General features: G+C 40.5%; 1 protein-coding gene across 2 annotated transcripts; it reads left to right on the top strand.

Annotated features, from left to right (window-relative positions):
• The first annotated feature begins 43,122 nt into the window (after positions 1–43,122).
• On the top strand, positions 43,123–121,034 carry LOC121868836 (C2 domain-containing protein 5-like). 2 transcript variants are annotated; one of them, XM_042369810.1, is made up of 21 exons: positions 43,123–43,295; positions 47,882–48,072; positions 48,262–48,430; positions 51,347–51,490; positions 53,289–53,505; positions 53,679–53,834; positions 66,941–69,420; positions 70,658–70,825; positions 73,587–73,755; positions 82,334–82,550; positions 99,546–99,757; positions 101,607–101,671; positions 101,896–102,032; positions 102,270–102,512; positions 110,963–111,076; positions 112,585–112,797; positions 113,367–113,580; positions 116,459–116,718; positions 116,904–117,029; positions 118,299–118,445; positions 120,630–121,034. In XM_042369810.1, exons 2-21 carry the CDS (start codon positions 47,896–47,898, stop codon positions 120,717–120,719), a joined length of 5,718 nt encoding a protein of 1,905 aa, XP_042225744.1. In that variant the 5' UTR covers positions 43,123–43,295; positions 47,882–47,895; the 3' UTR covers positions 120,720–121,034. The 2 variants fall into 2 exon arrangements, with proteins under 2 accessions (XP_042225744.1, XP_042225745.1); XM_042369811.1 differs by having other exon boundaries at positions 69,107–69,420.
• Positions 121,035–141,750: the final 20,716 nt, after the last annotated feature.

Consider the following 141,750-nt stretch of genomic DNA (forward strand, 5'->3'; position numbering starts at 1 on the left):
ACCGGTTGGTGCAATTGCTTCAACCAGGATGAGGGGCCTATGTCAATAGGAAGTCCCAAAGAACTTAAATATAACCATCGTAAATGAAGAAAAAACATCATTGGAAACATTTATTGCATGAAAACACACGCCACATGCCACGCTATCTTCGCCTGTTACCACCCCCCCCACCTCCCCTCACTGTAGCTCGTCGGCCAGAAGAATCCAGCGCTTGTGGGCTGCAATGGGCAGGGCCTGCGGCAGTCTCTGTTTCATATGTCCCCAACTGTACATATGTATAATGTATTTTGTTGTGACCTTGGCATTTGCATGTCATCTGAGTAAACTCCACGAAGGTCACAGTTAAGGTAACTGATGCCTGACAGAGAAGTTAATTAATTGATCAATTACTATGTAAGAAAAAAGACCATAGACGTAATTAGCCAGACGGGTGCCAGGAAGAAGCGATAATTATAATATCGTAAATACAGTAAACGGCTCACTGCTCCTGATGTACTTGTAAATTGTTTTACTTGTTCTTTCTTAACAAAGTGAGTCTTGTTGTCGTCAACTTTCCTTCCAAATTCTCTAATGCATTTGAAAATATTCCATCTTTACCTCGAAACTTCCTGCTGGAGGCACCGTCATGTGGAGCTGACGCGTGTTGTCTTTCTACCTAATAGTTTTCCTTGTTACCCGGACTCACCTGCCAGGCAAATATTGTTGTCGTTTTTGTCTGTCTGTATATATGGATGTATGTATATATCTATGTATTTTCCCATGTGTCTCCTCTGGCAATGTGGTGTAAGTTACTTTTTACTTTATAAAAATCTCAAAAGCTTTCAGTGCCATAGCTTCAGACTGCCTGGTTCACCATGACGTGTGACACAACATAAACGTTACTCTTCCACGTACAGTAATAACCTTGAACATTTACTTCATCTTAAACTTTGGTCGACTCACATCATTAAACTTGTGGCTGGTACAGGAGGAGAGACTAACTGCCAAAAGTTAAATGTTTTTAATGTTCTTTACACCCAAATTTCCTTCATCTTAACTGGCTTGCTTAAGATTACGTGAAGATTTACCCCCCCTAACGCTAACCTAACTCTAACCTAACTCTCCCAGGTAGCGTTAGAGTGGTTAATCTTCAAATAATCCCAGGAGAGTTAACACGTAAGGAGAAGTTAAACACGTGCCAACTCTACAGTACGTGACAGTACTCAGCAGATTTTCACTTGTATTACGAAAATTAAGGAGGAAGAATTGATTGACCACTAAGCCAAGACATCGATAATTTATTGTTTCAGGTGTACAGTTACCTGTACTGCCTCACCTTATACTTCCCCCACTAGTACTTACCTCTACTAGTACCTCACCTCTACTAGTATTTGCCTCTATAAGTTCTTACCTGTGTATCTATTAGTATCACCTGTAATAACCTGGGGTCTGGCTAGGTCACCTGCGCTTGTGTCCTTAAACAGGTAAATCGTATTACCCAAACTCCCGCAGCTACTGTACGGCACTGAGATTATTATGGATATTACGAGAGGGAGTGAGAGACAGAAAGAAAGAAAGCGAGAGGGAGAGAGAGGTTAAATAGTCTATAAGAGGATGCTAAAGGTAAAGAAATGGCAGCAGGGAAATGGAAAGAGAATGTGAGAGAGGGAAAGAGAAAGTGATAGTGTATGAGAGAATAAAAGGGAAAATAAAAAAGGAGAAAGAGGAAATCCCAGAGGTATAAAATAGTGCGGAATGAGAGAGAGAGGAGAGACGTGGGAGAGACAGTAGAGATCTTCCCCCCCACACACACACACACACATCAGGTAAGACTCGCCGTGTTCAGATTATGTCAATGACCTTCACTACAAGTTGTTGGAACTACTTTAAACTTGTGTGTGTGTGTGTGAGAGAGAGAGAGAGAGAGAGAGAGAGAGAGAGAGAGAGAGAGAGTTTCATCATGAGGTAAAATAAGTTGGGGGTTAATATTCAGATGATACTAACTTTTATTTTATAGTGACAATGGTGGAAGTTTAACAACGTGTGTACAATAGACACCAGGAATCTTCTTAGTGGTAGAACATAATAAATTATTCTCTCTCTCTCTTTCTCTCTCCCTCTCTCTCTCGCTTTCTCTCTCTCTCTCTTCATACAGGTAATATGAACAGTACCTTAATTTAAATACCTTAATTAACAAGTGTCTCTTCACCACTTCACCTGTCGTCTGAATGGATCTTCAAACAAACTCCAAATACAGATAACAGCTACACCAATGAAAGAAACCACAGATGAAATAGATTACCATAAAGATATATTTAGTGAAGTGTATCTTTTTTATCAGGTGTCACAATACTGAGTGTCTTTCATCACAAGGGAGGACTTATAGATATGCCATATAATAAGATTCGATTCATTTAAAGACACGGGTCCCGTTTTTGTTCTAAGTTAAGTCATGTTTCACGCCCGCCTCTAATTAACTTGCAGAGGCTCACCTTATTCCACCAAGGATATTCCAGGGAGGATTTTCCAAAGGGCTATTCTAAGGAGATTATTTCAAAGATGCTGTGATATTCAAATTATAATGAACACTGAGAAGCGTGATGTTCAAAGTACAATGAACACTGGGAAACATGGTGTTCAAAGTACAATGAACACTGGGAAACATGGTGTTCAAAGTACAATGAACACTGAGAAACATGGTGTTCAAAGTACAATGAACACTGAGAAACATGGTGTTCAAATGCTCAAAGTATAATGACAAAACTAATAAGATTCATTACAACGTTTTCAACTTGTGTCTGAGGATAAGTTGTTTGTGTTGTAACTCAGGTGTTAATCCCCAACATGCCAAACTGTACCTTAATACAGGAAGATCTTCGGCTTACTTTCCTGTATTACTACGCTGTGTTCCCTGCCAGGTGCTTTTACACAAGTTAATTAAGAGTCGTAAATCTCTTTCATCTGACGTGACATATTAAAATTTTGATTATTCTATGAGGAACAAATCTTTGATGTTTTCAGTGATGGAAATGAAGTGGTGTTAGGTGGCATAAAAGGTTGAAATCTGGCCAAGCATTAACCAGGCTCAAAGTTAACACAGCCACCATTCTGCCTCACATCAACCAGGTTTCACCATATATAGGTAAACATTTCTGGGCGAATTTTCGTCATACAGAATATCAACCAGAGGCTTCCCTACGTTGGTAATCTACTTATTAGTAAATGGTGGAAACACAGACAACCTGGTGGTCCTCGACGGGTATTTCTAACATATAAATAAATGTCCTTTATGTTTCCCGATAAAAGGGGAGCATATAGTGGACGTTTCCACTATAAGCGCCTGTTTCCGATAAAATAAGAGAATATTGTGGCCTTTCCCTATATAAGGAAGCATATACCTGAAGTGGCCTTTTTCTGTAAAAGGGAGCATATTATAATAGCTGTTTTCGATATAAGGGGAATTTACAGTGGCTTTTTACCATGTAAGGAGAACATATATTATAATCCATTTTTCTTCCTGAGTGGGTGTGTAGGTGTGCGCGTGCCTGCAAGCCATTGCGCGTATACGATTATTAGTATATCTTAATGTCATTATGAAGGCTTGTCCATCATACTTCAGTTGCCACTCTAGCTCATGTTGCTGTAACTAAGGGAAGATAGCAATTTTACCAGTTCCAACTAGTTCACCTACCCATGTTTCAGCACTTTGAACCAACGCCCTGGTCACCCACATAGCAGGGTCTTGCCGTCAACAGACGCTCAACCATATTCCAGACAGTATCGACCCCCCCCCCCTCTAGTAATCTCTGCATAGACTGTAAGTAGACATAACCCTATTCTTTCTTTTTGTAAATTAGTGGTTTTACTCGACATTCTTAAGTGGGGTAACTTAGTCTGTGGCAACTGTGGACCCAATGACTGAAGTGATAAGTCGACAACACCTGTACCGCTCTACAGGTCGATAGTTCTGTGTAATCCACATCAACTCTTCACTCAGTGTTCTGCAGTGTGTATACCTCCATTAACAGGCCCATACAACACAGTGTGTGTGTGTGTGTGTGTGTGTGTGTGTGTTTTATGGTGGAGGGAGGCCTTACTGAGGCGGTACAAAGACCTCATCACAATAATGCTCCTTAAGCTACAGGCACAAAAATTGCCCTTATAAACACAAATATGAAAAGGATGAGAGATAAAACGAGAGAAAGAGAGAGAGGGTAAAAAATAGAAATAAACTTAGTTGAGAGTACGAGATAGAATGAGAAATAGGGAAAGAGCCAACCCCCCAAAAAAATCAGAGAGAAAGATACAGAGAAACAAATAGGAAGCCAGATACAGACAGAAGTAGAGACAGATCTGAGAGAGAGAAAAATTTAGAGAAAACAAGAGAGAAAGAAAGTCTCATTAGGGTAAGAGCCAAGAGCTGAAGGACTCGAGGCGACGTCATTAATGAGGGAAGAAGTTGGAAAACCTTAGAAAAACTCTCTTGAAAACCAGACAAAACCAACACCTAACTCACCATGGTGGGTATCTACACTAACCTGACTCACCATGGTGGGTATCTACACTAAACCTGACTCATCTTGGTGGGTATCTACACTAAACCTGACTCACCTTGGTGGGTATCTACACTAGACCTAACTCGCCATAGTAGGTATCTACACTAGACCTGACTCACCATGGTGGGTATCTACACTAAACCTGACTCATCTTGGTTGGTATCTACACTAGGCCTGACTCACCATGGTGGGTATCTACACTAGACTTACCTGACTCACTATCTAGATGTTCATTTAGATTAATACTGGGATCATTTATTGTTACGTTTCCAACAGTAAACAACTAAACAGCTTACAGGAAGGTTGGAAAGATGTTCGTGAAACTCTGGATGATATCAATCAATCGGTCACTCAAGTTATATAAATAACTTGAAAACTATTTAAAATAATTTATGGTGTGTGTGTGTGTGTGTGTGTGTGTGTGTGTGTGTGTGTGTGCTGGAAGGTTACTAAAATAACATGGTCAGTAAGTATAGAGTACACAAGAGAAGAAAAACAAAAAAACATCATCCACGTCAAGAGGAGCAGTTTTAATCGTGTTGAGAGGATGGTACAGGATGTGGCTGACATCGGGTTACAACAGTGATTTTTTTTTTCGATTAAAGTAAAACAAATCAGTGAATTAATGTCAAATGTGAGTGAGTGTACACCAACTGGAGGCTGCCACAAGTGTGTAGTTGTGACTCATAGGACACACCAGGTTGGGTTGTCACTAGTGTGTAGTTGTGACTCATAGGACACACCAGGTCAGGAAAAGAAGAGGAAGGAGGTAGAGAGCACAGAGGCGGGATAACAACCTGGACTCGTTCCAAAACACAACATTGTTTATATACGGCGTTACTCATAATTTTCTTGTTCTATATCCCAACACCCAGATCCAGTCAGGTAACCTTACAGCTCCTCTCAGACATTTCCCGTTACCCCTATATTAGCACATCTATGTTAATATTTAGATATGAATTATATCCTCTGGAAACATGAGATTAGTGTCTAAATTAAGGTTTTTGACCACGGAAAATCGATTGACGGCGTCGTTTTTGTAATCAGAGGTCAATTAAATATTATAAGCCCAAACTCACCATGAAATGGGAATTGTAACATAATTTCGCAGATTTTGATCATTACGTTGATATCCATGCCTGTTGAAGTGACGCTAGTATTAGGTTAAGTTATTTCATGATTAAAATTGATTAGTATTTTGCTTGCTTAGCTTAGCTTAGCTTAGCTTAATTTAGTTTGGCTTAGGTTAGGTTAGGTTAAATTAATTTGAGATAGGTTAAATTAATTTGGATTAGATTAAATTTAATTATTAGTTTTGGTTAGCTTTGATTGGTTAGGTCAGTATTTTTCTTGTTTAATTAAGGTTAGGTTGGTTAAGCTTAGATAAGCATACGTTAAGTTGGTTACGGTTAGGTTGAGTTGTATTAGGTTTGCCTAAGTTACTTTGGTCAAGGAAGGTTACGATAATTTAGCTTGGGTTAGGTTTGGTTATCTTTATGTTAGGTTAAGTAAGGTTAGGTTAGGTTAGTATACAGGTTAGATTAGATTAGGTTACGTTACGTTAATGAGAAAATGGTTGAAAGCCATAAAACCTTCATCTGTAAGACACCTCTTAAATCATACTAATGTGATATTGATCATACACCCACACCTTGTTCAAGTGTCGTGGGTCTGATCATACATCCACACCTTGTTCAAGTGTCGTGGGTCTGATCATACATCCACACCTTGTTCAAGTGTCGTGGGTCTGATCTTACATCCACACCTTGTTCAAGTGTCGTGGGTCTGATCATACACCCACACCTTGTTGAAGTGTCGTGGGTCTGATCTTACACCCACACCTTGTTCAAGTGTCGTGGGTCTGATCATACACCCACACCTGGTTCAAGTGTCGTGGGTCTGATCATACATCCACACCTTGTTCAAGTGTCGTGGGTCTGATCATACACCCACACCTGGTTCAAGTGTCGTGGGTCTGATCATACATCCACACCTTGTTCAAGTGTCGTGGGTCTGATCATACATCCACACCTTGTTCAAGTGTCGTGGGTCTGATCATACACCCACACCTGGTTCCACATACATCCACACCTTGTTCATGTCGTGGGTCTGATCATACACCCCACATTCCGTTCAAGTGTCGTGGGTCTGATCATACATCCACACCTTGTTCAAGCAAGTGTGGGGTCTGATCATACACCCACACCTGGTTCAAGTGTCGCGGGTCTGATCATACATCCACCTTGTCTAAGTGTCGTGGTCTGATCATACACCCACACCTGGTTCAAGTGTCGTGGTCTGACATCCACACCTTGTTCAAGTGTCGGGTCTGACCACCCACACCTGGTTCAATACATGTCGTGGGTCTGATCATACATCCTGGTTCAAGTAAAATGCACCTTGTTCAAGTGTCGTGGGTCTGATCATACACCCACACCTGGTTCATGTCGCAGGTCTGATCTACACCCACACCTTGTTCAAGTCGCGTCTGATCATACCACCTTGTTCAAGTGTCGGGTCTGATCATACACCCACACTTGTTCAAAGTGTCGTGGGTCTGATCAATATTCCTTTGTTCATGTCGTGGGTCTGACCCACACCTTGTTCAAGTGTCGCAGGTCTGATCTTACATCCACACCTTGTTCAAGTGTCGCGGGTTCGATCATATACCAATACCTTGTGTTGCAGTCTGATCTACACCCACACCTTGTTCACACCCCACACCTTGTTCAAGTGTCGCAGGTCTGATCTACATACACCTTGTTCAAGTAAGGTCGCGGGTCTGATCATACATCCACACCTTGTTCATAAATGTGTCGCGGGTCTGATCTTTGTTCACACCCACACCTTGTTCAAGTGTCGTGGGTCTGATCATACATCCACACCTTGTTCAAGTGTCGTGGGTCTGATCATACACCCACACCTGGTTCAAGCAATGTCGTGGGCTGATCATACATCCACACCTTGTTCATCAAATGTGTCGCGGGTCTGGTTCAAGTGTTTGTTCACACCCATCTCCACACCCTTGTTCAAGTGTCGTGGGTCTGATCATACACCCACACCTGGTTCAAGTGTCGTGGGTCTGATCATACATCCACACCTTGTTCAAGTGTCGTGGGTCTGATCATACACCCACACCTGGTTCAAGTGTCGCGGGTCTGATCATACATCCACACCTTGTTCAAGTGTCGTGGGTCTGATCATACACCCACACCTTGTTCAAGTGTCGTGGGTCTGATCATACACCCACACCTTGTTCAAGTGTAGCGGGTCTGATCATACATCCACACCTTGTTCAAGTGTCGTGGGTCTGATCATACACCCACACCTTGTGCAAGTGTCGTGGGTCTGTTAAAAGAATCACTTCATATTTCCTGATATTTTTGTTAACCTGTACACAATTATCTTCATTGACTATAAGTATGCTATCATAAAGATATAACTCACTTCTTGAAAGGTATATTTATATATGCCTTCAACTAACAGATTATGAAAGTAATCATAAAATGCATTTTATTACGAAAAACGTCAAGTGAATATTTAGTAAGACAGAAATCATTATCGGAGAGGTAATCCGTCACAGAGCTTCCCAGCTTTGTGTTGATCAAGGTGGCTTAACACAGTGTTCGTGTAGCAGAATTACTCACACAGATTTACTCTTCATGGGTTTCAAAGTTTCAGTACATACCCTATCCTACAGTACGCCTGGGGTGTTTCGTATGCATCAAACATTTTATTGTTGTAAACACAAGAGTGGAAATTGTTTTACCTGTGTTGTTTTATCACGTGTATAACCTTCCTGTTTATACCTCTTATATCCCAGGTTGTCATGGTGTTGGTGATCCTGGTTGTCACGGGAACGTGGTTTGTAATTATATTTATATTTATATAATATCTATGAGACATGCTTTCTCCCTATTCATACTGTGGGGATTTTCCTATGTGATTACATCAACCTCCAGCCCACGTGGCGGCAAGGGATTGTGTCGTACACCACAGGTTCTCATACCTCATGGGTTTGACCGAAATGGGTGTGGCTGACCCAGTACTGCCATGCGTTGGGTTGTCAGGTAGCCAATTGTTGGTATGGTCGAGTTCTTATTGCTATAATATTTAGTTTGTGTTATATTATTCCCTCATTGTGTTCCCATGCTCAGGTGGACAGAGCTTACTGAGATGGCCTGGGCCGCCAGACCTGCTGACCAAAGGTGCCTCCCTCTGTCTTGTACCAGCATTGCTTGAGAGCAGATGTCTCTGCCTCTCCTTTACCCTCTGTTTTCTCCAGGGTTTGGTTGAGGATAGATGTCTGTCTGCCTCTCTCTCCTCTTTCTGAGCCATGTGGCTCAAGGTTTGTGTATCCTTTCCTATGGAATGTTAGGTGAGAGTCAGTGGTGCTTATGCTGAATTCCAAATTAGGTAGGAAGTGCATTTATATTATGTCTTGAACCTTTTATTTGTAAATATACTGTATGCAAATAAGGCGGATTTACCTAGGTGTTTCTATTGGTCATTTTCGTCCAGAATTTTATTCTTCAGCCATGACCGAGTATTTAGGAACACCTAAAGAGTATCTCATGAATTCTACCCTACTTGTAACCGAAATATAGTAATATCATTTGTGTCCAGCAATGTGTCTTTTGGGGTAAGTTTAGGCAGAGACACACCGGGTTGTTATAGTTGTGATGATGATAATGTTGTTGAGTGTCATGGTGATGGTGACACTGGTTGTCATGGTGATGGTAACATTGGTTGTTATGGTGATGTTGGTTGTAATGGTGATGGTGACGTTGGCTGTGATTATGTGATACAATTAAGAAACATTATAACAAACTATTTTCCATTCATCACCCGAAGCAGTAAGAAAAGCAACACAAGACATCAATAATGCATTAATATTTAATGTATCTTCTTTTTATTTAATAACGCTATCTATTGCTGCTCCTGTCAACAGATATAGAGAGGAGAAAAACATGATAGGCACAGGGAGGGAGGGAGGGAGGCAAAACGACATGGAATCCGTTTAACTTGTGTTCACCACAACATAAGTTTCTTACACTCCGAGCAGGTGAGTTTGCTTCCTCTTCACTTGCTGTAGCACAAACTCACTTTTAAATTCAATTTCAAATTTGTAGTAACTTGTCTATGTTGCTCTGTGGTTAAACACTCACAGGAGACTACATTCTATGTTGCTCTGTAGTGGAACATTCACAGGAGAATCCACTTTGATTCTCTGTGGTGGAACACACTGGCGTTTCCATCTGTAAATTTATTGACATTTTTTTCTGTCTTTGTATGGAGTATTTGCCACAGTGTAGACACAGTATAGTTTTACCGTAATGTAGACACAGTATAAAAGTTTTCCGTAATGTACACACAGTATAAACGTTTTACCGTAATATAGGCACAGAATAAAAGTTTTACCGTAATGTAGACACATAATAAAAGTTTTACCGTAATGTAGACACAGTATAAACGTTTTACCGTAATGTAGACACATAATAAAAGTTTTACCGTAATGTAGACACATAATAAAAGTTTTACCCTAATGTAGACACAGTATAAAAGTTTTACCGTAATGTAGGCACAGAATAAAAGTTTTACCGTAATGTAGACACATAATAAAAGTTTTACCGTAATGTAGACACAGTATAAACGTTTTATCGTAATGTAGACACATAATAAAAGTTTTACCGTAATGTAGACACATAATAAAAGTTTTACCGTAATGTAGACACGGTATAAACGTTTTACCGTAATGTAGACACGGTATAAACGTTTTACCGTAATGTAGACACAGTATAAAAGTTTTACCGTAATGTAGACACAGAATAAAAGGTTTACTATAGTGTAAATGTGAGTCATGGGCTAGTCGAGACACACGGGAGTCATGAGTGCTGTTTGACACACACGGGTGTCATGTATGGCGTTTGGGTTACACGGGTGTCATTTGTGGTTTCACTGGTCGTTGTGTTTACTTCCTCCCTGGGCGGCTGACCAACTGTTTGACCACCATCCTTACCATTCAGCGATTTGTTTGTTGACTACACTTGTACTTTCTCTCACTACACACACACGCGCGCGCGCGCTTTCTCAGCTGAACCGTGTTCGCGGCTGAGCGTCCTGTACATTTCTCTCTTTGTATCAACAGTGAATTTATGTGGTTCATTTCCTGCTTCTGATGGTTGTTTTTATTCTCAAGAAGTGCAGGTGTTGGTGTTTGGGTTTGTGTTGTTTATATGGAGAAAAACATGTTTCTCCCTCACACTGCTTGAAATACTCTGCCTTAAAAACACTGATTCCCTTGGGTATTCTGAGTAAATTTATGAGTGTAATATTTCTTACGTAAACTCTGAGTTTCTTCGTCAAACGACAAATATTACCAGAGTCTGGCTGCAACATACAACATGGACGCCGCTTCTGCAACATAATGCCGGGGAATGTTGCGTCCGGGACATTACCCTGTCACAGAGATAATGTTCTCCAGGCTGGCTGACCAAACTTTAGATTACTGGGTGTACCAAGTTGTGCAAGTTTTGATTGTTGTCAGTGAGGGAAGTTGTGTATATGGTTGCTGTTGGCAGAGAGAGAGTTTTGATTGTTGTCATTGAGAGAAATTGGGTATATGGCGGCTGTTGACAGAGAAAAGGAGAACTTCTGTTCGGTTTTGGTTGTCATAAAGGCTTAAAACTATTTTGCTTCAATATCCCAACATTCAATGGATTTTTATCGGTGTGTATTTATTCATAAATAATTAAAATCAGGGTAAACCTAACCTAACACAATCCAACCCAACATAACCCAACCTAACCTAACCTAACCTTACCCAAACCAACCCAACGCAACCTAACCTCGGCTTCATTGTCCACAAAAAAGACTGTTTTCAATGTTATTTTTTTTAATAATTAAATAAAGAAAATATAATTAAATATAAGTTAGGGGATTCGGACGAGGGAAGCCAAGGTCAGAGTCAGGAACACACGAGTTAAGAGATAATTATCTGGTCATTCTTGTTCACCTCACCATCGAGTTAACATTTATGAAGAAGTAATACATGTGTTTGTGTGGTAAAGTGATTAGAATTGTAAAGGGTGATAAAATTTACCTGAAGAAATTACTGGTGACGAGGTGTCCGCCCACCACGAGACTGGTGTTCAGGTAACATGAGGATAATAGCTATTTCTGTTTTCGTGTGTGTGTGTGTTTGTGTGTGTTTGTGTGTGTTTGTGTGTGTGTGTGTGTGTGTGTGTGTGTTCGTCCTCCTGGCTATTCGTAAAGACATAAATGTAAACAACTTCGTATCTAACATATGGACTTAGGTGTTTGTCGAGTGATATTAGAAGACTTGTTGAGATATATAACCGTTCTCACAATACTGGACTAAATATTTAATTTTAAACATATTTACGCGGTCCTGCTTTAAACAAGTTTGGTCGTGACATAAACAAACAAACAAACATAACCAAACACAGGAAATAATGGATGTTCTCTCACGAATTCAACAAATCTCTTCCAGTCCAGAAAATATTTTTGTCGTCGTGGCAGCGTTTCTAATATTTTCCAACTTGACAAAAGTTTGACGAAGATAAATAAAGAAAACGTTGTCGCTTTAGGTATAACGTCAGAATTTTTTTGTGTACTGGACAGTTATGATGAAAAGATATTATTCCCAGGTGCTGTGAGCCTCAGTGACATATGTGCTCACTGACTGCTGTACTGTGTTGTGTTTTATGCTACTTAAAACGATGTATTATTTCTGGAGTAAAACTTACCACTGTAACACCGTACCAAGTGAGACAATAAGCTTTGTTACTGCACGTGGAGGTGAATATTTTTATTATCACATATTTAAGTAAAGTGAACACGGTGTTCTGATATATCCATATGATGTGTACCGGTTCACAAGGGTCCCCCCCCACTACTGTACCGGTTCACTATGGCCTTTTCTCCACCACTGTACCGGTTCACTGTGGCTTTCCCTCTACCAATGTACCGGTTCACTAAGGCCTTCCCTCCAGTAGTGTATCGCCTCACTAAGGCCTTCCCTCCACCACTGTACCGCTTCACTAAGGCCTTCCCTCCACCACTGTACCGGTTCACTGAGGCTTTCCCTCCACCACTGTACCGGTTCACTAAGGCCTTCCCTCCAGTAGTGTACCGCCTCACTAAGGCCTTCCCTTCACCACTGCACCGCTTCACTAAGGCCTTCCCTTCACCACTGCACCGCTTCACTAAGGCCTTCCCTTCACTACTGCACCGCTTCACTAAGGCCTTCCCTCCACCACTGTACCGGTTCACTGAGGCCTTCTCTCCACCACTGTATCGGTTCACTATGACCTTCTCCACTGTACCGGTTCACTTTCAAGTTCACAAGGGCACCACACGAACTACTTTGTGTGATAATAGACTTAACAAACTTCCATCTATATATATAAAACAAAGAAGTATGTCTGTGTGTTTGTTTGTGTGTGTGTCCGCACGAGAATCTCGGAAAGTACTTTACTGATTTGTAGATGGATGGTGTTATATGTAGTGATGATGATGGATGGTGTTATATGTAGTGATGATGATGGATGGTGTTATATGTAGTGATGATGATGGATGGTGTTATATGTAATGATGATGGATGATGTTATATGTAGTGATGATGGATGTCGTTATGTGTAGTGATGATGGATGGTGATATATGTAGTGATGATAAGACAATAAAATAATAACAGTTTAATGCTAAAAACATATACTTTGCTGGACCGTTGTAGTGATAAACATGGTGGAACATACATACACCGTTAATGAACTATTGATGGAAGAAGAAGTTTTGGAGACTGAAAAGTGAGACAATGTGGAGCCTCCCGGAGGGTGGCGTCCTACCGTGGTCTAGCGGATGAGCGGCGATTCTGCTAGTTATTATTATAAGCCATATAGTGTGTTCACACCACCTGCGGCCAGAGGGTACCACGTTGCCACCTGATGGAACAAAAATATCTCAGATGGTCTTTTTTATACTCTCTAATGCTACCAGCTGTAAGTTTCTCTGCTGCACACACACACACACACACACACACACACTAAATCTCTCTGCTGCACACACACACACACACACACACACACACACACACAACAACAGCTTAAAGTCTCTTGACGGGAGACTCACAGTGGAAAGGCCGCTGGCAGCACGGTCAGAAAAACACCGCACAAGCTTACTGTCAACACTGATGACAGTGTTTACAAAGTGTCGTGTTGGTGATATTCTTGTCATGAACAGTTTTCCACGGAAGTAATCAGTGGCCAGGCAGTGTTGATTTTGCCGCGGCCACTGTTTAGATATTTTATGCTACAGTAAACACTAATACGTCACTATACTGTACCGGGGTATAGTTATTTATATTGCAATTAAGAACATAGTGCTTACGTCACCTGTAACACAATGTGACAAAAGTTGTGTAAATTTCCCTATCACGTAACAGCTGTACCAGTAACATAGCTCATAACAGCGGTAACAGTAACACAATCTATAACAATTGTTCAAGTAACACAACCAAATTATAGTTGTACCCATAACAACAGAAACAGTATCAACCCAAAACAGCATCCAGTAACACACCTCGTTACAGCTATGACAGGAACACTCTGTAACATGATAAGAGCAGAAACAGTAACAGTAAGCGAGTTTAGATGATGAAAGTATCAGAAGTTGACCTAACACATCAATTAGTCTTTACCTCCCTTAACTACGTGGCATAAATACTCTCTCTCTCTCTCTCTCTCTCTCTCTCTCTCTCTCTCTCTCTCTCTGAACCCCACAAATTATCATACAATTTACCAATATTCATAATGGATGTCTTCCCTCACTGACTATGGGAGGAATAGGAGGAGGAGGAGGAGGAGATGCATTAAGGTAGAGGTAAGATTAGAGATAACAAGTGAGGAAAGATAAAGGAGAGGAAGAGAGGGTAAAGGGGGTTAGGTGGGAAGATAAGATAAAAGAGATGATAAGGAGAGAGGATAAGGAAGGATAAGGAGAGAAGATAATGAAAGGTAGGGAGAGAGGATAAGGCAGGGTAAGGTGATTGGATAAGGGAGGGTAAGAAGAGAGGATAAAGGAGGATAAAATAAGGTAAGGAAAGGATAATTTGGGAGGATAAGGGAGAGAGAATTAGGGAGGGAGGAAGGGTAAGGTAAGCTAGGGTAAAGAAGAGTATGAGAGATTAAAGAAAGGTTAAGGGAGCGTAAGGAAAGGTGATGAAGGATAAGGGAGGGAGAGTAAGGTAAGGGAGGATGAGGGAAGGAGGGTAAGGTAAGACGGGGGAGGGTAAGGTAAGGGATGGCAAGGGAGGTTAAGGGAGGTAGGGAGGGTAAGGTAAGGTAGGGCAAGGGAGGGAAGGGTAAGGTAAGGGAGGGGGGGGGGAAGTACAGGCGTTAACATTAAGAGATGAATAATAACTGATTAAGTTTTTGTAACAAGTTGATTTAGTTTCCCGCCCCAGGTGATGGTGTGTTAGGTTGGATTTATTTATTTATTTATTTATTTATTTATTTATGGTGTCATAAATAAGTCAAATCATTGGTAGTTGTTTATCATATCACAGAGTTATGGCCGCCATCCTTATGCCACAACACGCCTGACTGTTGATCCCATTATAAACTTATGTGGTGTGTGTGTGTGTGTGTGTGTGAAATGCGTTTAGTGTGGCAGCACTATGTTAGTGTTAAGGTGGCAGCATTGCATGCTCCCTCTCGCTTTCAGCTACCGCCGCTAGCTAGCCCTCGTGGCGAACAGGGAAGCAACTTGCCAGTACACAGCCTCTTCACCATCATGACTCCTGTTGTGCCTTCTCATGCCAACACACGGTAGCTGGGTGCCTCTTGGGCCCAGGCTAGACCAGCAGGGGAACTCGGAGCATCAGTGGGCCCCAGAGGGACGGCGATAGGCCCATTGGCATGTGGACACTTTCTGGCGCCTACCAACCACTGCCCCGCTGCCTTGCGGATTAACCTTGGCAGGTATAAGGCTACGGGAGTAGCCTCTCGCCCCCCTAAGCTGTACAATCATGTATTTTTAAACTTTTCCTTATATACTTAATAACTTAATAACTGTATATTTTCTCTGTCACATTAATTTTATCTTGATACTTTTACAAAACAAAAAATTATCATCCATTTTTTTACTTTCATGCTAATTTAGTTGAGGAGATCCCACGTCACCTGCGTCTTATTCCTCTGTGTAAAGTTTATCACAGCGTAAGATGCGCTGAGGAATGAGGGGACGGTGTACGTCAGTTGTGGGCTGCTGAGTATAGTCCTCCACCCTTTCCCCCCTTTATCTACCCTACACCCTATTCCTTCCACCCTCCTCCCTCCATCTTCCTCCTTCCTCTCTCCGTCATTCTCAGTCTTACCTCCTCCCTCCACTTTCCTCCCTTGTAATGAATCCGATTTATTAGTGTAAATATTTGTATTTATTCAGGGGAGTTTGTTTGTTTTTTATTTTTTAATTCGCTAATTAATTCTTTCTTTTCATTACTTCTTATTTCTTTACGTTATTCTCATTTACTTATATACGTGTATTCGTTCATCTGTTACTGGGCAAGTCCTTATTGTTAGTATATTAGTTAGGGAATATTTAAAGAGATATCTGCGCTTCTTAAATTATTCAAATGAAGGACGTGTTATGATACATGTTTTATCCTTATGTCTAGGTTAACACCCTAGGAAAGCTTCACTATACAGAGAAACACACAACAAGCTTATTATACTGCCTTTTTATAACACAAATTATTGTAGTTAAGTTCAGGAACTCTTAAGTGGCAGGCTCCTGAGGTAAACATTTATTAATCTCTTCTGTGGTTTATTAAAGTTACACGCTACATACACTGACAAGCTCTGAGAGGATTTTATCTGAATCCTTTCCAGGGAAGAACTGTGAGTAACCTTGGAGGCTGCCCCTAGTTAAGTGGTACACTTCCCTGTTTAGTGGTTGTCAACTATCTGTCTCGCCCAGGAAATGTTACCTCCTCTTACCTGTCTTCCCCAGGAAGCGTTACTACCTCTTAAGTTTGTCTCACCCAGGAAGGGTCACCTCTAGAGGAGAGCTGTTAGCCACCGGTAGTCAGTGTTTAGAAACATTGACGTCATGAAGGTTTGAGTATGAGAGGATGTTGCTTAGCTCAGGCAAGATTTGTTGTGGTTAACTGGCCCGCTCGAGTGTAAGGCTGACATAGGCGCTTCCTGAGAAGGATGTTCTAAGGTAAACAGTCCATGACAATTGTTATGTGTACCAATATATATAAATGTGTATATTGGGGTGAAAATTTTAATGATACTACTGTCGGGTGCTGATACAAGCTTACCGCCCTGCCCGTACTTCTGTTATCTCCCGACGTGGGATTCCACCACCTCGTCTCACCACACCCAAAGCCAAACTGATTAATTATTTTTCGGCTAACACAGTAACAGTTCTTACAGTCGTGAGGAAAGTTCCTCCAATCAGAATCTGGTTTTCAAAGATTCTTCAAGCATTTTTTCTCTGAGTGGTCAGTCTATAGTATGGGAGGTGGAGTTACTGTATGTGGGTGGAGCTATGGTATCCCCCCCCCCCCCAGTAGGGCATCTGTGGCTTGAGGACGACGGCCGTTAAGTGAGGAATTGGGGGCATTTTTCTTCACTTGACAGGTTAACACTACAGCCTCAAGTTTCCTGTCTAGTCGTACCGAGTATCATGGGCGGGCAGGCCATGGGTGTGTGTGGGGGTCCCTTTTATTACACCCTCCACCCTCCTTCTTCCTCCATCCTTCCTCCACCCTCCTCCTTCCACCCTCCTCCGTACACCCTCCACTTCCTCCTTACACCCTCCACTTCCTCCTAACACCCTCCACTTCCTCCTTCCACACTCCTTCTTCCTCCTTACCCCCTCCTTCTTCCACCCTTCACCCTCCTCCCTCCACCCTCCTCCTTCCACCCTACACCCTCTTCCTTCCACCCTCCACTCTACACCCTCCTCCCTACACCTTACACACTCCTCCCTACACCCTCCTTCCTCCCCCCACACCCCTACACCCTCCCTCCTCCCCACACCCCTATACCTCCTCCCCTGCACTCCTACACCCTCCTCCCACACCCCACACCTCCTCCCTGCACCCCACACCCTCCCCCCACACCCCACACCCCTCCCTCCCACACCCCACACCCTCCCTCCCCACACCCCACACCCTCCTCCCCACCCACCCTCCCTCCCCACACCCCACCCTACACCCTCCTCCCTCCCTACACCCTCCCTCCTCACACCCTACACCTCCTTCCTACACTCCCTGCACCCCACACCCTCCCTCCCTGCACCTCCTACACCCCAGCTTCCCACACCCCACACCTCCTCCCTGCACCCCAGCCCTCCCCCACACCCCACACCCTCCTCCCCACACCCCACACCCTCCTCCCTGCACCCCACACCTCCCTGCACCCCACACCCTCCTCCCCACACCCCCACCCCTCCCTCCCCACACCTCCCTCCCCTACACTACCCTCCCTCCTACCCCTACACCTCCTCCCTGCCCCACCTCCCCACACCCTCCCCCACCCTACACCCCTCCTCCCCACCCCACACCCTCCTCCCCGCACCCCTACACCCCTCCCCTGCACCCCTACACCCCACACCCTCCTCCCTACACCCCACACTCCTTCACACCCTACACCCTCCTCCCTACACCCTACACCCTCCTCCCTACACCCTACACCCACCTCCCTGCACCCTACACCCTCCTCCCTGCACCATACACCCTCCTCCCTACACTCTACACCCACCTCCCTGCACCCTACATTCTACACCCTCCTCCTTCCTCCCTCAACAACCTAATATTAAAACATCATTAATTACTCCACTAATTAGGACATAATTAAAGTTCATAATTACCGTACCAAGAGCACAAGTTTTCCTTAAGTTTTCTTGTCAAACTTTCTATCGAGTGAAGGAGTCGTCATCATCTTTCAGTCTATAAATTTCTTTATAAATTGATGTAGTAAACCTCAGCTCTCGGGACACTGTCTAGACCGGTGACGCCTGGACGACTGTGCTGGTGTAGTGGGTCATCGTACTAATGGATATTTTCTTAAAACACGTAACTAGATGAGACACTTATTGAGATTAGTCATTATCTCAGGTGAGGCAGATGTGAGAGTGTGTTCCTTCAGTCATTATCTCAGATGAGGCAGATGTGAGAGTGTGTTCCTTCAGTCATTATCTCAGGTGAGACAGGTGTGAGAGTGTGTTCCTTCAGTCATTATCTCAGGTGAGGCAGATGTGAGAGTGTGTTCCTTCAGTCATTATCTCAGGTGAGACAGGTGTGAGAGTGTGTTCCTTCAGTCATTATCTCAGGTGAGGCAGATGTGAGAGTGTGTTCCTTCAGTCATTATCTCAGGTGAGGCAGGTGTGAGAGTGTGTTCCTTCAGTCATTATCTCAGGTGAGACAGGTGTGAGAGTGTGTTCCTTCAGTCATTATCTCAGGTGAGACAGATGTGAGAGTGTGTTCCTTCAGTCATTATCTCAGGTGAGACAGGTGTGAGAGTGTGTTCCTTCAGTCATTATCTCAGGTGAGGCAGATGTGAGAGTGTGTTCCTTCAGTCATTATCTCAGGTGAGACAGGTGTGAGAGTGTGTTCCTTCAGTCATTATCTCAGGTGAGACAGATGTGAGAGTGTGTTCCTTCAGTCATTATCTCAGGTGAGGCAGGTGTGAGAGTGTGTTCCTTCAGTCATTATCTCAGGTGAGACAGGTGTGAGAGTGTGTTCCTTCAGTCATTATCTCAGGTGAGACAGATGTGAGAGTGTGTTCCTTCAGTCATTATCTCAGGTGAGACAGGTGTGAGAGTGTGTTCCTTCAGTCATTATCTCAGGTGAGGCAGATGTGAGAGTGTGTTCCTTCAGTCATTATCTCAGGTGAGACAGGTGTGAGAGTGTGTTCCTTCAGTCATTATCTCAGGTGAGACAGATGTGAGAGTGTGTTCCTTCAGTCATTGTAGGTGTGAGGTGTGTTCCTTCAATTATCTCAGGTGAGGCCGGTGTGAGTGTGTTCCTTCAGTCATTATCAGGTGAGGCAGGTGTGAGGTAATGTTCCTTCAGTCATTATCTCAGGTGAGGCAGGTGTGAGAGTGTGTTCCTTCAGTCATTATCTCAGGTGAGGCCGGTGTGAGAGTGTGTTCCTTCAGTCATTATCTCAGGTGAGGCAGGTGTGAGAGTGTGTTCCTTCAGTCATTATCTCAGGTGAGGCAGGTGTGAGAGTGTGTTCCTTCAGTCATTATCTCAGGTGAGGCAGGTGTAAGAGTGTGTTCCTTCAGTCATTATCTCAGGTGAGACAGGTGTGAGAGTGTGTTCCTTCAGTCATTATCTCAGGTGAGGCAGGTGTGAGAGTGTGTACCTCTGGTCAATATCTCAGGTGAGGCAGGTGTGAGAGTGTGTTCTTTCAGTCATTATCTCAGGTGAGGCAGGTGTGAGAGTGTGTACCTCCGGTCATTATCTCAGGTGAGGCAGGTGTGAGAGTGTGTACCTCTGGTCATTATCTCAGGTGAGGCAGGTGTGAGAGTGTGTTCTTTCAGTCATTATCTCAGGTGAGGCAGGTGTGAGAGTGTGTACCTCCGGTCATTATCTCAGGTGAGGCATGAATAAATATTTTCATATAAAACCTAACCTAACCTAACCTAACCTAGCCTAACCTAACCTAACCTAACCTAACCTACATGGTTATTCCTTTTGCTTTCATTGCCTTTACTTGATAGAAATGAATTCCTATACAGTGTATCAAAATTCACTCCGTTAGTTTTAAACATCGTTTCCCATCATAAGATATTCAAGCTATATATAAAGTAGGTAAGGTTAGGTTAGATTAATTTAGGTGAGGTTAGGTTAGTTATTTGTGATTCTTTCTACAGTAAAAATTACATCGCAACACCCAGGTATTATCTGCAGTTTTAAGATATTCACAAAATTTCCATATTTATGCAGGAGGAAGTTTAGGTAAAATATTATTCATACACACTCTGCTTGATGCATTAATCTTCCCAGTGTTAGTAGTTCATCATAACATAATGTAATGTGAATATAGTTATCTTCCACCTCGTCTGGTGAATGTTTACCTCATGACAGTTTTGGGTGAGTGTGGAAGCAGAGAGACCATGAGACCTACTGTACACTCTGGTGGTCACTAGTGAGTGTGAAGGCTGAGTGACCCTGAGACCTACTGTACACTCTGGTGGTCACTAGTGAGTGTGAAGGCTGAGTGACCATGAGACCTACTGTACACTCTGGTGGTCACTAGTGAGTGTGAAGGCTGAGTGACCATGAGACCTACTGTACACTCTGGTGGTCACTAGTGAGTGTGAAGGCTGAGTGACCCTGAGACCTACTGTACACTCTGGTGGTCACTAGTGAGTGTGAAGGCTGAGTGACCCTGAGACCCACTGTGGCCACTTGGCAGGTCACTAGTGAGTGTGAAGGCTGAGTGACCCTGAGACCTACTGTACACTCTGGTGGTCACTAGTGAGTGTGAAGGCTGAGTGACCCTGAGACCTACTGTACACTCTGGTGGTCACCAGTGAGTGTGAAGGCTGAGTGACTCTGAGACCTACTGTACACTCTGGTGGTCACTAGTGAGTGTGAAGGCTGAGTGACCCTGAGACCTACTGTACACTCTGGTGGTCACTAGTGAGTGTGAAGGCTGAGTGACCCTGAGACCTACTGTACACTCTGGTGGTCACTAGTGAGTGTGAAGGCTGAGTGACTCTGAGACCTACTGTACACTCTGGTGGTCACTAGTGAGTGTGAAGGCTGAGTGACCCTGAGACCTACTGTACACTCTGGTGGTCACTAGTGAGTGTGAAGGCTGAGTGACTCTGAGACCTACTGTACACTCTGGTGGTCACTAGTGAGTGTGAAGGCTGAGTGACCCTGAGACCTACTGTACACTCTGGTGGTCACTAGTGAGTGTGAAGGCTGAGTGACCATGAGACCTACTGTACACTCTGGTGGTCACTAGTGAGTGTGAAGGCTGAGTAACCCTGAGACCTTCTGTACACTCTGGTGGTCACTAGTGAGTGTGAAGGCTGAGTGACCCTGAGACCTACTGTACACTTTGGTGGTCACTAGTGAGTGTGAAGAAGGAGGACGGAGACCTACTGCACACCTGGTGGGTCACTAGTGAGCAGGAAGGCTGGGAGGACCATGAGACCGCCTGCACTCTGGTGGTCACTAGGGAAGGTGAAGGCTGAGTGACCCTGAGACTCACTGCACACTCTGTGCAGTGAGGAAGGCTGAGACCCTGAGACCTGCACAGGACTCTGGTGGTCACTAGTGAGTGTGAAGGCTGAGTGACCATGAGACTCCATTGCAACACTCTGGTGGTCACTAGTGAGGTGAAGGCTGAACCCTGAGACCTTCTGTACACTTGGGTGGTCACTTGGTGAGTGTGGGAAGGCTGAGTGACCCTGAGTATCCCACTGTACACCTGGTGGTCACTAGGAGTGTGAAGGCTGAAAGCTTGGAGATCCACTGTACACCTGGTATTTACCAGGAGTGAAGGCGAGGACTCTGAGACCTACTGTTCACTTGAAGAGGAAGGCTGAGGACCATGGCCCCACTGTACACTCTGGTGGTCACTAGTGGGAAAAGGCTGGAGACTCTGAGACCTACTGCACACCTGGTGGTCACTAGTGAGAGTGTGAAGGCTGGGAGGGACTTGAGACCTACTGTACACTCTGGTGGTCACTAGTGGAGTGTGAAGGCGAGGACCCTGAGACTCCATCAGTATTGACTCTGGTGGTCACTTAGTGAAAGTGTGAAGGCTGAGTGAGACCCTGGAGACTCCACTGTACACTCTGGTGGTCACTAGTGAGTGAAGGCTGAGTGACCCTGAGGACCTACTGTACACTCTGGGTGGTCACTAGTGAGTGTGAAGGCCAGAGTGACCCTGAGACCCACTGTACACTCTGGTGGTCACTATGAGTGGAAGGAGTGACCATGAGACTCTACTGTACACTCTGGTGGTCACTTGAGGAGTGAAGGAGTGATCCTGGAGACCTACTGTACACTCTGGTGGTCACTAGTGAGTGTGAAGGCTGAGTGACTCTGAGACCTACTGTACACTCTGGTGGTCACTAGTGAGTGTGAAGGCTGAGTGACCCTGAGACCTACTGTACACTCTGGTGGTCACTAGTGAGTGTGAAGGCTGAGTGACCCTGAGACCTACTGTACACTCTGGTGGTCACCAGTGAGTGTGAAGGCTGAGTGACTCTGAGACCTACTGTACACTCTGGTGGTCACTAGTGAGTGTGAAGGCTGAGTGACCCTGAGACCTACTGTACACTCTGGTGGTCACTAGTGAGTGTGAAGGCTGAGTGACCCTGAGACCTACTGTACACTCTGGTGGTCACGGCCCAAAGTTATGCCTCACAATAACGACTCATTACAGCATCAGTGGCTGGGCGCCTCACCTGTAAGTAACCTCACGACCCGGGAAGGCAGCACAAGACTGTGATGAGAGTGTTAAGTTATACATAATGACTTTACGAAATATGTTAATGTTTTCATTTATATTCTCAGTAAGGCTCACCGCTGTTTGCATCACTTTCTTCACAACAAATAAAAGCAAGACCTTGGGCTTGTTTGTTTCTACTTCTTTTATTGTTGCATCACTTAGCTACTTCATATCAAATCTCCGAAGATGTATATAATTACTCTCTGTATCCGATGAGCTGGCTTCCGCTTAATGTGTTAGTGATATCTGATATACACCACTCGTCCCTCACATCCTGAGTGACTTCATTTACTGTTGCTCTGGGGTAACCTCGCTCCCCGGGGCGTCTTAAGGTTGACTGCTGTACTGAACACTAAGTTCTCCTCCATAATTTAGTTACTTGACCAACTGGAAATAATCGTTAAATAATTGTGCACACTTCAACACCTGCGACACAAGCCTCTACTAGAACAACATGAAACATAGCTATTAAGTTTTTTAACTGTCCCCGCCGTCACTGGCTGAAAAAATAATAAGTGAAGCAGGTGACAAAGGATAGAACAAAGGTGCAGAGAAGGGAGAGGGGAAGGGGAAGGAAGAGTAAATAAAGGGTTAAGTTTAGTGAATATGTTCACTCAATGTTTCCTATTCTTGACGTCACTGATTGTAATTGAATTGTAAGCGAGTGTGTGTGTGTGTGTGTGTGTGTGTGTGTGTGTGTGTGTGTGTGTGTTTCCCTCTCTGTCTATCTGTCCATCATACACACCAACAAGACACATCGTATCTTCCATCACGTGTTATCTCTCCATAAAAGTCAAACATAGGCAAAATTCTGTCAGTGTCAGAATTAGTCAACTGGAGTCAAATTCTTGGACACGCGATCGAAATCATTTGTCTGAGCAAGTGTCCCAAAATATACAGGTTCGTCAAAAATTAATACCCACATTTTAATATAAGACATAGCCATTTAATATCTGGGCATTCGTTTTTCGCTAACCCTGTATGTCATAACTTTATAGATAAATAGATTAGGCAGGTAGTGTGAGTGGCTCTTTGTGGTTTGATCCAGAATTTTAATTTTCATGGAAATGAGTTCGAAGACTTTGATGTATTATATATGAGCTAAGGAGCTGACCTGTTATGTAACTGACCTGGGGTACAGCTAACCTTCTGTACATCTAACCTGGGGTAAAGCTGACTTGGGGTACAGCTAACCTTCTGTACATCTAACCTGGGGTAAAGCTGACTTGGGGTATAGCTCTGACCTGAGATACAGCTCTTACCTGGAGTACAATTATGACCTGTTGTCGTGTTTTTGAGAATTGTATAAATTCAATTTACAGATAACAGTTTTTGTGCCAAAAATATCGCTAATACACCAGCAGGGAGAATGTGAGGGTGTGTGTTTGTGCCATGTGTAGGCCTATGCTGTAACCAATCACAGTGATCTCTGAACGTGGTGTCATATAGGCAGAGCTGAGCTGATTGGTAGAGCTTAGAGCATCACCAACACAAATAAGTGCGCGCTATTAAAAAAAAAAGACAGTCTGTTCTTGAGTGTTGAATGAAACAGATGTATCGCGTCTGTGGTTAGCTCAACTTGGCAGGTATTGTCTGTACATTATGTTGGTAAATTCCTTATTTCGAGGTTATAAAGAGAGATACTATACGTGGCCTCTTTAACTGATTAGTTTAGATTGTAGGCCTTGCAGTGCTTGTCATCCTTAATAAAGTGTTTTAAATGAACAGAAAGAGGCAAGAGTGTTATCAATTCCTTGTATCCTCAATTATGATCTCTCTCTCCGTCTCTTGCTCATCTGGAACTATTGTAGCTTTCATTCTTCCTCATGTGGCACTATGGTAGCCTTCACTCTCCCTCATGTGGCACTATTGTAGCTTCCACTCTCCTTCATGTGGCACTATGGTAGCCTTCACTCTCCCTCATGTGGCACTAATGTAGCTTTCATTCTTCCTCATGCGGCACCATGGTAGCCTTCACTCTCCCTCATGTGGCACTATTGTAGCTTCCACTCTCCTTCATGTGGCACTATGGTAGCCTTCACTCTCCCTCATGTGGCACTAATGTAGCTTTCATTCTTCCTCATGCGGCACCATGGTAGCCTTCACTCTCCCTCATGTGGCACTATTGTAGCTTCCACTCTCCTTCATGTGGCACTATGGTAGCCTTCACTCTCCCTCATGTGGCACTATTGTAGCTTTCATTCTTCCTCATGCGGCACCATGGTAGCCTTCACTCTCCCTCATGTGGCACTATTGTAGCTTCCACTCTCCTTCATGTGGCACTATGGTAGCCTTCACTCTCCTTCATGTGGCACTATGGTAGCCTTCACCTCCCTCATGTGGCACTATTGTAGCTTCCACTCTCCTTCATGTAGGCACTATGGTAGCCTTCACTCTCCCACATGTGGCACCAATGTAGCTTTCATTCTTCCTCATGCGGCACCATGGTAGCCTTCACTCTCCTCATGTGACACCATTGTAGCTTCCACTCTCCTTCATGTGGCACTATGGTAGCCTTCACTCTCCCTCATGTGGCACTAATGTAGCTTTCTTTCATTCTTCCTCATGCGGCACCATGGTAGCCTTCACTCTCCCTCATGTGGCACTATTGTAGCTTCCACTCTCCTTCATGCGGCACATGGTAGCCTCTCTATTCTTCCTCATGTGGCACTATTGTAGCTTCCACTCTCCTTCATGCGGCACTGGCGGTAGCCTTCACTCTCCCTCATGTGGCACTATGGTAGCCTTCACTCTCCCTCATGTGGCACTATTGTAGCTTCCACTCTCCTTCATGTGGCACCATGGTAGCCTTCACTCTCCCTCATGTGGCACTAATGTAGCTTTCTTCCTCATGCGGCACCATGGTAGCCTTCACTCTCCCTCATGTGGCACTATTGTAGCTTCCACTCTCCTTCATGTGGCACTATGGTAGCCTTCACTCTCCCTCATGGGCACTAATGTAGCTTATTCTTCCTCATGCGGCACCATGGTAGCCTTCCTCTCCCTCATGTGGCACTATTGTAGCTTTCATTCTCTCATGCGGCACTATGGTAGCCTTCACTCTCCCTCATGTGGCACTAATGTAGCTTTCATTCTTCCTCATGCGGCACTATGGTAGCCTTCATTCTTCCTCATGTGGCACTATTGTAGCTTTCATTCTTCCTCATGTGGCACTCATGGTAGCCTTCACTCTCCCTCATGTGGCACTATGGTAGCCTTCACTCTCCCTCATGTGGCACTATGGTAGCTTTACCTCCTTCATGTGGCACTATGGTAGCCTTCACTCTCCTCATGTGGCACTATTGGCTTTCTATTCTTCCTCATGTGGCACTATGTAGCCTCTCACTCTCCTCATGTGGCACTATGGTGTCTCACTTCGGCGTGGCACTAATGGAAGCTTATTCTTCCTCATGCGCACCATGGTAGCCTTTACCTCATGTGGCACTATTGTAGCTTCCACTCTCCTTCATGTGGCACTATGGTAGCCTCACTCTCCCTCGTGTGGCACTATTGTAGCTTTCATTCTTCCTCATGTGGCACTATGGTAGCCTTCACTCTCCCTCATGTGGCACTATGGTAGCCTTCACTCTCCCTCATGTGGCACTATTGTAGCTTTCATTCTTCCTCATGTGGCACTATGGTAACCTTCACTCTCCCTCATGTGGCACTATGGTAGCCTTCACTCCCTCATGTGGCACTAATGTGCTTTTCATTCTCCTCATGCGGCACCATGGCAGCTCCTCTACTCTCCCTCATGTGGCACCATTGTAGCTTCCCACTCTCATGTGGCACTATGGTAGCCTTCACTTCCCTCGTGTGGCACTATTGTAGCTTTCACTCTTCCTCATGTGGCACTATGGTAGCCTTCACTCTCCCTCATGTGGCACTATGGTAGCCTTCACTCTCCCTCGTGTGGCACTATGGTAGCCTTCACTCTTCCTCATGTGGCACTATGGTAGCCTTCACTCTCCCTCATGTGGCACTATGGTAGCCTTCACTCTCCTTCATGTGGCACTATGGTAGGCCTCAAATGGGACTAGGTAAGCGTTTCTGTGTATTTGTGATACATTAAGAAACTAAAAGAACTTTCTCCATCAACTTTACCGTTAACTTCAATTGGATATTTTCTCTTCCAGTTGTGTCCTCAATCCAGCCATACATTATTTTTATGGAGTTCAGTAAAATTAGCTTAGTCTGCACTCCTTTTTTCAGCCATAATGGTCGCCTTTCAACACTCGTGTGAGCAGTGGGGCCTCCTAAGTACCTCTCACCTCTCTCCCTCTGCACGACCTGTTTATAGAATTTTCTTCACCATCACTGCCTGACACATGGCACCATTACTGCCTGACACATGGCACCATCACTGCGTTGACACATGTCACCATCACTGCCTGACACATGGCACCATTACTGCCTGACACATGGCACCATCACTTCGTTGACACATGTCACCATCACTGCCTGATACATGGCACCATTACTGCCTGACACATGGCACCATCACTGCGTTGACACATGTCACCATCACTGCCTGATACATGGCACCATTACTGCCTGACACATGGCACCATCACTGCGTTGACACATGTCACCATCACTGCCTGATACATGGCACCATCACTGCCTGACACATGGCACCATCACTGCCTGACACATAGCACCATCACTGCCTGACACATGGCAAAATCACTGCCTGACACATGGCACCATCACTGCCTGATACATGGCACCATTACTGCCTGACACATGGCACCATCACCGTTGACACATCACCATCACTGCCTGATACATGGCACCATTACTGCCTGGCACATGACACCATCACTGCCTGACACATGGCATCATCACTGCCTGACACATGGCAAAATCACTGCCTGATACATGGCACCATCACTGCCTGACACATAGCACCATCACTGCCTGACACATGGCACCATCACTGCCTGAAACATGGCACCATCACTGCCTGAAACATGGCACCATCACTGCCTGATACATGGCACCATCACTGCCTGACACGTGGCACCATCACTGCCTGATACATGGCACCATCACTGCCTGACACGTGGCACCATCACTGCCTGATACATGGCACCATCACTGCCTGACACGTGGCACCATCACTGCCTGATACATGGCACCATCACTGCCTGATCATACCCTCTTCGCTCCAGGATCTTCAACATTTTCCTCGAACTTTTTTCAAATCCCAGGTAATATTTTCCCCTGCTACAATACTCCTCCTGTCTTCGTCACGGCTAATATAGATCTTTAATAATAATAATAATAATAATGATAATAATAGTAATAATAATAATAATAATAATAATAATAATAATAATAATAATAATTGTCGGAAAAAATATTATAGTAAGGCAGATATGTGGAGATAAGTGAACCAATGGACGAGTTGTCGGTCGAAATTTTTTCGAAAGATGGCAGGCCAAAGGGTATATAAAACGCTTAAATTCACTATGGTAATATTTTTTAAAATAAATTAGGCCAAAGGGTGTAAAAAATAAGGATTAAAGCAGGGGTTCTCAACCAGGGGGGAATTCCCCCCAGGGGGGGAATTCAGGTTTTCAGGGGAAACTGATTCGGGAGCAAGAGATATGTTCGATGAGAAATCAATCACAGAATTTTGGCCCTTGATGTGCGATTCCTACCCAAAAGTGGCAGAAAGAGCTATCCGTGCATTGCTTCCGTTTGTGTCGACATATCTTTGTGAGTCAGGCTTTTCAACTCTGTTGCAAATTAAAACGAAGCAACGTAGTAGATTAGAGGTAGAAAATGACCTGCGTTGTGCCCTTTCAAGCACTCCTCCGCGTATCCCAGAATTGGCGAAGAAAAAACAATCACAGGTTTCTCATTGACTGTAATCTTCATCTGAATAAAATTAATTACAAATTTACAATATCCTGGTATTCTATTGAACTTTTTGTTTATTGCATTATGCTTCAGTTTGGTCTGTTAAGTAATTCATTATAAATAAAAAAAAAACTATTTTACTTTTATTCAAGTTTTATAAATCCATCAACATTTTCAATTGGCATTTAATTTGTAAAACTCCACTATAAAAATAATCCATGTAAAATTGTAAATGTATATGTACTAATATGGAAAAAATAAAGGATTTTCAGTATTATATGCATATTATTTGGAATGCACTTTTTGAGGCAGACAATCTTGGAAAGGAGGGGGAATGACATTCTGACATATGGTGAAAGGGGTGTGTAGGGGTATCGAGATGTTGTCTAGCACTCAGGATGGAAGGAAACTCTAATGTGGTTTTCTTATATAATATAAGTTATATGATAGACAGTCTGGTGCTGGAGGTGTTGCTTGTTCAGGAAGATGGGCAGAATGAGAGTTGGTTGGTGAGGAAGCTCAGAGAAGGACAGCTGGTGGGTCGCCATGCTCGCTGGCGGGAGCGAGGACCACCAGGCAGGCGAGGAGGAGCGAAGGCTGCCAGGCAGCGGCGGAGAAGGAGGTGTTGCTTGTTCAAGAAGAATGGTCAGAATGAATCTCAATGGAGAGACAGAGCTTATATACCCAGCAGCAGCCGCCAGTCCTCTATGAATCATGTTGGGAAAACCCAGAAAGTCGCCGGTGACTAGTTCCGTTGCTAAGATACGGTAACATCTGGTTGGTTGCTAGGGAAGGCGGTAGCAGGTGGTGGCTGTGGCTACGCAGTTTGTAGGGGAGACGTCCACTACAATACTCCCCCTTCCCTCCAGGCGGTGTAGGAGACTTGTTGTCTGTAGAGTTGCTTAGCACATGTGAGGCAGACCGGGCGGTGCATGCCTCATGTAAGACAACGGCGATGGCGTGATGAGCCGATCGCTGAAATACAACTGTCTAGATACACACTATCTGTGGGAGAAGGGAGAAAAAGGGTGTGTGGAGGCGATGAATGTTGTGCTTCCCTCACGACAGGTACAGGGTCGTCAGATGCGCCTGCTGGGGTGTGTGTGGCCTGGGTCAGGAGCAGGGGCTGCGTCAGCAGAAGCGGATTAGGGCTCGTGACAGCAGCTGGGTCCACGACAGCAGCAGGGTGCAGGACATTAGCAGGGAGTACCATAGGGAGAAAAGAGGGGGTGTGGAGGCGATGGATGTTGTGTGCTTCCCTCACGGCAGGTACTGAGTCGTCAGATGCGCCTGCTGGGGTGTGTGGGCCTGGGTCAGCGTCTGAGGCAGGACGGGTGTGCTGGGGTCGTAGGATGTGGTGCTTGGGGCAGGAAGAGGAGCCGGTGTCTGCTTGCAGACTGGGAGCGTGATCAGTGTCTCCATCCTGTGTGAGTGCTAATCTCCGGGGGTCACCATTGTAGGGGTATTGATGATATTAATGTTGTCTAGCACTCAGGATGGAAGGAAACTCTAATGTGGTTTTCTTATATAATATAAGTTATATGATAGACAGTCTGGTGCTGGAGTTGCCGTGTGGTGAGGAGCTGCTCAGTAGAAGACGTTCGGTGAGTAGCGTGTTGAAGGAAGTAGATGTGCAGGAGCTTCGTTAGAGAAGATGTTGCCTGTTGCTGGCCTCCTGTTTGAATGAATGCTGGACAGCTGGGAGCTTGCTGGAGGAGGTGTTGCTTGTTCAGGAAGATGGGCAGAATGAGAGTTGGTTGGTGAGGAAGCTCAGAGAAGGACAGCTGGTGGGTCGCCATGCTCGCTGGCGGGAGCGAGGACCGCCAGGCAGGCGAGGAGAAGCGAAGGCTGCCAGGCAGCGGCGGAGGAGGAGGTGTTGCTTGTTCAAGAAGAATGGTAAGAATGAATCTCAATGGAGAGACAGAGCTTATATACCCAGCAGCCGCTATGAGTCATGTTGGGAAAACCCGAGAAGTCGCCGGTTCCTAGTTTCGTTGCTAGGATACGGCGGCCCATCTGGTTGGTTGCTAGGGAAGGCGGTAGCAGGTGGTGGCTGTGGCTACGCAGTTGTAGGCAGTTGTAGGGGAGACGTCCACTACAGGTGCATGGGGCAAACAAGGTTGAGAACCACTGGATTAAAGTAACTAAAAAATCACGTGACTGCGAAAAGCTCTGTGATTGGTTGTGACGTAACAGGTTGGCTCGAGCCGCCGGGCAGGAGCCTGGAGGCAGCCAGCTGTGGTGTACGAGTTGTTATCAGCAGAAATACAGGACTTGTGGCCATATACAATGTTGATATACACAGGCATACCTTAGTTTTATGTTAAAATAAATTACTGCTCAAGTATCATCGTGTGTATTTACTTGATGGTTGCCAAATTGATATAAAAGACCGATAACTCCAACATGGAAGTTTTCATCACTGTTCTCTATTTCATGTCTGGAAAATATAAGTTTTCGTCACTGATGTCTATATTTGATGTTGTGGAAGGACTAGGGACGACCATGGCCAGGGGATGGGCTTGAGATGATCAGATGGCAGATGTAATTTAACGTGCTTAATAGCTGGATGGCGGAGTTCTTGATAATACTCTACAATCATAAAGACATCTACTTTTGGTAAATTTCTTTCATCTGCCTTGATGAACCCTGGAAGTAGTTGACCAACCTTCTCAACTGATCGGCTCTGTAAATAAATATTATTAGATAATTAATTGTGCTTTACTGTGCAATACAGAAATGCTATATTGAATAAGACACATTAACTCCACGGGATTTCTGTCGCAAAACATTTTTCGATCGCATAAGAAAATTAAGGTCATATGTTAGGTTAGGTTAGGGTATGATGAGTTATATTATAAGTTTTAAAGTTAGCTTAACTTTCACCGGTAAGGGGGAGGTGTGGTAACTCAAAACTAGTGATTTCCGATAGAAATGAAGGTCAACGTCGTTCATAACACATCGCAAACCATCAGAAAAAAACATAATCTGCATGACTAAGTTAAATATATATATATATATATATATATATATATATATATATATATATATATATATATATATATATATATATATATATATATATATATATATATATATATATATATATAATGTAGATCCACAATGGTAACGTGGAGAATATAAATCTTGATAAAAAAATCATAGAAAAAGGGAAACACTGGAGCACCTTAGTTTTGTCTTTTTCACCTTTATTCAAGACATTTTCGGAGGTAACTGAATTTACAACTAACTAACTAAAAGGCAAGTGGCAGTGGTGAATAAGGTTCACTGGAAGGGCAGAGAGTGGATATAAGGGAGTTGTGGAAGTAGAAAAAGGCGCCGTGGCTTAACACAGCTTGCCCGATGGCGATATGGTTGTCCTTGGATCGTTAGCAGTCAGAACCACCTCGCTCGTCAACGGCAGCAGAGGAGTGGGGCGAAGGGTTGAGTTCCTTTGTATGATCGACACCGCCACGAAAGCAGCCCGAGCCCCCCAAAAACGCCAGGGGTAGCACCCCTTCGGGTTTCGGCAGCCACACCATAAGCTATGAAGAACCCAAGGTACGTTAGTGGATTTCCGCATGACTTGTTACAGGATAATTTAATGCTGTGGTACTACTGAGCGTCTTAAGTAATTACTAGTGGAATTAATGGCTTCATAATAACTTCATTATAACCCCATTATTAAGTGAATTCCATTTGATGAACTGTTGGTTGTTGGGAACCATACTTGTTGTGCCTGACTAAGTCTTGGTGCATCTTCAACGACCCATCGTACACCCTGGACAATGGGGTGCTGAGGGAAGTTTTGGTGATGTGTATGTAGTGATTATTATTACCGCATTGTGTCATAGGAGTAAGATATATACAATTTGGCTAGCGTTGCTGTGCACTTTTTCCCGGGACGGTGGAGGATGCCACACCTCACAACATGCCAGCCACTGTACCCATTAAAAATGGAGGCAACTACGTATATGTGTGTGTATGTCTGGGTTTTGAACACAGGAATAATCAATTATTAAGCTTGTTTTATTAAGCTACAAAGTTTTCCTGACTAATATTACATGTATCAATCACTGAACAAGTTGAAGAAAAAAGTAATGTTCGGTAATTACCGGGGAGGATGTAATTAAATTCATCGGCAACATTCGTTTGACCGATATTCCACTCATTTCTACAAAAGTTAAATCGTAATTAGCGAATTTGTATATATAAAAAATCCGTGATTGGTCGTGACGCCATATACCGTCACTCCAGCTCACTGCTGGCGTGGCTGGTGGAGAGCGACAGAGAGTATCAGTGCCCCACCCGTTAGTACATTAAGGCATAGCCCAACAGGACGAAAAGACTGCATTAATTGAGACCGAATGTGAAAAAGACCTGGGTGTGTTTTTCAACAACGAACTCAAGTTCTCGGGCCATTGTGAGAAGAAGGTGATTCAGGCAACGAAACTAAAAGGTCTTATAAGAAGGTCGTTTAGATATCTGGATGGCCCGTCCCCCGTAACGATCTTCAAGAGTGAAGTGGTTCCCCGTCTGGAGTATTGTCACCCCGTCTGGTCCCCGAAGTATGCTAGAGATTGTCCATTGATTGAAAATGTCCAAATGAGGGCCACCAGACTGGTGTCTGCTCGACAGAACCTGTTACCCAGAGAGATTGGAGCGCCTGCAACTACAGAGCTTATACCACAGATGGGCGAGGAGTGACCTAATCGAAGTATATAAACATCTCAGGGGGCACTATTGGGTCGAATGTACATACCTGGAGATGGCGGACGTCCACCCCACAAGGGGTCACAGCTCAAGGTTGAAGAAGCTACAAGTCCAGAAAACTGTGAGAGCAGATGTTTTCGGAGTGGGAATTGTGAACTCTTGGAACAATCTGCTTGAGAGCGTTGTGACGGCAACGAGTGTGAGCAGGTTCCGATATATTCAGGAGCCAGTGCATGTCCAATATCTGCCAACAGTGAGTATCAGAGACGTGACTTCCTGACTTCCATTTATTCACTTCAGTCATATCGCCCCTCACTCTACTCTTGTAGTGAGTTCTCACAAGTGCAAGATATAGTTTTAGGATAACCTCGCAAGTCTCGCAACTAGAAGAGGTTATAAGAAACAAATTGTCAAAGCTAAAGGTTCGTAAGAGCGCTGGCCCTGACATGGTGCACCCCAGAGTGCTAAGAGAGTTGTGCAACGAGCTTGCTGAGCTCCTTAAGGCCCTGTTCTATAGATGCCTGGAGGAGCAAAATGTACCCAGTGTCTGGAAAATGTTTTATGCGAGTCCTATACTCAAGCAGGGCGATCGTCACTCCACGAATAATTATAAGCCAGTTAGCCTGGCCAGCAGTGTGTAAAGTACTAAATATCATTATAAGAGATGCCATGATGGAGCATTTATTACGAAACAACCTTGTAATGGATCTCTACCCACCCGGGTACAGGTCATCGACCCACAACAGGTCCTGTGGGGCAAAAAAAGTAGGAGTAAAATGTTTTTTGTTTTGTTTTAATTAGAGGAGAAACAGACTATTTTAATCTACAGCACGAAGATGCCGGAAAACCAGCTTAAGGTGTGGGGTGTTTGGACTCAAATTCTGGAACATGGTGGTAATATCGCCATATAGCCCCTACTTCTCACTGCTGATTTGGCCATATAGATATAAAGATAGACTAAATTTTATTGAATTTCGAAAATGTAAGTAATTGTATCTAAAACATCGATTTTATAATGTTATTGACCAAGTGTTGGCCTCAAAAGACTGTAGTCTTAGAGATGACGTCACTTGTGTATGAAGGCTTATATCCGCATTCATGCATTTGCATGTGCCTGAGAGTGCGCGTGTGCTAACACGCAAAACATGATTGCTTATGAGTACGTGTGGAGGTAATTTGAAACTAAAGGCAAAATAGTAGAAAAAAATAGTCAACAACAGACTCAGAAACTATCTAGAACAGGATAACAAATACAACCCCAGACAACATGGATTCCGAAAGAACCGAGGCACAAACACGGCTATTGCACTAATTTACGAAACAATAGCTAACGCCCTCAGCAATAAAAACCAGTGCAATGTCGTTCTCAGAGATGTATCAAAAGCTTTCGATAAAGTGTGGCACGAAGGCCTCAAATATAAAATAATTCAACTTGACATGCCAAAAAACATGACAACCCTTCTCTGCAACTTCTTAGACAACAGACAAGCCAAACTCATTATAGACAACTACACAGGACAAACCTTCAACATACACAGAGGAGTCCCACAGGGCAGCAACATTTCACCCACACTGTACACAATATACACAGCAGACATACCAGACCAAAGACAATCGGACTACACAGCGTACTCTGACGATATCACACAAATAATACAATATCCAGGGAGATCTAAACAAATGATGGCCATAAGAACAGGAAGAGAAATTGAAGCCATTAACAACTATGAGAGAAAATGGAAAATCCAAACCAACATCCAAAAACTAAAGATTATATACATTGCTAAAATAAATCCATACCCAATCATAATCAACAATCAACAGTTACCATATGCAGAAAGTTGAAAACACTGGGACTCAAAATCACCAGAAACGGTATACACCAACACATTAGAGAAAGATTGACGAAAGCAAATTTACAACTTATCAAACTCCGTCGCTTCAGAAAACTAAACACCAAAACACACAGCTACGTCTATACGAATCACTCGTCAAACCACACCTTGCATACCCACCAATTCCACTTAACACAATAACTAAAACAAACAAACTCAAGTTGCATGCAGTCCAAAATACAGCACTAAGAAGAGCAGCAAAACATAGGCAGGCCATACAGTCAAAAAATACGAGACATACACATCGAACATAACATAGACACAATTAACATAAGAACACACAAACAAGCAAACTACACCGAACACAAGACCCTATTTTACAGGAACTAATGCAGGTAAACAATATATCACACAGCTGGTGGCCAAGAAGCATCAACATTAACACAATCAGCCCGGAACCATTATACGCGAGAGAATAACACCACTCATATAATCGAAAAGATGGGGACTATCCTTCCAGTTCACACAAGGACCTGGCGGGACCCCCCAAGAAACAACCAACACGAAAGACCAACACCACATGCAAGGACCTGGCGGGACCCCCCAATCACAAAAGATGGGGAACATCCCTTCAGCAACATAAGGACCTGAAAGGACCCTCCAACAAACCCTAAACCAGCACATTCCCTTGGATCGTACTTTAAACTAGCTTAGCTTATCTAACCTCCCTTGCCCCTGGGGGACTGAGGGACGTCTCTCACTGGTTAAGCCACAAACCAACCTCCGCAACGTGGAAAGCCCACCTATTATCATTCTTCTTCTGTACTTCCCACTTCTTAACTATACCTTGCCCAAAATTTCCTTGTTCACCTCAGAGCCACGGCTCTCTGATCTCAGTGTTCTCACTGACTGACTGAAGGTACCACACACAGCACACTCACAGCCATGGTGTTCTAAGAAGACGTCAGGGTGATCCGGTTGAAGAAACCTGCCCAAAACTACTCAATTTCCTCGTCCTTAAATAGTTTTTTTTAACTCTGAAGGGACCTAAAAATCACTTTCGCCTAATATGGCCAATTCCTTCAACTGCCACAATTCACCGACATCAACGGCACACAAGTGGAAAGGATTGTCCACCAGGGGGACAACTTGAAGCTGGGAGTGATCTCCCACCCTGAAATAGCATTTATGGACTCAGAAGAAATCAACGAACTTCTCAAGGTACAACTCTGCTGTCTAAAAAAGCTGTCAGAAACAACTGCCCTTGTAGGACACTATGAAACGTTACCCAAAGAGGCTCAACTGGCCTGGGAAACCGTGCCAGTGAAGCCCTTCTGCAGACCCTAACGCTGCTATAAATGCCAGCGTTACGGACACACCACCACCAAATGCAAGGCTCAGGAAGATGTGTGCTCCAAGTGTGGAAACACCTGGCATCGCTACACCTCCTGCCCCAACCAAGAGAAGAAATGCGTAGCCTGTGGCGGCCCACACTCCACCGCCGACAAGCTATGTCCCACGTGGCGGGAGCAGTGCAAGATAGCGAGGATCCGCCAAGACAAGAAACTTACATACAAGGGGGCCCTCTTTGCTGTTCACTCCCAAGAAAAGAAAAACAAGAAACGTAAAAACAAGAAAAGGAGAAGAAAGAAGAAAAAAAGAAAAAAAAACAAGACATAAAGAACCATGAAGCCATCAAACCACAAGTTGACCCAGAATCTCAGCTCATCAAGATCACCTCCTCAGACTTCCTCGACATTTACGAACATCATGGACACGAGGAAGAACAAGACCAAGACACTAGAGAGTGGATAACCAGGGTCGGATTTACCAATAGGCCAAGTAGGCCATTGGCCTAGGGCCCACCGGTATCTGGGGGCCAACTGAAACTAATTTGTGGCGCAGCGTGCCAGCGTATAACCTTGTTTCAAGTGTACACCGAGTATTTCATTTTATAATATATTCACAACCATAAGGGCCCCTGTTACAATAAGTATAGGGCCCGGAGTATGGAGCCCCTGTACAATAAGTATAGGCCCGCAGTGGTCTTCAACTGGTGGGCCATGGGGTGGTTCTCAGGTGGGCCACGGACTGGGCCCTATAGTAAAATGGTAATATGGTATAAAATCTTAACAAGGTTTAATGCAACCAGCTTATCACTTCAAAAAGTTGAGACCGACCTTCTGTCAGTTATGAAACTGTATGAGTTTGATCTCCGTCGTCTCAGAAATGAGCGGGGGTCAACTACTAAGCCACGCCTACCCCCCGCTATTTAAGACCTGACCTCGTGGTGACCTGCCTCTTTTCTACCTACAGCCGCAGCCAGCAACACCACCTCCTCCTCCGCCGCTGCCTGGCGGCCCTCGCTCCTCCTCCGCCTGCCTGGCGGTCCTCGCTCCCGCCGGCGAGCATGGCGACCCACAGGCTGGTCCTCCTCTGAGCACCCTCACCAACCAGCTCTCTCTACATCACGCTTGTAACCATGCTGCCTTCCCAGCACCAAGCTGCATTGTACATCCAATACAACATGCATATAGAGAGCACATTGTGTGTTTCCTTTCTCCATCCCATCCTGAGTGTGAACCAAACATCTTGAACCCCACAATAGAAAACGCCATTTTGAGTTTCCTTTCTCACCTCCATCCTTAGTGCGAGATCTCCTACATGTATGTATGAATGTGAGCCTAACAAAGAGAAAATAGACAAACACAAAGATAAAGTAGACAACTGGTCTTATACAGTACACTACGCTGCAGTAGTACCTCCCCGTTTGATAGCTGCCTACTACCAACCATGTGAACTTTTATAACTAAAATTTCTATAGCTATGGTTAATTTCTTTAATTTAACTCTGTCCTGAATTCACTGCATGGTAATTATTCTATACATAGTTAATAATAATAATAATAATAATAATAAAAATAATAATAATAATTATTATTATTATTATTGATACAAACCTAATCTCGAGAATTTTATCTTTACGATCAATAGCTAGTTCAGACAATTCTAAGACACTTTTCTTCTATGACGTTTCCCTCGCAAATTACCAATATTATTGCTGTTATTATTGTTATTATTAGCCATTTAATTAAAGTAATACTCGGTGATGCTTCGGTACGGCAACACCTTTAAACTCATTCAAAGTCATTTAAATCCCGCATTTAATCTCATTCAAAGTATTTTAAATCCCGTATTTAAACTCATTCGTGAAACTTTATTTACGTTCATTTTCTATGTTGCAATAAAAGAAAATGGAACTTCGAGATGGGATAACTTCCTTACTTTTTATTTTGGTTGTATGATATAACAATTATTTTATTTTAGTGTAATTTATTTTATTTTATCCTCTTCGCCACTGACCGACCTGTTAGTCGCTTGGGAGGTCAGTCACGTTTCTGTTAGGCACTGTGGGCATTTACTGGCTGTTATTCACTGTTGGCAAGTTACCCAAATATCATATTAGTTTTCAAAAGTAAAAAAAAGAACCCCTTAATAGTTAAGTTATGTTACAACATGGAAAGTGTTTCTAAAAATTGCTAATTTAACTGTAAAATAATGCGTAGTCAGTTTTGATGCCAAGCGGTCGAGGCTTCAATGTGACTTAACACCAGGTTTACACGCTTCCTCTGTGATGTCGCCATCATGACGGTCTTCTTACCTAACTCAACCAGCCACGCCCACAGGTACCAGTTGTCGCTCTTGCTAATGACCTCGTAATTCTCCCACACAGAGGAATTGTCAAAAGTGATGGCTTACCAGTACCACAAGTGACCGTTGTGGGAACGTTAAGAACAAATAGTTCACTTAAAAACTTTTAATATACATATATTGTGAACACGGACTGCGGGAAAAAAAAAACATTTATAATTTTCAAGAGGTGTAAAAAAAATTGTAGTTCGGTACTAAATAAGGTAATACTGTATTCAGATTTTTTGGGGCGCCTGTTCAGTGGGTCGCACATACCTTTGTAAATGTCTAGATCCGCCACTGGAAATTATGTAGCCTTTTTTCCCCCCTTTTTTGCGAGGAATAGCCCACCCAGGCATAGGTCATCGACCCACAACGGGGTCTAGGTGGCGAAAAAATAAGAGTTAAAAGAATTTAAAAATAGAAAAGAAAAATATTATATTAATATACACCACGAATATGCCGGAAAACCAGCTTTTTGAAGTGAGACAGATTGTATGAGTATGGAAACACAGAAGAAGGCAGAGCATTCCACAGTTTGGCTGTGTTAGGAAAGAAGAATGTACTATAACGGGATATTCTAGTGTGACCGACATCCACAGAGAAACGATGGACACCGCAGGCAAGATGAGTGTTACGAGCCTTGCCGGCGGTACACAGGATGCCAAATCCACCAAACATTGCTCGTTGAAGTACGAGTACTTGTAAAAGAGAGAGAGTGAAGCTTTTGATTCCACCCTATCTAACAGTTGGACAGAGGAAGATCCAATCCAGATATGAGAGCAGTACTCCAAGCTAGGACGAATGAATCCCTAATAAACTTGAAGCAACTGCTCAGGAGTGAAGTAGCTACGGCATCTGTACAGCATTCCCAGCTTTTGGGAGGCAGCTTTAGCAATGTTGTGAATGTGTGGCTTCCATGACATATTAGAGGAAATGGTGAGATCTAGCCTATCTATTTTAGAACTTAGCAGTATGATTGCGTCCTGAAATGTGATTGGTGAGAGATCATCTAATTTGGAAAGTGTAATTAGTAAGTACTGAGTTTCATTACTATTGAATTTAACCAAGTTTCTACCTCCCTATTCAGAGATGCTGCACAGATCCGCATTGATAGATGAAATGATATCAGCTCTAGAAACAGTTCTAGTTTGAGAATTAGGGGGAAGGGGAAAATGTGAAGAAGAGTGAAGAGTAAAATCATCAGCGTAAGTATGGATAGAATTAGTCGTAGTGTGAAGTAAATCATTGATAAAAAGAAGAAAGAGCATAGGTGAAAGAACAGAACCCTGTGGGACACCACTATTGGTAGAGAAAGAGCGAGAGGTCGATCCCTCGACAACAACTGCCATGAATCGGTTCTCAAGGAAGCTAGAAATTTGAGAACAAAATGGGGGAGAGAAACCATAAGAGGGAAATTTAGAAAGCAAAGACTTGTGCCATACCCTGTCATATGCTTTGGAGATGTCGAGGGCCACAGCGAAAGTTTCCCCATAATCCCTAAGAGAGGATGACCAAAGATGGGTGCAGTAGGAGAGCAGATCACCAGTGGATCTCGCCTGGCGAAAGCCATACTGGTGATCCAACAAAAGAGAAAAGCGTTCAAGGTGACGGAGAAAATGCGGGTTTACGATAGTTTCGAAAATCTTAGAGAGGGATGAAGTTAGGGCAATGGGGCGATAGTTAGAGGGATTAAAATGGTCACCCTTCTTCGGGATGGGCTGAACCAAGGCATGCTTCCAAGAAGAAGGAAAAGTTTGGGTTTTGAGGCAAAGGTGAAAGAGGTGAGCAAGTACAGGGGCCAGAACTTCAGCACACTCCCTCAGAACACGAGGGGGTATTCCGTCCGGTCCTTGTGCCTTACTCACATCCAACCTGGATAATACTCCAGCACCCCTACGAGTGAAGATTGTAGGAAAGTACATAGGTTCAGTGGGAGGAATAGGAGTAGGAGGGATAGAGTTGGGATCGTCTAAGGTGGAGCTAGAGGAGAATAAGGTGCCAAAGAGACTGGCTTTATCAGGGGGAAAGTTGGCTATAGAGTTATTAGGTTGGAAGAGAGGAGGAAAAGAGGGAGTGCAGAAGTTATTACAGATGTTTTTGGTTAAGGACCAGAAGGATTTACTAGAAGAAGAGCTAGTCAGGACAGTGGTCTTTCTTTTTATAAAGTTCCGCTTGTCCCTAAGGAGAATAGCCTTACAACGATTCCTCGAAGTAATGAAAGAGGAGTGGGTAATAGGAGAAGGCGATAGTTTCATAACTTGATACGCCCTATCTCTCTCCCTACATGCAAGCTAACAGGAGCGATCTAACCACGATTGTAAAGTGAAAGTTTGGGTAGAAGATGGGATAAATGCACTCATACTACCTTGTATAACCCCAGCAATGCTGTCAGCACATACAGGGGCGTCCCGGGTGGAAAAGCAACATTCATCTCAAGGAAAGTCGGAGAAGAATTCTCGCAAGGATTGCTAGTTTTCCCTCCGATAGTGCCATAGTTTAGACGGGGGTGGGGGAGGTGGCCGTGCCTTGTTTGATTTAATAGAAATAAGATTGTGATCAGAAGGCCCTAAGGGGCAGAAATTGACTATGAATAGTGTGAAGGGTTAGGGGTAAAACAAAGATCAAGAATGTTAGCAAGTTGATCGTGTCGATCAGGAACACGTGTAGGGTGTTTAATTATTTGTTCCAGATAATTAAGTAAGGAAAAAGAGAGTGCCTCAGCTCCACCTGGGTCATCCTCTGCAGAGCCAAGCCACTCTATGTGATGTAAAATGAAACCCCCGACACAAGCGATCCTATATTCATTCTGAACTATGTACCTGTATACTTGCATATTTTATATCAGTGGCGTATTAGGGGGGGGGGCATGGGGCAATGCCCGCCCCCCTTTTTGCTACTGCCCTCAGCTTATTCAACCCAACGCAGCCCATAGTCAGGGGGGAAAGCCTCCAACAGAACAGATTTCCGCCAAAGTAATATTTATGAAATTTGATCTTCAAACTTTTGCCCACTGTAATAACTTAAAACTTCCACCTTTGTCATCAATAAACTAGTAAGCACAAAATAAGATGTAAAAACAATGGTATTGTTTACATCACTACTAAAATAGTAACCTGTTCAAAACAAGTAGCCTACAATAAAGTGCATTGTTTAACTCTGTGATATTTGTTTCTATTAAATGGTGTAAAACTGGTGTAAAGTTGTATAGCTACCACCATTAATCTTACCGAAGAACGGAGGGGAGAATATTCCCTTAAGTAGGCAAATGTTTAATTATATTTCACTGCAGAATAACCAATGTAAGGTGCAATGGACTTAATGTGTTTTTATACCCAACGGCCGCTTGGCGACGCCACCGTCGTGAGAGGATAAAAAAAATCAACATTGAGTGGAATGAGTGAGCCATCCTCCTAGAGTACAGTATATAGTCCTTGCTGTGAGTGAGCCATCCTCCTAGAGTACAGTATATAGTCCTTGCTGTGAGTGAGCCATCCTCCTAGAGTACAGTATATAGTCCTTGCTGTGAGTGAGCCATCCTCCTAGAGTACAGTATATAGTCCTTGCTGTGAGTGAGCCATCCTCCTAGAGTACAGTATATAGTCCTTGCTGTGAGTGAGCCATCCTCCTAGAGTACAGTATATAGTCCTTGCTGTGAGTGAGCCATCCTCCTAGAGTACAGTATATAGTCCTTGCTGTGAGTGAGCCATCCTCCTAGAGTACAGTATATAGTCCTTGTGTGAGTGAGCCATCCTCCTAGAGTACAGTATATAGTCCTTGCTGTGAGTGAGCCATCCTCCTAGAGTACAGTATATAGTCCTTGCTGTGAGTGAGCCATCCTCCTAGAGTACAGTATATAGTCCTTGCTGTGAGTGAGCCATCCTCCTGGAGTACAGTATATAGTCCTTGCTGTGAGTGAGCCATCCTCCTGGAGTACAGTATATAGTCCTTGCTGTGAGTGAGCCAGCCAGTGATGACGGTACGGGTTAGTGCTGCAGACGACACGGCGACGCATTATTGGACATGGTCCCGGTGTGATGGATACTGATCTCTAAGAACTATTTACCAGTGACACAACGATTTGCAACGACAACCTATAACTAACTCGTAAATGGTGCTTGTAATTATTCAAGTGTAAACAGGTAACATTTCTTGTCACCAAGAGTACTAATGACACCCATGACACTTATTCGTAATGTTATTTGATATAATATATAAAATTTGACACATCAATTTGTTTTGAAGAGCATTTGGTAAATGACTGTCAGTAATGGTGTGATTTGGTGTGTGATATGGTGTCAGTGGTCGTAAAATTACTGCTTTGAGGCGAGTGAAAGTTGATGACTTAATTGTCAAGGTAAATTATGTTGCGGATGTCAGGTCACGTGGGTCATTAACACATTTGTAAGACATATTTGAAAATAAATATATGAATCTAATTCAACCATTTGTCGTGAATAGCCATGTGTGCATAATATCAAATAGTAAGGACTTTTATAAGTCTTACATGGCAGTAGTAATGTACTTTACAGTGGCCTCCATCATCATTTATGTGTGTACATTATGTGCCTTATATAACTTGCTCTAACTTGAAATATCCTGGAATAACATAACAGCTTTTATTAGATATAGGTTAGGTTATATTAAGTTAGGTTAGGTTGGTTAATTTAGGTTAGATTAGTTTAGATATCTGAATACAGGGATGATCAAAACTCTAATTTTACTGATTTTTTTTTATTGGGATCTTTAATTACCTCTGCCTTCTTCTGTGTTTCCATGCTCTTGCAATCTGTCTCACTTTAAAAAACTGGTTTTCCGGCATCTTCGTGGTGTAGATTAATACAGTATAACCTTTTTTTCTATATTTACAATTTCTTTCCGTTCTTTTTTTTTTCGCCCCCCAGGCTCTGTTGTGGGTCGTTTGACCTGTGCCCGGGTGGGCAATTCACGTAAAAAAAAAAAAAGTGGCCCTACTTTAGAAGTCCTACATAGAATGATCACCAGCAGTTGTTCTGTAAAAGTGCACTGGCAATAGGAAGGGGAATGGGTCTATGTGATCTCCTGACCTAATGTCCCTCATTTGATGTGGATTAAGACCAGAAAAGGTCAACCACGGAACTCATACAGTATTGACTTGTATTTAGTGTGATAGAAAAAAGGTGGTAATCCTGGAGCAGATGGCTTGCATCAGAACACGTTCGATTTTGTTCTCTTTTGCCACAGATGGTCTTTGGGTGATAGTAAGGAATAAAAATTATACAACATTGCATAAAACCTAATAGAACCTGACCTAAACTGACCTAACCAACCAAAGAAACCTACATAACATCCTAGTTGGGAGAGGATCCCCCACCATATTAACCAGGAAGTACCCGGTATATACTTTGATATCTAGTACCAATAAAAGCAACATTCTTGAAGCAGCATGGAGTAATTTTACGTGGTAAATGATTAATTTCTTCTCGTACATCATTTTAATGTCATATGATCAGTTTTCAAGAATTATTTACGGTTGAATCTCGAGACTTGCCTGTACAATACCAGTATACTGTACAATGTAAATAGACCGTTCATGTATGTGTGTAATTACTATTGTACCTAGACACTGTGGGTAATTGTTTAATTTAATTGAAACAGAACATTTGTGTAAAGAAATTTGCTTATTTGGACACAATTGAACAAATGAGACATTAAAATATCGTAACAGAGAGTTAGGCTAAAGAAATATTGATATACTGTATAAGCTTGGTAATAAAGAAGAGAGACTGATGTAGCATGCAGACCTCACCTGACAGTTAGGTTGACGACTTCACAGAGCAGTGTCAGTAACCAACACTGACATAACAGAGACATAGGGAGGGATATCGTGTATTTCTCGAAAAAATAATATTTACAAATCGTTAAATTTAATTGAAGCAAATTATATTTCTGTTAAGAAAGTTGCTTCTTTTAGATACAGTATTATGATTATTTACTTTTATACTCTTCACCACTGATCGGCTTGTTAGCCGCTTGGGCGATCGGTCACGTCTCTGTTACTGTACGCACTATGTAACATTAAAAATAATTCGTTTGCTGAATTACTAATGCTATACATATATGCAGTAAATGTAAAGTCAAGGAAATTTAATTTTTGTTTTGCATGATACAGGAGAGAGTTGTTTGTAACGTTAAAAGCAGCCACCTCCAATTGGTGAGTTCTGGATACTAATGTGATTGGAGGTAGATAACCTTGCAGATTACTGTAGCTGAGAGCTGCTCAGATTATTCCTGGTTGAATCATCAATTGACTTACTGTTTACCTTATTTACATAATAACAACCCAAACTAGATGTGGTCATGCTGAGAAAAGGAGGTCAATGGCATGTGTAGGATCCCTCCATTGTTCTTGATAAGTCTTGTCTATTTTTTGCGGGTGACACCCTGGATGTACCCAAGAATGTCTGCGGGTAGTTTTAAAGTTACCAGCATTTTCGTGGCTGGTACGGGGAGTGCGCGAGTTTTGTGGTGTCCTGCAAGGTGTTTCTCTTGTCCCGGGAGGCTGGCTCATGTGTGCTCCACCTCAGTCCTGGATAAACACTTGTCCATCTCGCGCGTGTGCTACTCTGCTCTCATAACAACTGTGCTCCTCATCCATGTGATGGCTCCCACACGCCCTCAACCACCTTCATCCAGCCGTGGGAAGGCGCCCAAACAAGTGAAAACAGAAAAGAAGGTCATGTATTTCTCCCATACGTATACCTGGCTCCGCCTGGCAATGGGAGTGGGTGAAAGGAGTGACTGCCAGTTAGCGCGCCGTCTGCAGTTGTAACTCCTCGCTCCCTGCCATATTTCTTTTACTTTTTTACTTTTATCCTCTTCACCACTGAGCGGCTCGTTAGCCGCTTGGGCGATCGGTCGTGTCTCTGATTAATTTTCCTTTTCTTTTATCCTCTTCACCAAATGATCGGCTCTGTTACGCACTGATGGCAAGTACTGGGCATGCACCGGCTCCTGAATGTACCTGAACCTGCTCCAGTGTTGGTCAAGTCTTGTCTTGAAAGAGCTCACACTCAGTGCCGTCACAACACTTTCTGGTAGATTGTTCCAAGAGTTCACAACTCGCACTCCGAAAAAGTTTGCCCTCACAGTTTTCTGGACTTGCGGTTTCTTCAATCTTGAGCTGTGACCCCTTGTGGGGCAAGCGTCCACCAGCTCCAAGTAAGGACACTCGACTGACTAGTACCCCTTGAGATGCTTATACACCTCAATTAGGTCACCTCTTGCCCATCTGTAGTACAGTACAAGCTAGGCGAGTTCAGGCGCTCCAATCTCTCAGGGTAGCTGAGGTGCCGAAGTGCAGGCACCAGTCTGGTGGCCCTCCTTTAAACATTTTCAACCAACTGATAGTCCCAAGCATATCTCGGGGACCAGACGGGGTGACAATACTCCAGATGGGGAAGCACTTCACTCTTGAAGATCATTACGAGGGACGAACCGTTGGGACATATGATACGCCTCCTTACCGTTGGTACGCCCCAGGTGCATCCTCTTACACTTCGTGACATTGAATCTCGGCAGCCATTTCTTCGACCATTCTTGGAGCCCACAGAGGTGAGGTCCTTCTGCAGCTCTTCACAGTCTGTTTGGTTCTTGATTTCCTGAAATAACTTGGCGTCATCGGCAAACATTTGTATGGAGGAGTGTACAACGTCAGGCATGTCATTTATGAAACAAACAAACAGCAGCAGGCCCAATACACTGCCCTGTGGTACCCAGCTTGTGACAGGTACGGATGATGATTTCGTGCCATTAATCACCACACACTGCTTGCGGTCATGTAGAAATTCTGTAAGTTTGATCTACTGTACATATTAACCCAGCTGGTGCTGGCTCTGTATGGCAACTCGACCAACTCAACTTCAATAACAAAGGATGGAGTTTACTTGAGAGCAGTCACACATTATTATTTGTGAGAGGATTTCCCCATTATTATTTATTTGTATGCATTTTTGTAATAATAATTAACGGTTTATTGAAAGAGCGTGGCAGCTTGAAGGCTGAAAATATACTGTTACATAATTGGGGAATGGGTCACTTGATTGAAAAATAACTTAAGTGATACACCTATGATATATAATAACTAAGTGGGGAAAAGGTTATACAGGGCATTTCAACATAGTGATATTGCAAAAAGGTAAGATTGGCTGGGAGTGAATACATACACTGATTGATTACAAGTTGTTGATAATTTTTTAAAGATTGGGACTGGGCTGTTCTTATAGCATGTGATTTTTTCCCCATTACTTTGAGGAGGAAGTGAGTGATATGGTTTCTTCCTCCTTCCTTGGATGGGATTATAAATTAGTAGGGACTAAAGGGTTGGTTGCATGAGCTACCTTTTGTGGTTGAAGGGATTCAAGAACATTGGAGGGATCCTACACAGGCCACTGGTCTCCTTCCCTCTGTATGGCTACCTCTAATGGGTGGCCATTAAGTAAATAAGGTAAGTAGGTGTGAATATAGTTTTTGAGAGTTTTGATTGGATGAGAAAAATGCTTTTCAGTAAACACTTCATAGATCAGTTATCCTAACACTGTTATTGGTTGTATAGGTCACAAGTTTCTTCCCCTCAGTCAGTCATCATAAGGGTTTTGTACTTCGATCATTCATTTGTCATAACTATTTTTATTACAAATTATTTACTGCAGTTATTACAGACTGGTAATTATTGTTTAATACTTTTCAGTTTGATCTTGTAAGATGCCGGGCAAAGTTAAAGTTCGTGTAGTGGCAGGTAGGAATTTACCTGTGATGGACCGCTCCTCAGACACTACTGACGCTTATGTGGAAGTGAAACTTGGTACTATCACCTACAAAACTGAGGTATATAGAAAAAGCCTTAACCCACAGTGGAATTCAGAGTGGTTTAGATTTGAGGTAAGAGAGTTGATGTGGATCTTAAATAATTACTGGGATATAAAATACTTAAAGAATTATGCACTTATTTGTAATGCAATATAAAGATATCAAGGGTCTGAGTCTTTGCATTTAAGGCTTAATAGCTTGTTTGAATTTAAAGCCTTGAACACAAATTTTGTGACTGACACATAGGATTTTATCCCACAGGTAGATGATCAAGAACTCCAGGATGAACCATTACAGATTCGTCTTATGGATCATGACACATATTCAGCCAATGATGCCATTGGCAAAGTTTATATAGACCTAAACCCTCTTTTGCTGCCTCCACCTACTCCCCCACATTCTCAGCGACCACATGATCCGTCACAGCCAGGTTTGTAAGAGAAGTGCTCTAGTTTATACTTTGATTAGAAAAAAAAAAACTGTGTGTGTGTCAAAGAGGTTTAACACTAAGCGTCTGGAGCATCCAGCAGTAGCACATGCTTTCAGAGAGCAGCTCGAACATGGGCTGATAAACATCCCAAATCCCATTGCAGAATGGGATATTCTCAACACTGTCATAACAAAAACCTGCTGAGAGACCCTTGGCCAGATCAAATACACCAAGACTGGTTTGATGAAAATGACCCGGCAATCAATGTACTCTTCGATGATAAACGTGTTGCTTTAACTGACTGGCAGATCAACCCTCGGTCTCGGACCAAAGCTGATACCTTCCGCAAGAAGAAAGCGGCGGCCCAGCGGGAACTTCGCAATCTAAAGAACGATTGGTTTAAAAGTAAATCATGTGAAACGCAAAAATTTGCAGATCAGCACAAGATGCACGAATTTTTCAATTCCACTTTAACATTTTACGGGCCAATCACTCGTGGCGCAATCCCCCTCCGCTCATCTGACAGTAACTCCATAATTAAAGACAATGGAGGACTCCTTTAGCACTGGAAAGAGAACTACCATTCACTGCTCAACTGAAACACTAATGTGGATGTCCTGATTACCCAGCAGGTCCTTCAGCATCCAGAGCTGACCCACCTCAGATATCCTCCATCCCTGAATGAGGTAGCTACTGTCATCAAACAGATGAAAAATAACAAAGCCTCAGGGCCTGATGGAATCCCAGCCGAGTTGTATAAAGCAGGAGGACCTTTGCTTACCAGCTGTCTCCACTCTCCTGGAAAATATATGGGAAAAGGAGGAAATCCCCCAAGCTCTTAAAGAACAAGGGAGACCAGTCAGACTGTGGCAACTACCGCGGGATCTCACTGCTGTCCGCAGCTGGCAAGATTATTGCCCGAGTCCTCTTATAAACAGATTTTTTCCTGAGGCGGAAAACTTCCTCCCAGAATCTCAATGTAGCTTTAGACCATCACGTGGCACCACTGACATGATCTTTGCTGCCCACCAGATACAGGAAAAGTGCAGAGAATAGCGTCGTGACCTGTACATGGATTTCATCGATCTAACCAAGGCCTTCAACTCGGTCATCAGGAAAGCCCTCTGGAGGACCGGCATCTGTTTTGGCTACCCACCAAAATTCATCACCATTGTGAGGCAACTCCACAATGGCATGAATGGCACTGTCCTGCACAATGGCACCCAGTCAGAGTTCTTCCCCATCCAAACAGGGGTTAAACAAAGGTGTGTACTGGCACCAACTCTCTTTTCCATATTCTTGGCTGCCTTTCTTATGCGTGCCAGTGTCAATTTAGCCGGCCGGGTGGACATAGAGTACCGGATGAAGGATCTTTTCAAAATAAGACAACTCCAGGCAGGAACAAAGGTGTCCGCAGCCTCCATTACCAAACTTCAGTATGCAGCTGATGTCACCCTTGTCGCGCACACTGAACACGACCTACAGGAGATCCTGAACACGTACGCAGATGCATATGCACACTTCGGCATTGAGGTGAATGTGCGTAAGACTCAGATTCTCTTTCAGCCTGCCCCTGGTTCAGCCACACATCCACCATCCATCCAGCTTAATGGTACTTCCCTCTCTAATGTTACCCACTTTCAGTATCTTGGCTCCCACGTGTCCACCACCGCAGACATCGATGAAGAGATTCAGCATCGGATCAGATGTGCATTTCAAGCCTTTGGCAGACTCCGAAACCGTGTCTCCAGTTGTAGGGAGCTGAAATTATCTACAAAGTTACATGTATATCGAGCAGTGGTCCTCTCCACTCTGCTATATGGCAGCGAGACATGGGTCACATACAGGAGGCACATCAAGGCACTTGAAAACTTTCACCAATGTAGTCTATGTTCCATCCTTCGAGTTTGCAGGGAAGACGAGATTAAATGCCAGTATTCTTGCTGACACTAACCGTAGGATTATCGAGGCTACCATTATCGACGAACATCTATGCTGGACTGGCCATGTTACCCGCATGGACGACAGTAGTCTGCCAAGCAGCGACTTTACAGTCACCTAACAAATAGTAAACGTAACGCTGGCGGGTAACTGAAAAGGTATTGTATAAAGATAGTCTTAAGAAAAGCCTGAAAAAGTGCCAAAACGACCCCTTCACCTGGGAGACGATTACTCCACACCATAACACTTGGATGATCACCACACGAGAAGGTGTCAATACTTTCTAGTTAGCCCAACTGCACAACGAGGCAGACAAGTGTCAACGCCTGAAACACACTGCGGCCGCCTCTCCCGCACTAGATGTAGCCCTCCTACATGTGCAACATCTGTGGATAACCCTGCTGGTCCCATATCAGCCTCTTCAGTCACCTCAGAGTTCACTGACCTAGGTGACATACAAAATAACTCGCATCATTGTATCATAGCTGGATGATAGCCATACTCGATTTTGAGTGATGGCAAAGTAGTAGTAGTAGTAGTGTGTGTTTGTGCGTGTGCATGCATGCATGTGTGCATGCATGCATATGTGTGTGTGTGTGTGAATAGAATTTTTATTTTATTTCATGAAGAGAACCTTTAGGCTCTTAGTTTGATGGTGCCCATTGAATTTGACAGCTAGACATAGTTATATGTCAGTGATTCAGTTTGAAAGCATTAGATATCAAGTTTTGAAATGAGCAGAAATTATCAAGGTTATCATCCTCTCCTCATATTCAAGAACCGTCTAAGTTTGCAATTGGGGATAAATGTATATCTCGGGGTCTTGTTTTAGAGGAGGAGGTGCATTACAGAAGAATAAATCTAGTAAGGAAGGTAGAATGAATTATCAGGTAATAAGGAACAGTATGAAAACAAATTATATTGTGTATATAATGTCCAGAGGTATGTCTGAAGATTGATTTTTTCATATTTCAGGAACGGCTGTCATGTCTGGATGGTTGCCTGTCTATGACACTATGCATGGTATTCGTGGTGAGGTGAACATTCTTGTTAAAGTTGATCTTTTCTCGGACTTTAACAAGTTTCGCCAGTCATCATGTGGCGTGCAGTTCTTCTTTAGTAAGTCCAGTACTTTTCTTTTCCTTTTTAATTTGGGATTTTATATCTTGTGTTCCTCCTCCATTGGGCAGTAATCTTATTATTGTTGCCCTTCTTCCTTCTGTGGTAGTAAGTATAATTTATGTGCATAGAAGTTAAGTACAGTAACTGCTTCCATTACAGTCAGTCATCTTCATTATATTTCTTGATGAGTTCTCTGAGTGACCTGCAGGAGATGGACCAGTTTAAGTGACCTTGGGTAGAGCCAGCCATTGCTCATGTGTACAGTGCTTGACAATAGAAGGCATTATACAGTACATCATTCAGTCTTTCGGAAAACGTTGGGCTAAAAGTTTATTTTTTAAGAGTTCGGAGTTCTGGAACAGTTTCCTTACACTTCATCATTTAAATTTACTGACATGATAATGGTAACATGATGTGTGAAGTCGATTGTTGTCAACAATTATTGTTGTTCCTGTATTTAGGTTAGGTGGCTAGTGTGATTCTATCACCTGGAGCATGGTGTATACTTCATCATTAATAATATAAAATATTAAATATTAGAAAATATTATATAAATATGTACTGTAATTTGACTTCAAAACAATGGATAGAGATGGACTGAGCCAGGTAAGTAATAATAATAAAAATAATAAAAATTAACGGTTTATTGAAAGAGCTTGGCAGCCAGAAGGCTGAAAATATACAGTTACATATTTGGGGAATGGGTTACGAATTACAAATAATATACAAGTAACATAAGTGATACAAATAAGATATATGATAACTAGATGGGGAAAAGCTCAAACTACAGGGCATTTCAACATAGTGACAGTGCAAGAAGTAGTATTTACTGGGAGTGAATACACTGGTTTATTACAAGTTATTGATAATTTTTACAATGGTTGGGACTGGGCTGTTCTTATAGCGATCAGTTCGTGCACGTATGGGCTGGATGCGGTTGTGGTGTCGAACAGCAATTCTCGGGCTAGGGATCTCAGGTGGTAGTAGGAGCCGGTGTCGAGGATGGTGTAGAAGGTTCTTACCAAATTTGCAGATGAGGTCGTGGTGATGGTGTGTGCGCGTGAGTGAGTGCGTGCTTGCTTGCTTGCGTGCGTGTGTGGGTCTTCTGCTCCCTTCCGGGGAGGATTAACATCACCATTGTTTGAATTTTACCCAAAACATTACCTTTATTCTGTAGCTAACCAATCACAGTGCAGCATTATGGGCAAGCCCATTCTAAGAGTGAGGGAAGAAACTGCTCACTTACAGGTCTGAGAGGAGGAAAGAGGCCAAGGGATTGCTGGCTGGCAGGAATTTCAAATGACTGCACGCAGTAGGAATTTCAAACGACAAATATTTAAGGGTTTAGATAAATGTTTCATGCCTGGAAAAGATCCGAACTATCCGAAATCCTGACTTAAAGGGTCCGGACTTTTGAGGGTTTACTGAAATGTTCAATATAATTAAATGCATCCATTATTTATAGGGTCATGAAAGTTGTAAAAGGACACAATATTTAGAGACTTGGTCATCTATCAACTTTAAATTGGGTGAATGCTTCAGATTCACAAGTTGATACTCTCAGGGTTTACACATCATGGAGAGGGTGGATTGACACTGCTCACTGTATCACTTGGAAAAGTCCTCAACTGTACCTGAAGTATTGGGGTTCTTTATTAAAGTTTTATTCCTTAGTTTGCTTCTTCAGACAACCAACTGTGCCTCTTCTATCAGCTTCCCATAATATTTTTGCACATCCCAACACTATAATACAGTATGATTAATCGTCTTTAAAATGTTATTTTTAATTTTACAGCTCCAGAGATTCCTGCTGGATACAGATGTCAGAATATTGTTGGATTTGTTGAAGAGTTGGTGGTGAATGATGATCCAGAGTATCAGTGGATAGACAAGATTCGCACTCCTCGTGCTAGTAACGAAGCACGTCAGACCCTTTTTTCTAAACTCTCGGGGGAACTCCAACGTCGAATTGGACTGAAGGTTCTGGAACTTGGTGGAAATGCTGTTATTGGGTAACCCATTTTCTGGCTGTTTTTACCTTATTCAACTTTTTGCAATAAGTAATGTATACAATACAGTAATGCTATTGATTCCTGCCACCTTGTCCCATATTGGGGAAAAGCTTGAGAGAGAAAAAGAAGGAATTTGATCAAGTAATTTTGATGACCCTCATATCTTTCCACAGTTATCGTCAGTATTTTGATTTAGAGGGTGAGACAGGCATAGTAGTTCGTGGCTTGGGGTCGGCAGTAACATTAGTTCGACTTCATTATGAGTCCAGCACAACAGGAGGAACCACGCATTCACCATCACCCCTGCGAGAGATAACAGCTCAAAGAGAGTGAGTGGAATACCGTGCTTTCAAGCATTTATATTTATTATACTGTAGTGTAGAAATAGTAAATATGTTCAAATTATGTTTGTTGACAGGGATTAGTGATACGTACTGTTTTCTTGAATTGATCTTTGGTTTATTATTTTAAAACCATGCATGTAATTTAATTTCTCCAGGTTAAATTATTTTGAACTAGTGTCAGAAAGATATTAAAAAGAAAAGTGGAATTGGCTCTGACGTAAACAAGAACACTGTGAAACTTACACTCTGAAGGTGGTAAAACTTGTACATAATGGGTCTCACTATCTAAAAGAATACAGGGTACTTGTACTTTGGTAAAAGTAGAACCATTCCGGTAACTAAAATATTTTTAATGTTAATGGAGCTCTGATTATTGTCATTTAAGTTGAGTGCAGATTGTGGTAAAATGGCTTCAAAATTCAGTGACGTGTTTGACAGGTTTAGTATTTTTATCAAGAAAATGTCAAGATTAGTGATATCTCCGTTAGCCGGAACAATTGGTGCAGAGCACTTCCGGGAATGAGAGATTTCTCTTGTAACGAGACGACTCTCTCAAAGCCAGAAAAAATTCCTCATCCTTGGAATTTTACGGGTAACAGAAATTTTTTCAGAAGTTCCAGAAATTGCCCATTACTGTACATCATCTCTCGAACCTGGAAAAATATCCCTCATTCCCAGAATTTTCCGGGTAACGGAATATTTTTCTTGGAATTTCCTGAAAATGCTCCTGATTTTCATCTCTCAAACCCGGAAAAAATCCCCCATCCCCGGAATTTTCCAGTTACCGGGAAAATTTTCTCGGAGTTTTTTGGAAAATCGTTCCCAAAGCCGGAATTTTCTGGAAAATTCCAGCTTTGGGAACGATTCTCTGAGAAAATTTAAATTCCGGCTATTGGAGAGTTCCAGGTTTGAGGAATTCCGGCTAACAGAGCTGTTACTGTATTTGTGTATATGTACAGGTCCACAATCCCTTATCCGAAACCCTTGGGGTCAGATGTGTTTCGGAATTCAAAATTTTTTGGATTTCAGAACGGTGTACGGTACATATACCGTATCCAGGCTGTATTATGGTAACACCCTAGCGGGGTCTGTGGCAGCACCCCTTAAGCAAACACATTAAAATTTCTGCAATGAACCTTATGAATATGAATTAAAAAGTACATACAAAGTACTGTAAACAGGTAATAGAATTAACAAAACATTAAATATAAACAAAATACAGTACAGGTAGTCCCCGACTTACGACTGCCTCAACTTACATCCATCGGTACTTACTACCTGCTCTGACCTTACGACCGTCGGGACATACAACCGCCGCAATCGTGACCATTTTATATATATATATATATATATATATATATATATATATATATATATATATATATATATATATATATATATATATATATATATATATATATATATATATATATATATATATATATATATATAAATGACGCGCACATTTTCTATACCGAAACTTTTCCAGTTAATGTAGCCTCCATGTATAATTAGAAAATTATGGGGGCCCCGTGTGCATTCAGCTGACTACATTAAAGGTAATTGCTCAGTCACACTGTATCCATTCCTTATTATTTATTACTTTTACTGTACTGTATTTCATTGTATTTTTTTTTTTTTTTTTTTTTTAAATACTCGTTGAAATTTTTTATTTTATTTTTTTTTTGTTTATTTTTTTATCTATGTTGGACTTACGACCTGGATTTGGGTCCCTAACCCCGTCGTAAGTCGGGGAGCACCTGTACTGTACTGTACTGTACAGTATACAGTACTGTACAATAATAAATAAAAACAATAAAATATTTTAACACTTAATTTGAGGTGTGTAATATCTACATACAAATTATTCACTGTATTGCAAGGATTCCAGCAATGCAAGTTATATTCTGCTAAGACACAAGTGACGCCTCACACCTGCGTGGATCAAGCTTTGGCCGTGTCGGGTCATGTTCGGCCTCACTCTGGGTATGTTGTGCACACGAGTGATGCTCCACGAAAAACTATCGGTTTTCAGAATTTTTCGGATTTCGGAATTGCAGATAAGGGATTGTGGGCCATTGGTACCCAATATATATTTTTGAAGGACTTAATGGCTTGAAATACAGTTTAATTTTTGTTGATTTTTTATATTCTGTTACTCCGAGCTGGATAGAAAGAAAAAATTTAAAAGCTGAAATTTTCAAGAATTGGCTTATAAATTTTCAAGAATGAAGGTCAAAGTCACTCATAGTTTACACCAGAATAAATGAGAGGCATGAATATTTTTTTGTATTATTGGTATGCTTGTTGCTGCAATATGAGGGAGTGATAATGTCAGAGAACTGTAAAAGGCATCAGTCTTGTTGTAAATGCCATACAGTATTGTGGTATTATACTGCTCTGTATTGTGGTCACTTAATCCTAGGGTTTTCTTAACTTAAGGTCACTGCCACCAGACCACAGGACAGTATGTGTAGCATTCTTTAAGTAGCTGGCAGAGCAATCCAGGCACTGTGAGTTAGTGTTTTTCATAAACCAATTTGAGAGTGGAAGGAAGGAAGGGTGAAACACCAACCACGAATTTAACTACAGTAAGTCCTTGCTTAACGTCGTAGTTCTGTTCCTGAAAACCGCTACGTTAACGGAAACAACATTACAGAATATATTTTCCTCATAAGAAATAGATAAAATACGTGAGTTACGTTCCCCAGCCCCCACTTTGCCCCATAAAATACATTACATATACATAAATTCAATGGAATTTTTATAGAAAATAGTATATGTTATACACCCTAAAAGATAAATAAACTAAATCATTTTGTTTTGTACTCACTGATGGGCGGAGGTGGAGCGAGTGTGTGGTGGGTAGTGGAGAGAGGAGGGTGGTGAGTCACTGAGACCCGGAGGGTGGCTCCTCCTCCCGCTCTGACTGGATGAGAGAAGGTGATGCGCCGTACAAAGTAGTCCATGATGACGTTATACCGAATCGGCAGGACGTTGCTCAAGTCATGGGCATCTAAAGAGTTGCGTCGTTATAACAAAACAACGTTGTCGGGGACAACATTAAATGAGGACTTACTGTACTTTTTTCCTAAATAAAAAATGTTGCATTTAGTCACAATACAAAAATAGTTGACCTTCCTGAAGCAATTATTAAGGTCAGTGCACCACACAAGAAAACCTGACCTTCTCTAAATATTTAATTAAGGTCTTCTCTCTCCATCATACAAATTCATTGACGTCCTTACCTAGGTCATTCCTTCCCCAATATCACCCACATTATTTAATTGCACCAACATATCCATTATCACCTGAATAAGGAACATTCAATAATACACACAATACATACAGGTACTGCAGCTCATTCTTAGCACCAAGGTTTCACAGTAGGTACCCATCTCACACTCTACTCTTGTTAAGAAGATGAGATCCTTACCAGGCATTCATTCCTACCAGGACTATTTCTGCGTCCGGTATCATTAGGTTGCTTAAAGTAGCGACAGTAAGCACCTCAAGTAGCACCAACATCTCTTCACATCCAGGGTGCTGAAGTGTGAGATGTCCAGAGATCCATAGTGGAGGTTGCATAGCAGCCATAAACATTACCCACAACACCAGGTGGGTTCCTCAAAGTTGAACAGTGGTTGCTGGGCCAAGCATTTCCTCCGACCTCACTGGTCTCCCTCCATTCACAGGCGGATCCACCTGTGTGTATGAGATGCGGAGTGTGACTGAGTGTAAACAAATGTGTTAACTAGCCTGATGGGCCTTTGTATTAACACACAACATTACAAAACCCATTCATTAACTTATTATATTAACAGTAACATGAGGCAAGACATTAAGATGTATATAAAATGCTAGGTATGCCTCTTTATGTACTCTGATATAACACTAGCTGTAGTGTACTGACCTGCGTGTATGAGATGCGGAGCGTCACTGAGGACGAGCCTCCTGGTCTCACACTGAATAGGCTTAAGGGGTGCCAGTGCTTAAATTTCACCATATCTTTATTCTGTCCCCCACACATACACCTTTTTATAAATTGTGACTTTATGCCTTATAGTTACACATCTTAATTCTAAATTACATACTACAGTAAGTGTTTGGTTTGTCAGTTTCGGGCAAATTACTTTGTCTATCTCTTTACCTCGAAACTGTAGCCGCGGGCGGTTTAGGCGCCAGTGTGAACAAAGGCCTTGGTTCTTGGCTTGGGTATATCCACTTCACTTTGTTCCCTATATATGGTTCATTCCCCCACACTTTGCAATTGTTTAACATGTTCATAAGATTCTCGAATCATTGCACTGTTCGTGGTTATTCATCACATGGTTTAACGATGTGTATTAAGCTCACACCGAGGTACATAAGATGTTTTCCTTGGAGTATAGTTTATGGGTCAATTCCAACACTTCACATATGTCCGATATATTTATCCTTTTCCCAGATCATTGTTCTCGTATATTTGCATCTGATACCTGAGGTAGGTATCCTTACTAATTGTAAATACCATAACCTTCAGACACGGTCACACTTATTCACTATAGTACACTAGTCCGTATCAATTGGGCCTTCCCAATCATCATATAGGTACTTTGAGTTTTCCCTTAATACTATCAGTATACGTACATACTTTAGATTATATGCATGGACACTGGTATAATTTGTATAAAACGAACATACAGCTAACAAATTACCCCCTTCCAAATGTTTACTGTTTACCAAGACACTCCTCACTAGCACAGTCAGTTTGAATGTTATGTAGCTGTAATATGAATCAGAGGAGGTTATAGAGACCAGTACTATTGTACGCAGTACAGTGTGTCATTGTTACCTGGGTGACTGGGATGGCTGTAAACTTTTGTCTGGGGTAGGTCTCATGAATGATTTTAAATACAGTAATTTGAAACTTTTCATAGCTATAAAATATCACTTGATAAAATGTAGAGCACCATATTCAAGTCTCTGTGTCAAAGGTCAAGATCAGAGCTCAAAACTTTGTCTGGAGCATAATTCGTGAATGGATACAGACATTGAAATGAATCTACACTTGAAAGTGTCTTAACTAGTGGAAATGCGGGATAGAAACTTCAGGTTGTTGTGTCAGAGGTGAGAGTCACAGCTGATGGTCTCCTGTGGTAATGGGGTGATATACTCTGTTACTTTGTTTTATTAAACTTTTATTTATTTTTTTCGTTATTCACTGCATAATGTACAGTCAAAGACAAAAGTCGTGTCCAGAAAATTGGTGAATACATCTCATGAATGGCAAACCATTCATCACGTGCTTCCTCATATCATCGGAGTTGGATTCAGGCTTGCCAACTGCCAGGATGAAGTCGTGACATGGCTTTCAGTATGATTTGTTAATGTTATTTGATCATCGGATAAAGCGAGGACATAACTTTTGTCTTTGACTGTTTTTCCTCTCCTACGTTGAGTTGGCAATGCAGGTGGGATGCTGTTGGAGCAAACAAGCTCCGCGGCATCCACCCTGCTTTGGATACCTAGGGATATCAGGGACTGTCATGCCGCTGGGAGACGGCTTTGGCCTGGCTCCGCATTGGCCACACATGGCTGACTCATGGTTTTTTAAGGGAGAGGGTGCCCCCCCATTGTGATGACTGCCTGGTCCCATTGACTGTTCGAGATCTTTGTCGTAAGCCCCTCTCCCAGTGCCGGGTCATATCGTCTCTCTTTGGTGCTGGGGGGTAGCGTGGGAGGGGACGTCTTCTTCTTCGTGGAGGAATCCGGTCTTCTACACAAGCTTTGAGTTTATCTATTAATGTTAAAAAGGTTTTAATGAAATTTCTATGCAATTCATTATTTAAGTTAATATCTTGCAATATTTTTGTTTTTTGCCTTTTAAACTTTTAGTTTAATTTGGCATCCTATGACCTAAGCTTTTGCATCAATCAATCAATCCTCTCTTATGTTCAAAGTACTGTAATATGGTTTTTATGTATTCAATATTTTCTCAATTTAACGAACTAATCCGAGCCACCCCTTTCCGTTAAATCAAAATTTCTGCTAAATCGTTTTCCATTAGTTTTGCTCGATTTAGTGAACTAGTTCACTAAATCGAGTGTGATTCCATTAAATTCCATAACAAATGCACTGCTTGGCGTGTGGAGTTTGTTTACATCCGCTCAGTCTGTGTCGTGCCGCCATCGCGTGTGTTGTTGACTACTACCTCTCAGTCAACTAACTACTGTGCTTAGACATCATACCGAAAGTCTCTCAGAAGTCTCAGAAAGGAAGTTGTGTGGGGGAGAAAGTCAAAAGAGTGTGGGCTATCAATTGGAAAAACGTTTGGAAATACCTGTAATAGAAAATTTTTAAAACAAACACCCAAGCCACTAGCTTTAGGTAAACCTTGAATATTGTTTTTAATGGTCTTGTGTACATATCATGTGTCTGAGGTGTCTCTGTAGGTGTGAGAGTGCTAATGGAATTAATCTTGATTTAGCAAACTACAGGTAGTTAACTGAATCGAGCAAAAAATAACAGAAAAATTTCCTTCTGATAAATCAAGAGTTTACTGTATAATTTGTAATTTGACTTCAAAGTAAAAAAAACAAGCTGTATCAGAAGGTAAACTGTTCCCTAACCACTCGCCCCCTCCTGCCATCAATACCACCTTTCGACTTGACTATTATTGATTCAATATTATATTCTACTATAACCAGCCTCTCATGGCATTTGATTCATCATAAATAATATAAAATGTTCAACAACAAAAAATAAAATATATAATTTGTATTTTGACTTGAAAATGAAAGGATACAGTGTATCAAAGGTGACATCCCCCACGCCCCCCAGGCCCTGGTGTGGGTTGATGACCTGTGCCCGGGTGGGCTATTCTGAGTGGTCATGCAGGAAAGAGTACAGGTTGGACCCCGCTAATCCGGGACAAGATATTCCGGCAGCTTTGATGGTTCGGGACGGTGTCAGAGCTCACTTCTAGTGGCTGTTGCCACTATTTTACCTTAAAATACTTATAATTTACCTCTAAATATGCCTCCTAAGAGACCAGCAAGCACTGGAAGTGGTTGTAATGCAGAGAAAAGTATGCATGTGACATTAACTATTTTAGAAAAGATGTTTATACTGAAGAAATTTGACAGTACAGGTACACCACCGATTTTCCGGGAACTGATGGTCCGGCACCTCCTTTAGTCCGGACAAAATTTTGAGAGGGCACTTAACTTCCCCCTCCCAGCCAGGATGAAGGTAGTTTTAGCTTAAAGTTTTTATCTTATAAAATGTAGCTGACTAGACTTAGCAGAATATAAATTACATTGCTGGCATCTTTGTAAGATAGTGATTAATTTGAGTACTGTATAAGCATCACATAGTTTGCACAAGAGGTAAAATTTTTAGTCTAGTGTAGTACATTTGAGTACAAAGTGTGTACAGTAATTTTTCTCAAAATAATGGCATTTTCACATTTAATTTACATTTAATATTTGTTTAATTTAAGTTTCTAGCGGATCAGAGGTGTATTGTTGAATTACGTATTACAGTATTACCTGAACTCGGTTGGTCCGGCAAAACGGATAATCCAGCAAGGCTTTGGAACCAAGGGTGCCATAAAATCGGTGGTGGACCTGTAATCGTACATTTTATGCATTATTTTGCCTTTTTTAACCTCGGCTTTGATGGTTCGTAATTTTCACCAATCTGGAACCGGTCTGGTCCTAAGCTTCCCGTAATAGCGAGGTCCAACCTGTGCTGATTTTTTTATAGAGAGGGACATGAATGGTGGAGGAAATAACAAGGGTAAACTGTGATGTTTATGCACTGAGACAGGTAGTAATGAAATTATAGATTCGTAAAGGAGAAAATGGAATAGGAGGCATTTTGTTGATAGATTTAGAGTAGACATATGTTAAAAGAACAAAGAGGCTCTGGAATGCTTTATTTTCTGTGAAGTACTGAGAAAACTTTGCAACTACTTACTGTATTATAGATCTTTAGTGGAAATATTGTTTGTGTGAGAAGAATAATATGAGAATTTGTACAGTAAATCCCAAAGTTAGTCAGTATTAAGTAATGCTGTTGTGTTTGTTAAGTCGCTTTATCATTCTGGTCGGGATGGGGGGGGGGAGATATAGTGTGTGTATTGAGGATGTGTAATAAAAAGTTTGTAAAATCACTTTGTCCTGCAGCTTTCCATGTAAGTTCAAGGAATCTGTTGACTCAAAGTGCTGTACCTGGATAGAAGATGTGCATGTGCCAGAATGGTTCTGCTCCTGGCAATTTTTGTCAGTTATGGTCATTTGTTGTGCAATAAACCACAGTTGGAGGGGGTGGGGGCATGTTATCTACAGAGAACTACTTGTTTTTGGTCACCCGCCTTGTGGTGTTCTCTCTATGAACAAGGTGTCAGAGGTACAAATTGATAGGAGATCTAAGATATAAAGATAGCAGAGTGTAAATCAGTGTAAAGTATAAGAATTTGGGGCTCTAGATTCTTTGGCAAAGAGAAAATGTGGAATCTGTTAGACCTCTTTTGATCACTTTGAAGTTGAGAAAAATGTGAAATCCTCAGTTTAGACCAATATGTTAGCAGTAGAGATGAATAATCAGTGAAAAATGGATATTGGGTGATGCAGAAAGATAGTGGCAGAACTTTGGGGGTGTGTAAGTCATTGGAAAGTTGCATGGAAAAAACTGCATACATGTTGCTCGAGTGGAGTGTTTGTAATGGATGGGGAGTTAATTTTAAGTATTTATTAAAGTATGACTAAAGGTATAAGGGGGAGCTCTAGGCCAATCTTACAAGAGATTAATGAAGGAAGGGGTTGAGTTTCTGACTGTAAAGGGTTTTGAGGCTATGATACAATAGGACTCATTATTTTCATCAGATTCCTAAATTTCTTACAAAAAGTAAATGCATATTATGAAGTATAAGAACACTTATGTGGAAGGTTAGTGCAATTTACCCTTTCCCACAAAACAAAAATTGTGGAATGAATAAATGATTTTCCTTTTATGTTTTTGATATGATATATACTGTAGGTCCTTGAAAAATGAGTTGATGATGATAAAAGTAAAACAGTTTTTCTTAGAATATAACACTGATATTGATTGTATTTAATTTTTAATTCATTAAGAACATTAAGTAGTGCAATTAATTCATGGTGATAAGTAGATTTTGTGTGATTGTAGTAGTGTTGAATATGTACAAATGACATCAATTACTAGAGCTAACATGATGCTCAGGTAAATATTATTAATTTAAGTATTCCTTGACCAGATCAACTTGTCTAGGTATCATAATATGCTCTGCTTTGGCTTCTATGAAGCTTCAACTATATTGGCTTATAGAATAATTTTAGATGTAGCCAAAATGGGCCAGGTCCAAAATGTGGCATCCTGCATGCTCTTACACTGTTCCCCTTCATCTTTTTTATATTCACATCTTCTTATATTTCTAAATTGTCTACGGTTATTAAACTTCTTTTGATTATCATCTATTAACTTTAACCCCTAGGCTTCGGGTCACATCGTATGACGTTTTGATCTTTCACGGGCCTATTTGAATAAAAAGGGCAGGCATGATTAGATTATGTTGCCAAGTAGGTATTTATCTTTCACTCACTCACACATAAGAACCTCCCAGTCTCTCAGCTTTTGTGAAGTACCCTGTAGTAATCTCGCCCTTAGACTTGACTCACTTCACCATGTGTTTCTACCCCCAACCCCCGAACACAAGTATAGTATCGTGATATATTACTGGAATAGTAATAAGGATTGTTAATAGTGTAAATAGTAATAACATAGTAAAAACAAGTGTCCTGTACCTCATACTGCCTACAAATTAGTGTTGTTTACCTCGTTATTACTGTGTCTCACACACACATACCACTTCACGAATATTCTCAACTCTTTCTAGCCTCTTTGTTGCCAAACTGTGGTAAGGACATGTATTTATTTCCTGTTTATATCACGCATGGCCAGTTTGTGAGATTAGAAATTTTATTTTTATCTTTTGTATTTTTTAATGTTCCTAAATACCTGTATACCCGTGTGGTTGGGGGGTGGGGGGGGGGGTCACCGACCTTCGCCTGAAGCTCAGGGGTTAATAGCCGCTTATATATATATATATATATATATATATATATATATATATATATATATATATATATATATATATATATATATATATATATATATATATATATATATATATATATATATATATATATATACACAGGGGGTATATATAAAGAAGTACTGTACTATACAGTACCACTTTTTCAATATAGTGCATTTTCTTGTAGATTATACTGTAATTTAATTAGTATTTACAAATGCTAGTTACATGTACAGTACGGTAGTTGATGTTTAAACTTGATATAAGACTGTCAGTGTATGTGTACAGTACAGTACATTCATTTTCCAGTAACTTAACAGACTCTTGGCTTTTCTGCTGTGGATGCATGCATTGTGGTGCTGTAGTGACCATACATAAGGAAGATCACTGTTTCTCAGTTTTTAACACTTGTGCATTTATTCTAAATAAAAACCATTAGTACTTTATTGAAGTTTATGTTCTAGAAGTGGAATGTACATGGACTGTTTGTATATACAGTACTGTATTGTGTGTGATGTTGCTTTTATTTAGTGTACTGTACTGATCTCATGCAGATTATTCCACCAAAACTGTTTAAGTGTGCAGTAATATATTATATTTTTTATTTTGCATGTATGTTTTATTAGTTTTATACAATAAAAGTACAGTACAGTATACACTGCAGATATGCACAGTATGCATTTATATGTGTTTGTAGTAAATTGGTGTTGTGTTTGTTTGTAAGGGGGCCCCCCGAATTCGCAGGGGTTAGGTTCTCAAAATGGCCGCGACTTGCCAAATCCGTGAATAACATTTCCTGACCGGGGGGGGCATTTTTACTTGTGTACAAAGAAATGTCTATTCCCTTTATGTGTTTGCCCCGAGGGCAATTATTTCTTTTACCTGTACGTATTGTATATATGTGTGTGTGTGTGTGTGTAGACTCACACACATACACAAAATGCATTCAAATAAATAATAATGGAAAAATACTCTCACAAATAACCAGAAACGAATTTATTAAAAATGTGAGTTTGCCCTCAAGTCCGTGCTTTAATAAATAAAGCATGGACTTGAGGGTAGACTCACATTTTTAATAAATTTGTTTCTGATTGTATACTGTATATGTATTGTATTGTATACTGTATATGTGTGTGTCTACACACACACACACACACACACACACATACATACATACATACATACATACATACATACATATACATTTACAATACTGTACAGGTAAAGGAAATTGCTGTCTCTAGAACGAATGGCTCCTTGTCCTAGCCATGAAAATGCTGACAACTTTAAAACTACCCAGAGACATTCTTGGGTACATCCAGAATGTCATCCGCGAATAATAGAGGACCGAAAAATATAAATATGTGAATTTGGGAGGCCCTCTGTATATATTTCTAACAGTTAACCTACTGTGGGCACTTCTGAAAGACAGGCCTGCTAATGGTAGTTACTCTCAATATAATTTTATGTAATTAAATATTTTGTGCCATTAAAGCCTTTAAGTATTCTTGTAGAGAATCTGTGAAATTGACTTTGATTGTGTTGGGTTCTTTTCATAAAAATTTCCTCGTTGAGCATCGCTGATGTTTTACTTTGATTTTTAGTTTTGTTTACTGGAGAAATTTAATCAGGAGATTTAAGTTTTTAGAAGTGTATACAGTATGTCAAAACACAACAATGAAGAATACTGACAAATATTTTTTATATCATTTGATCATTTATTTAAAGTTTTGTTGCTACCTGTAACTACAGTATTTAATAAATGTTTCACCCAGTCAATGAAGAAGTCATGTAGAGAGTGACTGTATCAGATATCAGAAGAAAACACTGATGCACATATGAATATGTGACAAAAACCTGAATTAAATTAAGGCAAAGACATTGGTTAAAGGAAAGCCTTGAGGTAGTGTTAATATTGTGGTGTATGATCATTCATGAGGTGACTGTGTGTGGTGTCCTAGCCCATATTACTGTATAGAACAAAGTATATGATAAAGCAAAATATGTAGAGCCTTTTTTGCTTAGCTCTTATTAATTGCTTAAAATTATAAATAATGCACAGTACAGTGCTTACATAGTGAAGTACTAAATAAACAGACACAATATTTCAGTTGTCACTCCAGCTGTTATATCTTGTTGAAAATATTAAAATTGTTGTTTATATTCAGTCATTAATGGTAATATCACTTTTGATAAGTCTTTCCAATATATATGGCATTTTTACTGCCACTGATCTTTTTACGGTATTTTTTTGTTTTTATTATTATGGTAGGATTTGTTGTTTAGATCAGTGTTCTGATCTTACTGATGATGATCCCAAGTTTCTGAGAAAACCGTGAAAGCAGAGTACCATCACAGGACATAGATGGATAATACAGTACAGGGGTAGTCTATTTTTTCATACATTGTACTGAGTTTTTGCATCTGTTACCTCTTTTTTTTATGAATGATAGGTTGAATATATAATATGTAAAGACCACATAAGCTAAGTAAAGTGGCAATTCCTCTTATCTAGGATTATTATGACTACCTGGTATACAGTTTAAAGACCTTGGGAATTAAGCTACTTATTGTTTGCAATATAATAATTTTGTCAGTAGGTTACTGACTGATTTTTGTTCTTTTTATTTTTATCATAATTATATATAAATTAGCATGTGCTGATAATTACTTGTTTGGTAGGACATTTCTTTCATATGTTTTTAATGGGTAAAGTAAACGTTTGCATTTTTAATTTATAAGTTAAACTTGGCCTTGATTTATACAAAAGTTTTATTAATTTTCTTTCTTCATTCTCTCTTCCTATTTTCCTCTTCTTCCTTGTTTGAACCTGCTAATATTTTAACCATTTAATGTACTACCCCTTTCTGTGTGCAATGATGGTGCTTTTCGTGTAATATTTGTGACACGCTTTGTGTTGAATTGCTCATTCAAATTTTCTATCTCACTGTTTTCAATTTATGTTGATGCATCAATGTCTTAAAAAAAGTGTGGAAGATGAGTTAGTGCTCGAAAATATGTATGTTCTTGCTCCTAACTCTGACAGGCCCATGCCCATCTCTGTAGTCCACATACCCAAGAAACTCTCCTCAGACTCGGCTCCTCCCTCTTGCTTATGGTCTCTCACCTCCCCACAGTATGGGAGTTCAAGCCCAAGTTTTTCATCACATGTTCCCTCATGTCATCCACCCCAGTGGCTTGACCTGATGATAAACCCAGTTGCAGAACAGAGTAAGCCTCTTCCAGGACAGCTGGCTCTAACCAGTGCAAAACGAATGATACGTGGATTGCCACTAGTAAGACGGAAACGCAGTGCCACAATTACTCAGCACCCTCCCGTTTACCTTCAACGTAATTCATCTCTTCCTCATGGGTCAATGCATCAGCCTTATCACAGTTTAGGCCATTCCAAGCCTCACAAATTAAGAGGTCCATGGTCAGTACAAGGTTCACACTGTGGACACCAAAGTACTTCCCATGGCAGGTCAAGTTTACCCTCTGGTAATCAGGACAGCATAGAGTCACTTAGAGCAGGGTTACGCAAGACAGCTCAGCGAATGATGAGATTTAAAGGGGGACTTGAAAAATCACAGAGTTTTGATGTTAGCAATAGACACTATTGCAAGACACCACATGCTGGTAAAGGACCCAGTCTGAAGACCAGCTCTAAAGTTCATAGTCCCATGGGACGACTGCTTGGTAGAGGTTACCAGAAAATCAAGCCTTCAATAGGCAGTAGGGAGACCCATGGTTCTGTTACCTCTCCAGAAGAGTCTATTGAGGATTGGGATCTTGATTCACCAGACATTGTAGAAGTCATAGGACTGGAAGATGATGATACCATACAGTATTCTGATGATGAGGAAATAGAGCATGAGGTGACAAGTATAGAATATTCCTACAAGACAATTTCCACAGCTTTTTCAGATCCAACTTTGAACAAGAGTATTTATGCCAAACGTCAGTTGAATCGACCCCTTGATTCCTCGGTCCCAATTCAATATATCTCATCTGACGAGGACACTTGTAGCTCAGAGCCCATATCCTCAGACTTCAGTAGTCCAGAACATGAGATCAAGGTTCCTTCAAGTGGGCAGAAATTTTTTATAAGTGAAGAGGAAATTACATCACAGAGTTCTCTTGAAAGTCATTTCACAGGTCCTGTGGATGTGAATGACCTACAACAAATCTCAGAACACTCTGCTAGTGATAGTCTCCTTGCTTGTACCGAGCTTGTGGAGGACAATCTTGGGACATGTGAAGCCACAGCTTCACAACCTCGCATCAAGAGTTATTCCTTTGGAGGAAGTGAAAGACAAAAATTATTGTTGAAATCTGGTGAAAGGTATGGAGACTTGCACTTAATTACAGATTCTTCTAATACTGCATTGCTAACATTTGAAGAGCAGAAAGGAAAAGACAATTTACAAACCACAGGTGTAGTAAACTCGGAAATACTTAGTAGATATGATACGAATGTATCACATGAAGATGAAAAAGAGCAGAATATTTCACAGGTAGAATTAAAGAGTTTGTCACCTGAAACCCTTAGAAATATTGATTACGCAAAGAGACAAATGAATTTGGATATACATTTACCATATAAGCCAGCCATTGGTGAATTGCAGGTTACCTCAGCCCCTCCAGCAATTGCAGTTATACCTTCTACTCCGGTCTTACCAACAAAATCTCGGAATTCAGCCATGCAAACCCACACAGGTGCTGATCTTTGTCATATGCATGAATTTTCATGTTTATCTGAGACTAACACTGATTTTTCTTCTAATAATGACACTGAACATAGTAATGGCAGAGATAATACATTATCAACTGTGTCATCATCCTCAATTGGTTTTAATGCACTGTCTGTATTTAATTCAAATATCTGTAATTCAACCTTTTCCTCATCTTATTTGTCTTTACCGTGTCATTCCACATCAGATGCAGCGCTCCCTCTCATCCCCTCATCTTTTACTTCCCCAAATTTAACATCCCTTTCACATTCTTCTACTTCTTCCAATTTATTATCCTATGTTTCTTCTTCCGTTCCTGAGTTTCCATGTGTAACTAGCAGTCTAAGCATGAGTAGTGACTTGCTTCAGTGTGCTTTAGATGTAGCAGCTAAATGTCCCTCCCATCCTGTGTACATCTCTAGCCTAGACATGCTAGTGGAGGCCCGGCCTGGCTCAGCATCGATGGTAGGCTCTCCCAAGCGCTCGTCTCGTAGTCGCCATACTAGTGGCTGTAACCTCATGTCCAGGAGCCCGTTACCCACTGATGCTGATGGTTCCAAGAGTGAGAGTGGTGTAGGAGGATGTGCAACAGTGAGTGGAACCACAGCTTCAACAAATGGGGGAGCAACCACGCACTCTCCAACTCATTCAGGCAAACTGGCTAGTCCTGCCCCTACTCCAGGAGTCTCCATAAATCGAAGGTCATCAGAATCGGATCTCTCCATTACTCCCAAAGGTTAGTGGGTTAGTTTGAATATTAATTTCTTGCCATATACAGTAGAATCCCAGTTATCCGACACCTACGGGGATTGAGGAGTGCCAGATATATTTTTTTCCGGTTGGTTGAAACCTCACTCTTAGGATCTCCAATAAATCCTTCAATGATACAGGCTGACGTTTCAAAATAATGTCTTAGAAAAAGGACTTCTTTACCACATATTTTGCTCTATATAAACGATGTGGCTTATAAATAAAGAAAATACTGTATAATATAAAACTATAAAATGGGAAAAATGAAGAGCATGGGTGCGTATGAGTGGGAATTGAAGGTGTGTGTGGAGGTGGTGGGCTATAACTACGTCGCCGACTTGCTAGCCGGGCTGCCGTCTTTATTGTTGCTGAAAAATCATTACAATACAGCACCTTAATATGACTAAGTAATATGGAAATTTATATACAACAAGAAAATGAAGAGCACAGGTGTGTAAGTATGAGAAGTCAATGTGTGTGGAGGCAGTTATAGCCAAGGCCTTGGTTATAACCATGTGGCCGACTCGCCAGCCTTGTGTATTATTACTTGTAATGAAACTAAACATTTGAAAAAAAATATTTCAATAATCTAATGTGACTTAGAAATAAAGAAAACATAATATAAAACTATAAAATAAGACAAATGAAGAGCATAGGTGTGTATGTGTGTGGAGGCTGTGGGCTTATAACTGCATGCCCCCCTCCCATGTGATGTCTTGGCATACACAACGCGGCAGCCACACGTGTGTGGATCAGCTGGTTGAGTGCTTGGCTGAAGTGGGTTGCGTCATCCAGAGGGTGGTTTGAGTGTGGAAGGAGCTATTTCTTGTACATAAAATATGTGCTACTGTATTTTATGATATGCTATGTGTCGATGTTTTTGTTTATCATAGCAATAAATATGGCCACTCATCCCTGTTGCATGTGGTATTCAAACTTACGATGCTAGCTGATTTTCGATGATTTTTCCTTTTTATTATTACCCCTGTATTATATCATTTTGGTGCCAGTTAGTTGAATCTACTTGTTGACCGGATACTGGTTAACAGGGATTCTACTGTTGGTTCTGGCCACCTGCACCATCATAAAAATGACTTGAGAAACTTAAAAAAAAAACTAATGCTTCAACCATGTAAACTTTATGACATACTATATAATTAAGATGTTAAATACTATAACTGTTAAGTATTATATATATAATACTAATATAGTTACTCTAACAGGGGGCAGTCTGGCAGGGAGTGGCGGCTCATCTGGTGGTGGTATTGTAGGGAAAGGCGGAACACTTACAGGAGTTCACCGCCCCATCATGACTCAGGAATCATTTGACATGCTTGAATATCCTTTCCTTACAATGAAAACTTTCCCAATTGGGTTTATTCTACATCTTGGTAAGTAATTAAGTTTAGAAATTACCATACTTTTGTTAACTGTTATATACTTCTGTTTGGAAACTGACCTCAGATTAATGATACATCATTATCCCATTGAAGGATGCATAGATAATAATTCCAAGTTGGTCACTTATTGTGTTGGGACAATGAGCCACCCAAACCACTGTTAGAGAAACATAATTGATCCTCATTTTTCTTTGGGGATGCCTCTTAAAAAATAGGGATGAGCACTGTGAACGGAATAATAGTGGGCAACTGTTTCCTACAAGAATTAATGGAATAAGGAGGGCTTAAATTCTTATCCATTGCCAACATCACCTGTGCAATGAAAAGGGGAAATTTTCTCTCCTTAGATAAAATGTAAAGTGTTATATGAGGTTAAGTTCTTTTCTTAGGAATACAGAGAACTATTAGTGTGTGTGTCACCTTATGTATGTCTGATGTGGCTGTACTCTATGTTTAATATGAACAACACACTCCATTTATCATTATGTAGTGTATGTTGAAGAAAGTGAAGTTTTGTCAATAGAGGCTCTCCTCACCCCACTCCTACAAGACCTACCTTCCTCCTACAGACTGCTAGATACTTAGCTGTTTCCCACTGGAAGGAATTATGAATCCTTAATGAAGTTCTTCTGAGGGTCAGCCAATGTTGAGTTGTAACTAGGTTGATATTTCCTGAGTTTAACTTAGTGGTAATTTAAATAAACTAAGTGGTCCTTCTTTCTCAGTAGGTCTAGTTGTCATGGTGGTGTAAGTAGCTCTGGCATCCCACAGGGTCCACAGGCCTCTGCCCCATGCTAAAACCTGCTGGAACCAATCGCCATTTGACATGTATTTTCTTTTTAATTTATCAGTACAATACATATATCCTTTACTCAGACAAACTCCTAAAATTTAGTTTATTTATATAAACTAATTCACCAGGATTAAAGTCATTTATGAGAAACAATTAACTCACCTCAAACCGTTGAAATCATCTGATGGCCATCTACACTCATCAGACTAACTACAGACAGTCCCAGACTTACGATTGGGTTAGGGACCCAAATCCAGGTCGAAAATGCGAAAATAGTGCATTTAAAATCTAAAATGGGTGTCTCTTTTTCTTCTCAGCACCACGAAACTCTCACTTTCACACTTGCCAGGCCTTTTAAAGGAAATTACAAACGAAAATTTTGTCAGTACACAGCGCAATCACTAAAGTCGGGACTCGAAAACACGTAATTTGACAAAATTTTGGTACGACTGCGGCGGTCGTATGTCCGGGTGGTCATAAGTCGAGTGGGTCGTAAGTCGAGGAGTACCTGTATTCATAATGCAGTACTGTAGTAATAATCTAACACCTTTATTTATACATTTTAACATTTGAGTAATGGATTCTATAACCTATACAGAGAAATCCATGATATATCCATGACAAGTACATTCAACTATGAGTTAATACAGAAATCCACCATCGGCATATACAAAGGTGCTATAAAACTTCTGGTGACCAGTTGCCAAAGCAATATTTACAAATTACTAATCTTACGGGAAATATACAAAATAATTTCCACATACTGCCGCCGGCAAAATTATGTAGGGCTGATTCATGTAATATGTCCCTCCCTAAGTAAATCTTTCCAAGCTCCCCAAGACCTCTGAGCCGTGGACCTCACAGGACGTGACTTGTGGCACCATTCGAACATTTTCTCCAGTATTTTAGGAAATTTTAAATAATTATAGAGGGATCAATTTATCTACTGTACATTCTACAGACTTATTTCTCCCCTTGCCAGGACCTTTACTGTTCTCAGCATTCCTTCCTGATCTGGGTGTATAAATATGATTTTCTCTGGGGGCCACTTCGAACGAAGTTAGTCTGTCTTTAAGAGAACAATCTCTCCCGGATTTAATGGCATCTTGTAATTGGCTGTTGTGTTAAACTTTCATTTAGTTTTTCCTTAATGATTTTAGCTGCATATTTTCATCTAGATAGTATTTTATTAATGTTAGTGGAGTGAAATGTAAAGGGCAGAAGTCAGTGATGACCCTGACAAAGAAAGTTTAATTATTAGAAAAGTTAAAAGGGGGTATGAGTGCTGCCGCAGCTGGTCAGTTGTTTGGTATAGGTATACTGTAGTGCACTAAGGTAGTATAAGCTGCTATTCACGGTTTTGGCTATTCACGCCATTCCTTGGAACCTAACCCCTGCGAATAACAAGGGTTTACTGTATATCATAGCCTAAGTCCTTACATTCTTCTAAAATCACTTAATTTAAGATAAAAGAAGAAATAAAATGACAAAATACAGTAAATGAAAGAAAAATAAGTTCACAGGTAAATAAAATACTGTAAACTTAAAGTTAACCTTGTTCGTATTGGCGGATGTTTGTAAGTCGGACGTTTGTAACCCGAGGACTGCCTTTATATTTTCCTATTATCCAAAAATCCTCCACACAGCAGATGGATGCTGGGTCATGTGTCAGCTGCATTGAAAGGGTTTATCATAGGTGTACAGTAACCGAATTAATAGTTCTTAGCATTATTTTGGCACTGTACTAAAACTCAAGATTTAATAAGAATGCCTACGTATAATTTCCACCTATAGTTTGGTTCAGTTCTGTCTATTAAATACTGTATTTACATTAGCTTAATATCTACTATTGTTTTATTTATTGCTCATTGTTGTAAGTATTCATCAAGCTCTCTCCTGTACCTACTTAAAATAAGATTTTTTTTTTTTTCAGAACTTAAAAATTGTTTTATTCTTTAGGTGGAACTGTTAGTGCCCGGTCGGTAAAGCTCTTGGACCGCCCCCACACCCCAGAAGAGGTGGAAACCCGTGATAATTGGTGGACACAACTCAGGATGGAGATTCGTTCTCACGCTCGTGCCCTGGCTTGCAACGTTGTACTTGGATATGAGGAATTCACCACTATTAGGCAAGTTGCTGACAAATTTAATAGTAGTAAAATTCCAAGACCTTGCAGAAAATATTAAAACACTGAGGGGAGAGTAATAGGTACCTTACTGAGAGTTGGACATAGGCCTAGAAAATAAGGAAAATAAAAATTATCAAATGCAATAACTGTAACTTTGTACAGAGAGAAAGTTTGTGAGATGGAATGAAAATATTAATAATCCATGGAAGTTGTATGTGAGGGTTGTAACTGAGAGAATTAAAAATAACAGATTGCAGGATATCTGAAGAACAGAGAGGGTTTAGACAATGTAGGGAGTTGCTACCATACCTTGCCGGCTATTTCCATCCCATTGTTGGCATTAGGAAGGCCATAAAAAGGAAATAGTAAGTCATATATTATAACTATCTTAATGGGGAGATTAAACTAAACGTCAGACAATTTTATTCAGCAGAGAAAAACCCCTATCCTACAAAGGGTTAATCATACTTCATTTTATTACAAGAATTACCCACTTAAGTTGCTGAAAAACCACCACTACACAATCTGGTCAAAATATCTGAATTTGCTGACCAAATTTGGACACTGGGTAATTTGAGAGGGGTAAATCCCCAAAGATTTTGAATCAGAGAGGTTTGATGTTTATATACTTTTCAGTTTTTTATTTGATATATAAATGTTTCAGATAAATATTCTGTTCAGCATTCAAAGAGCAGTTCTTTTGTGTTGGTTGGGTAGGTGTGAGATGAATATCTTGAATATCTGATGATCTTTTTGATTTCCTCACTGGTCCTTATGACAACTACCAAATGGAGGTTCAGCTAGTTATGTTGGCTGTAATGTTTCACTGTTTGCAGCAAACTTTTGTGTGCATGGATGGTGAACCCTGATGTTGAACAGTGCATGTCTTCTGAGCAACAGCAGGAGGTACTTGGCAGTGATCCATTTCTTGCTGCTTATTCTTAATCCACATTAAGGTGTTTATTGCCTCAATTCTCCATTTTTACTGATGAATTGACTTAGTGTTTATTGCTATGTTATAAAGACCTTAAACCGTCTAGCCTTCACCACTCATTAGTAAATAGCTATACAGTAAAAACCCCCAAACTCAGCACATATGGGGCTGAGACCTTTCCAAGTAATTAAATTTGCTGATTTATCAGTAATGAGCCTGTAAAGTATGTACAGTATAATGAAATCAAAACAAAGATGTGTTAGGTACAGTTGGCTCCACTCCTGTGTTTATAACTTAGCATTGCCAATCCTCTCTCTCTCCCTGAGGTGTGAACCCTGAATTCTGAAGTGTCGGGGTAGTGTCTTTCTGATGAGGGAGACGGGTACAGGTATCCCTCATTTAATGATATTTTGGTTTAGAAATTTAAAGTTTGTAACACCCTTTCTTATTTAACAATCATCAATTTTCAGAATAGCTATCTTCAGCTCACTAGGAAAAATTTGAGAGGGAAGTTGGAAAAATTGGGGATTCTGTGCTCCAAGTGCAGATATTATAATACTGTAATGTGGCTTAGAAATTAAGAAAATATTGTACTGTATACAGTACAGTACAGTATTTTATAGTTTTATAATCTACAGTAGGGTCGGGATATTTCGCAAGATGGGGTCCAAGGATGTTCGCCATATACTAAATCGCGATACAGTAAGTCCTCGCTTAACGTTGGCCCGCTTAGCGTTGTTTCGGTACTACGTCGCTAAACTTTAGATACCAAAAATTCGTTTAACGTCCCGGTAACTGTACAACATCGTTTTGCGTAGCCACGGATTACTTTTTATGGCGCATCACCCTCTCTCGTCTGGCCGCGCTGCGCTCTGTCGGCTAGGCACACTACCCTCACTCGCGGAACGTCACAGCTATTCTTTGTTACAACTTCACATCATTCATGTGTGCTTAAGTGCTTTTGGTCTAAAACTGTACTCTAACCATTCAAAATGGCTTCCAAGCATCCATCAAGTGCTACTGATGCTACTGTAGTGAAGAGGCAACATAAGACCATTACCTTTGCTACGAAAATGGATGTACAGTACAGTATTAGCCCGATTTGAAAAAAGGGGAACGTGCTGTGGACATAGCCACTTTGCTAGGTCTAACTCCCACAACGGTGAGTACTATCCGGACCAACACTGACAAGATTAAGGTTAGCGCTGGAAGTGGTACTACTCTGAGTGCAACAAAGACAACTCGTACTCGAAGCATTGTGATAGAAAAGGTGGAAAAGATGCTGGCTATGTAGATGGAGGACTAGAATCAACGCAATGCACCTGTGAGCTGTATGGTTATCCAGCATAAGGCCAGATCCTTGTTTGACGACATGAAGGAAACAGAGAGTGAGGGATCGAAGGAAGAGACCTTTACGGCCAGCTGAGGCTAGTTTCAACGATTTAAGTGTCGTTATAACTTCCACAACAGAAAGATGACTGGTGAAGCTGCTAGTTCAGATATGATTGCTGCCGAGACATTCCCGCCAGAATTCAAACAGATTGTCCAAGAAGGAGGCTACTCAGCGAAGCAAGTCTTCAATATGGATAAGACTTCTCTCTTTCGGAAGAGGATGCCTGAGAGGACCTATATCTCCATGGAGGAAAAAAGAGCGCCAGGTTTTAAAGCGGCAAAAGATCTGCTTGACGCTGCTGCTTGGTGCGAACGCTGCCGGTGACTTGAAGCTGATGTTGATTTCTCGTGCTGCCAACCCACGGGCCCTGAAAGGTTACTCTAAGGATCACCTTCCTGTGATCTACAAGGCAAATAAGAAGGCATGGATAACTGGCGCAATATTTAGCCAGTGGTTAAACATGTACACCGTCCGTGCAATGAAGGAATACTATGCCAAGGAGAACCTTGACTTCAAAATTCTTCTTATTATTGACAATGCTCCAGCTCATCCTCCCAATCTCAACGACTTGCATGACCTATGGACTAAGGCGTCATTGCCGCATTCAAGGCCTATTATTTACGCCTTACCAAGCCCAGCTGCTCAAGGCTAGACAGAGAAAATAAACCTACGATCCGAGAATACCCCCCCCCCCTTCCTGTATTGGAGTGGCTTCAACATTCTTCATACAATTGGCAAAATTGGCAAGACATGGGAAGAGGTTTCAGAAAGTTGCCTGAATGGTGTTTAGCGTAAATTGTGGCCCGAGTGCGTCAACAGTTTTATGAGATTCACGGACTTAGTCCCAGCAGTGAATAGGGATATCCTCAGCTTGGCTAGACAGGCAGGCTTTGATGAACTGGAATCAGAGGATATTGAGGACATCCTGGCATCCCATACAGAAGAGCTCACCAACAAAGATCTGCAACTGTTAACAGAACACAGTCCTGTTGAAGACGACGACGACGAAGAACAACCTCAACAAATGCTAACTACCAAGAGGATGGCAGAAGCGTTCAACATGATCCAGCAAGGTATGCAAATCCTTATAGATGATGACCCAAACAGAGAACGTAGCTCAAAGGTTCACCACAGCATTGATGACAGTCTTGGTTGTTACACTGAGGTCTATAAGGAGAAGAAGAAGAAGAGTAGCACCAAGCAGTCAACATTGGATTCATTTTTTTGTCGCGGGACGGCAGAAGCATCAGCAGCTTCTTCACAACAGCCAGCAGCTGAGGAGGAGCAAACAACAACGGAGGATGAGCAAACAGCGGCGGAGGAACCCGAGTCCGAGCAGCAGGAGGAGGAGGAGGAGGAGGAGGCAGCAGCAGAGTCTCGGTGACTCACCACTCTCCTCCTCTCCCGCCCTCCTCCGCTCCCACCCTCCTCCTCCGCTCCTGCTATCCGCCTCCTCTGCTTCACTACCCACCACACACTCGCTCTACCACCTCTGCCCATCAGTGAGTACCAATACAAACTTAGTAGTTGTATATGCATGCACTATTTTGTATAGAAATGGCAGCAATTTTCTGTATATATGCTGTAATGTATTTCATGGGGCAAAGGGAGGGTCAGGAACATAACTCCCGCAATTTATATATTTCAAATGGGGAAAATTGTTCCGCTTAACATAGTTTCGAATAATGTCTCGTTTTCAGGAACGTAACCCCGACGTTAAGCGAGGACTTACTGTACATAATTACATGGAATCATTGGGGAAAATAGGGTTAGGTTCTGGAGGCCAGTAAAAGTGACTAAACTTGACTTAACGAGTTTATTTTCTTACTAACTAAAGCACTAATGAACACTAGACTCGGGAACACCAAACTCAGGAACACCAGACTCGGCAGCAGACGCCACACTGCCACCCTCACCTGGCAATCCCACACCTACATAAACGAACAAACCAAAAATATTAGTTACAGCCTTGGCTAGCTGTGAATTTACTTTCACTTGCTGGCTTTAATTCTCGCTGAAGCAGATGTGTCTGTATTTCCATTGCCTCATTCTTTATCATTGGACCCAATATAGTAACTTTATGGCATTGCATGTTTTTAATCCATATCTTGAGTGCATCTTCCATTTCTTGGTAAAGTGGTGGCCATAAGTGTTTGGTGGTCTTGGAAACTGTTGGTTCAGCAAATGCTGCACGAATCTTGTCTGCCTTCTGTCTGATGCCATGAATGGTGCTTTCATTAACTCCGTAGCAATGTGCGACAACAGAGTCACTTACTCCATGTTCAAGCTCGTTCAGAATCTTCACCTTATCACCAATGTTGAAAGTTTTCCTCTTCTTTTCTCACTTGAACTAGGAGGTGTGATACTAGTACGCTTAGGCATCTTGGTAGACAGTAGTAGAGCATGTGGTGACCTTGACTGGAGAGCGAGAGCGCAGCGTCCGCACTTGGCAAGAGCTGAATCAGAAAGACTGTGCGGGCGAGCGTGAATGGATGAGTGAGCAGCCACGGTGGCGCCTCTGGTGAGCAAATAACATATTTGTTTGCCATAGCGGTAAATTTGAAATGTTTCCTGCCCGATTTCCCTCACGAAATAGATTGATTCATTGCTATACAGTATATTGGAAAATGTCGATAATATTGGTAGTCGCGATATAAAAAAATCTTAATAAAAATCTATATATATCCCGACCCTTCTGCACTATAAAACTACAATATATAATAAATAAAATGAAGAGCATGGGTGTTTATGTGTGGGAAGTGAACATATGTATTGAGACAGTGAGTTGTAACTGTGACCAGCCTTACTCTCCCTCCCCCCTATGTGACGTCACGGCATACAGGCAGCAGCCACGCACGTCTCCTGAGTCAGCTTGTTGACTGCCTGGATGAACTGTGTTGCATGTACAATATACTGTACCAGTAAATATGAGGAATAAATAAAAATATTAGTGGTAAACAAAAATAATAATAAATAAAAGAAAAAAAAATACTGCATTGTCTTTGGCAATCATTTCACGGGACATGAGAAAGATCAGCTGAGAGATCCCCCATGCCGCTCCCCCCTCCCCCTACCCACTATCACTCCCACACTCCCCCCCGCTATCACTCCCCCTACCACATCTCCCCCTACCCGCCATCACTCCCCCACTCCACCATCCCTCCCCCCCCCTACCCACTGTCCCTCCCCACTTCCCTACCCACTATCCCCTCCCCACTCCCCTACCCACTATCCCCCCCCCCTACCCACTGTCCCCCTACTTCCCCTACCCACTATCACTCCCCACCCACTATCCCTCCCCCACCTACCCACTGTCCCTCCCCCACTTCCCCTACCCACTATCCCTCCCCCTTCCCTCTCTCCCTCCTTGGCTCTGTGGGCTAACTGCCAAGCACATAAGAAATGTTTATTACCTTTGTTTTTTACTTTATGATATTTTTGTTTTCTTTTGTACAGTCTGTATGAATAATTGTGTGTGCATGTAACAGAGTAAAATAAAATAAATAAAATTCCATATGTTTACCCAAAATTACGAGTTGAACAATAACATAGCTTAGAGCTCAGTTTCTCCCACTCTGAGTGCTACTGGGTGGCGAGTCCGAGACTGCTACACAATTACGTCCCATTTCCACTTATATTATTTCTTGATATCCCTCGTTTAGGATATTATTTCTCGTTTTATCTCGGTGATCCTTTCGCGTAACGGTCGTTTTTTCCGGAACCCATCCAGATCATTAAATGAGGGATGCCTGTACAGGGGTTAAGGATGGAAATTGTATATCAGTTGCGAGAGATTACTATACAGATTAGCACTTTGACAATACCAACTTTTCCTCAGTGTAAATTTCGCGGGGCCACGGGATAATTTGAACCATGTGAATTCATAATAAAATTAAATAAGGCTTGACCCTCATCATAGCAGAGTCCCAGTTTATACCATATGAGCTAATGATGGTAATCAATATTCAAATTTAAATAAAACTCAAACAGTATGGTATTGGCAGTACACTAGCACAGCATTAGTGTGGCTTGATCCTGTACTGAAGAGCGATATTCTTGAGCATCTGGAGTCACCTTTTTCTGTCAACTTTTTCATGGAGAATATACCAGAGGCAATGCAAGATGAATTCCTGTAACTCTGAAACGATTCATTTGCCAAAGACATTCGAAGGGAAGAGCTTGTCGGAGTTTTGGGTGGCAATGGGTTGCTACCCTAATATACAGTACAGTAATATCTCCGTTAGCCAGAATTCCTCAAACCAGGAACTCTCCGATAGCTGGAATTGAAAGTTTCTCGGAAAATCGTTCCCAAAGCCTGCTTTGGGAAAATTTTTCGGGGGAGCACATTTTCTGGAAAATACCGAAAAAACTTTCCCATACCCGGAAAATTCCGGGGATGGGGGATATTATTCCGGGATCGAGAGATAATGTAATGCACAATTTCTGGATCTTCCAAGAATATTTTTCCGTTACCCGGAAAATTCCGGGGATGAGAGATTTTTTCCAGCTTTGAGAGAGTTGTCTCGTTACCCAGAAATTTTTCATTCCTGGAAGTGATCTGCAGCAATTGTTTTGGCTAACGGAGATTTCACTATCAGCAAAAAATGGCTCTCCTGGTGCTTCTGCCATTCTTGTCTACCTATCTCTGTGAAGCGGGGTTTTCCATGTTGAGCATCAAATTGAAACAGCATAATTGACATCATGGGGAAGATGACCTCTGCTGTGTCCTGACTGTGACTGTGACTGTATATCCCAATTGGTAGCAAAAATGCAATGTCAGCCATCCCACTGAATTTTTAATAAATTTTTTGAGTGCTCTTTTTACATGCTTGTAAATTTTGTACACATGCACTGCATCTAAAGTTTGATTTGCTGAGTTGTTGTCAAATTGAGTTTATTTTTGTGAGATTATATACACTGCATTTTCTGCGGACACAACAGAGGTTTTTGTTTTTCACATATCCATTACTTGGATTATTTAATACAGTTTACCTGTGTGGCAGTTATGTTTTATGTTATCTCTGTAGCTACTGGTACAGTTGCAGAAATATGTTTCTGCGCCCCCTGTGGTAACCCGTGTCTCCAAATGGCACTGTCGCAGTACAGTAGTAGTATCACTGTTTATGAATGAATGGGTATTGGTCGTGTAATGACGGGCGTGATTGATGGAGAGGTTTGTTATAGGTCATGTGGGTTGGCCGTTTGGATACATGGGTTACCACAGGGGGAGAGGAACACATTTCCACAACTGTACCACTAATAATAATAAAATATAAAAATTTCATATCCAGCATGCTAATTCGAGTGACATTGCTTTGTTTACTTTGTTAAAGAAAGGTGTAGTTGGGGGTCATGGAGGGTATCATATTTTGTCCAGAGGGCCACAGAAATGAAAAGGTTGGGAACCACTGTTAGAGCTAGCTAGATGAAAATACCAAAGTTACAATAGAATGAGAGGGGGATGTATTCATGTTCTAAGTAAGGTGTTCCTTTGGTGAAGGGGGAATTAATGACCAAATGGATTACGTATTGATATGTTTGAATCTATATCATGTAGAAGCATCGAAGTTTAGTTTAACCCTTGACCATGAGATGGCACTTTCCCAGTTGAGTAAAATCATCTGACAGTAGCCAGAATAGAATAGATAAGAAGACATCGTAGTGGAGGAATTAATTAACAATCACATCAACCAGGAAGTGAGCACCACATATTTATTATAATACGAGCTTGATGTGAACAAAAATAGTCGAGTTGCCAGCTGTCCAGTATAAAATCAGCAAACCACATAGCTCAGTTGTGCCAGTGCTAAGTGGTAAACACAGGAGTGGAGCCAACTGTACTTACCAATAGCTCGGGGCAATTTCTTGATGAGCTGTTAACAGGCAGACGAATTGTACTGCATACAGTTTCGTATAGTATTGTGTTCAACACTTCGCAGGCACTGTAAATAATTGTTCTGACAAACTTAAAACTACACTTCATACATAACACTTAGCACTATCTGTACACAGACTGCAAACTGAAGCTCAGTGTGGGCCAGCTTCCTGAGTTCTTGCATGTGACTCTACTCCTTCCAACTGTGAACCAATTTGCCGACTACTCAAAATGTAACGGTTATCCGGTACTGTGCCTACTTATCGGAAGCTGAGTTATGGGGGTTTTACTAAGAAACAAGTACCTTTACTGAACATTAATTCTGGTTAATAAAAAGAGCTTTACATGTGAATCTCAATATTGCTGTGTTTCACAGTGATGAGGTGTGTGTGCTGAATGCAACTGGCACAGCAGCAGTAATCAGCCTACATTACCTGGATACTGATACTAGTGGAGGTATGCCAGGAATTTCCAGGTCCCTGCGAGACCCCATGACACTCTCACTTGACCGTAAGGACTTTGAGCAGCAACAAGGTCAACAAAATCAACAGTCAGGGAAATCATCTTGCAAGGATGGACACACAGGCTCACAAGTGAGTACAAGTACAGTACATTAGTCTCTAACTCTAGTACACACCTCACTATACTACCACTCCACACAACTGTAATTTAATATTTAGGAATGGGAAAATAAATTTTACTTCAACCTTTATATATATATATATATATATATATATTGAGCATAAAGTCCCTGATTACAAACATTTATTACACAAAACATATGCTCAATTACAAACATGCAGTTTTTGCACTTTAAAAAATCTAGAATTTCTCTACAAATACAACATTATGTTTCTTCTATCTATCTTGGATAAAGAGCTTCAGACTTTATTTATGCCCATATATATATATATATATATATATATATATATATATATATATATATATATATATATATATATATATATATATATATATATATATATATATATAGTAAAACCTCGATAAATTGGACTTCAGTATATCGGAATTTACTATTTTCAAACTCTGAGGTGCTCTGGTCACCAGAAAAAAAAAGTACAGTACATGTCTTAAAAAATGGGGAAGATTAATAAAAAATCTTTTGAAAAGATCAACACTTATTCATTGAATACTATACAGTGGTCTAATCAGGTTTGCTATAGGCCTACTGAGAACTAAGACACTTGAATATGTAAGCAGGCTGGGGCTGATCAGGCGTTGCCACATTTGTCAGATTCATTTATTTATTGATTCAGTATTATATTCTCATTTGATTGGCCTCTTATGGTTTATGGTTCATCATGATTAATATAACATCTTCAGTAATAGAGAAAAAATGCAATATTGTATGCAATTTGTAATATGACTTGAAAATAAAAGGATAAGCTGTATCAGAAGGTCATTTATTCAAGATGTGTTCATGTGAGATTTCAGCAAATAAACTTATTACAGGGTCACTATAACACACTGTATAGTATTTGATAAGAAGATACCTTCCTAACAATGCTATTTACTACCTTTGAGTGATACATGATAGCTCACTTTGGCTACTTTTACACTTAGACAACTGAATAATGAGTAAACCAGGGTATAAGCAAATGCATAATACTGTACACTACAATATTACTTATGAAGTGATGATAAATACACAACAATAATATTTATTAAGTGGTGATAAATACACAACTGTACTGTACTAATTTAATAGGTGTTGAAGACAGACATTGTGGTAAGCAGCTACAGTAAGCCTATCAGCTGTTTGTCCTTTGTAAACAATGATCCTAAATTATATGAGAATTATGGTGAAATTGCATAAAGACATGTTAAAGAAATCTTGGGGGAGGGAACCACCCACCCGTGCTACCCCCCTCCCTCCCCACTGCCAGCTGCTCCCAGATACATACCGTATACTCTACACTCGTCTTCAACACATACAATATACTCCAACACTTATTTGTTCTTTTTTTATCTTTATAGTACTGTACAGTATACAGTTTTCTCTTTATTCATAAGACATTCTGTGGTTACCTATAGTAAATAAGAACCATCTCAGTGAAAACAGTTGTTGACAACCAGACTTAAGTCTGATTTTCAACTCAGAGAAATTTGTTTTATATTATTTTTATTGTTGATGTATTATTATTTTAATAATCTTGCTTTATACTTAAAGACCTTAGTTGTTGAAATGCAGTAATAACATAACAACAACTGATTTTCTTTTAACAGTACAGATAAGCAGTGTTATCTCCATCCCCCCCCCCCCATATAGTACAGTATTCGCTTTTTTCGAACGTTCGCATTTTTCGGACTGGGGTCTGCCCCAATCAATCCGATTTATCGAGGTTCTACTGTATCATGTAGATCCACAATGGAAACGTGGATAAGATAAATCTTGATAAAACCACACAGGGAAAGGGAAACACAGGAGCCCCTTAGCTTTTGTCTTTATTTGAAGATATCTTCAGAGGAAATTGAATTTACAGGGACTGAAAGAAGCTTATATACAATGGGTGACAGTGCATAACATCAGGTCAGGTCAATCACATGGGACTTCCTGATCCACACACCACCTCCACTCAAATGAAAGAAAAGCTTATAAGAATGGGTGATTTAACAGGTCAGGTCAGGTAAAAAACATGAGGCCCACTAATCGTCTACCCTACATCCACCTCAAATGTTTTCAAAGCATTATTAACCTTTGTGATGGTCAATACAAAACTTACTTATAATGTTACATAAATTTATATATATATATATATATATATATATATATATATATATATATATATATATATATATATATATATATATATATATATATATATATATATATATATATATATATATATATATATATATATATATATATATATATATATATATATATATATATATATATATACATATATATATATATATATATATATATATATATATATATATATATATATATATATATATATATATATATATGCATGCTATAACCACAAGGAAAGAAGAAAACACGAAGTTCCCAAGCGCTTTCGTGTAATTCACATCTTCAGGGGTGAGTACAGACTAGAGAGAGTAATACAAATCAAGGTGTATATATACAGAGGAGGGTGAGACCAGGTCCACAATGGTCAGGTATTAGGTAATGACCTTACTAATCTTTAAATAGCACACAACGGTTGGTGGTCAGGTCAGATGGTCAAGTGACCCGGCCTTCTCACCTGATCACAATCTTCTTAATTACAAAATTGTCCAGCTTGTACATGCCGTTACTCAAATTCATGTTGGATGCTTCGGTATGTTTAATAAGACTAGATTCTATGATGTTCCTACTATCAATTGAATTACATGGTAATATTGAGGAGGCATTGAAGTGACTGGGATAATGCCTCTCAATATAAAACATATATATATATATATATATATATATATATATATATATATATATATATATATATATATATATATATATATATATATATATATATATATATATATATATATATATATATATATATATATATATATATAATGCTTTACGGAGTTGTATGTTTATTAGGATAGTGGACAAAGTCATTTTGACCTTAGTCATGTGGCAGTAGAATATTTGCCTTGCTAGTGAATGGCCTGCAGGTTCAGTTCCTGGTCAGAGTAGAGGATTTGGTTGCTGCCTTTATTCACTGCCCTCACACACTCACCAGTAATATGAATACAGTACACTGTAGGTGAGGACATTGGAGGTGGGGGGATAACTTTGTACTTGATGAACTTCTTGCAAGGGGATGAGGAGACCTGTTGTAGTAGCCTTCAGTGCCTGGAAACACAAGGCTTCCCCTGAAGTACAGTAGTCCATATCATGACACTTGTTTCATCAATGTATTTTCTTTGATATTTTAGTTGAGTCAAAGCATAAATAATATTCATTAATATAAAAACCTTTTGTAAATTGTCACATCTGTAAGATGGATAAAATTTGCAAGTGATAAAATATTTCATATTTCAAATTTTTGGACATTCCCGAAAGTGATAAATTGTAGATATTATTTGAGAATTTAGAGATTGGGGTATAAGGGTATAAGAAATAAACTGTCAAAGCTAAAGGTCCATAAGAGTCCCACCCTGACATGGTGCATCCCAGAGTGCTAAGAGAATTGTGCAACGAGCTTGCCGAGCCCCTGAAGATCCTGTTCTGTAAATGCCTGGATGAACAAAAGGTCAGCAGTGATTGGAAAATGGCTTATGTGAGTCCTATCTTTAAGAATATCTTTAAGAAGGGCGATTGTCACTCCACAAACAACTATAGACCGGTGAGCCTGACCAGCATAATATGTAATGTACTTGAGAGTGTTATCAGAGATGCCGCGATGGAACATCTATTACGAAACAACCTTGTAAAGGATTGCCAACACGGTTTTATGCCAGGGCGCTCCTGCTTAACACAATTGCTCAAGGTAATGGATATTTGGACCCATATTCTGGAACGAGGTGGTAATATCGACAATATATACCTAGATTTTGCCAAGGCTTTCGACATTGTACCTCACGAAAGGCTAAAAATCGAACTGGAAGGCTACGGAATTTAGGGAAATGTCCTAGCGTGGATAGAAGACTTTCTACATGACCGCAAGCAGTGTGTGGTGATTAATGGCACGAAATTATCATCTGTACCTGTCACAAGCAGGGTGCCACAGGGCAGTGTATTGGGCTCGCTGTTGTTTGTTTGTTTCATAAATGACAAGCCTGACGTTGTACACTCCTCCATACAAATGTTTGCCGATGACGCCAAGTTATTTCGGGAAATCAAAAACCAAGCGGACTGTGAAGAGCTGCAGAAGGATCTCTTATGAGCTCCAAGAATGGTCGAAGAAATGGCTGCTGAGATTCAATGTCACGAAATGTAAGAGGATGCACCTGGGGTGTACCAACGGTAAGGAGGCATATCATATGTCCCAACAGGATGAAGAAACTTCACTATTTGAGATTGAATGTGAGAAGGACCTAGGTGTGTATGTTGACAATGAGCTGAAGGTAAATCGGGCAAATAAATTATTAGGTCTTATGAGAATGTCGTTCAGATATCTAGACAGTCCGTCCTTCGTAACGATTTTCAAGAGTGAAGTGCTTCCCCATCTGGAGTACTGTCACCCCGTCTGGTCCCCGAGATATACTAGGGACTGTCAGTTGGTTGAAAATGTTCAAAGGAGGGCCACCAGATTGGTGCCTGCACTTCGGCACCTCAACTACCCTGAGAGATTGGAGCACCTGAGCTTGCCTAGCTTATACTGCAGTCGGGCAAGGGGCGACCTAACTGAGGTGTAAGCATCTCAAGGGGCACTACTCAGTCGAGTGTCATTACTTGGAGCTGGCGGACGCTCGCCCCACAAGGGGTCACAGCTCAAGATTGAAGGAGGTGCAGGTCCAGAAAACTATGAGGGCAAACTTTTTCAGAGTGAGAGTTGTGAACTCTTGGAACAATATGCCAGAAAGTGTTGTAACGGCACCGAGTGTAAGCTCTTTCAAGACCAGACTTGACCAACCCTGGAGCTGGTTCAGGTACATTCAGGAGCCGGTGCATGCCCAGTACTTGCCAACAGTGCGTAACAGAGACGTGACCGATAGCCCAAGTGGCTAATGAGCCGATCAGTGGTGAAGAGGATAAAAGATACTGACATAAATGGATTAGTGACATAAGTGATGGTACTGACATAAATGAATGACACATGCATGATTTTGACATATAAGGGCTGGTTAAAAAGTTTTGGAAACTGTATAGTATGTTCCGAAGTGCAGAACCACAACTCTCTTGATAATCTTTCAGTGTAGTCTCCCTTGGCTTAAGTACTGTATACATATTCCTCTTGTTCTTCAGACATGTAATGATAGTCTTGTAGAAGTTGTCCGACTGCTCCTTATTCCACACTTCATTACCCTTTGTGAGCTTCTCACTATCCAGAAGGTGGCAGCCTCTGAGGTGGGACTTAAGGTTTCAAAACAGATAGTACAGTGGCCTCAGGTTATTTTATGATTTTTTACTGGGATTTATTTTATTTGACAGCTGCGTAAATTACTACCATTTTCCTATATGGTGTGAGATTTTTTGGGGGGGTGAGAAAATTAGGTGAAGTATTTTAAATCAATCACTGTGTCGGTAAAGGCCTATCAATACAGATAAGATTCTGGGAGCTATGGGTTTTCAGCTCCATATAATAACTAGTTACTAGATCTAGTAGCTAGTTATTATATGGAGCTGAACATAACAGAAAAGAAATCTTGAATTTGTTACTGTGTGAAAAAGACTAAAGACTTTTTTCTTAGTTAAAGACTTTGAAGTTTACTGGCAGCTTTGCTGTTGAAGTTTGGACATTGTGTAATATTGCTCTTTTCATAGAATATTAGACAAAATTATTGAAGTAAAAGTTGTATTTAAAAGAAGGATTGAATATTGGGTTTTATACATAGAATTGGTAATTAATTAGCTTAAAGAAGGGATGGTGACCAAAATTTAAATCCCCATAGGTATGTTTGAGACATAGGGTTTCAAGTCCTCGCCCTCTTAAGAGATTTGGTGTGAGTACCTTTCCTTTTACCTCTGTAACTGGCTCGACAATGTTTAATAGCTACGGCACTCTCTCTCTCTCCCTCCCTCCTTTTCTCTCTCTCTCTTTTTATCTTTTCTTCAAGATTATCATCTCATGTTCTTCTATTGATCTTGCCTGATTCTTACTGTATGGTATTTTAAAGAGGACTTGACAACCTTTCTTGATTTTGACTTGCCTGTATCTTCTATTTTCTAGTTTGTGCTATTTCTTCTCTTGTTTCCTGCCCATAATCCAGCACCAGTATATCACTGACAGGCACATGAAACTGTGTTTGCTTAAGCACATGATTCATATTACTACAAAATCATTCTTTATATTGATATATGTTTGTGATTTGAATAAGAGAATACTTTACTTTGATATACAGTAAGTATATATATATATATATATATATATATATATATATATATATATATATATATATATATATATATATATATATATATATATATATATATATATATATATATATATATATATATATATACATATATATATATATATATATACATATATATATATACATATATATATACATATACAGTACCCCGCTTGCGGTCAATTGAACCCACAGGGTACCGCGTTAAGTGAAAACCGCGTTAAGTGAACAACAGAACATATGGGATTAATTCCAATAGAGACTGGCCCGACCCCCAAACTCCACTTTTTGACGACACACAACTATGTTGTAGTAAAAATTTTATCTTAACTTTATGATGGTATGCACACACAATTAATAATTAAGAGAAATATCAATAATATTAGGTTTTTTAACACTTGCATTAGTAGAAAAGATGGCTGGGCACACGGGGATGGGGGGTTGGTTCCGAGGCAGAGGGCAGATTATTGGCCCTCACCTGTATCACTTGTATCAATTGTATCACTATCCACCACAGAGGCTTGCAGGGCCTCTTTGTCAAACCCCTCAAAGGCCATATAAGTCCATATCCTCACTATAATTATCACTATCACTGACTTGGGCCGGCTGTGGTGGGTGGCGGGTGAAGAACTCGGTAATGTTTTGATGACTGGGCGACCTTGTGCGCATCGTGCCCGCGCCGCTTCCCGCGTATATGATGAAAAATTCCGCGTTAAGTGAAAGTTCAGCTCTGGCGAGGCACCGCGTATATGATAAAACGCGTTAAGTGAAACCGCGTTAGGCGGGGTAATACTGTATATGTATACAGTGGGGTATGCTATAACGAATCTAATTGGTCCTAGAACCTTGTTCGTTATAGCATTCGTTCGTTATAGGATTAATCCCTTCCAGGCCCCCAAATACAACCTCTTAACACTGACATATATAATACAGTCAACCCTCACTTTACGCGGTTAATTCAACCCACAGGGTACCGTGGAAAGTGAGAAACGCGTAAAGTGAACAACATAACATATGGGATTAATTGAAATAGAGACCTGGCCGACCCCCAAACTCCACTTTTTGACAACACACAACTATGTTGTAGTAAAAATTTTATCTTAACTTTATGATGGTATGCACACACAATTAATATAGAAGAGGTTAGGTTAGGAAAAATAAAGGTTAGTTTAGGAAAAATAAAGGTTAAGTTTGGAAAAATATAGGTTGGGGTTAACACTTACGTTAGTAGAAGAGATGGGTCGGCGTACAGGAATGGAGGCTGGTTCCGAGGCAGAGGGCAGGCTACTGGCCCTCAGGTGAGTCACCATCACTGTCATCCACACTTGTCAGGGCCTCCCTGACAAATCCCTCAAAGTCATCATCACTGTCTCTACCTCTGTCACTATCACTGGCTTGGGCTGGCTGTGGTGGGTTGCGGGCGAAGAACTCTGTTATGCTTTGCTGACGGCTGGTGTTTATGTTGTCGTGATAAACCTTGAAGTAGGGCTCCATAGTCTGCAACAGCTGGGTAGTGAAGATTTCATACCTGTTTGCGTCAGGGTCGTCGGAAAGGAGGAGCTTGACTTTCTCGATACACTCGATGGCACCCCTAACATTACTATGGGATAAGCGGTGTTCTTCTTGGGATGACGCACCACCTGCCTCTTCACTGACGTCATCATCATCTACCATCTCGTCGGTAGTCACATCAGGATCCTTTATCACCTCCAGGATGTCGTCGTTGGTGGTCTCGGAGAAGCCTGCAGCTGTAACACTGCGCAGCTTCTCTGGAAAGGTCCACTGCTACTGCAACAGTCTGAACCTCACCAGTCACAGATTGACTCTGCCTAATGACCGGAATGCCTTGCAACACATGTCTCCATGCGTGACGAACAGTTGCTACAGACAGCTGATCCCATGCCTCCACCAAGAAGTCCACAGCTTTCTTGATGTTGAATATTCTCCAGAATTGTTTTAAAAGTACTTGTTGCTCTGCCAACTGTTGATCCTCGTCGTCTTTGCTCTTGCTATCGGTGGTGGTGTCACTCAGGTTACGCAACTCTTCCCTGGTGTTGGTGTAGTCGTTCAGGAGCTTGAATTTTTTAGTAGAGAATGCAGCTTTTACATTACAGATTAACTCTTGGTCCATGGGCTGTAATATAGACGTAGTGTTCGGAGGAAGGAAGACCACTTTTACGTTGGGGTGACGATCTAACAGTAGCGGCGAGTGTCCTGGTGCGTTGTCCAGCAGCAACAAAATCTTGAATGGCACATTCTGTTGCTCACAGAATTTCTTCACATCGGGAACGAAACAGTCATCAAACCAGGAGAGGGACAGCGTAGAGAACATCCACGCCTTTCGTGCGGTCAGCCAGTGGACATTTAGCTTGGTCATGTCCATGCTCTTGTAGGCGTGCGGCTTGCATGCTGTGTGGATCACCGATAACTTGAGCTTACAGGTACCAGAGGCATTGGTGGTTGTGTAAGCGGCGCGAACATGGTTCGCACAAGGTCGCCCAGTCATCAAAACATTACCAGTTCTTCACCCGCCACCCACCACAGCCGGCCCAAGTCAGTGATAGTGATAATTATGGTGAGGATATGGGCTTATATGGACTTTGGGTGGTTTGACAAAGAGGCCCTGCAAGCCTCTGTGTGCATAGTGATACAATTGATACAAGTGATACAGGTGAAGGCCAATAATCTGCCCTCTGCCTCGGAACCAACCCCCCATCCCCGTGTGCTCAGCCATCTTTTCTACTAATGTAAGTGTTAAAAAACCTAAAATTATTCATATTTCTCTTAATTATTAATTGTGTGTGCATACCATCATAAAATTAAGAAGTTATTTTTACTACAACGTAGGTATTGTGTCTGAAAAAGTGGAGTTTGGGGGTCGGCCCGGTCTCTATTTCAATTAATCCCATATGTTATGTTGTTCACTTTACGAGTTTCTCACTTTACGCGGGCCGCCGTGGGTTGAATTAACCGCGTAAAGTGAGGGTTCACTGTGTATATATATATATATATATATATATATATATATATATATATATATATATATATATATATATATATATATATATATATATATATATATATATATATATATATATATATATATATATATATATATATATATATATATATATATATATATATATATATATATATATATATATATATATATATATATATATATATATATATATATATTATTTAATTAATTAATTAATTACTGTTACTTCCTCTGATGGATGTATGGATGTCCAATTGCTTCTAGTGCATCATTCACCCAATTTTTTCATATTCAACTTGGTCTTCCTCTCTCCTATCATTATTAAATATTCTATCTACCAATCCATAACTTCCTATTCTCTTTTAATGTCCTTACCACCAAATTTACCTAATATACCTAGGCAAACCTTGATCTACCTTCTGCCTGACACTTCTTTTCCTTTCTCTCTTTTTCTCTGTTTTACATTCTTTGTATCCTATTCACCTCACCTATTACTTTCAAGCATATCATATCTGACATTCTTAATTTTCTCCTTCCTCTTGCACCCAGAGTCCATGCTTCACTAGATCCATATAATAATGTCAACTCCATGATGTCCCCACACTGTACTGAATATTACCAGCTGATACACTTTCTGCTCTCCTTACATTCCTTTGATCACTTGTTACTTTTTTTCTCATTTACTCAATATTTCTTCTTTTCTGACTTCAATCAAACTAACAATTATTTCTCCTTGTTTCTCTTCTCTATTTATTCCCATCACTTTGTATTTATTCAGTCACACTTAACTATCTTAGTTCAAAATCTTGCACTAACACCTGTAACTTTCTTCTGAAGCACTCATTAAAACAGTGTCATCAGCTGACACCAGGCACTTCACCACCCATTTGCATCTCAAGTGATTGTTTACTAGACTTGTGCCCCTTTCCATTACATTTACTTTCACCTTTTACTAACTCAACCCTACAAAATACTGGAACACCGGGGCAATTATTTCCCTCTGCCTCACAAATTTAACACATTTTACTCTCCCAGTAAAATGTTTTGAATAGCATTCGATTTCCCATCACTTGTTACACTTTAAAATGTTCACATAATTTTTCTGTTTATTCCATGTTTTTTCCATATCCATAAATACCACAAAAAATTTCTTCCTTTTTTTTTACACTGTACCAAGTTATGAACATAATGGGAAATGAAGCATGTCGATGTAGAAGCCTGTGTTATGGTTACTAGGTACCCTCAGGCAAAGGTTACCAGTGCCTAGGGATGGGAATCTTAGAGCTGCATAACATTATCCACACTGACAGTATTTATGGTGCAGGGTAGATGCAAGCAACCATCTCACCAGATTAACAGTGCTTCAAGAACCAGTGAGGTTTTAAGTAAAGACTCTTTGACTTTTCTTATAGATTAATCCATTTCCAAACTCGCCAACATTCAGGGTTTTGCCTCACTCTCACCTCCATCCCTGGACAATGTAAACCCCCATAAAACAGGAGAAAAAAAACATACCGGTATACGTACCTGTAACATGTTATGTGGGATGAAGATAGAACTGAGTTGAATAGGTCAGAGGGGGAGGACCTTGGTTTGGAGGTGGATGGCAAACTGTAGTATGAATATGACACATAAATTAAAGTTAAAAATACATCTCGGATGATGTGCCTTATCTAGCATCTATCTCCTTCAAGAAAGTTGGCTGCATATTACCCAGGTTCATTCACATTTAAAGTATGCTCATGCAGCAGTGTAACATCCCCACAAAATTAAAGATTTTCATGGAAATGAGATGGTTACAGTCTTTGAAATTGGTACTCAAGAAAATTTGAATTATGAGGACTGAGAAAATTTAATATTCCATTCGTTATATATTTGTAGATTTAAATCTGTTACTTTAATTTTTTAAATGAAGAAGCATGTTTATTACAGTACCTTGATAATGCATGACTAATGTCAAAGGTCATAATTTCGTGATTTTCTAATTATGACAATAAACCAAGCTGATACTTCACATTGTGTGTTATGCATGTATAACACACTAGGCAGATCAAGTTGCCTTGTACTGGTATGGAAATCATCTTTGTACCACTTGGTGTTAAATAAAGAGTTGAGAGAAGTAACTTGAATAAACCATTTACTGGAAAATCTCATTTTAAGAAATTCAGTAGATAGTTTTTCTTTTTATTAATTTTCTTATTTAGGGATAAATTAGTCATTATCAAAATAATATTAAAATATTGAAAGTGATACGAGTTGATTGTGCATAACTTGTAAAAAATTGTGTGCGAATACATAGTAGATTAACAAAAAATAATTAATTGACTAAATTGTTGCAGGAAGCTCAAGATCTCAGACTATTTTTGTGAATGGCAGAAGAGGAGTAGTTTATTAATTAGGGCTGAATGAAGTAATAAAGGCTTGGAAAATTATTGAGAATTTGTAGTATGAAAGAGTATTGAGAATTTTGGAGATATTTTCTTTTCACTGTATATTACTTTTCATATATACTGGAGTATGGATTGTGCTGAAATTTTTACCATATTTATTATTAAAGGTAAAAATACAAACTACCCAACACAAGAGACGGGGTTCAGGTACCACATCATTTAGCACTTTTGTATTGCATGTTGTATAGCACCAAGACCTGCCTGGTGGTCAGGCTTAAATCCCTCTATCAATCCCCCACACCCTCAGCCCTTTATGTAGGAGATAATGGAGTCACAGTTCAAAGTACCGTATATCACGGCCTATAAGACGAAATTTGAACATTAAAAAAATCTGCCCAAAGTTAGGGGGTCGTCTAAACCACCAAGTTTAAAATTCTTACCTCTTAAATATTGTGGTTTAGTGTGTCAAGAGTGGTGATGAAAACATCATAAGCCACTCACAAGGTCTTACCACTAATTATTTTATACTGAAACTTACGTTTGGCAAGCTGGATTCAAATTAAGATTACCGGTATATTAAAATAATAAAAATGTATTATAAACCTGTCTAACATACCGTAAAAGAGATTTATACCCCTATAATAAACACAGCTATCATCACACACCCCTCCCCACGCCCCCCCCCCATTTGCCAGTGAGGAGCCGTGGAGGTGGTCAGTAATGCATACCGGTATCGGTATATTTACTCATAATAATATTTATCTCCTATAAATAATTGATTTAAATTTTATTTTTTTCCAAAGAATATTCAGTAAATGAGTGCATTAATTCTTGAAACTATCGACGGTTAATTACAGACGCTCAAGTGACGTCACTAGTGTTTACACTACACCAGCTGGTAATATTTGATGCCATTACTTGAAGTGAATTGGCCTTATTTTAAGTAACTAACTATAAATAAATACAAAAATTAAAAAAAAAGATCAAAACTGAGAAATAATATACTGTATGTATGTTGTGTTGTCAAAGTAAGAGGAACAATTGTGTAAGTACGTAATATTTTTTCACTCAAATCCTAATGAAACACTACTGGAGAACATTCCTTTGTCGCAAAACAGTTTATAAATTAAAGAAAATAATTACAGTGTGTTTAATATATTACAGTATATTATAAATAAATAAATAAAACAAATAATTCGGTAAATCTATTTAAAGTAAATGGAAAATAAGCAAACATGTTATTTACCAAGACCCTTCCGTCTGGCTCAGGGTGAGATGTAGGGGAGATAAAGAAGGCTATTTATAGCCCATCAGAAGTGACCAGTACCCTAATGCACCATAAATAATTCATTGAACATTCATTTTTTGTACATAGTATATTCAGTATATATATATATATATATATATATATATATATATATATATATATATATATATATATATATATATATATATATATATATATATATATATATATATATATATATATATATATATATATATATATATATATATATATATATATATATATATATATATATATATATTTGTGTAATAAATGTATGTAGTAAGTACATACTGGTAACCTTTTTCACTCAAATCCTAATGAAACACCACAATTAGAATACGGTGGTTGCTGTTGAACCACATGTTGTATAAATAGTCACACCACCGAGACGAGGGAACACTCCCACCACGCTTCAGTGACGTCACTAGTGTTTACACTACACCAGCGGGTATAATTTGATGACATTACTTGAAGTGAATTGGCCTTATTTTAAAAAATCAAGGATGGTTGGTAAAGGACTACTGAGTCAGTGGGTAAGTGTCACATTTGGGGTACTGGTCTTATACAGCAAATAGAGCTCAAAAGCTACTTTTTTGGAAATGGGGGGTGATATGGTAAGAAAACTTAATTTTTTTTTTTTTATTATTTGTATTGATTATGACTATTATCTGCATATCAAAAAAAAGACATAGATCTCACTTAGTGAAGGTGCCATGAGATGTATAGTGACCATCTCCATAGTCAACCTGCATGTTATGTGTGCATAAGAATTAAGGTATCTAAATAAATGCATATGTCATAAAAGAAGAGAAAATTCCAGTTTTGTTACTGTGAAATATGATTGCTATTTCCAAGGGGAAGAGTTTGTGGTGTGGCTTGGTAGTATGTTGTAGACCTGACCCTGCTTGATACTGTATAGTCATGTTGTTTATCTCTGCTGTAAAGAACTTAAAGAGTTGTCTGCTTTAGATTATGATAAGTGAATTTGTTTATTTTTATATTTTGCAGATTATCATCTGTTGTTTTTTATGCACTGGCTTCCTTTTCCCCTTCAAAATGGTAAACGAAGAAAAAATGTATGCAGTATATAAAAAGTTGAAGACAACATACCTAGTGCATTTTGTTTAGATGCAGTTATCCATATGACTTGAACTGCAAGTATTTATATTACTTTTATAGTAATCTCCCCATTAGCCAGAATAATTGGTACAGAGCTGTTCAGGGTTTGAGAGATTTCCGGGTATGGAGACAAATTTTATCATCCCCGGAATTTTTCTGGGTACTGGGGAAAGTTTTTAAAAAGACAGAGCTGTGTTTATTTATGCAAACACTACTATACATATACAATATATTGTAAATAAACAACATATACTACTGTATACACTAAAATGTACTCACCAGCCAATGCTATCTTCTTGAGCTTGTGATACAGGCAGACCAAATGTTGATATGTTAATACAGGATGGCCTGCCTTTGTCCTGTGCCATCTCCTGTAGCAGGTGATGCTTACTGTTACTCTCCTCCATGAAGGAATATACAAGTAAATATTAATGGTTGCCCCTTATGTAACAAGGATGGCCGACCCAAGGGCCACCTAGGCATGAATTTGTTTAAGGTGTAGAAGCAGTCTCCAACACAACAACCACACCCTAAGTTAACGAGTTGCATGACACAGTGTCAAGGAATAGTCCGAGAAGACTGGACAACTCGCCAACTGCACTGGCTAACCATTACCCCGGAACACGATCCACAAATGGATTGACATCCAGGTTCCCAATTACTGCTGGGCAGACAGAGGCAAATGGCATAAAGAAACTTGCCCATAGTTTCACCCTGCCTGAGGATCGAACTCAGGTCCGGTCACTTGCGAGACGAGCTTGCTGACCATTACACCATGAAGGAGGGATTGTACAAACACACACACACACAGACACTGTACAGCTCCTCCCCGACTTACGACGGGGTTAGGGACCCAAATCCAGGTCATAAGTCGAAATGGTTGTAAGTCGAAAATGCTTAAATAATACATAGAAAATCTAAAATGGGTGTCTCTTTTTCTTCTCAGCACCAGAAAACTCTCACTTTTAAGCTTGCCAGCCATTTTAATGTGAATTACAAACAAAAATTTTGTCAGTACACAGCGCATTCACTGACGTTGGGACTCGAAAATACGTAATTTGACAAAATTTTGGTACGACTGAGGCGGTCGTAAGTCGAGGAGGAGCTGCATACTGTACATACACACACTACCCTAAAGTAGGCATACACTGTTCACTCTGCACAGTATAGTAGGGTCTTGGAGTACGTGTATCCATAGTACGCGACTTCGCTTATGCGACTAACCCCCTAAACCTCCTTAACACTTGGGTTTCGCTCTCACACAAGCAAACACACCCAGCTTCTCTCACTAGCTCAGCGTGTTGCACTTGTCCGTGCTCATTTGGGGGAAAAGAAAATTACTCCAATGTGGCTTAGAAATAAAGAAAATATTATATAAAACTATGAAATAAGAAAATGAATAGTATGGGTGCATATGTGTAGGAAGTGAATGTACATGTGGAGGCAATGGGCTGTAACTGTGTCACTGACTTGCCACCCAGCAGCACTCCATCTTCCCCGATGTGACGGCACACACACACACACACACACACACACACATATCTGAGTCAGCTGAGTGACTGCCCGGCTAAAATGCGTCACGTTGCCCATAGAATGGTTTGAATGTTTGTTTATACATTTAAAGTGTTCATATGGTACAGTACTGTAGGTTTAATATTTGCATACATTTGTACATTTAAGGTGTTTGTATGGTACCATTGGTTAAATTATTTTTAATGTCTTTCTCTGGCACTGGTTACGTGAGCATCTCTTAGGGCGTTTGCACTTGTACAGTTTTTCTTTGTTGGTGAATTTTACAGCAGTCATGGCCCCTAAGAGGAAAATTATTGGCAGTGCTCAGAGTGGTGAGAGTGAGAAAAAACTCATAGGTACTGTGGAAACTTTTGAAGGTAATGTCAAGATACATACTGTATTGGATTTATTAAGGAGTTGCATGTCGAATTCTGAAATTGCACGTCGGTTACCTTAGTAAATAAAGGGGTTATAAATGTAGAAATACAAGGGAGACACGAATCTACATGAATTCACACTTACGCGAGGATACCAGGAACGTAACCCTCCCGTACTCTGAGACCCAACTGTACTGTATATAGGGTACTCTTACACTTTATGAATGTATAGTACACTGTACATAACTGTAATCACTTTTTACATCTTAACACTGCTTTAACAGTACCGGTATTCTTGGCTAATTACATGCTAGTACAGTAATGTGCAGTGCTTTACAACACAGAAAACAGCAGTGGGCAAACGAACAAACTTGTAAGATGGCAGCAGAAAATGAACTAAGAGTGTCATTATGCAAGAGTTTGAGGAGGTAGACTGCGAGATACATCAGCCAATCATAAGCATCCCATGCAATCACATGACAATAGTGGCCAATAGTAACTCACGAGCACTCTGAGCCTACCCATCCACGCACCTGGCATGTGTCCCTGCATTGGAAACATGATGCAATCTCTTGGAAATTCATTCTGATAGCCGAAATGGAGAGATTTTCCCAAAATACCTCGTAATGCTAAAAAAAATGTCAGCTATTGGAAAGTGCCAGGATCAAAGATTCCAGCTAATGGGGAGATTACTTGTACATCAGGTATATACATGTGATTACAGTGACAAGTTAATATTTTAACAGATTTCAAATCCAAACTAAAAAATGGAACTCGGTAACAGGGTATGAAATTGAATTCTTTTCTTTCAATAAATAAGTTGAAACTTTTTTCTGTTCTTTAGTCAAGGAAATGTGGTATGCACTGTATATTTTGCTAAGTCACCAACCTTGATAATGTGTTACTCCTAGGCCTGCATGAGTCGCAGTCACCCTTGTATTGAAGATGGATTTTCTGGTGAAGGTGGTAGTGCTCCCTCTCAACCTCCTCCACCCACATCATCAAGTGCTGCTCCAAACAACCCAGTGCCAGTGTCTTCTCCTCTCTGTGCCATGTGCCATGTACCATATTCTGAAACGTCACTGCCATTTCGTGTCAAGATTTCAAAGTGTGCAGTTTGCAGGTGAGTTACTGGTAACTCTAATGTTAAATAGAACTTTTGTAAAAAACCTACAAAGCCTGCCTTAGGGGGCTTGATATATGCTAGTGGGAGATTGTTTTGTTTTGAGGATCTCTGTAAGTGCAGTACTGTACAGTATACTGTACAATATAGTCTGGGTTTATGCGGATATTTTATACGCGTTTGGCCATTTACGCAGCACCTGTCCAGACGCGCCAATTATTAGTTAAGCGGTACATTCCTTAATTTACGCGGCAAGCGGCGGGCAAGCTGCTGGTCGCTGACGTCAGACTCATGCCGATAACGTCGCGGACTGTGATTGGGCCATGTTCCTTACCACCCACGCGAGCTGTGATTGGTCTATTTAACTTTGCCTGCCCTGCCACCAGGGGCGATGAGTCGATGACCTTGACTGCGTCAGTCCCATTGTCTCCCGTCTCCGCGTATACTCCCTCGTGCCCGCCACCCACCACAGCCAGCCCAAGTCAGTGATAGTGAGGATATGGACTTTGAGGGTTTGACAAGGAGGCCCTGCTAGCCTCTGTGGTGGATAGTGATACAGGTGATACAAGTGATACAGGTGAGGGCCAATAATCTGCCCTCTGCCTCAGAACCAATCCCCCATCCCCGTGTACCCAGCCATCTCTTCTACTAACGTAAGTGTTAAAAAACCTAATATTATTGATATTTCTCTTAAATATTAATTGTGTGTGCATACCATCATAAAATTAAGATGTTATTTTTACTACAACGTACGTATTGTGTCGGAAAAAGGGTAGTTTGGCGGTCGGCCAAGTCTCTATTTCAATTAATCCCATATGTTCTGTTATTTTGTTTACGCGTTATACGCGGACCTCCACGGGTTGAATTAGCCTCGTAAATCCAGACTATACTGTATAGGTCTTTATCCAGAAAATCAGTGTTGGAACAAAACTTCCAGTATCTTATATATTCATTACTTTGAAAGCTGTTGAGGCTTTGTGTTTACCTGACTGAAGCCTTTCGATTGATTCTCTTGTGAAAATTTTGTTTTTTTACAGTCCCAGTTTCCTCGCAATCGTATTTTACGTGTTGAACATTTACTTAAATATACCCTGTAGTTCTTACAATCTTAAATTATTGATGTAAAATTTCTTAATGTACCGTTATTCTTTCATCCATGATATCGAGAATTATCTGCCTTCATACTCACATACACTGGGGTCCTGTCAAAAAATGGGCCTGTTCAAAAATCTTTAAATTTTTTTATCTTTTCAGTTTTCAGATTTTTGGATAAAGGATCCTTGAACTGTAGTACTGTACAATATTGTAATTAATCCTCTTTTTTTTGTACAGATATATAGCTAATTGTATTTTTTTTTTTTACCTCTTTCACTGGACTGTTTATGTGCTTATGAAATGATAGAAAAAACACTGGAAATTGTTAAAGGGATTTTTATCACAAATATAACTTAGAATGATGTAATGTGCTTCAACCAGGGGTTAGGTGGTTGCTTGAACATTAGAACTACTCTTCATGCTGATAGGAAATCTATTTGCCTTAAAATCTCAGTGGTGAGAGCTGGAGAGTGAGGGCAACACTTATTGTCTGTTTGAGGGCAAGAATGAATGTGAGGACTGAACTCAAGAGACCCAAGTTTACAACTAAAAGTTTCATGTCACTTGAACCAACACTGGGGTTCTTTCCCATGGTCTGTAGACTTGTGTGCTTTCATCTTGAGATCATGGCTAAGGTTCCACTTGAGCTAACCTTATTTTCTGTATATATATTTATTAGGAATTATATACAGTATTATGAATTTAGTTCTCAAGGATTTGCTGGTCTCATACTTTCTGTGGTTGTAATTTACAGAAAAGGGAAGGTTCCTGATGTAATCTTCACCACATTGGAGCCACCTGTAGGGATATCTATTACAGGTAAATTCATGCTTATATATGTCACCATTTTGGTTCATCAACTACACAGGTTAATCTTTTTGTTTTGGCTAAACATTCTTCAGTCTCTGATAAATTGTTCTCCAAAGAATTTTATTTTACTGCTACTTATGTAAGTTAACATATTGAAGAAACAAGGAATTTATAAAGTTTCTTAGAATTCTTATAAATGAAGTGTAACTCTCACTGTATATCAATACGTACAGGAAAAGGATGTTTAATCCAAGCAAGAGTAGCTCGTTCCAAGCGAGATCTAAAGGGAGAACTTAATGCTAAAGAGATATCTGATTCTCTTCCATTCTTGGAGTACGAGTTACACAAGCAGCTCATCAATAAATTGAAGGTTGGTTCTTTCTCTTAATAATTATGTTTTTAAGTCTAATGAAGTAACATTTTTGGAACATCGTGATTAGATGATAGATGTGATTGGTAACTTTTACAAAGTAGATATTGTAAGAGAGACTCATCAAAATGATGGTCATATATGTATTACAGGTTGTGCATTTAGATGTACTTAATTTTTAAAGTAGATTGATATTAAGGTTTTTATAATCATTTATGTGCATCTTACATCCTGTAGATCAAGGGAATGAATGCACTCTTTGGACTGCGAGTACGGGTAACTGTTGGAGAGCGTCTCATTGTGGGTGTAGCCACAGCAACAGCTGTATTCCTCTCTGCTCTTCAACCACCACCTGTCCCAAGAGTGACTTCTGCTAGCAGTGGCCGGGAAGATGAAAGACATAGAGCTGAAGTTCAGAAACTCCTCCTCACTACAATTGCTCGGAACAAGGAATTCTACGGCACTAAACACATGATCTCGGTAACTGTTCCATGATTTAGATGTACCTGTATCATTATATCCTACAATATATATGTGTGTGTGTGTGTATGTGTGGTTGAATGGAAGGTAATGTGTAAGTCTCTAGTCATAGGCACAATTTTTTTTTTTTGTCAAAAATTTTCTTCAAGAAGTTTGGTTTTATTGGTGCAGTACTCTTCCATCGTCTCCCATTTAGTACAACACTCCTTTAGCATACACTCTGTAATTCTCAAGAAAATGATGAGGGATTAAAGCAAAGAAAAAATATGAGGTTAAAATGAATAAAAGATGACATAATATAATGAAAAGCATTTTGTGAAAAATGAGACAAGAATTATTATTCTAACTAAAATAACATGTTCTTTGTGGTGGAAAAAAGAGCAAAGAATTCCTGCAACCTTCTGAAGCTCCAAATGCATCTGAATCTAACCAGTCTTAGCCAACTCCTCCAAATGCAGCCAAACCTAACTAAATAATCATATACTATACTACCATCTTAACTCAAGGTTTGTGGAGAGCTGAACTGGTTAGCAGGAACTGGTAAAACTAATGTCCCAAGTGATTGTCTTAGTTTACTTTTCTTTTTATTAAAAATAGTTTAATGAATTGGTTTACTCTTTGAAAGGTGATAGCGTTATAAGGTACCAATAAAATATACTTTTTATGTGAAAAAAGTTTTGTGGGCAAAACATAAAAACTGTGGCCATGGAAATAAGTAAAAATTATTTGAATGGTAAAATTTACACAAATAGTACAAGTTAATCAGAATCTCGTCTAAGTGGCACTGACTCGTCTTTGCATCTTTTAAGAGAAAAAAAATTCACCCAAAATTTAGTACCATATATAGTGGCATATAAGACAACCTTTGAAGCTTAAAAAAATTCTCCTAAAACTAAGGGTCATGTTACTTCCCAGGTATAAAATGTGAACCTTAAATCATATGAGGCAGGCAGGGCCAGAGTGTCGCCTAACACTCACGAGGCACCACCGGTAACTCCAACTAAAAATATTTCCTACTAAAACTCATATTAGGTAAACTTAACATAGAGATTATATAAAAATAATGAAAATGCATTACAGTACAGGTATAATGAAACTTGTCTTACCTGAAATATATACGGATTGCAAGACAACCTTTTAGATCTAAACAAGGAATTCTACACCACGTGCTACAACAACTGATGCACAGTCAGATTGGTATAGTGATTTTGTATACATTGTAGCATATCTAACAATGTTTTAAAACAACCTCCTTATACACATAGCACTCCAATACACACACACACACACACACACACACACACACACACACAGTATTTTAACCTACAAAGTACTCCAACATGCCACCACCAATTTGTATATACTGTATCTTACTGTGGATACACATTGTTCAGTCCTTATAAAACACATTTATTTTGGAAATTTTAGACAAAAATTTGGGAGGGGGGGAAATGATTGTGATGGCATTAGACCAGAGTCGTGTTCATTGAATCGTCTGCTGTGTGTGTGTGTGGGACTCGCTCCCAGGGGTGGCACCAGCCAGTCCAGAAACTAGAAATACGCACACTTCTCACTTTTTTTTAAGGCAAGTCTTCATTGTTAAAACATTCTTATTGTAACATCATGTTATTGAATAACATTTAACAGTCTTAGGTAATTGCAAATAAGTAGCTGATAATGACAAATTTGAGCTTGTAGAGTATCTGATCTCTTGCACCTATTCGATCCTCAGAGATAAAATTTTTAATCCTTTTACTTAGTACATTTGAGTACAAAGCAAGTTCAATAATATGTTGCTCAAAATTATGTTTTTTTTAGTCATTTGAGTACAGGTTGTGATAATTTATGCATTGTGGTTGCAGTTGCAAAGCTTCGTGACATCACTAGTGTATAATGCGTCTCCATATGCCCAGGTTTGTTCACTGATCAGTTGTCTAAGTGCAAAAGTAGCCAAATCAAGCCATCATGTATCAATTAATTTTAAAATAGAAATTATAAAGTAAAATGTTATAAGACAATGGTTTAGTAGTGCTGTTAATGTGTGGCCTGTCACCTCACCACCTGACTCGCCACCTCATTAGTGCAGCTCGGAGTTATTGATTCATTATTGTACAGTATTACAGTAAGATCTCAAGTTTCGTGACTTATTGGTACCGTTTTAGTGTCGCAAAATTTAAAATCGCTAAACGAGTGACATTGAAATACATGTAAATAAGCCTAATCAGTTCTGCACTGTCACCCAAACCCCCCTATAATGATCTACAACCCACCAAGAAAATGACATTACTGTAATGTATTCATACATATTATATTGTACATGTTGTTGATAACAATATTTATATACACTCACCCTGTAGAATAACTTACCTTGATGGAGTCAGTGAAATGCTTGACGGGGCTGCTTGATGGGTTCTGAGGCAGGGAGGGCTGGTTACTCCTACCTCCCTGTTCTCTCCTCTACACCTCCTCTAACCTCAGCATCAAATCCCTCAAAGTCTTGAGGTAGCTCTTCCACCAGTAAGTCACCCAACACTTCAATATCATCATTAGTGGTGCCATCATCATCTCCTAAAGTGATGTTTGCCAAGGCAATAATAACAGACTGGGCCTTGCGCAGGTGCCGAGTAATAAGGGCCCTGTTGACGAGCATTAACATGGGACATGTACAAGGCCTTATATTCCTCCATAGCCTTATCAAGGGCAGTGCAGATAAGGTCCCGAGGATGAGGCCTGGCATCGAACTCGTCTCGCTGTTCACTGAAACGTGCGATAGTTGTGAGCACCTCAGTCAGTTGGCGTGTTGTAGGTTCACCAGGCTTAACGTCATCCTCTTGTGTTGCTTGCGGTTCTTCTTGTCCTTCATCCTCCTCTAACATTTCTTCAATTGTTGGTTGCTGCTGATGTTGACCAACCATTTCTTGCAAATCTTCAACCTGAACATCCGAAAATCCCGGTGCTGGGACTGACTGCACCGCACTGCCTCCACTGTGTCCATTAGTGTTGCCGCCACGGACTGCCTCTCCCCACTTGCCTCGGTCTGCTCTGCCTCACTTATCTTGGAGTTAGCGAACAAAGGCTTCCATGCGTGTAGCACTGTTGCAACATTAATCTTACGCCATGCCTCAACAATTCTGTCCACTGCATTTTTAATATTAAATATTTTCCAAAATTCACAAACTGATAAACACTTCACGATTGCAGGGTGGTGAGGTGCTAGGAGTCGAGTCATCTACCATCTCCTCCTCCTCCTCTTCCTCTTCCTCTTCCTGGTTAGCTGGTAGAGCCTGGTCACTGTCAGAAAGTTCTGCCTCGATTTGTTGTAACTCAACTAATGAGCTTGTCTGCTGACGAAAGTCTTTATAGAGTGACTGATAGTAGAACAGTTTAAAATTACTATACTGATGAATTCGTGGTCAAGTGGCTGCAGAAGCAATGTGGTATTAGGAGGAAGTAAGATAACTTTTACATTAGGGTGGCATCCAATTAGAAACTTAGAGTATCCAGGACCATTGTCCATCACCAGGATCACTTTGAAGTCAATGTTCTTCCTTCGGCAGTATTGTTGGGCGTCAGGAACAAAGTGCTTGTCATAAAGATGTTGTAGCCCAAGCTTTCTTATTGGACGTCCAATAAACATGGAGCTGTGACATATTGGCATGACGGTTGGCTCTAGGATGGACAGCACAGTTAACAACCAGGGATTTCATCAATAAATCTCCACTTGCATTAGCTGTGAATAATCTGTAATCCTGTCCTTTGAAGTCTTTACACCCCTTGCCTGTTCTTCATCCTTGGCAATGAAAGTGGTTTTAGGTGAGTGCTTCCAGACATGCCAGTTTCGTCACAATTGAAGATCTGGTTTCGGCAATAACCACCCTCTTTCACAAAATCTTGAAAGACAGGTAGATATTTTTATGCTGCTATGACATCAGCCGATGCACTCTCCCCATAGTAGTGGGCAAACTTGACTTCATAACCCTTCTTAAAGGCTGCCAACCAACCAACAGAAGCATTGAATGGTGGTTGAGAATTAATGCATTTCTTCTGTGCAACTGCAGCATAATAAACGTGTGTTTGATGCCTTATCTTCTTTCCACCCACTTGTGAAGGTAATGTTCTGTGATAACAAGCAGTAGGTTTCGTTGTGAAGTATCGGAGAACGTCCTGTTACTAGAAAATCTTGAGAATACATTCACAAAAGCAGTTAAGGCTTCCTTGTTCTTCTTAGGGGAACGTATGGTTGATTCGGGGCAGTTAAACCTGCGCATGATTTCACAGGTACGAGCACCACTTTTGATCTTTTCAAGCATCTCTCGTTTCATTTCAAGGGTGTATTTCCTCTTCTTGACCCACTTACGGTAGTCACGCTTGGCTTGGGGCTTTCCTTGTTGACCTTCTCTACAGCCATCATTACCACCAGAACCGCTCCCGACATTTACATTACGCACCTCACTCATCGTTAATACACAAGAATCGCTAATAGTTAAACAAGAATCTCGTGAAACGTAAGCACAATGGGTTATATAATCCAAGGTCACTGCACCGCTCGCTCTCGCTCATTCAAACTAACTGCCGTAAACAAAAAACATTCAGCGGGTCGGCAGATAACAAAAGACCGTGACAATGCGTGTTGCCCACTCTCCATTGACTCGTGAAACTGGTAATGAAATTATTATTCTTGAGAGGCTAGACATTTTAAAAGTGACGCGAAATATATGAATTGCGAATCTAAAACTCGCTAAACTTGAGATCCTACTGTATTTTGCTTTTTTAATATTGTATGTACAGTCACGGACTCTTCCATGTTGAACACCCAGCCAGACGACCAGAGAGGTAGAATCAGCTGACAATCTGGTAACAGTGGGGGTGGGAGGGGAAGGGGAAAAGATGAGGGAGTACTTGAGTTCCGTGTTGCATAATATAATCAAATATTATTTTGCACACAAAAGAGTGATGGAAGAGATGATTATGGTATAGGAACACATATTTACAGTAGCTTTATGTTGTTGTTATTGGGGTGTAATTGGTTATCTCTAATCTAAGGCTCCAAAGTCAGAAAAACACACAACCTTTACCTCCCCGCACTACTGCTACCCTTCCTCGGGTAAGGACAGTATGGGAAAACAGGTGCCAGTCAATGATTGATATCAACCAATTTCTTAGTTATAATTATTTTCCAAATCCGACATATAACTTTAAGCTGATACACATTTTTAGGTGATTCAACTGCTCATATATGCACATTATATTTCATGAGAGCATTAATATCGTATTATGAAACCATATGCTGTCGTAAGCCATGTTTCGACCTAGCCTCGCACTGGGTAAACCAAAATGACCTCTTTACACTTATTGTATTAAGAGGTGATTCTACTGGTATGGTGCTATGAAAGATACTGACAAGTAGTTGCCAATGACATTTAGGTGCATAATGCTATCCTTTATTATATTAAGAATTTACCTGGTGGCGCTGGGCCATCTGTAGCACACACACACACACACAAACACACACCTTAACCATTATTTTCACAAGTAATGAAATTAATAATGACATGACATAAAAAAAAAACAAGTGCCTAAAGATATAAATTCATCTGCCCCTGAATGGAATACAATACAAAATAGTGAAAACAATGATAATTTGCTTGTTGATCACGTAACAAGTGTCGACAGCCAATCAAAACTCGCCCGACCCTAGAAATTATAGAATTCAACAGAAAGCTCTTAGACTTCAAGATGAACCGCCGTGACACCCAGTTAGCTTTGAGAAGTCGCATTGTGGGCCAATGAGAAGCTGGACTCTATCCAAGCCATATCCCGTCAACTTGGAATACCAGCCGCTACTGTAATCAAGTGGATTAGAAGATGGGAGGAGAGTGGCAACCTGAACCACCTTGGTAAGTACTGATCAGACTGACATGGTATTGGTGATTACACAGGCACTCAAATATATTTACTTAGAATAAAAATTTAGTGGCTTTTAATCAGCATTTTCTTTTTGATTGAGAGAGACTTCCCCGGCCACGAGTGATTACTCCTGAAGACGATACAAGGGTTTTGAGAGCAGCTGAGGACAACCCTTTCACTAATGCTGTTGCAATTGGCGAAGATCTGCTGCTGGACGTGAGCGCTAGAACTGTCCGGAGGCGGGTATCCACCACAGAATTCCCGCCAAGAAAGAACGACTGACAGAGGAACACCTTGCTGCCAGACTCGCCTTTGCTCGTCGACTTTTTTTTTTTTTTTTTTTTTTTAGGATAAGCCCACCCGGGCACAGGTTACTGACCCACATCAGGGCCTGGGGGGCGAAAATATAATAATAATAATAATAATAATAATAATAATAATAATAATAATAACTATTATTATTATAATAATAATTAATGAATATTAATAACAAAATACTAAAACAAACAAAAATATTAAACATAATCATAATCATAAATAAATACAAAATCGAAAAAATAAATCAAGAATGAGAAATGATAAACATTATGTATGTTGTATTATCAAATTAAGAGAAACAATTGAGACCCTGCAATTGTGTGTAAATGAAGCAGAAAGTCAGATCAGCAACCTGGGACTTGGTCACAATTTTCGTGACGCCATATGGCAGCAGGGTCTATCATTAGACAACACATTATGCTTCCAATATCTTCCCATGAGCATATTTACGAGGAGGCTCGTAACGGATGCAGCACCTGTAATGTGTGTGGGACTATGTGTCTGTCCATGGTGTGGGTGACTTGGTTCAAATCGATGGGAGATTTACAGCGCAGAAATATTTGGACATTTTTGAGAATTTTTTCTTGCCCTCTCTGTAGGAAAGAAATTTCCCCTTCCCTCCTGGACCTATTGTTTTCGTTCATGACCGGTGCCCCATACACACGGCTAGAGTTGTCCAGCAGTGGTTTGCTGACCGTGAGAATTTGCAGCTGCTGGATTGGCCTAGTCGGGGGGCTGACATGAACCCTTTGGAAAATTTATGGGCGAATATTGTGAACACTTGGGAGCCTGCGAGGGAAAGAACGTCTACAGAGTTGTTCGCCCACACCAAGGTAGAATGGGAGGTATTTAGGGCCAAACATGATGTCCTTCGTAACCTTGTTAGATCGATGCCAAAAATACTTAATGCCGTTATCAACAAAGAAGGTGGGTAAACAGGATACTAAAGTGAAGAATTTACGTCGGTGAAAACAAGCCTTTTCCAGAAGTCCAGTGCCTAATGCCGACAAACAAGACAAATCTGATGGCATGGTGTTCCTTTGTCGATGATTTCTGATGCCCCAGTCCAACCTCATATCGTCTCTTATTAGGACAGCCTTTGTGAAAGCAAAAATCTAGCCACCTCATGAGCTTCGCTTTCACTAGGTCATTTCTCGTACTTCTGAGTGAAAAAATTTAATAAACTTTTGTATACATGTACAGAGTACTTTATTTTCTCATTAATAATAAGTGACTACAGTATTTTATTTTCCATTATGATAACAATTACTACTTGTTTCATTTCACGTAATAATACAACTTCCCATACTTTTTTATTGTAATATTCCTATTCTGTAAAAATAATTTTATTATAAGAATGGGTATTATAACTAAATATTTGGTCAACATCAACCATTGACTGGCACCTGTTCTCCCGTGCTATTCTTACTAAGAATTGGTTGTGGGAAGGTTAAAGATTGTGTGTTTCTCTGGCCTTGAACTCTAGATTAAAAATGACCATTTACAGTGCAAAAAATCAAACATTGTAATACTACTGTACTGGAAAAAAAATGTACGTACTCCTGAATTTAATAATCCCTTCTACTTCCATTACTTTGTAATGTATAATATAAAATAGGAATATATTATGCAACACGCAACTCAAGTATGTATTTGCACAGTATAATTATAAAGAGACCAAAAGCAGAACAATTCAGCATTACCCAAGCGGTTGGTCTTCGCACCAACCATGTGAGGATGCGGCTAAACATGGTGCAATCTTTCATAGTGCCGGGAACCCTTGTCCCCAGGCCCGGAACAGAAAGGTTTGGAGTGATTTTCTCAGATTTTCCAGCAATCAATTTATATCATTATTTATCATTTTTATATATTTAGTACATTCTCTGAAGGCTGAAGTAGGTTTTACTGTATCATGTTTCTAAGGTGTCTCCATAGGTGTGAGCATATTAATGAAATAAATCTCGATTTAGAGAACTAGTTCACTAAATCGAACAAAAAATAACGAAAGAAGTTCTTTCAGCTAAATCAAGAGTTCGTTATATCGGATTCTGTTAAATCGAGAGTAAACTGTATTGTATCATAGTCCATGAATATTTTTGAAGCTTCAGAACCAATGTAGAGTTTGTAATTAATTTTCATATTTTATAACTTTTATGGTTAAAAGAAAGATATGAAATCATACTTTTTAGTTTAAGTTAATTTTATGCATAAACTTTGATGTGCAGGATGTACTGGTGGATGAGATGAATGGTGCTCGAGGGTCAGACACTGAAGATTCAGAAGATGATCTTCCGGAGATTGATTTATCATCAGGCAACAAAGATACTTCAGTTTTAGAGGTAAGTGGCTAGCCTTATAATTTTGTTTTAGGCAACAAATTAATACTGTGCCTGTACAGTAATTATATTACCCTAGTAAATTATACCTCTTGAAAGCTTAGAATGTGTTCTTGGAGTGAGAGAGATTTCAACAAGTCAGCTTACAGTGAGGTTTAACGTCTGGAGTATTTTGACCAAATTTTAATTCCTTAGGTCACTTTTCTCCATGACATTCACACTTACTGTACACCGTAAGAAAATTTTTTCTAAAAATTTTTTTGTTTTTATATCATAATATATACTGTAGTATAGAAAAGACATGTCATTCTCGCTCTTAATATTTATTTTCAAGTAATTTTATTTTAAGATTTGGAAATTCATGTCTTATTCAGGGAGAAAAAATACTAGAAAAGGTCATACTATATTAATAACTATAGTTTTTGCTGGAAAAGTTACATTGAATAGGAACCAGCCTTTCTTCGATATACGCAGTCAGAGGGTTAATGAATACGAGCTCCTTCAGTTCTTAACAATCACATAGTGCAAATCATCAATCTTTTGTATGAAAAGGAAAATTCTGTTATTTCTCAATTTCTTTAAAACTGTACTCCTAATTACTGAAGCAAGCAGATACTACAGTCTAACATCACAAATTTGTGCCAGTTAGTATCCCACCGTGGCCAAATTTCCGAAAGGCACAGTTTTCTAGAATAAGCATAGGAAAATTTACTAATCATTTGCTAAAAAACTAAAGCTAAATGAACTTTATAAATCTTCTTTATTGTTTCAAACTTACACTTCGATGTCATACTTATTGGACAATTCTTTAACTCTTTTTTTACTATATGAATGATATTGTTCAGAGTTAAATGATTTAGTGAGCACAAGTTTAGTATAATTTGAACAAATTTTCAATTACAGTACATACAAAAAAAAATGAAAAAAATTGCTATGATAAACAATAAAGTTTATACATTGCATATCATAAAATACAAAGCCATCTTCTGGGTGATGTGACACAGTTCAGCCAGGCAGTCACTCGGCTAATTCAGAGACATGTAGCTGTTGCCGCATTGCGTTGTGTTTATGCAATGATGTTACATTGCAGAAAGCAGCATGGGTGAGCTGAGCCAGCTGGTGATGCAGTTATAGCCCACAACCTTCACACATACATATATACAGTACACTGTCCACACATACACACCCATGCTCTTTGTTTTCTTATTTTATAGTTTTATATTTTGTTTTACTTCTAAGCCATATCATTTATATAGAGTGGAATAAGTGTTAAATAAGTACCGGGTATATTTTTAAACAAAGCCGTGTATTTTCATGAGCATTTAAATGTCAAAACAATTTTATTCCCTTAAACCTGCACGTACAAGCGAAAAAATGGCAATGGGGAACGCTCATAAAAATGCATGGTTTATGGAAAAACGGATTTCTGAGACACGAATATGTGTGGTCAGCCTGTACAGTATTATGATTTATTTGTACTTACACTATTATTTGTGCCTTTATTTATATAGTTGGATGATATGGAGGATGCAGAGATGATAGGGCTTCTTGTTGAGGACTGTCCACCAGCTCAGTTGGCAGCAGTAACCACGCAAGTGCCTCCAGGTGTATCGAAGGACAGCATAGTGACCAACCTCCAAATGTTCACACGAGTGTGGAGAACTAAGGTGCCAGCAACACTCAATCATAATTTCTTCAACCAGTACTTTGATAAACTACTCCAGGTATGTTTTCTTTCTTTATATAAATTTTGTCTGATTCTAATTCCATCCTTCCATTTTATAATTTTTCACTGCCTCTTTAATTTACCTACTATCAGCACTAAGTCATAAGCATAAACCTCCCTGGGTAGATTGATCAAATTAAAACACAGTTCATTGGTTTCAGAATATATTTTAAGCCCCACCATATACCTGGAACACCAAAGCCATGCATCAAAACAATATCATGCAACAAGTAATACAAACAAGACATAGCATTATTATAATCATATTAACAATCTTCCCCTTTTTCATTTCTTTAATACAAAAGATATCCACAAGAATACATACAGGTTTTTTTTTACTTGCACAATTACAATTATCAATTATGAAACAAAACAATAAGTATGATTTTGTTAATGCAATAATGATATACTTTTTCAAAATTATAAATTCAGCATTAAATTTCTTTTTATATAAAACTTTACACACAAATATTTGCTCAAATTACTAGATGAAAGTAAGTTAAAATATTTACCCCCTCTTTTGTGTTGTCTGCTCATACACTTATATTGGACCATTTTTATTTCCAGAGTGTGTACTTCAAAGTGCGCAAACTGGCGCCATGTATTATAGCAGGATTACAGGTGAATGTAGAGTTACCAGAAGAGGACGAGTTGCAAATTAGTCTCTTTGGAATGGTTCTGGGGCAAGGCTTCCCTGCACCTTCTCAGTCTCAGGCTGTCACCTCTAGTACCATGAGTCAAGTTGGTCAGTCTGATATCCCACTTAAGAAGGCTAAACAAGGTAATATATGTGTGGTAATTTCTCTTCTTTTGGTGGTTAGTTAGTTATTACTGGACCTTTTTCACTCTTACATGTTTGATCTCACTTTGGCATGAAGTGGCCATTCATACTCTCAAAATGTTGTAATAAATATCCCCAAGATTCCCAACTGGTTTACTTCTTTTGCTGTATACAACTGCACATCACTCATCACTAACACATTCATCTCTATGTGTCACCTAACAGCATACAGTACAGGGGCCACATACAGAGGGCCCCCCAAATTAGAGGAGATTAGGTTCTCAAAATGGCCACAAATCGCCAAATCCGCAAATAACATTTGCTGACCGATCGGGGGGTTACATTTTACTTGTGTACAAAGAAATGTATATTCCCTTTATGTGTTTGCCCTGAGGACAATTATTTCTTTTACCTGTAAAATATAATATATATATATATATATATATATATATATATATATATATATATATATATATATATATGTGTGTGTGGACACACACAAAACACATACAAATAAATAATAATTGGAAAATCCTCTCACAAATAATCAGAAACAAATTTATTAAAATTGTGACAGTGTACCCTCAAGTCCATGCTTTATTTATAAAGTAATAAAGCACGGTCTTGAGGGCAGACTTACATTTTTAATAAATTTGTTTCTGATTATTTGTGAGAGGATTTTCCAATTATTATTTATTTGTATGTGTTTTTTGTTTGTGTGTCTACACAAACACACATACAGTAAAACCTCGCTTAACGTCAGGGTTACGTTCCTGAAAACGCAACGTTATACGAAACAACATGAAGCAGATCAATTTTCCCCATAAGAAATAGATAAAATACGGGAGTTACGTTCCTGAGCCTTCCTTTGCCCCATGAAATACATTACATATACAGAAAATCATTGCCATTTCTATAGAAAATAGTGCATGCATATACAACTACTAAGTTTGCATTGGTATTCACTGATGGGCAGAGGTGGTAGAGCGAGTGTGTGGTGGGTAGTGAAGTTGAGATGGCGGATGGCGGGAGCGGAGGAGGGTGGCGAGTCACTGAGACTCTGCGGCTGCCTCCTCCTCTTCCTCCTGGGCTGACTGGGGTTCCTCTGCCGCTGTTTGCTCCTCCTCCGTTGATGTTTGCTCCTCTTCCGTTGAAGTATGCTCTTCTTCCGTTGAAGTATGCTCCTCTCCTGTTGTTGTTTGCTCCTCTTCCGTTGAAGTACTGTACAGGTATGCTCCTCTTCGTTGATGTTTGCTCCTCCTCAGCTGCTGGCTGTTGTGAAGAAGCTGCTGATGCTTCTGCCGCCCCGCGACAAAAAAATTAATCCAGTGTTGATTGCTTGGTGCAACTCTTCTTCTTCTCCTTATAGATCTCATTGTAACAACCAAGACTGTCATCAATGCTGCGGTGAATCTTTGAGCTACATGTCTCGGGAGTCCGTTTTTCCGCAAACTGTGCATTTTTATGAGTGTTCCCCGTTGCCATGTTTTTCGCAACACTTATTCCACTCTATATAAATGATATGGCTTAGAAGTAAAAAAATATATAATATAAAACTATAAAATAAGAAAACAAAGAGCATGGGTGTGTATGTGTGGACAGTGTACTGTATATATGTATGTGTGAAGGTTGGCTGGCTCAGCTCACCCACACTGCTTTCTGCAATGTAACATCATTGCATAAACACAACGCAGTGCGGCAGCAGCTACATGTCTCTGAGTTAGCCGAGTGACTGCCTGGCTGAACTGTGCCACATCACCCAGAAGATGGCTTTGTATTTTATGATATGCTATGTATAAACTTTATTGTTTATCATAGCAATTTGTTGTTGTTGTTGCTGTATGTAATTTTAAAAAATTAAAAATTTTTGGGTCATCATCTATAAGGATTTGCATACCTTGTTGGATCATGTTGAACGCTTCTGCCATCCTCTTGGTAGTTAGCCTTCGTTGAGGTTCTTCTTCGTCGTCTTCATCTTCAACGGGACTGTGTTCTGTTAACAGTTGCAGATCTTTGTTGGTGAGCTCTTCTGTATGGGATGCCAGGATGTCCTCAATATCCTCTGATTCCAGCTCATCAAAGCCTGCCTGTCTAGCCAGACTGAAGATATCCCTATTCACTGCTGGGACTAAGTCCGTGAATCCTGTGAAACTGTTGACGCACTCGGGCCACAATTTACCCCACACACCATTCAGGCAACTTTCTGAAACCTCTTCCCATGCCTTGCCAATGTTGAAGCCACGCCAATATTCTCGGATTGTAGGTTTATTATCTCCGTCTGTAGCCTTGAGCGAGGCAGGGTCCAAGCTCGTCGCATTTTAAATAATGCCCATCACCAGTCTCCTTATGTCTCCTCTCTAAATGAAAAAGCTTCCTTGTCCTAGGTATGGAAACGTGTGCAGGAAATGGCAGGCAAGTTTTCATCTAATCCTCCCCCAGTTTTCAGGGCTTATGATGGCAGCTCTGTTGCTGCCCCTTAAGAAGTTGCTGAGCTTTTTGCTACAGCATTTACAGGGTATCTTCTATGGCAACTCGATCCTCAGCGTTTACGTGGATATGTGAGCTGTGGAAATTATTTGTACCAAGAATCTGTGACTTGTAAATATTTTAACTGACAATCTGCCGTCAGTAGCCCTGTAACGTGTTTGTATGCGAGGATAGTGAGCTTTTGTGACCGTTTAATTGTTTAATGTTTTCATTATCAGGGATAACTCAATGATCTCTCAATATATTGTATGTAATCCTTGTTTCTCTTTCTTTTGGAACTGGAAATAAGGTTGTAGATATTGGTTTCATGTCATTCTTAAAGTTTATTCTTATCATTAGAATAATTTTGGCTGATGGTATGTTTGGTTATAATTTTTAATATTGTCTCCAGATGATGGTGAAATGATATTTAAAATGGAAGAGTTAATTCCATCAGGAGAAGATAATACAAAACCAAGGTTATCTCAACAGCAAGAAAATCAACAACCACCACATCCTCCACACCCAATAGTTTCCAAACAGTCCGCCTTGTCAATAACTCCAGTACCATCAGTGCCATCTATACCTTCAACAGCATCAATCAGTTCATCTGCCTCCTCTGCTAGATCATCCACAAGGTCCAGGAATGATCCAAAATACTTAAACTACCATGTAAGCATTCTTAGGTTACTGGTGATCATTTTAACCATACAAATCTGTGTGTACGTATGTCGCTTTGGCTCTCCTAAAATCATTTGTACCACAGAATTATTTCTTAAAGTCTTTCACTGTTATCCCTCCAGCTATAAGTTCTTATCTGCTCATCATTTAATAAATGATTATTCTCTATTTTCTAGTTTTCCCCAAGAGAGAGGTATGGTGTGGAAATCACCCCACTCTCCTACATCCCCGGTGCCCGTATAGACTGCCATTTGGGAAACTTAAATTTCTTCTTTATTAGGGAATCTACCAGTATTAAAGAGGTGAGTTATGGATATGTTTATCATGTCCCATATACATGCAGAGATGATAATAATATTGGCACTTGATACAACTCATAATATTTACAATTTAAATTAAATATAAGCATACACATTCAGTATATTGTTTTCATGCATGCGTGTTAAAAAAAAAAAAAAAAATTGTTGATTCATTAAGTGCCAAGTATGGGAAGTGGCTGTAAAATGATGATGATGATGATGAGTAAATTTCACCATAGGCCATTCCTGCAGTGTCTCAGAAACCCTTGTTGATGTGGAACCTGGAGGACTCTGAGGAAAGAGCCTACATAGATAAATTTTTGCACAAATGTAGAACTTCATACATTGAACACTTGACTACACTAAATCTACCATTTTCAGCAACCCTCTCTTAGTGTATCTTTATATACTATACTGTATTCTTTTATATCTTCTGTCCTTTATTGCTAAATATTTTGTAAAGGATTTCCTGCATATAATAGTATGCCTTAACCCCTACACCCCGCTCTCGGGTGCCGTTGACCTTACCCCCCACTCGGGGTAAATTGAGAAAAATCTACTTTAGAATTTTTTTTTTTAACCTTTTTAAATGACAAACCAATCAAAAAGAAGTAAGAAAAACTATATATAGACCCTCTAGAAACTTCCCTGGGACCGCAGCTGCGGGAAAATGGCAGCGCAGAGTGAGGGAGATAGGAGATAGTATTGATTTGACGCGAGCGCTCGTGGTCACGCACGCACTTCGCGGCCATTTAGAATTTATTTTATTTGCATTATTTTTAATAAAAAGTGCTCGGTGACACACACAGTCTGTCGCCAGGATGTCTTTGTGTTTGGGAGAGCAAGTAATGCATAGAAATAATTATTGGAAAAATAATTCCACAAATAAATACATTTATAACAATCATAGCATTGTTTTCCAGTAATACTACGCTACAATACGGCAATACTACTTTTAGCAAAATTACTTTGATACAACATGATAAAATGGACAAACAATGAAAATGAAACAAACCAAAGTGGGTGCTTACATTCCAGAAGCTTCCATGTGGCCGAGCGTGTGGCATGACAGGCAAATATTCATGCTGGAACCTGATAACCATCGCTGGGCATTCAAACAATGCCGTGAATAGGCGCGCATTCCGGAACGTCACCCGGAGCGCCCTAGATGATCGTTCCGGAATGTCAACTGGGGTGTAGGGGTTAAAATCTGACATATCTGTAATATATTCAAGGTACATGTATTGTGAAAGATTGTTTGTGTCTCCACAGAGCGGTGGCCTGAGTGGCTTTATGGGGAGTTTTGTGACGGAAGTTCTGGCTCTTGTGCGTGCTCACGTTGCAGCTTTGGGAGGCAATGCTATGATTGCATACTTTATGTCAGAATGTGTTCTCCTACATAATCCTTATAAGAATCAGGTGAGTTTTAGTGTTTCTTTTTTATTATTATTATTATCCCTTTGATCAAATTAGAGGGAATATAATACAGTGATCCCTCGGTTAACGAATTACCTTCCGTAAGATTCTTCACTTCGGTTAACGAGAAAACCCTCGGTTAATGAATTCCTTACAAATTTTTCCCAACATGTTTTCGCCTGCATTTGGCTGCCCACCAGCTGTAGTATTAGTCCGTCAATACAGTACAGTAATCGGTTTTAGGGCTTAAATTCCTTACCATTTTAGTAAATATCAAGAAGGTTGTCCTATTCAATAATTTTAAAAGTTTTATATTAAATTTTTTAGTCATTTTAACAATTATTGAACATAATTGAAGTACAGGAAGCTAGTTTTTTGCGCACCAAACAGCCACTCAACACACCAAGCTTGGCGTCAGTTTGTTTACCAGTTCAGAGGAAGGAACATCTTGTTTGAGACTTCAACATAAACGCTCTTTTTCTGTGTTTCCAGTCAAATTATTGGTCATTTTTAAATATATTTTACATATTGACAATATATAATGCAGTACAGTGTTGATTTAAAGAAAATAATCTTGAATTACACCAAGTGAACTTAAATTTTATGGGTGAAATGGCGCCATGGGGTGACTTCTCTTCCACCCCAATGCCTTCTCTTCTCCCTTCTCCTCCACCCCCATTCTAATTCTCATCATCATCAACCAGGAGCCTTCTACATGCACACCTCAAAGTGAGTGTACTTTATTGCATTTATTTTTAGTTCGTATGTAATTTTCGGTGAGCTGGAACCAATTACCCAAAAACCCATTGAAACAATGGTTTCAGTTAACAAATTTTTCGGTTAACAAGCAACCTTCTGGAGCAAATTGTGCTTGTTAACCGAGGGACCACTGCAATGATATAAATGTCAAGTACTTACTGGTACAATATAATTTGAGCATTTGCCTTTTTTATTTTATTATGTATAATATAAATGAATCCCCATGGTTTATAAGGTCCTCTTTACACCTCTCTGTACTTTATATTGAGTTTTTAGGTCATCTTTCCTGTCATGGAATTTACCTCTATATGAATTGTTGTCACCCCACAAGTTATGGCTTGAAACTATTCTTTTGGTAAGATATTGTCAGCAAAGTTGTTGGCCATTCTTTTGACTGATATTGATTAACCTTTTATGAAAATTTATTTGTTATATTTTCTTTATCCAGAAGCAATTTTGTTGTTGTTTTTACACTTAAACTGTTTACAGTTTATTGAGTCCAGTTTACACAGGAATCACCGATGGTGAAACACATACTGAACAGCGAAACATATCGTGTCCAGATTTTTGTTCGCTCTCAAATTTCCCCAAGCCTGCCATGTCAAGGTGAACTCCCATATTATGCTCCCAGATGTCTTGGAAAAATTCCCCTTACTGGTGATAGTCAGCTGTCAGCCCTTGGTAATACACTTCCAGCCATTCACATTTGAGGGACAATTACTTTACAATTAGTTAATGTTAAACAGTGAGCAATTACTAGCTTCATATTGTTGAGTTACTTTACTGCTGGAATGTCTCTCACTTCTAGTAGTTCACCAAAAATATTTTTTGAATAGTCCTCACCCCCTTACTCCACTATGGTTTTAAATTAGACAATGGTTTTAAATTACCAGACAAATTTAGATTTAGGCGTGAAATAGGTAAACATTGGTTTGGAAATAGAGCAGTGGATGAGTGGAACAAATTACCAAACATCATTATTGATTCAAATACGCTGGATAGCTTCAAACATAGGTTGGATGGATATATGAGCAATCGAGGTTGGGTGTAAATGGGACTGCCCAGTATGAGCGAATAGGCCCGCTGCAGTTTCCTCCATTCTTATGTTCTTATGTTATTCTATCTCAAATTCAATATTTGCATATGATTTTTAGTCCATGGTAGGAAAATGGCAAGGCCAAAGGTATCGCATCACATTTACACCTCAGTGTATATCCTGATTTGTATGTTATGTTAACTTCTTGATCAAGTTGTGATAATTATTGTGATCCTAGAAGTACTGTGACCATGATAATATTAACCCCTTCACTACCGTAATGCCACTTTTGGCTATTGCCAGGTGATTTTATTCAGCTCAGAAGTGTCCCCCTACACAAGGGGTTAATAATTATCAAAATGAATTTAATGATAACATTACCTCTGTTTCAGGGTCAATGTTTGATTAATGTGGGAGGTGACGTAGTACAGGTACAGTACACTGCAGGGTCTTCACTACATGATGGCTCTGCTGAGGAGTAACAGTTCAACAAACTTCACTTGGTACAAATATATCTTTTATGGTAGATAGAGAAATGATCTTTTCTTTTTACACTTACTGGCAATTTGATAAATCTCATAAAGTTATCCAAGAATGGAATATTTTGTGTTATGCAATGTTAGGAGAACAAAACTTTCCTGCTTTTGGTTTGGATGAAGAAGTGTTTAATAATAAACTTGACGTGAATTGTAATACAGTCAACCCTCACTTTACGCGATTAATACAACCCACAGGGTACCGCGGAAAGTGAGAAACGCGTAAAGTGAACAACATAACATATGGGATTAATTGAAATAGAGACCAGGCCGACCCCCAAACTCCACTTTTTGACGACACACAACTATGTTGTAGTAAAAATTTTATCTTAACTTTATGATGGTATGCACACACAATTAATATAGAAGAGGTTAGGTTAGGAAAAATAAAGGTTAAGTTAGGAAAAATAAAGGTTAGGTTAGGAAAACTAAAAGTTAGGTTTAACACTTACGTTAGTAGAAGAGATGGGTCGGCATACGGGGATGGAGGCTGGTTCCGAGGCAGAGGGCAGGCTACTGGCCCTCAGGTGAGTCACCATCACTGTCATCCACACTTGTCAGGGCCTCCCTGACAAATCCCTCAAAGTCATCATCACTGTCTCTACCTCTGTCACTATCACTGGCTTGGGCTGGCTGTGGTGGGTTGCGGGCGAAGAACTCTGTTATGCTTTGCTGACGGCTGGTGTTTATGTTGTCGTGATAAACCTTGAAGTAGGGCTCCATAGTCTGCAACAGCTGGGTAGTGAAGATTTCATACCTGTTTGCGTCAGGGTCGTTGGAAAGGAGGAGCTTGACTTTCTCGATACACTCGATGGCACCCCTAACATTACTATGGGATAAGCGGTGTTCTTCTTGGGATGACGCACCACCTGCCTCTTCACTGATGTCATCATCATCTACCATCTCGTCGGTAGTCACATCAGGATCCCTTATCACCTCCAGGATGTCGTCGTTGGTGGTCTCGGAGAAGCCTGCAGCTGTAACACTCTGCGCAGCTTCTCTGGCAAGGTCCACTGCTACTGCAACAGTCTGAACCTCACCAGTCACAGATTGACTCTGCCTAACGGCCGGAATGCCTTGCAACACATGTCTCCATGCGTGACAAACAGTTGCTACAGACAGCTGATCCCATGCCTCCACCAAGAAGTCCACAGCTTTCTTGATGTTCAATATTCTCCAGAATTGTTTTAAAAGTACTTGTTGCTCTGCCAACTGTTGATCCTCGTCGTCTTCGCTCTTGCTATCGGTGGTGGTGTCGCTCAGGTTACGCAACTCTTCCCTGGTGTTGGTGTAGTCATTCAGGAGCTTGAATTTTTTTGTAGAGAATGCAGCTTTTACATTACAGATTAACTCTTGGTCCATGGGCTGTAATATAGACGTAGTGTTGGGAGGAAGGAAGACCACTTTTACGTTGGGGTGACGCTCTAACAGTAGGGGCGAGTGTCCTGGTGCGTTGTCCAGCAGCAGCAAAATCTTGAATGGCACATTCTGTTGTTCACAGAATTTCTTCACATCGGGAACGAAACAGTCATCAAACCAGGAGAGGGACAGTGTAGAGAACATCCACGCCTTACGTGCGGTCAGCCAGTGGACATTTAGCTTGGTCATGTCCATGCTCTTGTAGGCGTGTGGCTTGCGTGCTGTGTGGATCACCGATAACTTGAGCTTACAGGTACCGGAGGCATTGGTGGTAAACAGGACGGTGATGCGCTCCTTCTGCAACTTCCGGCCCCAAATCTTGCTGGCATTCTTCACAACGAAGGTCTTGGGAGGTAGCTTTTTCCAAAAAAGACCAGATTCGTCCATGTTAAACACCTGGTCGTCGGTGTACTGTCCTTCCTCCATAATCTCACGTAAAAACGGAGGAAATTCCCTAGCTGCAACACAGTCAGCACTAGCTTCTTCACCACCAATGTTGATATTGGTGATCTTGTTCCTCTTCTTAAACCTCTGTAACCACCCAGAGGAAGCATTAAAGGGTTTGGGCTCTGTAATTCCCATCTTTCGTGACACTGCAGCATACAGTTCACGTGCGTACTCCTTAACAGAGCGCGTGTCCACCGCCATGTTCCGTCGCGTCTGACGCACCAAGTAGCTCACAAGTAATTTTTCCATCTTGAGAAGCACATGGTTGTGGAAATACTTGATCATAGAAGCACCTGTAGCCTTTGTGATGTTCATGTGCTCCTTTATCTTGGCTGCATCCTTCTTTATCGTCCGGATCGTAGATTCGTTCACACCATGCTGGCGCGCCAAATCAACCTGTCTTGTTCCTTTCTCCAATTCTTGGATGATCTTGTACTTCACCTCGTAGCTTAAGGAACGTCGTGTCTTCTTTGGCTTAGGGCGGCTGGGTCCAGGCAAGGAAAGGTTTCTCTCTGGGGGCGGTGGTCCGGCGGAAGCCATTTTACAGAACAATGGATGCACGATTACACGGTGTGGCCTGGAGGGATGAAACTGCTGCGGCTAGGTCAAGCGTCGTCTTTCCTCCCTCCCTCCCTCCCCCGGATGGACACGTCATATTACTTTAAACCAATTACAGCTAGCAGCAGAGGGAGGTAGGGATGCATCGTCAATCACAGTCTGATACGTCATATGACGTCACTGATAACGCAACAGAGACATGCACTGCGCAACCTTACTGCGCGGCTTGCCCAGGCGGAGGCGGGAGCAGGCGGGAGGGGCGAATCTAAAAATAGTGTCGAGCCGGACACTCTCCGCGTAAAGGGGTACACGCACCGCGGAATGTGAGCATCTCGGTTTCGGCAGGGTACCGCGTAAACATGGGAACGCGGAATGTGGGACCGCGTAAAGCGAGGGTTGACTGTACTGTAGTGATTTTCGTAGGGCAGCCAATAATTGATGTATGGTGTGTTCACTGTACGATATCCAAAGTATTTGGTCTTGTGGACCTTCATATTTTGAATTAGTATCCTGTTGCAATATTTATATATCTTACCTTCGAGGTTTATGTGCCAACAATAAGTATTAAGCTTTTTGTATATTGTGTTTTTGGTACATTAAAATTTCTTGAATGGAAGTACTGCATACAAGTATTGTGGAATTAGGAATTTATATATACAATATATATATATATATTTATTTATATATCCACAATGAAAACGTGGATAAGATAAATCTTGATAAAATCACACGGGAAAAGGGAAACAACGGAGCAACGGTGCTCCGTTGTTTCCCTTTTCCCGTGTGATTTTATCAAGATACATATATATATATTAATGAATTCTGATTTAAATGTATGAGTACAGTATAAGTTCCTGAAACTTATGGTAATTTGTCAATTAAATCAATTCTGGTCAGTTTATGATGGATCAAAATTATTACTGTCATGTTTTGCCACTTCCTCATCAGTAGGTTACAACTTCTCTTAAACTAGTTTAATGTGAGATACATAGAATTGGTTGATGTACACATTCATGGTCAATCTTTTGATGTTAAACATCAATCTTGGATCAAATTAAGGAATACTATCATAAACATATTGAATAATAAAAACATGAATAGATTTAACCATGTCATAATTATATCTATTACTCAATCTTCAATACTATATTTACATTGAGTAAATTTTTCTATATTCACTCCACCCAAACACATACTCTTGCCTTTGTTCACAAATCTTCATCTCTTCTTACCTCTATTTAAGATACTCTCTCTCCTTTGTTTATTTTTTTTTGCTCTACAGTGGATTAATCCCTTTCTACACTTGCTCTCAGTTTCAGCAACACTCACTCACTGACCTTTCCCATTATCCCACAATTCAGTGCCACCAATACTCTGCAACAACTACTCAAATTTATCCATTTACACTGTTGTCTTACCTTTGCCAAGATTCTTACAAACTACTAACATAGTTACCTTGCTTTATATATATATATATATATATATATATATATATATATATATATATATATATATATATATATATATATATATATATATATATATATATATATATATATATATATATATATATATATATATATATATATATATATATATTAGGGTGGTCCAAAATATCACATATTTGTATACGTTTTCTCCACAAGGTTTATTTTTGTCCATTAGGTACAAAATGCATCCCAGAAAAAAATTGGATCATTTAAAGCATATTTAGAGGTCAATCCAATGTCCTCTTTTTTTCCATTTAGTACGTAATAAGGATTTTTCGGGGCTAGATAAACACATTATAAACACATTGTCTTTATTCAGCAAAATACAATTATAAGTTTTACAAATTACAAACTAAATAACTCTAGAACACCAATACACATTCTTTATTTGTATCCCTTCATCATAGCAGCTTTGCTTGCCGTTGGTAACTTCTTGCGATGAGCTGCAACAACCTGTAAAAGGTACTGCTTTTGGTCCTCATTTTGCGTTATAGACTCATTATAACGCTCTATGAGAGCAATTGCCCTCTCTGCGCTGTCATTCACCACCTTCATATTTATCGCACGATCTCTCATTGTGATAAACACTTCATCGTCTTTCCATGTTTTGGGATCCTTACTCAAGAACAGTTGTGCTCTTTCTTTGCCATCTAGTGTAAGAACATCAAAAATATCTAATGTACGCTCAGTAACAAATGAGGCCACATTACTGATAGGAGTTTCATCAGATAGGACAATACGCCTTGAAAAGTCCTGTTTCTTTGGGCACTGAAAGTTTTGTACCATATTCTTCTTGGTTTCAGTATCGATCCTGTCATAAAATAAGCTTAGACCGATAAGATGTTCTGATAGATACCAGAGATGTCGGCTAATTGCTGCTTGTGCTGCGTGTGCAACTTTCTCATGAGGATATTCCTTTAAAACCTTCATTAGCTGCAAATCATTGAATGGAGCTCGAACAGCCATTGGTGCTTCATGCCAGAATCTCACATACATTATGCTCACAAACAAAGCCAGTTGTGTGATATTGTTTTCTTCCCGTGTTGATAATGTGAATTGATGTTTGAACAGATAGATTTTGAGAGCATAGATTCCTTTTGCCATCCATCTTGCATGGTGTGTAGTTGAGTTACAACCTCTGCAGGACAAGGTGTGTATTTGCAAAGTGTCTTTGCCCTTTCCAAATAGGCAACTAGGCTATATACATTGAAATATACCCAATATAATGTGTTGTGTATATTAAGACTGTATCATGCGGACAAGAAAATTCAGTCCTACACTACAAGTATAATATGCAAAATGGATTGACCTCTAAATGTTAATGAATATGGATAAAATTTTACAGACCTTATCTATGAACCAAATGGACAATTTTAAGGCTTGTGGAGGCAATATATTACTACTTATATTTTTTACCATATAGTTTTGGACCACCCTAAATTATATATATATATATATATATATGATAATAATAAACGGTTTATTAATAGACTTGCAGCCGGTGGCTGAAAATATACAGACTTACATTTGATTTAGACATAATGATATAATATGCATTGAATACATTTACAGGGCTGTACAGTACATAAATCAGGAGTTGTTTATTATTTTAACAATAGATGGGATGGTGCTGTTCTTATATCTATCGGTGCGGGCTCTTAGGGGCTGAATTTTGTTGTAGTGGCGGACTGCGCAAGTTGGGTGGGGGGCTGCAGGTGGCGATGGCGAGGGTGGTGCAGTAGTCCACGGCCAAACTTTTCCAGTGCTTGGTGGTGGAGGTCACTGAGGGATGGCATTTCCAGGGTAGAGAGAGCGTTGGTGTAGCCGGAGTATTCTGCGCCGAGCATGATTCTGCAGGCCCTTTTCTGTACCTTCTCTAGCTGACGTTGTTGGGTGGAGTTGAGAGAAGACGACCAGGCTGGTGACGCATACGTTAGTTTGGGGAGAATAAAGGCATTGTAGATGGTCCTCAGCTCTGGCGTGGGTGTCCCAAGTGACCTAAGTCTTCGTAGCATGTAGAGACGGTACGAGGCTGCCTTGACTGTGTTATTTACATGGGCCTTCCAGTCAAGTTTGTTGTCTATAGTTACACCCAGGAGTTTGGCAGACTGCACCAGCTGGAGAGGATGGGCACCCACTGTGACTGCTGGGGCTTGCACTGGAGTGGTGGCGGTATTGATGTGCATGACTACGGTTTTGGTGTGGTTGATGGTGACCTTGTTCTCCGTAGTCCATGCCTGTAGCCTGTCCAGGGTGCCTTGGAGCGATGAGTAGTCTGGTGCGGTGTTGTCCACTGAAACCCCCACAGTGCAGTCATCCACGTACTTCCACCTGTGAGGAGTGTCCGATAGAGCATCGTTGATCAGGATGAGGAAGCACAGTGGTCCCATCTTGATTCCCTGGGGAACACCGCAGGTTAGGTGTTGGAATGTAGAGACCAAGCCCTGATACCTCACTGCGTGGCAACGTCCACTCAAGAAATCAGTGAGCCATGAGACCAGGTTGGTGGGCAGCCCTAGTGCAATAGCCTTGTTGATAACAGTGCAGTGATCAACAAGGTCAAAGGCCTTCCTGAAGTCCACAAGGGCAACGGCCAGTGATGTCTTTCGTTTCTGCAAGTTTTTGTGCAGAAAATCCAGAAAGCTCACCAAGCAGTGTGATGTAGAGGAGGTCCTCATATTGCCAAATTGCTGTGAATCAATTGACTGATAGATACTGGCAAATGCCCACTCAAAAACAAGTCCTCACAAAGTAGACTGGGTATGGGGGTAATGGCAACTGGCCTGAGGTCGTTAGGGGACTGTGAGGTGGTGACCTTGGGGATGGGGGTGACAAATGCGGTTTTCCATTCATTAGGGCATTTGCTTTGTCTGAGGGATGCATTAATAATAGAACAGGGGGGGGTGGCAAGTTCGACTGCAAACTCCTTGCATATTTTGATTGGGAGGTCAATTGGGGTCGTGGAGCGTTTGGATTTAAATTTCAGGAGTTTGTTGGCGATTTCATATGATTGAACACCGGGAGGGGGGGAGGGGGAAGGTAAGTAAGTTGGGAGGAGAGTGAGGTCAAGACTGGGTAAGGTATGACATATGGTAGCAAAATGGTTATAATTATCTCAGCTGCCTCCTCACTAGGTAAATGTGAGATGAAAGGAAGTGTGGGAGACTGACGGTTGAGACCACAGAGATCTTTTACCTAGGAGTACCACTGACCGATGCCGACTTCCTTGAGGCCTTGCACTTTTCTGGGATAATAAGTCTTCTTGGCAGACTTGATTTCCCTGATGACCTGGTTACGTAGACTTTTGTACAGGCAGTTGTTGGTGTAGTATGCCTTGTTGCGCTGCTCAATAAGTCTTTTTATGCGGGGCATAATCCACGGGACATCATCGGGGTGGATCCTCAGTGTTTTGGCTGGAAAGAAGTGGTGGTAGGCTTTGGTGATAGTGTCCAGGTAATTATCCCATTTGTTCTGCACATCGTCTACCGTGATCACTTCAGTCCAGGGATACCTGGTTATCCATTGTCCAAAACGCCGCATAGCAGAGTCGGGGGTGGGTCGGTAATTTCTGGTGGCAACTGGCGGTGGTGAGAAGGTGGGGGTAGGTGACCACAGCAGGGACAGGTGTGGGCTGCGTCCCACTGGAGGCAGCGGCTGGGGGGGAAGGTAGTGGTTACAGAGATCAGTCATAATGAGGTCAAGGGTGGCATTGCCAGGTGTGGGAAAGTCTACTATTTGTGTAAGGTGGAGGTGTTGGGTGATGTCACTGATGTCTAACTCATTGAAGTCACCGCATATCACTAGTTTAGCACATGGAATCTGGATCTCAGGGAGAGAGAGAGAGAGAGAGAGTGTGTGTGTGTGAGATAATAATAATAAACGGTTTATTAATAGAGTTGCAGCCGGTGGCTGAAAATATACATACTTACATTTGATTTAGACATAGTGATATAATATGCATTGAATACATTTACTGGGCTGTACAGTACATAAATCAGTTGTTGTTTATTATTTTAACAATAGATGGGATGGTGCTGTTCTTATATCTATCAGTGCGGGCTCTTATGGGCTGAATTTTGTTGTAGTGGCGGACTGCGCGAGTTGGGTGGGGGGCTGCAGGTGGCGATGGCGAGGGTGGTTCAGTAGTCCACTGCCAAACCTTTCCAGTGCTTGGTGGTGGAGGTCACTGAGGGATGGCATTTCCAGGGTAGAGAGAGCGTTGGTGTAGCCGGAGTATTCTGCGCCGAGCATGATTCTGCAGGCCCTTTTCTGTACCTTCTCTAGCTGACGTTGTTGGGTGGAGTTGAGAGAAGACGACCAGGCTGGTGACGCATACGTTAGTTTGGGGAGAATAAAGGCGTTGTAGATGGTCCTCAGCTCTGGCGTGGGTGTCCCAAGTGACCTAAGTCGTCGTATCGTGTAGAGACGATACGAGGCTGCCTTGACTGTTATTTACATTGGCCTTCCAGTGAAGTTTGTTGTCTATGGTTACACCCAGGAGTTTGGAAGACTGCACCAGCTGGAGAGGATGGGCACCCACTGTGACTGCTGGGGCTTGAACTGGAGTGGTGGCGGTATTGATGTGCATGACTACGGTTTTGGTGTGGTTGATGGTGACCTTGTTCTCCGTGGTCCATGCCTGTAGCCTGTCCAGGGTGCCTTGTAGCGATGAGTAGTGTGGTGCGGTATTGTCCACTGAAACCCCTACAGTGCAGTCATCCACGTACTTCCACCTGTGAGGAGTGTCCGATAGAGCGTCGTTGATCAGGATGAGGAAGCACAGTGGTCCCATCTTGGTCCCCTGGGGAACACCGCAGGTGAGGTGTTGGAATGTGGAGACCAAGCCCTGATACCTCACTGCCTGGCGACGTCCATTCAAGAAATCAGTGAGCCATGAGACCAGGTTGGTGGGCAGCCCTAGTGCAATAGCCTTGTTGATAACAGTGCAGTGATCAACAAGGTCAAAGGCCTTCCTGAAGTCCACAAGGGCAACGGCCAGTGATGTCTTACGTTTCTGCAAGTTTCTGTGCAGAAAATCCAGAAAGCTCACCAAGCAGTGTGATGTAGAGGAGGTCCTCATATTGCCAAATTGCTGTGGATCAATTGACTGATAGATACTGGCAAATGCTCACTCAAAAACAAAGTCCTCACAAAGTAGATTGGGTATGGGGGTAATGGCAACTGGCCTGAGGTCGTTAGGGGACTGTGGGGTGGTGACCTTGGGGATGGGGGTGACAAATGCGGTTTTTCATTCATTAGGGCATTTGCTTTGTCTGAAGGATGCATTAATAATAGAACAGAGGGGAGTGGCAAGTTCGACTGCAAACTCCTTGTATATTTTGATTGGGAGGTCAATTGGGGTTGTGGAGCGTTTGGATTTAAATTTCAGGAGTTTGTTGGCAATTTCATATGGTTGAACACTGGGAGGGGGGGAGGGGGAAGGTAAGTAAGCTGGTAGGAGAGTGAGGTCAGGACTGGGTAAGGTATGACATATGGTAACAAAATGGTTATTAATTATCTCAGCTGCCTCCTCACTAGGTAAATGTGAGATGAAAGGAAGTGTGGGAGACTGACGGTTGAGACCACAGAGATCTTTTACCTTGGAGTACCACTGACCAATGCCGATGCACTTTCCTGGGATAGTAAGTCTTCTTGGCAGACTTGATTTCCCTGATGACCTGGTTACTTAGACTTTTGTACAGGCGGTTGTTGGTGTAGTATGCCTTGTTGCGCTGCTCAATAAGTCTTTTTATGCGGGGCGTAATCCACGGGACATCATCGGGGTGGATCCTCAGTGTTTTGGCTGGAAAGAAGTGGTGGTAGGCTTTGGTGATAGTGTGTGTGTGTGTGTTTTTTTTACAGGCATTCCCCAGACAAGTTCCGTTCCTACAGACCTTCTTAAGTCGAACCACATTCCTTATGCGCATACCGTACTTACAAAACATTGTTCTTATATACATCTAAATTCATTTAATTTAAGAGAAAATAAGAAATAGAATGACATAATACAGTAAATAAGAGTAAAAAATTGAGTCATTGGGTAAATAAGATACTGTAAATTTAAAGTTTAACACATACATTGTAACCTGGGGCTGGCTTCTCACTTTTTCCTGAATCAAGGCTAGGCTTATGGACATATGCCACTGATTTTTATCTTCCACCCATGTTACTAACAATCTTTCCACTTCAATCATCAATCCACTTTTTTGTTTTGTTATTACAGTTGACTGCATTGATGTAGATCCCTTTTTACATGTTCAAGAATTTTGTCTTTGTCTTTCAAAATTGTTCCGATCATTTACCTACTGAAGCCGAACACTCTTCCAATGACTGATGGTGTACCACCTCTTTCAGAACGTTTAATTACATCAATTTCCTTTGTAATTTTTTTTTTCCTTTTCTTGGATGTACTACTATCACTTGCATTAGATTTGTATTTGGGAGCCATGATGAGGGTAGAAAATGGAGTTTATAAACACAAAAAAAAACCCACTGCACTTGGTCACACACATTACAGTGCTGAGATGAGCGCAAGGCATATTGATGCTACCGCAAGGTGCATGACGCTCCACTATTCACCCACCGCTCTGCCATGAAAACTAGTTCTCGTATGTTACTGTGAATGGTTGTACAGATTCTTAAAATATTATACAGTATAGTCTCGATTTACACGGTCAATTGAACCCGTGGAGGTCCGCATAAAACAAGGAACACGCAAACGAAATAACAAACATATGGGATTAATTGAAACAGAGACTGGGCCGACCGCTCGACTACACTTTTTCCGACACAATACGTACGTTGTAGTAAAAATAACATCTTAATTTTATGATGGTATGCATACACAATTAATATTTAAGAGAAATATCAATAATATTAGGTTTTTTAACACTTACGTTAGTAGAAGAGATGGCTGGGTACACGGGGATGGGGGATTGGTTCTGAGGCAGAGGGCAGATTATTGGCCCTCACCTGTATCACTTGTATCACCTGTATCACTATCCACCACAGAGGCTTGCAGGGCCTCTTTGTCAAACCCCTCAAAGTCCATATCCTCACTATCACTGACTTGGGCTGGCTATGGTGGGTGAAGAACTCGGTAATGTTTTGTTGACTGGGCGACCTTGTGCGCACCCTGCTCGCGCCGCTTCCCGCGTAAATGATGGAATGTACCACGTAACTAATAATTGCCGGTCTGGCCAGGTGTTGTAAATGACCAAACGCATAAACGAAATCCACGTAAATCGAGACTATACTGTACTTTATGGGGACTTCGTTCGTATATGCGGTTGTTCGTAAGCTGGACCTCCTGTATATCATGCAGCTCATTTACACTATTAACCTCAAGTGTTTCAGTCACTGGCCATCTTTAGTTTTTCACTTGTTTAGACCTGACTGCAAAGTGTTAAACATTTCTGAAGAAAATTTTGTGTTCATCTGGGTTTTGCTATATGTAATGATATGATTACTGCTGTTTGAATTGAGAACTGTGTAGTATACCTTAATGCAAAAACACAATTAAATTGGGAAAGGAGAAAATTTAATGAAAATTTGATTTAAGAGCAAGGAATCATATATATTTTTTTCATTTATTTTATTATTTGCATCTTTGTCAGTTTACTAGACAGGAGATAGTGGAGTTTTGAACAGTTTTGCAGACCACTGAGTGAAGCAGCGCCAATATTGTTTAAAAAAAAAAAGAGCATCATCCATGAGAGAAAAAATAGTCCTCTTAGGTGGGTACCTCCACTATACTGTGCTACCAATTGGTATCACTATTTTCAAGATTATTTTACAATTGTCTCATCTTAAAGCACTGCACCCTGATCAGCCCTCATTTTAATTATTGAAATATATCACAATACTTTATCTTATCTCTTTTCAGACATTTAGTAGACATGTGGAACATCTTACTTCAACCTGTAGTTTTTTTTACACGTTAATTTAATAATACCATACTGTACAGTGTAGGTAATAACACACAATTCTTTAGTATACATTATAGATGCACTCACTGCATTTTGACTGAAACTCTACTCAGCTTACAAGTCTTTTTTATTACAGTATACTGTACCGGTAATTGTTTGCTATTAATTTTTAAATACTTTTTCCCACAATAAAAGTTGGGTTAAGGACACTAAAAGAAGTAACTGATTCTTACTTTTTTTTTAAATGTAGTAATCCCAGTAAATTTCATTGTGACCTCCAAACCCTTTTACAGTACCTTACACTGTAACCACATCACTGAGATGGACGTAAAGGAGGGAGGGTTGATGATTATTTGAGAAGTGACTATCTAACCCTGAAGATGTAAGTCAATATTGTTATACAGTACCTAGTACCCAGTAGTGAGCATTGTTTTTTTTTTTTTTTTTTTTGGGGGTATAAAAACAACATTATAAAAGAAAACTGAAAAATATGGGAGAGTGGAAAAATGCAAAACTAAACCCCTGGGTGAGAAGTGTGAAAAGGATAAATTGTAGTTACAAAAATTAGTACTAGATGACAACATCAAATGGGTGTGTTCCTTGGGTAAACCTTTCAAACAAGACACAAACTACAGTGCTGAGTATAGTTAGTTTCCCACCTTGATCCATTGATACATAACAAGTAATTTTACAATCATCTTGATAAGCTAATAACAAGTTCGAGTATAAACTGATGCTGAAAGTTAATAATGTCACTTACAAATTGCTCTGGATACATGTGTTCAGTGCAGAAATGTTTGCTATAAAGTACAGTACAGTACAGTTGTAACCTATTGTTGTGAAGTTTGTGACACTTGACATGTAACTCATGACTGTGATATTCCCACTAAAATGAAAGTCTGAACAGATATGAATTAGTAATTTTTACTAGGGTATTATTAGAGTGTACTAGTGCACATGAACCATCAGTGAAGATGTTAAGTTTAGGGTACTGTAAGTGATATCCCCGTTAGCCGGAACAATTGGTGCAGAGCACTTTCGGGAATGAGAGATTTCCAGGTAACGAGACGACTCTGAAAGCTGGAAAAAATCTCTCGTCCTCGGAATTTTTCCGGGTAACGGAAATTTTTTTTTGGAAGTTCTAGAAATTGCCCATTACATCATCTCTCGAACCCGGAAAAATATCCCTCATCCCCGGAATTTTCCGGGTAACGAAAAATTTTCTCTGAATTTTTAGAAAATTCACCAAATTTTCATCTCTCAAACCGGGAAAAAACTCCCCCATCCCCGGAAATTTCCGGGTATCCAAAAAATTTTCTTGGAATTTTCCGGAAAATGTCCCCCTCGTTAAATCTTTCCCAAAGCCGTAATTTTCCTGAAAATTACGGCTTTTGGAACGATTTTCCAAGAAAATTTTAATGCCGGCTATCGGAGAGTTCCGGGTTTGAGGGATTCCGGCTAACTGTATTTTGAAATTGTGCATTTACCATGTCTTTATAGTAATGTTCAATTAAAACTTTTGTTTATGAAATTGTTTGTTGATCTGAATGAGTAGCCTCTACTCATATTGATAATATACAGGTACCTGTACTGTATATTGTTATTATTATTAGGTTACACAATTTTTTACCTCATTAATATTCAGTAAATTTATGTACAATTATCTTAACATAATATTCTCATAAGTTTTTTAAATTTCTAGTTAAAATAGCTTAACTCGTAATAAAAAACTGTTTGTTTTGTCTTTTTTTTAAGTATTGTGGAATTAAAGAACCAGACAATCTGGTGTTGAAATAGAGGAAACAAGTGACCTTCAAGATACCTCCATTAAAACAGCTCCTGGGTAAGGTGTTTAACTTATTCTAAATTCAGACTTCACTGTCCACTGGATTGACTTAAATATTTAGTACCTGTAATATATAATACCCAGTAGCTGGCCCAATAAATACCAAGATTGAAACAAGAATTTGAACCCACACTCTTGTGGTTGCTTTGAGAACCAACCAGTGTTCTGTTCTCTTGAGCTGAATAACTAAAGTAAATTCACCTCTCCTCTAGACAGCTAAATGGCTCTTCTTGTAGGTTATCCTGAGGATAGAAAATTGTTAATCCATACTTTGTTCTTTCTCATATTTGATAGATATTGGCATTTGCTTCACAGTTCCTGGTGTTTAACAAATATGAAATCCTAATTTATAGCTGATGAGAGGAGGTAAGTCATCTAGTTTCCTAGCCTCCTCTTCTTGGGTGTGGTTCTTTGATGGCAAGAAATGTGAAGATCATACTTTGTGATGTATATTTATAGTACGTAAAGCAGTATGGGACGAGGGGTAAATGTAGCTTCAGGTTTTAGCCTTGTAAACTTGTAACCCTGGTGGCTCCTGAAGCAACCACTGTACAAATTCAAAGTATTGTTTCAGTTCTGGTTTGTTGGACAAGAAGCTATTACAGGTATACTGATACATCAACTGCTGTTAGAATAAGCCCTCTTACCATGACAGGCAAGCACTCGCTGGATATGTTTTAGTGAAATTATTTTCTCAGGCACTTGTCTCTTCCCCTCAAATAATTAAGGAAATTACTACCACCATTTTTCTATATGTAGACTGCAAGGTTTTGTGATTTTTACCCTTGGGGCCCATGACGATTGCATTGTACTCTCTTGTGTACAATTGGAAAATTTTGAAATACTTCAATTTTCAGGGTTTCTGTATACCTTGTGTGTTTCTCTTGGGCTTTTTAATTTATTTAGAACTGAGGTAATTTATTATCACTGTTTTATGGCCACTTTTCACACTTATATGGATTAACTGTGATTACCTAATGACATGGTGTCCCGGCTGCAAATATGAAGCCTTCCTATTGCCAACCCAAACCTAGTTTTAGTTATAAGAGTCTTACCTCCCAAAAATGCCTTACATTAATTCCAGATTCATCAGTGCAGTATTTTTTGGCATACAGAACAACTTTTCAAATTTTCAGGTGCTAGATTACATGGCCATGGATACCCAGGTAGACTATATATAATTTACATAAATAGGGTAATAAAAACAAAACATTTTAATGGAAATAGAGTTAACATTGGAAAATTGAACTTTACGTTCTCCAACTTTCATCCACACTTCACTACTAGCATGGTTATGGGCCCTTGTCAGAGCTTTAGTGAGTGTTGCAGAAGTAGTCCAGTACTGTATACTTATATGATTGATTGTGTATTATTCTTTATTATTTAAGGTACAGGTACTTATTTATGTATATCTTACAAAATGATGACTACATTAATAATGTTGTTTATTATATTGTTAAGGGTCACTTAATTTTTTATGGTATATTAACATTAAAAAAAGATTCTTTCCATCTGTACATTTTCTCTCTAATTCTCTCCTTTATATTCATGCAGTTCTTTACATAGAATTATGTCTCATGTTATTCATCATTCCTCAACTATACTCCCACACCTTTATTTTTGCCTTCATAGTTTTTTCTTGTAATTAATATACAGGTAGTCCCCGACTTATGACTGCTTGGACTTACGGCCGCTGCAGTTGTGACCATTTTTTTTTTCTCTCCAAATGACACACGCATTTTCTATTCCGAAACGTTTCCAGTTAATGTAGTCTCCATGTATAATTGGAAAATTATGGGGGCCCCATGTGCATTCAGCTGACTACATTAAAGGTAAGTGCTCAGTCACACTGTATCCATTCCTCATTATTTATTACTTTCACTGTACTGTATCCATTCCTCATTATTTATTACCTTTACTGTACTGTATTTCATTGTAAATTTTTTATTTAAAAAAAAATTGAATTTTTTTTTTTTTATCTATGTCGGACTTACGACCTGGATTTGGGTCCCTAACCCCGTCGTAAGTAGGGGTCTAGCTGTAATGTACTACTGTATAGTAAGGTTTTTATATTAATTGTGTTTATCACTTGATTAAAAACAGTGTTCAGTTTGTAATAAGGCACATGTGAAAATGTATTAATTAAATGATGTTAGGATTCTTTGAAATGATTTAATATATATACAGTACAGTACTTACCAGTATGTTATTTATATGTATGTTGTACTGTATAGTCCCCTGCATTTCCATGTGACTGGGACTAGAACGTTTGGAGAGATGAGGCACCACGGTGTTTGTTTACATCCCAGGTAATTACGTGAATGAACAGGAATAACCTGGCTAAAAACTTAAAAGTAAACCTTCATCTCTGAATGCAGGCATTTCTACTTTGATTCTGGTTTTATACAGAGTATCACTTTATCATATAGGATGCCAGTAACCCATTAGCTGCCTGTTGGACAGTGGCGGTATGGCACACCTACTATATCTGGTTAGTAAACCATCCTCAATCTTTTAATGTTAGTTATTATTATTACAATACGTCCCCCAAGTTCATGGATTTTTGCTTTGCGGTTCTCGGTTATATGCGGATGACACCCAGGATGTACCCAAGTATGTCTGTGGGTAGTTTTAAAGTTGCCAGCATTTTTGCTGCTGGGACAGGGAGCCATTCCTTCTAGAGACAGTACAGTAAGTCCTCGCTTAACGTCAGGGTTACATTCCTGAAAACGCGACGTTATACAAAACAACATTAAGCGGATCCATTTTTCCCATGAGAAATAGATAAAATATGGGAGTTAGGTTCCTCAGGCTCCCTTTTCCCCATGAAACACATTATATATACCGAAAATCATTGCCATTTCTATCGAAAATAGTGCATGTATATACAACTACTGAGTATGTATTGGTACTCACCGATGGACAGAGGTGGTAGAGGGAGTGTGTGGTGGGTAGTGAAGCGGAGGAGGCGGATGGAGGGAGGGGAGGAGTATGGCGAGAGCGGAGGAGGAGGGTGGGAGTGGAGGAAGGCAGGAGAGGAGGAGGGTGGTGAGTCACTGAGACTCTGTGGCTGCCTCCTCCTCCTGTTCTGACTAGGTTCCTCCGCCGCTGTTTGCTCCTCCTCGGCTGCCGGCTGTTGTGAAGAAGCTGCTGCTGCTTTTGCCACCCCGCAGAAGCAGCAGCAACGAAAAATGAATCCAGTGTTGACTGCTTGGTGCTACCCTTCTTCTCCTTATAGATCTCAGTGTAACAAGACTGTCATCAATGCTGTGGTGAACCTTTGAGCTACGTTCTCTGTTTGGGTTATCATCTATAAGAATTTGCATTCCTTGCTGGATCTTGTTGAATGCTTCTGCCATCCTCTTGGAAGTTAGCATTTGTTGAGGTTCTTCTTCGTAGTTGTTTTCAACCGGACTATTCTGTTAACAGTTGCAGATCTTCGTTGGCTAGCTCTTCTGTATGGGATGCCAGGACGTCCTCAATATCCACTGATTTCAGCTCATCAAAGCCTGCCTCTCTGGCCAAGCTGAGGATATCCCTATTCACTGCTGCCACTAAGTCCGTGAATCTTGTAAAACTGTTGACGCACTCGGGCCACAATTTACGCCACACACCATTCAGGCAACTTCCTGAAACCTCTTCCCATGCCATGCCAATGTTGTCAATTGCATGAAGAATGTTGAAGCCACACCAATATTCTCGGATCGAAGGTGTATTTTCTCCGTTTGTAGCCTTGAGCAGCTGGGCCATTTCCTTATCACAATTACCCATGCTTGAGTGAGAAAAGTTCACCTCTCCCAGCCATCCTCCAACACCACTCTCACCCCACATCACCCACTCTGTGCTACACACACCAACATTACCCACATACCCCCTCCAACAACACTCACACACACCTCCACCCTTACATCACACACACACAAACACACCCTCCAACTACCATCTCCCCAAACACACACACACACACCCCTGTAAATGTATTCAATGCATATTATATCATTATGTCTAAATCAAATGTAAGTCTGTATATTTTCAGCCACCGGCTGCAACTCTATTAATAAACAGTTTATTATTACAGTATTATTATTACGCACACACACGGAGTGCGCGTGAGGGGTCTTATTATATGTCAAAGTTACGTATGTGTGACTGCGTGGTAGCGAGTTAAATATCAGCTGTTGAGGAGCACTTGGCAATACCCCTTTCCACTCCATGTCTCTAATCGCCCACACCTTTCTGCTTTCTCACTTCATATTTTGAAATGTTATGTAATGTAATGTTGAAGGGATACAACTTTGCTCATTTATTCTTATACTTATCACAATCTCCCTAAAAATACTTTAGGTCATGAGACCACTAATCCCCTACCCTATCTCCACCTGATATTGTGTCAGATCAGGTCAATTACACGAGACCCACTAATCCCCCACAGCTCCATGGGAGTGGAAAATACCAGTCTTTGCTGGAACACACAGCTTCATTCATGCCTGTATCATACAAATTTTTAATTTTTAAATATATTTATTTTACCAAACTTTTAGATAAACTATTCTGGATTATTATAGTAAAGAAATGAAGTTTCTAACTTGATTAAAACTGCATTTATGAACTCCGATAGTTTGACTCGAGGAAAACATCCCCAGCTCCCAGAAATGTTCTGGGGAAGTGGGCTAGTGTCTGTCTGTGCAAGATGTCTAGTTTAGACTAATTGGTATCGGTTTTAGTAACGTGATATTTAAAATCGCGAAACGAGTAACATTGAAATACATGTACCGGTAAATAAGCCGAATAAGTTCTGCAGTGTCACCCAAACCCCCCTATAATGATCTACAACCCACCAAGAAAATGACATTACTGTAATGTATTCATACATATTATATTGTACATGTTGTTGATAACAATACTTATATACACTCACCCTGTAGAATAACTTACCTTGATGGAGTCAGTGAAATGCTTGACGGGGCTGCTTGATGGGTTCTGAGGCAGGGAGGGCTGGTTACTCCTACCTCCCTGTTCTCTCCTCTACACCTCCCCTAACCTCAGCATCAAATCCCTCAAAGCCTTGAGGTAGCTCTTCCACCAGTAAGTCACCCAACACTTCAATATCATCATCAGTGGTGCCATCATCATCTCCTAAAGTGATGTTTGCCAAGGCATTAATAACAGACTAGGCCTTGCGCAGGTGCCGAGTAATAAGGGCCCTGTTGACGAGCATTAACATGGGACATGTACAAGGCCTTATATTTCTCCATAACTTTATTAAGGACAGGTTAGATAAGGTTCTGAGGATAAGGCCTGGCATCGTATTTCACCAAGACGTTGCAATGGTTGTGAGCAACTCGGTCAGCTGGCGTGTTATAGGTTCGCCAGGCTTAATGTCCGTCATCCTCTAGTGTTGCTTGCGGTTCTTCTTGTTCTTCATCCTCCTCCAACATTTCTTCAATTGTTGGTTGCTGCTGACGTTGACCAACGATTTCTTGCAAATCTTCAACCTGAACATCCAAAAATCCCGGTGCTGGGACTGACCGCGCTATCTCCAATGTGAAGTCTACCTGACAGTCAACAAGCCATTGAATTACCGATTTTGCTGTGTGACGTGAGGTACCGTCCAGCATAAACACATCTGCGCGGCATTTTTCAAAAGACTCGGGCAAATAATCACAAAGCAGCTCCAAGTAGTTAAAGTGGTTCATCATCACATTCCTAGGTAGCACAAGAAGATCACCAGTTCCAAAGTATGAGAAGCATCCCCACACCATTAGTGAATGAGTATGCTTAACTGTGCTAAAAGTGAACTTGGGGTCAAGCGAATCACTCCCAGGGTGCCTGTACACATTAAAAGTATGACTTCCAGGAAAAAAAACCGTTGCCTTGTCACTCCACAGCACGTGCTGCCACTTGGTCGTATCCCACTGAACATTAGCCTTGGCAAAAGCGACCCTACGCTGCCTCTGGACAGGGGTGGGGAGTGGCTGTGAAACTGCAGGTCGTCGTGGATGCAGCGGTGAACGGTCCTTACAGAAACATCACCTACAAGTACAGGGTTTTTTCTTTCAATTCCCATGCTGACATACGTGGATTAGCATCAAGTTGCCTCTTATGAACAGTTAACGTGTGTTGGGAAGTTTTTTGAGCCTTCCCTGGCCGTCCGTTGTGCACTAGTATTGCCAACCCGCCGTCATCTCAAAATCGTTTAATCCAAATCTGAACTGATCGTTCACTCACCAACAATTCTTGATACAGTCAACCCTCACTTTACACGGTTAATGTAACCCACAGGGTACCGCGGAAAGTGAGAAACGTGTAAAGTGAATAACATAACATATGGGATTAAATGAAATAGAGGCCAGCTGACCCCCAAACTCCACTTTTTCCAACACAATACCTATGTTCTAGTAAAAATAACATCTTAATTTTATGATGGTACATGCACACAATTAATACTTAAGAGAAATAGAGAAATACAGTCGCCAAGTTAATGTCCATTCAAATAATGGACACAACTCCCTCCCCCTCTTCTCACACTACACTGCTAGCTCTTCCCTCTGAGAAATTTTGGGGGGAAAACCAGGTATAGTAATAAATACCTCAAACTAAAGTTAGGATAATATAATTGACATTGCTGGATTCCTTGTAAGACCAGGAATATTTTGAATATAAATATCATATATTTTGCACAAAAGATAACATATTTACTCAAGAGTAAACATTATATCTAAAATTTGTATGTCTAATGCAAAATCTATGATGTTTATATTCAAATTGATCATCAAATTGTAAGAATTCCAGCAATGTAAATTATATTCTGGCTGGATAATTTGTATGAATTTTATGAGCTAAATAAAAAAATTATACTTCACCGTGTAAAGGGGTACACCCACCGCGGAATGTGAGCATCCTGGGTTCTGGCAGGGCACCGCGTAAACGTGGAAACGCGGAATGTGGGACCGCGTAAAGTGAGGGTTGACTGTATTTCCTTTGCAGGTTTCTTGCACTTATGCAGACTAATAATTGACGCTATCTGCTCTTTTGTTAAATCTTTCCTCTTGCCCATTGTGCTAAAAAAGCAAAGAAACAACAGGCGTTGTGGCAATAAATAGGGGCAATGTCGGGGGGGGGTGGGGGTAAAACTCATAAATCTTCATTCACAAAATTTACTCGGGCAACTGGTGAACGTTTTGATTGTTGGCTGACTTGTCTTTGAGTCTCCCTTCGCTGCCAGACTTACAATGCCTGCCTCTGCCCCAGCTGGCTGGCGTGGAGGGGTGTGAGACACTTCAGCAAAG

This window comes from Homarus americanus, unplaced genomic scaffold (assembly GCF_018991925.1).
Source record: "Homarus americanus isolate GMGI-L3 unplaced genomic scaffold, GMGI_Hamer_2.0 scaffold30535, whole genome shotgun sequence".
Lineage (NCBI taxonomy): Eukaryota > Metazoa > Arthropoda > Malacostraca > Decapoda > Nephropidae > Homarus > Homarus americanus.

What these genes read in the sequence shown, in the direction of transcription:
- LOC121868836 (XM_042369810.1), top strand. Translation starts at nt 47,896, where the DNA reads ATGCCGGGCAAAGTTAAAGTTCGTGTAGTGGCAGGTAGGAATTTACCT. An exon ending in AGCTCATCAATAAATTGAAG is followed by an intron (nt 102,033 to 102,269) that starts GTTGGTTCTTTC and finishes TACATCCTGTAG; the next exon opens with ATCAAGGGAATGAATGCACT. An exon ending in CAAAATACTTAAACTACCAT is followed by an intron (nt 116,719 to 116,903) that starts GTAAGCATTCTT and finishes TCTATTTTCTAG; the next exon opens with TTTTCCCCAAGAGAGAGGTA.